Here is a 143,205-nt window from a genome sequence, read left to right on the forward strand (position 1 = left end):
ACAAATTCCCTCACGAGAGCGAACTGCCCGAGGAGTGGGAGAACAATCGTGAGTCTCTTCTTGTCTTCATGGAGCAGGTACACAGGCAAAGCAGCCCCCGCAACTCACACCTACAGTACACACAAGTATACTGCACACAAAAACTACACATAAGCCTCCCAAAGAAATTCAGGTAATTAAAGGCTCCATTCTCAGCCGCACTTTTGACAAGTGACAAAGATAACTTTAAAAATGGGACAAACTTTTCGATCTGTTGTGTTTTATTCCCTCTATTGACTTCAGACAACACGGCCCAATGTTGGGAGTTGGGACACCGTTGGTATTAAAATATTGAAGCTGAACGAGGGGGAGAGATATGAACACATGCTTAACTCTTCTTCACATCAAGCAATACGCATTATAATAAATGATGAAGTAGATGTTGACGGGTCGTGCTCTTCCTATCCAGGTGCATCGTGGGATCAAAGGTGTGGTGAAGGACGTGCAAGGCCGCCCAATAGCTAATGCCATCATCTCTGTGGAGGGAATCAGCCATGATATTCGCACAGGTACAATATCACACATGAACATTTAAAAAAAAATAAAGTACACACTTCAAAACGTTTGTTCAGTGTAAATTTGACCAGACACAATCTTTTGCCATTATATCTGTGTGCAGAGCATCTTTGAAATTTTAATGTGAGTAATCTTAGATTTTGCAATCAAAAGCAGCAGAAGCTACCTCAGGGCGCCCTGAACTGCACAAAAGCATCTGTTGTGTCTTAGCAGAGTCTCTGATTGGAGTCTGACTCAATTCACATCCACAGTCTGTTGTGTGCGAAGCCTTCCGCTCTGAATTTGACTACGGATTGTTTCTCCTCAAGGCGATCTCTGCTGATGCAGCCATCAAAGCCAAAGTAGTTTTATACGTAGACCGTGAAATAAAATGTCCAAAAGCCATGACATGCGCTATTATTATTCCTGGAACTAAGTAAAAGTCACTGATTCCCCTCAGAAACCTTGCTATTCTCAATTTGGAAAGATTCTAAGGTCTTTATTTTGAAAAGTGGGCATTTTCAGCTGCTTTGAATCCACTCTGAAACTGTATTAAAAAAAATGTAAGCAGATATTTTGCAAAGCAGTTGTTCTTCCAGCAGGATGAATCATCTGACAGGGTAGTACAGACAGCCTGAACGCTACTGATTTACATCGATAGCTGAAAAAAATGCTTTCGCCAGACTGAGAATTCATGGGCTCATAAGCATTTTATATTGAAGCATTTCAGGAAACAATTAGAGTCCCTTCTGCTATCTGAATGTGAGTAATGTGAGCACAGATGTCCATGTGTAACTGTTCGGAGAGACTATAGATCAGCGTCAGAGGCAAACTTTCCATCATATTTAATTTGCCTCAGTGGTTGTTGGTACGTGTCAGGTGGGCACTTGGATGACCGGAAGGAATCGACATATAGTGAGGGAGACAAAGGCTGAAAATATACCACAAGCTCACTCGTGTTCCGAATCCGAAGGTCGCATAGAGGCACAATCAGCAAGGAGCAACTAAAACAATACAACATGACAAAGCAGAGCTATTTTAAAAATTGTGAACAGAAAAAATAGAACACGTCCCTTCTCAAAAGTAGAACACAGAGAACTCTTTGACTTTTTATGCTGGCCTTTAGACAAAGGTGTTTGTGATGCTTGCTTTTTTGCCACTGCTTAGTTAGCTCTTTAAATTCAGCTTTCTAGGACAAGTTTGCATACAGCTGCCGTTGCAAAAAATAACATGTTACTTTTATATTTGTTGTGGTGTAACTTCATGTTTGCATGGTCACCGCAGGGTCAGATACATTTGATAGGCTGACTTCAATGTGCTCAAACCGGAGAGGTTAGTTTGAGCACGCATCAACCAAAACACAACAGTTAACGAAACCACGTAGGACAACAAAAGAAACAACACAGCTTTTCTGTGTGTTTTTCCAGCTGCTGATGGCGATTACTGGCGCTTGCTGAACCCGGGAGAGTACAGAGTGACGGCCCGGGCTGAGGGCTTCAGCCTCAGCAGTAAGAAGTGCGAGGTGGGCTACGACATGGGCGCCACACGGTGCGACTTTGTGGTCGGGCGAACCAACCTGTCACGAATCAAAGAGATAATGGAAAAATTCAACAAGCACCCTATCAGATTGCCCAACAGGCAAATCCACAATGCACGCACTTCCAGAGCGAGGCGTCTGGGAACATAACGACTGAATAAAAAGAAAACATCTGCTCTGATCAGACTGGGGTGGACTCCAAGCGTTGGGTTTGGACCTGTTTTTTAGATTCCTCCAGAGTGCTGTCAGTGGAATTAGTGTTTGAAGATTGAAAATGTGGATTAATTTAAACGGGATGTTACGTTTTTTTTTTTTTGTGTTTGGTTTTGAGTCGTCCCCAGGCACACTCTGTTGTCATATCATCTGTTCTTGATATCCACTGTAGACATAGCAGTATTTTATTCTGTCAAAGGAATTGTCTATGTTAATGACCATTCTCTTTCATCTCATAAGAAATGTTAGGACATCTACCAGCAGCTATGTATACTGATTTTGCAGATAACAGGATATAATCACACTTTGAAATATATAAGCTAAAGATGAGGAATCTTTTCGAGCATCTAATTTTAACCACTGTGGGGAAAGGCCATGACTGTCATTATTGTACATACTTATTAACTTATGTAACACAGTTATGTAAACCATTACAAAAGCTTTACTATGTGCACCTTTCAGTCTTTTTTTAAAACGTGTGGACTTAGTGACCTTTTGTGTGTCGTTGATGAATTTTTATACACTTTGCTTTTGGCAAGTTATTAAATAAAGAATATGCTTGCATAAATTGAAATTGTTTCATTGCTTGGGTGGAATGGATTGTATTATGGGTACACTTAATTTCTAATGCGTTCCAAAAAGTATCTTGGAAAGAACTCTGTACCTACTAATTAATTAACTAATTATATGACTTTTTTTTTTTAATTATTCAGTAGGCAAACTCACAGTTAAAATAAAATGAAGAAGTAGTTTCCCATAATAAATTGAAAATATACTTGGGTATCATCATTGGGAAATTATTCAGAAACGACACACTCATAAAACAAAACATTACTGTGAAAATAATATTTACTGTACATACCACTAAACATAAAACTTTACTTTTTTTGTAATTACTGATTCGTAAAATAAAGCATTACAGTGATTTTTTGGGGGGCAAATAACCTATCCGTAAAATAAAGTATTACCGTGAAATTATTCCAAACTTTCAAACCTGCAAAATAAAGCCTTGGTACGGGTTTATTTAGCCATTGCCGAATGTTGTTGGTTATTTGTAGGACTACTTTTCAAATTTAAATTTCAAAATCACTAATGGGAAATAAACTCCATTTCACTCCCATAACTTAGTAATCACTGTGGTTCATTTCAAGCATCACCTCATTTGATTTCTGCAGTAGTGAGACCGCATCGAGAGGAGGAGAAGGCTTTAATTATGAGAGCTGTTCTGCTGGGGCTTTCACAGATCACTGGCTTCTCCTGACACCAGCCTTCTTCTCTATGGCCAACATGCAATTAAAAGACCTCAGCCGCTTATCTCCTCCTCCTCCAAATGTTATTGAACAGAGGCTCACACACCTGTCATCATCTCAGAGTACATCATACCCTGGTAATATTACCATTCTTCTTTGAAACCCTTTTATCACAGCCAGTGGATTCGAATTGTGAGTAAATGTAGATGTGAGTGATGCAGACAGAAAGGGGTGTTACAAATATCCCTGCGGTCCTAAGTAAGAGAATCTATGCGGTTCCAGTATCACTTGTGATACGTTTCAGTTGAAAGGACTCTAAGGGGGCTGTTTTGTCTCGTTTGTGTAATCATGGGAAGTCTGACATTTTATATTAGTGATTTGGATTTGCAATCAACCAAACAGAGAGGTATGTACATACACGACTAAATGGTGATGGTGCCACACTGCTTGAGCTAGAGTGCAATACTGTGGCAAACTAAAGTCTATTATTGTTACAAGTTAGAACAGAGAACGACAACCACCTGAGAGCCACATTCAAGTCGATCTCTACAAGGGAGAGGAGTTAGCCTGAACAGTTTGATGCTACAAATCTGTTGTCTTCAGAGGGGATATACGGAAAGTCAAATTTCAATGACAATTGAAATATGAAGTCACTAAACTTACCATGGTTAGCCCATAAATAGACGTAGGCATGTTCAAAGTGGAGCCATGATATCACTGTTCCACAGGGAACCCATTTCGCGTATTCGAAAACATTCCCTCTGGAATCCAGTTTCGAACGCTTTTGTTTCGTTTCGATAAACTATAATTTTTAACATCTGATGATGGAGTCAGCAACCCAGATAAAAAAGCCAGGGAATCTCCAAAGTAATTACATTTCATCCTGCGACGCAAACCAAATGTCACGCAAATCCATCCAATAGCTGTTGACATTTCATGCTTCTTGTGCTGCTAGTGTGGCTGAAGAACCACATTGGCTTTTTCCTGAAATCTCCAACTTTTCATTTGGTGCACAAATGTTATCTTGAGCTCCAGGAAGGCATGAAGACCTGAGCATTCAAAACCTAACACAAAGACTCAAACATAAAACGGGAGGTTTTGACCCCGGTGCTGATGTTCGCTAATCAAAAGGACAAATTGAATTCAAAGCTCTCCCATATGGACAGCAGACAATCTCTGTGAGTGAAGGTGGGTGTGTGGATGGGGGTGGGGGTTGTTAAAGTGTGTGGGGTGTGCAGTGCAGCCGCTGTGGCCTGCAGCTGTGATACCGTGCACATGTGTGGGAAGACACAGGCACCAGCTGACCCTGCCAGCAGTTGAAAGGCCAGTGCTTCTTCAGAAGTCGGTCCAGCCTTTTGAAGTGTTAGGGGGCCTAGATATCGCAGTGAGTGTGAGTTGCCATGTAGTCTTGGTAAAACCAGCTCTTAACCTCTCTCCCCTCCGATGCTACAGAGCCAAACATCAAAAGATGACAAACCAGATTATAGGCACAGAGAGCCACGGTGTTTGGAAGAGTTCGTATTTGCTGTATTCATTTATTTAGTTCGGACACATGTACAGTGTTTAATTGGGCTCCCTCATGAGCAAGAGACAGGAACTGCTCAGATGTGAAAAAACAAAGTCCGATGGAGCAAGAGACAAAAGCCTGGGCACGTCTGAAATAAAATCCTAGGTTACTAAAGTTTATGAAAGAGAAAATAAAAGTAAACAGTGCAATTATTAGCCACACTGTTCTTTATAAAACTCCATAAAAGAGACCGACTTCTGCTTCACCTACTGCATTTCTCGTGGTTTTACATGTGAATAGATGAATCCTGGAAAGTTAGGTATTATTTACGACATTCATTTGTGTTAACTGTCCAAAGTGGTTTGGATAAACTACCTTATTTGTAACATATTCGATAATCTTGCTGTTCATTTTCCTCAGCCTGCAGGATTAGGTTGTATTTATGTTGCTGTCCTACCAGATTTCAGGACAAGGCAATCAAACCAAACCTTTACTATCACCTCCTTACCTGAAGGGTACAAAGTCGCTAGCGATGGCACAGAAGGCTGGCATCTGATGTAAATTGTGAGGTACAGTCATGATCCCATGGGATATGGGCTGCCTGGGAAGAGGCCTTTATCAGGCAGATTAGTGAAAACCTTTGGGGGTGCACCTGGGTTCCTAGTGTCAAAATGTGTTGGAGGAAGTGAAAAACCTGGGCAAACTGTTGAAAGCAGTTGGCTTGACATTCTCTAACTCCAACATACCTTTTAATAAGGTATAGTCAATATTATGCAATATCAAGACTTCTGTGCATCATATTTAGAACCCACCAATTTATTTTAGTAATTTCATTAGCTAAATCAATGATATAGCTCCCACAAAAATACAACAAAGGATACAATAAGTGTCAGTGGGAGGAAAGCTTCTTTGATATTTTGCAGTTTTCATAGATTGAAAACATGACTTGGAATTTGAATTAGAATTTGTTATTTTCATAGCTCCGATTTGACATGAAAGTGTGTGGAGCCTTAACGGACATATGATGGCATTACTGGACCCTGACCTGCATCAAAATATACCCAGACACTTGTATTAAAGTATTCTATTTATCTGCCCTCGCAACAAAACAAATGTAACACATAAACCTTCTCGGTGGAAGTGCCGTAATGACACTTGGGAGCAGCAGTCACACATACAGTATGTCATAACTGCCAAGTGACAATGTGCGATGCACATTTTCTAGTTCACAGAGTCAAACAGAAAGCATGTGGTGACGTATGTGAGAGCAACAAGTGGAATAATAAGCACCACATGCTTTTTGGTTATTGATATACAGAGTTGTCATTCAGGATGCTCCATCAAACCATCAATGACGTAATATCACTGCCATTCAAATGTGGAAGTTTGTTAGGGGCCATGTGATATTTTTGGGTTTGCTTTGAAAAACGACACAAAACACAATTTGTATTATTTGCTATCACTAGCCTTTTCAAACCGTTTTTTTGTTTTGTTTTAGGTTTTCCAATGACATTTAAAAAGAGATGTTTTTCTTCTAATTTCGAAGCCAACTATTAGAGGGTCAATTAAATTTTACATTCACACCTTTAAAATATATTTTATCTTTACTGACCCATCGTAAATCACTTTTCTTTGCACAGCTTTTAAGATATGTTGATTTAGTGACTCAAACACAAAACAATTCATGGACTAGAGATTCAGACTTCAAGTTAACTTTTTTTTTTATCCCAATTCAAAATGTTGTGAAGTGAAAAACAACAAACATTTCCTTGTTTGACAGAGTGAGGTGTCCACTTCTCACTCTGAGTTGTGGTTTATTTCTCACTCAGAGGGGGTCAGCTGACCATGTGGGTTGAGGCTGACCATGATTAGTGTTACGGTCATTGCCGCCCACAGTGCAGATAATCACAGGCTCCTGGGGGGCGTGAATCAGCGGGCAGATTGTCAATCTTTTTGCAGCCACGGCCATCTTGGTCAACAGCTGATGTTGTTTCATTACCACCTGCGCTGTGGTGTGAACAGAAAAATGGCTTCCCTCTGGCTTGGTCTGATTGCAGGTGGAAGGAGTTTGAATTGGTGCGGACACAAAAGCCTGGAAGTATCTACCTCACACTGCTTCTCTCCACTTATTTATTGATGTATTTCTTTCAACAGCAAACTGAGTGATGGTGAATGATGACACTATCTCTTACTTTACATATTTTTTTAAAATTCATCACCAAATCTCCTAAAACAGACTTAAACCAACAATGAGTGTGTACGACTAATAGGGGTTGTCGGCCCATCTCTTCACCACAACTAGTGACTGACTCCATCAAGCCCAAAACTCTGAATTCTGAAAGAGCTGTGTTTCTTGGAGCTTCTCTGCCTTTCCTAGAGAATCTATTTTAAAACTTTTTGATTTGTTTTTGTCACACCAGCACCAGACCACTTTGGTAAAGTGTACAAGTTGCTTTAATCGTCAAGGTCAAAAGTCTGAAACAGTCATTTCCCTCATTTTCACCGATAATACACTTACAATCACCATATAGTCTCATTTTATGATCAGCAGACGGAAACAGCAGTCAAAATCACCTGTCCTCACATTGCCAACGTAATCAATTGTTTGTCGGTGTCTGCATTGAGCAAATGGTTTAATAAATTAGATGATACATAACAAAAAAAATTAAAAAAGTAACAGTCAGCCACCATAACAAAACGAGGTATATTACACTCAATTCATCGTCACCCATCAATAACAGTTAAAGACGCTAATTTGCAATGGAAGCAGCACATTCTGTAGCACTCACACAAATACAGTGTCATCATAAATTACACATACCATATATCAAAAAGACACAAAAATACTTTTCACGTAGGTATTTATCTAAATCTGTCGTCGACATATATTGTCATTTCTTTTCACCGATAACCATAGTCGTCATTTTGGAGGAAAAAAATATCTACTCAATTCTCTATCTATCAGTGCAAAAACATCAGCAAGAAATGACCATGGAAAAGCAGAATCAGGTTACAGAAACGCGGAGGCAGATTCTACATGGTTATGTGTTTCTGAAGTGAATAAGGCAATGATTTATTATAACTATATAATTCAAGAAATCCATATGCCACTGTGGATGAAAGAAGAAATGATATACCACCATATTACAGACTTTAAGGCAATCGGTCGTCTTGGAGTGTCATACAGTACTACGCAATGCATCATATATCCAAGATAACCATTTCTCCTCTATTATCATAACAAATACAAGCAAATATGTATCAATAAGTAACAACATACGTATATATATATATGTTTTTGTCTTAATGTTTGCAGCAAATGAACTGCAGCTACTAATATTTGGCTCGCAGGATTAGGTTGTATTTATGTTGCTGTCCTACCAGATTTCAGGACAAGGCAATCAAACCAAACCTTTACTATCACCTCCTTACCTGAAGGGTACAAAGTCGCTAGCGATGGCACAGAAGGCTGGCATCTGATGTAAATTGTGAGGTACAGTCATGATCCCATGGGATATGGGCTGCCTGGGAAGAGGCCTTTATCAGGCAGATTAGTGAAAACCTTTGGGGGTGCACCTGGGTTCCTAGTGTCAAAATGTGTTGGAGGAAGTGAAAAACCTGGGCAAACTGTTGAAAGCAGTTGGCTTGACATTCTCTAACTCCAACATACCTTTTAATAAGGTATAGTCAATATTATGCAATATCAAGACTTCTGTGCATCATATTTAGAACCCACCAATTTATTTTAGTAATTTCATTAGCTAAATCAATGATATAGCTCCCACAAAAATACAACAAAGGATACAATAAGTGTCAGTGGGAGGAAAGCTTCTTTGATATTTTGCAGTTTTCATAGATTGAAAACATGACTTGGAATTTGAATTAGAATTTGTTATTTTCATAGCTCCGATTTGACATGAAAGTGTGTGGAGCCTTAACGGACATATGATGGCATTACTGGACCCTGACCTGCATCAAAATATACCCAGACACTTGTATTAAAGTATTCTATTTATCTGCCCTCGCAACAAAACAAATGTAACACATAAACCTTCTCGGTGGAAGTGCCGTAATGACACTTGGGAGCAGCAGTCACACATACAGTATGTCATAACTGCCAAGTGACAATGTGCGATGCACATTTTCTAGTTCACAGAGTCAAACAGAAAGCATGTGGTGACGTATGTGAGAGCAACAAGTGGAATAATAAGCACCACATGCTTTTTGGTTATTGATATACAGAGTTGTCATTCAGGATGCTCCATCAAACCATCAATGACGTAATATCACTGCCATTCAAATGTGGAAGTTTGTTAGGGGCCATGTGATATTTTTGGGTTTGCTTTGAAAAACGACACAAAACACAATTTGTATTATTTGCTATCACTAGCCTTTTCAAACCGTTTTTTTTTGTTTTGTTTTAGGTTTTCCAATGACATTTAAAAAGAGATGTTTTTCTTCTAATTTCGAAGCCAACTATTAGAGGGTCAATTAAATTTTACATTCACACCTTTAAAATATATTTTATCTTTACTGACCCATCGTAAATCACTTTTCTGTGTACAAGTGTACAAGTTGCTTTAATCGTCAAGGTCAAAAGTCTGAAACAGTCATTTCCCTCATTTTCACCGATAATACACTTACAATCACCATATAGTCTCATTTTATGATCAGCAGACGGAAACAGCAGTCAAAATCACCTGTCCTCACATTGCCAACGTAATCAATTGTTTGTCGGTGTCTGCATTGAGCAAATGGTTTAATAAATTAGATGATACATAACAAAAAAAATTAAAAAAGTAACAGTCAGCCACCATAACAAAACGAGGTATATTACACTCAATTCATCGTCACCCATCAATAACAGTTAAAGACGCTAATTTGCAATGGAAGCAGCACATTCTGTAGCACTCACACAAATACAGTGTCATCATAAATTACACATACCATATATCAAAAAGACACAAAAATACTTTTCACGTAGGTATTTATCTAAATCTGTCGTCGACATATATTGTCATTTCTTTTCACCGATAACCATAGTCGTCATTTTGGAGGAAAAAAATATCTACTCAATTCTCTATCTATCAGTGCAAAAACATCAGCAAGAAATGACCATGGAAAAGCAGAATCAGGTTACAGAAACGCGGAGGCAGATTCTACATGGTTATGTGTTTCTGAAGTGAATAAGGCAATGATTTATTATAACTATATAATTCAAGAAATCCATATGCCACTGTGGATGAAAGAAGAAATGATATACCACCATATTACAGACTTTAAGGCAATCGGTCGTCTTGGAGTGTCATACAGTACTACGCAATGCATCATATATCCAAGATAACCATTTCTCCTCTATTATCATAACAAATACAAGCAAATATGTATCAATAAGTAACAACATACGTATATATATATATGTTTTTGTCTTAATGTTTGCAGCAAATGAACTGCAGCTACTAATATTTGGCTCGCTGGGAATCATTGATCCTTTTGGCAATTACTGTAAAGACATACAGTATCTCACTGTTGGCCGCTTGTGTGCACATGTCCAAATGTACTGTGTATCCAAATCCCGTCGAAAATTCCACTTGAACAGAGTAAAGCGAAAATTCAATACATGTTATTCTGTGTACTCAGGCGTTCCATCTTAAGTGTATCAGCTCTATAACAAGAGGAGCCCAGTCAAAAGCACTCTGATACAGAGCTGCCTGTCTTCGGATACAGAAAATAAATTGGATTTAATAGGTACAAGATGCGGCGGGGGGAGATAACAATTTGCCAGTCAGGACGGCTTTTGGGCTTAGGCTTCAAGTAATGCCTGGAAACTGCAATACTGCACGACCACTAGTACTAAATAAATATACAGAATATGTATTCAATGTGTGATGTCACTCTACAGCTATCCATCACAACATATACAGGTTGTATAGTATCTTTCTTAAAAACACTGCAAATGCCATTTTGATTTCCCATGAATACATTTAACTATGCAGATGGAGATTTAGTTTCACAAATATTTCTGGCAAGCAAAGCTGCTCTGGAAAACAACACATTTAAATGGCAGTTGTACACAATTCAAGATAAGCCTGCTTTACTTATCAGTTATACCGCAGATATCCCTCACGGTTTCTCATTTAAAATGTTTCATAGACTGAAGAGAAATGGATTCCCTGATATTCAGGGAGCTAAACCAGTAGTGCTGAACATACAGTATATATTTCAACAGAACACTGTGCAGTACTCAAACAGGTGCTGTTTCAAGTACTAAATAAATAATGGTGTACACACATTTCAGTGATAATTTTTTTTAAATCTCTTCTTGGTTGATGAACCTCCTACTACCCCCTTATTCTGTGTAATGTACTGTTTGTATAGTTTAAAAATGAATGTTTGCCATTGAAATCATCAAAGCTGAATTATTCCATGAAAGAAATATGCTATTGAAAGGAAATTAATTAACAACAATTTTGATAATTGTCAACAACAACAAAAATGTAAATGCTAAAAATGCATTGGTCCAGCTTTGAGAAAATAACATTAATGTTGTTCAAATTATGATAACTACTGTTTGTTGCAGCAAAGAGGGGTTGTTTCATGGGAAAGTCAGTGAATTTGCAGGACTTGCAGGTAACAGGTCTTCAGGAGTTATACATAAAAATGAAGGGTATACCACAAAACCATCATTCCAACCTTAACATACTCATGTGCCAAAGCCTGACCAAAAACTGTATTTGTTTTGCCTGTGTTTTGTAATTGCTTATATTACTTTGAGTGTAACAGGGTAGTTTTCAACACAATCTATTGCTTTGCAGTTTGAGACATGTCCTACTGTGTTTGTGAAAAATCATGAGACAACTCTAGAGGTAGAAACTATTGAATCAGAGGTTAATATTATGAAATCTAGTCCTTGTACTAGCAGCTTAAATATTGCAATCTAGCCATACTGAGGAAATCTACATTAGCTAGTTAGCTTTGCAGAAACACCACAATCATAGTCACACTAGCCTAAAAAATGCAACACTACTACAACTTAGACATGTTGTCCTGATTTTGGGGTTGAATAATTAATCTTAATAAAGAGCATTGCAATTAATTTTAGGGTAATTGCCTGTGTTTCCAGAGCAAACAAGTATTGTTTGTATCCTTGCATGAATGGCCTCCAGTCTTTTCTTTCCTGTTCGCAAATGTGTATTGATTGGATTAGATTGGATTTACTTTAAGCATGAAGCAGTCTAAGGGTTGACTAGACATCCTGAGTTTACGCAAATGAAACACTTTTTCCTTCATATGTACCATGAAAATAAAAGCAGCTTCAAATCTGTCCAGTTGTGAGTTTGAACCCCCCCCCCCTCCCTCCCTCCCCCCTCATCAACCGTGAAAAAACCTGAGCCGAACTGTGTAGTGACACTGTCTGCTATATGTTTTCATCTGTAATACAATTCGGGTGACTGGGTTTTTAAATCAAGTTTTGGTTTGGCTAGTTCTCAGTGCTACATATACGTATGAACAACTTGTTACATAATAATATGATAAGAGGAATCTGTACTGGAGTAGGCTAATGTCAAAAACAAACAGATATTCTATTAAATCAATATATCTGATGTATCAGACTGAACGCCACCGTAGCTTAAAATACTGAAGCTTTGAACTGGCAGTTTGTCTTGGTTGAGCACATCCGTCTCTCCATGTTGATGTGAAATCTGCAGTTGCTTGTCGTCCACACACAACAAGTTCACTGCACTGATCCGCTGCTCTGGGCACTCAGTATGCAGGCACAGTGGTGTTCCTGTGCACAGATTTGCCCTTGTCTGTCGTGACTGATTTCTTTTTTTGTTGGCCAATACAGACCATATTCAAGCAACCGTAGACAGGAACCACCAATATGTGTTCTCTCTTCTTCATCGATGATTAATCAGCCTCATATTTCCCTTTTGACAGTTCCCAGGTCAAAGCACATGGACTGTATCACATCAATTCACCCCCCACCTTCACTCTGCCGTGGGTATGCCGTTGCCTTGGTTCTCGTGCCTGCGCCCGTACGCGTTCAAAGAGCTTCGCTTCAGCAGCCTGTTGATGATGTCAGTGCACGTCTGTTTGTACTGCCGTCGGAGCAGGGAGTACACGAAGGGGTCGCAGGCTGCCTTGCTGTAAGTTAAGCACTTGGAGACAATTCCCCAGTGGGGGTTGATAGGCACCGCTGGAAATAACTCCACAATCCTGCAGACAGGCATACACAGACAGAGAGAGAGAGGGGGGTGGAGAGACAAGTCAACGTGCTGGAAAAGACATGCATGCCCTAAGCTTGTTAAATAGAAATACATTTTTGCAAGACTGTGTAGCATGGTGAGCACAGTCCAGGGTGCTTCTTTACCAGTACCGGTAATTAGTTTGATTGTGTAAAAGGACCGGCATTTACTCCTGAACCGCATCACCTTAGAAGTAGATATATTCTCTCTTGATGTATTGTTTGCCATCACCCTTCAAGATAAAATGTAGGCAGCTGTCAACATGGAGAGTAATACCTTCTTTCTCTCCCGTGTGTGGAATACTATTCCTGTGAGGCAACTTTTTTTTAAATCTAATTTCCCCAGCATTTCATGTCAAAAGTAGCATATAGGCAGAGCCACCGGATGAATAAAACAGACCTGCCTAAGCTAAGCGCTAATGATTGTCTGGAAACAATCCAATTAACCCTGAGTGTTATTTACTACAGTCTTAAGACTGAGGGGCTAAGCAGATAATCTTAAAGGACAAAGGACAGTGAGCTCTTCCAGCTGGACAAAAAACATACTCTTCTGTACATGTTTGATTTAAAGGGTTGCCTCCTGAGCTTAGCAGTTTTTGCCTGTTGTCCGCATCTCCAAGTGCACTGATGATAAAGACATTACATTGGTGCTTCCCCACTCATTTTTGTGTCAAGTATTAAAGTATTTTACCATATGTGGTGTCATAAAAGGTATGAGAAAAAATGGCTGATCCTCCACTATTGCACTCAGAATGCTTACTTTGTCCACAATCAGGCTCTGTCAGCACATTAACACTGGCCTACCATGGGCCGGTAGCCATCACTGGCGCTTTGCTCAGACACTCCACAGCACCGGGGGAGCAAGCAGGAGGTTAAGTCAGCTGTCACAGAGCACAGCGGGGGCTTTTACTACACACACGTTGACCCTGACAAGCAAATGAGAATCAGAGAGGCAGCGGAGGAGCTTTTAGCGTGATATATTCGGATTGTAATTAGTAAACTGCCATTTGCAGAATGAGAGCCTGACTGCAAAGCGCTGCTCGGGTCATTCATTATCGAACCGTTTACACAACAACGTGACTTGTTGTCCGAGCGTGTGAAAAAATTCAGATCAAAGCATCCGAAGGCTTTATTTATGACAACCTGTTTTCATTTTCAAATGCCTGAACTTTTTTTAATTAAAGATGTTAATAATTCAGAGAGCTACAGTGGCTTGCAAAAGTATTCATACCCCTTGAAATTTTCCACATTTTGTCACATTAAAACCACACACGGAAATTTTTTTTTATTGGGATTTTTCGTGATAGACCAACAAAAAGTGGTGTATCATTGTGGAGTGGAATGAAAATTAAACATGGTTTTAATTTTTTTTTAGAAATAAAAAACTGAAAAATGTGGCGTGCAAAAGTATTCAGTCCCCTGAGTCAATGCTTTGTGGAACTACCTATCGCTGCAATTACAGCTCCAAGTCTATTGGGGTATGTCTCTACCACCTTTGCACATCTACAGACTGATATATTTTGTCCATTCTTCTTTGCAAAATAGCTCAAGCTTCAGATTCAGCATCAGATTGGATGGAGAGCATCTGTCAACAGCAATTTTCAAGTCTTTCTAGATATTCTCAATTGTATTGAGGTCTGGACTTTGACTGGGCCATTCTAACACATGACTATGCTTTGATTTGAACCATTCCATAGTAGATCTGGCTGTATGTTTAGGGTATTTAACCTTCTGGAAGGTGAACCTCCACCCCAGTCTCAAGTCTTTGCCAGACTCCAACAGGTTTTTCTGCCCTGTATTTGGCTCCATCCTTCTTCCCATCAACTCTGACCAGCTTCCCTATCCCTGCTGAAGAACAGGACCCCCAAAGCATGATGCTGCCACCACCATGTTTCACTGTGGGGAAGGTGTGTATAGGGTGATGTGCAGTGTTAGTTTTCTGCCACACATTGTATTTTGCGTTAAGGCCAAAAACTTCAATTTTGGTCTCATCTGACCAGAGCACCTTCCTCCAATCCTTGCCACAAGCCGTGCGGGGGACACAGCATATTCAGATGAGACCTAACTTAAAGTTTTTGGCCTGAATGCAAAATGCAATGTGTGGCGGACACTAACACTGCACATCACCCTGAAAACACCATCCCTACCGTGAAACATGGTGGTGGCAGCATCATGCTATGGGGATGCTTTTCTTCAGCAGGGAAGAGGGAAGCTGTTTAGAGTTGATGGGAAGATGGATGGAGCCAAATACAGGGCAGAAAACCTGTTAGACTCTGCAAAAGACTTGAGACTGGGGCAGAGGTTCACCTTCCAGAGGGACAACTAGCCTAAAAATACAGCCAGATCTACTATGGAATGGTTTAAATCAAAGCATAGTCATGTGTTAGAATGGTCCAGTCAAAGTCCAGACCTCAATACAATTCAGAATCTCTGGAAAGACTTGAAAATTGCTGTTCACAGACGCTCTCCGTCCAATCTGATGCTAAATCTGAAGCTCAAGCTATTCTTTAAAGAAGAATGGGCAAAAATGTCAGTCTGTAGATGGGCAAAGCTGGTGGAGACATACCCCAAATAGATTTGCAGCTGTAATTGCAGTGATAGGTGGTTCTACAAAGCATTGACTCAGGGGGCTGAATACTTTTGCACGCCACACTTTTCAGTTTTTTATTTATAAAAACATTTAAAACCATGTTTCATTTTCATTCTACTTCACAATTATGCTCCACTTTGTGTTGGTCTATCACATAAAATCACAATAAAATAGATGTATGTGTGTGGTTATAACGTGACAAAATGTGGAACATTTCAAGGGGTATGAATACTTTTGCAAGGCACTGTACATCCTCTGAATCATTTATCCTAGGAGACATTCATCTAAGCCTCCCTGGCATCATATCAGGTCAGTTATATATAAGATATAATAATAATATATAGTAATAATTTACTAATTTACCTTTTTACATATATCTTAAAGTAGCCTGGCTCCGCCCGCCTACATACTTCCGCTCAATTGTCATTTCCCTTCAGTCAGTCTGGACCTATGTCCATGGTCTGGACCTGTGGTATATATGCAGGTTTTCTCTGCCACATTTTTGGTGGTCCAATCAGCGAACAGAGGGAATGACTGAGAACAATGACGTTGAGGTTGTGCGCCTGTTAGAAGAAGACCAGGAAGACCGCATGACATACGTCACGACCAAACGTTATGCGATTTGTTATGGCAGATCCAGAGTGGCACTGGGCAGATCCAATAGTTATAAACTTCAACAGACACCCGCCTTCAAGTGAGTTAACCTTTGTCAATTGAACGATTCCAGACCTTCTGTACAAATGAAATGAAGTACGATGGTCTGGTAGTACCAGGCTAATCTTAAAGGGCTGGTTTATCCAAATTACACATGCTGTGTCCATAATCCATGCAATTCCTGTAAGTATTTAGCCGTTAAGTAGTTTCTTTTTGTATACTAAACGCTAAAATCGTATGATTAAGTATGTATTGTATACTGTATAGAATTAGTATTTAGTATAGGTTTGGGACACAGCTCCTGTTTTTGCATTTAGTAATGGTAGTAATATCAATGTAATTAATTGTATTAAAGTAACAGAAACTGACATTATACTTGTGACACCAGATGTCAATAAAACTGTGATTTCAGAACTGCCTATTTAACTTGGCAAGCTGTTTCACTCTCATCCACCACAATTACTTTTAATAATTTTCCAGCTTACACTTTTCCTTTGTGGCGCTTTTTCCTCTTTTGCATGATTTTAACGTGTACAAATGTGTCCAGTCTCTTCGTGTCTTTGTCCAGTGATTGATGCGAGGCAGATTCAAACCTGGCTCACTGATGCACCCGGCGAACTTGAGGAGAAAAAGTGCTAATGCAGCAACAGCAGCAGCAACAACAGCAGAGCAGAGAGGCATATTACTTATCACAAGGTCAGCCAATCTCATCTTCCAACTCTGGCTGGTGTGAGGAGGATGCACAGGGGAGGTGGTAATGGAGGAGGGTGGGGGCGTGAGATTACAGCAAAGGAAGGAGGTTTGGGGGATACCAGCCAAACAGAAAGGACTGCACATAACGCCGCATTGTGCCAGCATGGAACCTTTCCCTGTCACTCACTGCCTATGAGTGCAAAGTCCAAATAGGTCTCTGTCTCCAACACCCACCTTGTGATCACATAGGGAGCGAAGCAGATCATGAAGGTGCCAATGAAGGTGCTGATCTTCTTGGTCGCTCTCTGCCGTCGCCTCTTTTGCTCCTCCAGGCAACGCTGGCGAACACTGGAGACAAAAAGAATTCAACCAGTTTAGGACAAACTAAGGAAAGTGTGTGTGTGTGTGTGTGTGTGTGTGTGTGTGTGTGTGTGTGTGTGTGTGTGTGTGTGTGTGTGTGTGTGTGTGTGTGTGTGTGTGTGTGTGTGTGTGTGTGCGCGTGTGCGTGTGTGTGAGTGTGTTTGTGTGTGTGAGAGTGTGTGTGTGTGTGAGAGAGAGAGAGAGAGAGAGAGAGATACTTTGCATGTGAACCTGAATGCATGACATTGCTTCAATGTAAGTAACACACAGGCCCAAAAGTCCAGGACCCTGTAAGCTTACACTGTTCTCACTAGATCTCTCTCTCTCTCTCTCTTTCTCTCTCACACACACACGCACACACACACACACACACACACACACACACACACACACACACACACACACACACACACACACACACACAGCTTTACTGTATAGGCAGAGTGGTATAAAGCAATCACTCTGGCTGACATTTCAGAATCCCTTTTTACATCCCCTAGGAATACTGAGGGAGCAATTCAAATGTCAGAGCAGAGATGGCAAAGCATCATAAACTCAACTGGGCTGTTGTGTCCTGACCACAGTTAGATACACAGTGTCATTTCAGACTTTAACATTAATATTAAATGAATGACGGGTCCAACTGCTTCCTGGGAGTTGTCCCCCTTTTTAATCTGAAGGTTGATTTGAACAGTTTGTTCCTTTATTGTAAAACCTATTGTTTAACTGAAGAATCTTGACATTTCCTTACTTCCCGAAAATGAATCTACACTGCTGATCGCCAGTAAGAGGTGCCTGAAGCAGGAGTGGAAAAAAATAAGAAAAGTGTTATTGGGGCTCACCTGGGATGTATATCCACCAGCAGCACTAAAGTTTGCATGGTAATCACGTCTATCCTCTTGCAGTGAAACCTTGCCACTTTGAGCACTTTGAGGTATGTAAAGCACAGCACTATAAAAGACAGCAGAAAGGTGAAGGAGTGGAAAAAGACGGTGAAGATAACAAACTGGGTCCGGCCGCTCGCCCTCTGGTTGGCCAGGGTGCAGGACGCGTAGAGCCGGTGGTATCCCGTCCAGGAGAGGCAGGTGGCCACCGTGGAGAAGGACATGGAGTGCACCCACGTGTACCCGAGCACGAACGCGGCGTCTTTGTGGCGCATTTTGGAGTGGTACCTCAGGGGGAAGACCACGGCGATCCACCTGTCGATGCTCAGCGCCGCCATGCTCAGCATCGAGTTGGTGGACAGGAAGGTCTCCAGGAAGCCCACGAGCTGGCAGAATCCGTCCCCTCCCGGCTGAGCCTGGCTGACGAGTCCCGCCAGAGTGAGCGGCATGTTGGACACCGTCAGCAACAAGTTGCAGAAGGTGAGGTTGAGGTTGAACAGACCGGGCACCTGCTTGCGGATCTCCGGGTTGTAGAGAAAGCAGATCAGCACCAGGACGTTGGACAGCAACGACACGATTATAATCACAACCACCAACACAGACAAAATGACCTCCGCAGTGTCCATCCTGTGGGCCCCCCAAAACTCACTTATATCCACTTTTTGTGTGCATATCCAGTCTTGTTTTGCAGCTGCACAAATGGCATTAAGCACCCATAACTGTATCCACGCATCTCTCCAACCGGTGGAGAACCTCTGTTTTCTCCCCACTACATTGTCTCTGTACGCGAGCCAGCAGCACAGATGATCAGGATTATTCCAGCATGATAAGAAGTATGTTCGGGCATTCGTGGGGACGATCTCTCTCCCTTTTTCCCTGTTTAAACTACTTGTATAGGAAACCCAAGCTCTCGTGCCAAAGCTGCTCTATTCTGGCAATGCGTCTTGCAGTGGGGTTTTGTCGTCGTGTGATGCGCTCTCGAGGCATCACCCCTCCGCACACACACACACACTGCACAGTGTGTGGGCTGCTTGATCTCTCCCCCTGTCTCCTCTGAGAAACGTCAAAAGACAAAGAGCATCGTTAAGAGTTAAGTGGGGATTCCCATACAAGAGAAAAAGAAAATTGCAATGACTCCCCCAGAGAGTTTCCTTCCTTACAGTCAATCTTGAAACAAAAAGTCAAGGAATGTTTTAACAGTTGGCTAAATAGGCTAAATTATACCTCTGATGTGTGTGAAAAAACAGATATATATTGTTTGTTCATTGTTCTCTTTTTTATTATCATATACATTTTATACATTTATCTTTACATTTATTATTTACATTTATCACATGAATGGAGGTTACAATTGTCTGATGTATTCAAGGTGTATTTTTTTTTTTTTGAAGTCTTGTTTAGATTTTTTGGCCAGAAAAAAACAATAAAGGAAATCATATTCAGGTTGAGAAAAACTGTCACGCTCTGCACACAAGAGAGCACACACACTGCTAAGAAGCACATAATTGGATTTTCAAAAAATCCTCAAAAAAACAAACAAAAAGCAAACATATAAATTGTTCATTTTCCCCTGCTGACTCATTCAACCCTTATGTGGGGATCTAACTGATTGATTAAAGACAAATGTATTGATTTTGAGGTGGTGTGGTTTCAGTGCTTTTGAACCAACATTGTATTCCATCAGCATCTCTCCACCTCTCTTGTTTTACTCAACTATACTTACTTATTAAGTCTGCTTCAATAGGTTTGATAAGGAGCAACATTTTCCGTTCCCCCCCCCCCACATGGAAGCCGGCATATGACGCCCCCGCACTCTGCTGCTGCCCCTCTGGACTTGAATGTGGAGAATAAGCTTTTCCTCTGAAGCGTGGGACTCATCCCAGTGTGCTGCTGCGGCACGTGAGCCAATGAGGGCTCAGGCAGGAGCAAAGGGTGAGGTGGTGGTGGTGGTGGTTGTAATAAGGGGGAAGGGGGAGAGTACAGAGAGTGTGTGGGTGGACAGAGCTATTGTTACTGCAACACACATTCTTATAGGCAGGGTGTTTGAGTGTGGAGATGCTACAGGCCGACACCATGTTCTGCTCATACTCTCTCCTTGGTGGCAAAGAGATTGGGGTAGAACATTAGGCACATTCTCCTTTGAAAGTGAGGCTCATTAAAATGGCATCCTGATATGTCGTATGTGGAATATCCGAAGGGAGCAAAGACAGAAGACGGCTGCGGGGAAAGGGGACAGGCCACTCTGCCAGCTGCTGGGTGTTATTAAGCAGAGATGCAGCTCTATCTTGACCCCCCACCCCCCACCCTTGAGTAAGGCTTCTTTGGCTATACATGTTGGATGCATTTTCTAGCACTATATACCTCCTTACACGTGACAGAGCAATCAGCCTCTTTGGAGAAGGCAACCCTTGAGTGCTGTCATGCAACTGCCTGTATGTGCAGCTCTCCCCTGTCAGTTCAAAAAGCAGGGCTTATCAGCTCAGAGCCACCAGTTGACCTCAGGCAAATATGCAGCTCATATAGGCCCCCTGGCTTTTTATTATTCTTTTCATAATTAAATGCCAGCTCCACTGACAATTACGTCAATTAAGTAATTCTAAAAATACAGTGGGGATTGAGTGATATGGATGGAGGCGTTTGTATGTGCAAATGTTAGAGGATTGGACCTGTGATGGATGTTGTTGTTCTAGCTGGAAAATCTTCTTAAAAAGAAAACTGGAAAGTTGTATCAGCCAGAACAAAGGAAGCCACGCAAGCATCCCCATTATGCAAAATTAGACAGCCATTAGAGTATAAATATGGATGCCACTTTTCAAAATTACAAAAAAAATCCTCTTTCGCTCCCCCTGAAAGAGGCTTATTTTGAAGGAGTGCATTATGTTAATTCAGATCAATGCCTCAGGTAATATCACCTTGAATTAACACCCGCACGGCAGCTCTCTTGTCTGATGTTGGTAAAGTACGTCTTACGGATTAATCGTGTCCAGGTAGGGACACAAGAAACACAAAATATGAAGGAACTCTGGTATGTCTTTATGAAGTCAATGTTTGAGAAGTCAATTCAGGTAAACACCATACTCCCTTGTCAAACAGTTACATAGTACATACAGACAGACTTTCTAAGCTTTGAATTGTGTACAGATGTGTAAGTGTAAAGCATGTTTCTGCTTATTTACAACAAGCAATATTTTTCGCTGTGGGGCTGAAACTTTACTAACAGCTATTTCCATTATCTACTGTATGTCTGTGTTTTTTATGATGTTGTCTTACCTCTGGAGAGGGTTCCATTGCTAATGGCAAATGGATGGTTGAAGTGACTGAAAAGAGAATAATCTCCTTACATTTGACCCTACTAGTGCTACATATATTTCCCAACCATCTATGAGGTGTGATGGGATATTTACTGTAACCTTTTACATGAGGACTTTGAATGACTGGCAGAAAGAACGTGCCATTTGATTTTCTATTAGTTAACATTCTAATACTTCTAAAGATAGGGACAAAATTACCGGAACAACGTCCCATAATTTGTTCGACCAACAGTTCCAAACAGAAGTTTGGTTAATGATCTGTTTCAGAAGTTTGTATGTTTGTTCTGTATAAAATAATAAAAAGTTGCATTCGCCCTGATGCCGGTTTTTAGAGGATGCACCACATTGGAAGGCATGCCTCTTGACACTTTTTTTTGTACAAGCTTCTTAGCATTTTCATTATTGAGGTGTTTTCTTTAAACTGTAGAAACTAGGGAGATGTGTTTTGTATCACCGCGTCCAGCTCGCTTACTGTGTTTGAGACCAGTTTAGACACCTAAAGACCGCATATCTGCACCACAAAATACCTCTTGTCAGAAAGTTTAGCAAGTGCAGGACCTGACTGTGATAGACGGTACAGGATCAGAGAGAGAGCCTGCAGCACTCCTCCTTTTTGCGGATTTTGAAATTCACTGCCTGTTCCAATTCCACACTTGACTTCCCTCCGATTGGCAGTCTAGTGTACATTTTGAACCAAGATGTATGCTTTCTCCTCCATGTTTTCCTGACTCCGCTTTTTGATATAGACTTGTCATTCACATTTTGAGATGTGTCTCAACGAGTGATGCAGTGATATCTATTTTGAGTTGAAAAGTTTGGTGTGAACGTGACGATTCGAGAACTTGTAAAACTCAGACAGGAGACTATGCTAATTTAGAAAAGTGCATACAAACTGTCTGAGAGGCTGTGGTGAAGACAGGAGGGAGGATCACACAGGCAAGAAGCTGTATAACACAATGAAAAGCCAACACTCAAGGAAGGTGTTGACAGTGACAACGATGAAGCTGAGATGCTAGCTTTCTAGACAAAGTTTAATTTGACCTCGACCTGACCCGTTCACCTCCAAAATCTATCCAGCTGATCTTTGAGTAATCTTTGAAGAAAATCCCTCAAAGCAATCTTGAGATATTACGTTCACAATATGGAAGGTGACACTGACCTTTATCTTTGACCTCCAAACAAGGGGACCTCTAAAGCTAACTGTTTAACATGTTGTATTTAATTTTAATTTTATCTGGGGTTGGTTGGTTGCCTGGTAAAAAAGCAATTTGGTTTTACACTTTTTGTATGGATCGAAGAAATAAGATACAAAAAGGAAGGAATATTTTGTAACTGTTGGACAGATCCAGTCTAGCTGTTAACCCCTGTTCCCAGTCTTTGTGCTAAGCTAAATTAGCCAGCTGCTGGTGCTAGTTTAGGATTTAGCATACAAACATGAAAGTTGTCATCTAACTCTCAGCAAGAAGGCAAAATGATTGTCCCTTTCTGCGAACCATCAAATTGTTGGTCAAAGTAAAAAAAAACTGCTGTAAACTCATATTATATCCTGTAGTTGAGGTCTTGACCGTTCTTGAAATAAAATCAAAGTCCTTACTGTTGCGGACTAAAACAAGACCAAATAAGAAAACGGTCAATTCTGACCTTCAAGACCGATCTCAAGGCACTACAACACTGGTGACAGCCATAGTTACATTGTAGGTAAAGACTTAAAGGCCTACTTCACCGGTTTGAATATGAAGGTGTATTGAATTCTGAGATCCTATGTAGTATAAATGTGCAAAAAAAATTAAAATCGGTTCATCCTAGCCTGAGAAAAGGCAGAAAGAGTGTTTTTTTTAACCCTATATTTCTGTTTCTCGTGACATCACAGAAAGAGAAATATAGTGTTAAAAAAAACTTACTTTGTAAATATTACTGTGATGTCTTTTACTGTGACATCACAGTAATATTTACAAAGTAAGTTTTTTTTTAACCCTATATTTCTCTTTCTGTGATGTCACGAGAAAGAGAAATATAGGGTTAAAAAAAACACTCTTTCTGCCTTTTCTCAGGCTAGGATGAACCGATTTCAATTTTTTTCGCACGGATCTCAGAATTCAATACACCTTCATATTCAAACCGGTGAAGTAGGCCTTTAATGATACAATACATATCTTATATATTATAATTCAATGTTGATGCATTATGATCCAGAAGCACTCCAAATGAGCCTCACCTTGAGCAGCTTCTACATTAATATGCAAATGCACCAGCAAAGTCCAATAATGTAATAGCATAACACCTTGATGTTGTAAATGAATGTTGGAAAAGCCTTCTAGGTAAGAGGCTTTTGTCCATGTTCTCCATCTGTATGCATGGCTGGACAGTGCACCACCAAAACACTCCCTGAACAATCTGACGCCCTTGTCTCTTCACATTAGCAGCGGCGATGGCGAGGAAACCCAGCTCTATAGGCCTGAGCTCACCATCAGCCATTTAGAATCAGAACACTGTTAATACAGGCACCGGCCTATGGAGTACATGCTTATTTTCATTAAGGATCCAGAAGGGTTTTGGCAGTTTGACATCATGCTCAGGGCAGCAAAAAGGCAATTACAGGTACCAAACCAAAGGATTTTAGTAGGTCACACGTTGTTAGTGTTTTATGGTAGGTGCTGACAAATGTTCGACCATAAAACATTGCGCTGAAATAATTATGTTGAGCTTGATAGATATTCTGCTTCTTTATGAAGTCAGATTTATAGCATAATTATGTAAAACTGTTGAACCTTAAACTGGAATGAGCCATATTTTTGGCTGATGTCGACCAAAGAACACAGGCCAACGAGTTGAATACCAGCGGGATGTTTGCCACATTACAAAATAAAAGACAGATGTTTATTGTATTTTATATTTTTGCACTTTCAATTCAGGTCAAATGGAAACTGAAGTACAAGGCTCTCTGTCTTTCATTTCTTTATTTCACAGATGAGTTCACAGTGTCATTATAAGCTGTTCTTTGAACCATGTGCTGCACCAAATAGCAAAAGCAAACAATTTGCAATCTATCGATCTTCTGATCACCAATTTTCCAGCAAAGTGCGACTTGTCAGAGTGGTTTGGACTCAGCCAGCAACATCCAGATAAACATACAGGATTGTATCTTGTCTTCTGTTGTCAGGGCACAAGCTTTCAATTTTTTCCGATGCAGTCAACTTGATTAGATTTCTCCTCCGTGCTGGAATTTGAAATTATATTAAATCTTCCTTCCTGACACCAGTTAAATCAGTTTGTGATTCAGATACTGTACAGTATGCCTATACATTGCAGTGATTGGAAGGGGGAAGTAATCATTTTTTTTCTAATAGGGCTGTTGAGTATGCTGTGTGGGATCCAGTGATGGATGTCAGTCAGCACAACTCTAAACTATTGTAGAAGTCAAAGAGCAGATCTGATGAAAAAGAATCACCTCAGTCGGAGCGGCAAAAAGGTATGAAGCCTGGAGCAACTGACTTAAAAATCTTTGAACGTTGACCTCAATTTGAACCCAATAAAAAGGAACCCACATAATCCTCCAAATTCCTTAATGTCGTAGTACATTACTCTTATTTATTTGATACATAGAGAGTTATCAATGTGAAGATGAGTAAAAATAGTTGATAGTTGGAATCAAGTATATGTCGGTATCAATTGTTTTATCCCCTAAAGCAAGAAACCAATAAACTTAACTGACCCCTGCTTCATAGCGTAATTGAAATCCATAAAAATGTAGTATTGAGGAACTCAGTGAAAGCCAACAGAAAGCACATCAGGATCATTTAGAAGTTTTGCCATCCAAAAGTACATGTTTTATTTAATAGGAAAACCATAATAATAATGATCTTTCCCTCACTCATAAACAGTGAATACTGCTTCACAATACTAAAGGAAAAAGACTCACCTTTATGCAGTTTGAAAAGCACAACAGACTCGATATCCCACAATCCTATATAGTTTGTTTTTTCATAAATGCACAAAACCACTCAGGAGAAAAACACTGTGGAGCCTCATTCTTGCTGCTGACTGGAAACGTTGACAGTCTTTTGAATGAGGCGCTGACTTGACTGCTTATTACACCAATCCAACACAGATAGGGACGTTCAGCTCCAAGCAGCTCACTGGCAGAGAGATTGTAAAGCAGCCCAAGGTAAATTGTTATTTGTGGTACTGGGCTATATAAATAAATAGACTGGCAGACTTGGGAGAGAGCAGGGGCAGAGTGAGTGAGAGAGAGAGTAGTTGATCCGTGTAAGCAAAATACCTTATCCTCCTCTACCGATTACATTGCAGTACTGAACAACATCTTGGACCACATCACTGTCAGATTTATTTTCTGACATCGTTGGACAAACTGTTCACTAAAGGAAGTTATTATGTCCGTGCTGGCCTCTCTTCCACTAGATTCTGTAACTCAATACAGTCTCTTATTCAGCATTTATTTGATCCGTCTATCTGAAAAAAAAGCCATATTCAAGATCAACTACATCAGATGCTAAAATAGGCTGAAATTGATTTTCACAAAGTTTTACAACATCATCAAAACTAAGTTTGGTCTTGCTGCATTCCTCTATTTCATTTCTTGAAGAAAGTTGGATGAGAGGATCAATAGCTTTCATGTGCGTTAAATAGGCATCTAACAACACAAAGCAATTAGCATAGCTTAGCATAAAGACTAGAAGTAGGTGGAAATAGTTTATCTAGCTCTGCAAGTAATCTGCCAAAATCTCAAAGCTTAATTCGACCACTCCGCCTTGTAAGGATTGGCCAAATGGTGGAACACACAGAGGCCGGTGTATACTTCACCCGGTGTGTGTTTTATTTACAGTTTCAAGAACATAAAATAACTCTTTTGTGTATGGATTACACAAACAAAGCAGCCTAATTAGGAAGTGTTAGAGAAGCTAATTGCCTCTTTACTCTTGTTCTTTACTCTCAGCTAACTCCCTGCAAGAAACCAAAAAAGGGCTTTTCCCAAAATGTCAAACATTTTCTTTATAGTGTGTAGGCTACCCTACACATGTACATATCAAGCTAAAGTAGTGCTGCACTATGTAACTGAGTTTAAGCCAATTTACAACTGTATCATGTATTCTCAAGTAATGTTTTTGCCATGCTTTGGTGCACTCAGGAAATGAGATTTTATCTGGGATGCATACCTTTGGGCATTTGCACGGTGTTATGCCTGGAAAATACATTGATGGGAGGCAACGGTACCGCTGCACAGTATGTCGGTGTGAGGATAAATCAAAGTGCAGGAGCACTGATGAGCCAGGGACACTTATTTTGCCTCTCTGAGATGAAAAAAAGAATTATGAAATTGAGAATTGCTTTTCTGTATTTTTTTGTTATGGATGTTTTACTGCTATATGGATACATTTGCACACCTGTGAATGTGAGTTGTTAAACAAGAGCTGCTTGAGCTGCCTCCATCCTTGATAATCATCAGAGCTTAACCACCTGCAGTGTGACTGTTTTATGCTCATCCCCTGCTTTGTGTTGAAATGTCAATTTCCTCATCCACTGCTCTACTTCACTGCGAGGATTAATTTGCCCCACTAATGTGATTTCACAGTAATTTAATAAATCCCAAAACAATTCCATCACTTTTGAGAGAAACCTTAATTAGAAAAGCTAATGCGTAATTATTCTTTTTATTTCCGTCTTAGCGTTGCCAGCATGAAAAAGAACGCAACAATAGAATGATAGAAGATGTCGGCGCAAGAAAATTAATTCTGTATCGACACGATTACATGAATATGAGAGTGTAATTTGTTTTCTTCCCTAGTGGCATGGTGATGCTTGCAGGAGATGGCAATTAACCTCTGGTGTCAGCTCACTCGCAGTGATTTAACAGTAAATGGATCGTTAAGGTAACAGTTTCTTTTAGTTATGTGTTGTATGAGGCTCTGGTGACTGAAACAGATCTCTTACGGATAAGCTCAATTAAGTCTGAAGGAATGTGATTTAGCTTGTTGTCATTGGGATAGACCCCCCTAAACATTGAATGATTTATACTCTTGTTCATAAATCATATTATATACAGCTTAGCAGTCACTGTTGGGCTTGATTGAAAAAGCACAAGCTGTGGAGCAGCTCTGCTGTTTGTTCAGGTAGTTGGCTCAGAATGGAGATCATCTTGGAAGTGCATTGTCATGACGACACAAACTCAGCCATTAAAACCCATGCACTCCTGTCATCTGGTGAAGCCCTGCAGTATTACAAACAGACTCAAAGCCTCTGTTGAGCTGGTGTTCCCTCGTGACCAATGGACTACAACTGCTGCAAAATTTAGTGAGTGGTTCCTCCTTGTGGCAAAGCAAAGTCGGTGCTTCTATTTAATCTACTAGGCCTATGTAGTTTTTCCTGCTATTTATAGTCCACGTCCTATTGAGTGGCAGTTGTAAATTGCATGTCCTGCTTGTCATAGATATATGCATTATCAGACAGCTTTGATAGTAAGCAACAGGTGGCCAACATATGGCCTCTGGGCTCATAGCCAAGAGGCCTTTTGACAAGCTGACACATTTTTTTTTTAAATTAATTCTACAAGACATAACAAGGTGCTGTGTCAGTTTCTGTCCAAACATTTGCACTTCCCCATAGACACTGCAGGTTTCTCTGTGAAATAAATGGGCTATGTATTCTGAGTGTTTGAAATGGAACAATACCCCTGATTGTATGGACAAAGCAATGGCAAGTAAATGTGTGCCCACTGAGAGAACCTATTTAAACGTCACAAGTCAGATTAAAGGGCCAAATACAAAATGCCATTTAATCTACACAGTGTATTTGGGAGCGGGTTGTCCTGCTACTGCAGCTGGAATGAAGCCACTTCACTCCTTGTTGAGATTAATAGCCGGCGCACACGGGGGCCATTACTGTTGAAAAGCCACTGCCCCACCTCTTCCCCAGTGCCACCCTGGGAGCCACAACCTCCATAATGGCTCCACTCGCTGAATTAATGGCGCCCACCAGCCGTCTGAAAAACCGTGGTTTTAATTATAGGCCTCAGTGATATACCAGAGAGAGAAGTGAAAGAGGTTGGCAGGGACAACCTTTTATGCCTTCAGAGGCGACACAGTCGAGCTAATTTGGGTTTTCATTGGATCCCTTTCTAGAGAATGAGCGTTTTACTGCTGGTGAATTAAAGTAGAAATGATCGCATGTTAACTGTGTAAACGTGTGTTAATGGAAGGTGGCCCTCGCTCCTTGTCTGGCTTAACTTTTTACTAAAGATGAAATACAGATTGTCATTTTGGCAAACTCTTGTTTTCAAAAAGATGTAAATTTCAGAGAGAATAATGGAATGCAGTTTTTTTCATTTAAATATTTTCTTTCAATAGGCCTAGGTTAAGGAGGGTTATATCTTAGCTCTGGTTCCTCCATCATTACTCTTCAAGTTACAAAGTTATTGATCAATGTTGCTATTCCCAGCTGATTATGAACAATGTATTGATCGTTAAAGCAGCAGGAAAATACAAAAACAATGCAAATAATTTTTCTGTTCCTGAGGCACTTCTAGCATCATTTGTACTTTATTTTGTTTAACACAACCACTGCCTTGTAGGCGTTTGTCAGGCTATACTGATGGCAGACTGCTGCTGCAGGCCCTCCCCTTCCAGGCTCAGGATGTATGTCTGCCAGGCCTGTAACAGTATCCAAGCGGAGATGGATGGGCAGAGTCAGCTCAATACTGTAAATATACATAATCAACTGTCAGCACCCAGCAGGGCATTTCATAAACCTGTAAGCGTTAGCCAACAGATACCAGCGTAGCAATAAGCAGACCATCATTCAGGTACAGCAAATAAAGGTTTTGTATAACTGATTGGTTCCTGGTTTCGTGTTTAATATGGAATGATGCCAGGTATGGCATGGACGGAAGAAGAAAAAAAGTCTCTATTATAATTGTTTGTCCAGATGTGAAGTAATCATTGTTGTTTGTTTTAGGATTGTTTGGTTATGAGACAAACCGGTTTGTTAATTACTCATCTATGCATTGTAATATGCAAAGAGAGACATACATTGTAGATGTTTAAACAGGATTGGAAGGGGTTCCTATTCAACATAAACAAGATTTCACAAGACAAGTAGCTTCTGATGTGTAAAAAGGCCATTCAGTGCATATACAGTCCTACAGAGGGCAGAGGAGACAGCCAGTCCATTGAGCATCCCTTTCACCTGAAACCCAAGACGTGCCTCTTAAAGAGAGTCACTTGCAATCAGAAAGCCTCCATTTAATTACAACACACAGGAAATTACGGAGTGAATGGGTCAGGTGCTGATAAGAGGCTGAGCCCCGGGGATGACAGCTCCTGAAACCCGAGGAGACCCAATCTCAAAGCCGACTTATCACGAAAGGCCAAGTCTGGAAGCCTGACCATCTGATTGTACTGTCATCCAGATTCATAATTAATATATTTATCAAATTAATCGCTGAAAAGAGCCCCGGCCTCCTGAACAGTAGGCAGATTCATTTTACCAGTGGCTCGGCTTACCGCTAATAACGGTGTTGTCAGTGAAATAGGCCCGGAGCGGGCTGATGCCCCATACCTCATGACAGACAAATTGCTCGCCTGTGTAGAGATGATATGGGGAATTTAGAGAGTGGACGAAAGAAAAAATGTCATTGTTTGGTGACAACCACAATTGCACCCTTGTTTCAGATTGTGAGTACCAAGTTGGAGGAACATGAAAGGGGAATTTTCTGTTTGGGGGGAGCTGGAAATGCCTGCTGTTGTACCTCTGGTTTTACAAATCACTCATCAAAGGGGCTCTCTCTGTCGCTGCTATGTTGTTTAAGCGAAAAAGAATTGTAATAGTGTATCATCACCTAAGCTAAAATGGTCCCCTTTCGCCTCAAAAGCTGTAAACTAGAAAACACATTAAGCTTCACCAAGGCTGTAAAATCTACTGAAAGTGTTTGTTTTAATAATAAAGAAAATGTGAGAAACATTCATGCAATACTTTAACCTTGAGCAATGGCCAAAATTTCAAATTAATAAAATTTAAAAACTGGTGTTTGGAATTATCATTAAAAATCACTTGGCATTAATTTAAATACATTTTTTACTTTTCATCTTTACAAAGACACCTATAAGTAGCTATAAATAAAATTGAGACATTTAGTTGTTTATGAGTAATGTTAATAAATAGAATAAGAAGATTCCATAGTTCTGTCCATTTTTGTGTATAAAAAGGCAAAGATAATCTAAATGTATTGTTGTTGAGAACAGAGTGGCCTTTAATAGAGTGGACCATTTCTCTATAAAAGACATCATGTCACCCTCATTTCAAATCGAACACATATGGTTCCATTAAGAGCAATAATGAGAATCTTGAAAAGCTGCTGTGTGACAGTGAAGGGGCCCCTTTGTGTCCCCTTAGGTTCCCATCTGGGCCTCTGAAAAGCAACAAAAGGTCCATAATCATTGGCCATCCACCCAGGTCATCATTAACTGATTGTGGAGCTGTAATTACTTGATAAATTACACACACATCCAACACTCCCAGAATATGAGTATCATAGAAAGAGACACACTTATTTTAAATTAACCTACTTCCTACATGTAACATCAAATAAGTTGTTCATTTATATGCTTCAGTGAAAGCTGCATTTGTGGGACATTAACAAGCAAAACGCCCCACAATTAAATGCAAATTGGGGCACTAGGCATTAACATTTTTATTTTAGACTTCATATAGGTCAGTATGAAAAATGCCTATGATCATTGTCTATGTGAAGTCATCTCTATCCCTGTTAATAGCACAAAGAAACAAAAGTAATCATGTTTCCTTGCGGGGACTTCCTTATAATAATGCATGCTGAACTATTGCCTTCCCTTGTTTACTTTGTAATAACGTTGTTTTAACATGTTGTGCTCCGCAGCACTTATACAGTTGGTGTTTATGCGTTCTGTCAGCAGCTAGTTAAGGTCCTTTTCCACATTGAGAGCCTGGCTGGTTCAGAAGAGAACAACTCTTCACTACCAACGACTGCACCGGGCAGGTAGCTAAAGGCTTTACAGCGGGGCCAGCCTGCATCAGTCGACTTTGTAAGAGGGCCCTCTCCATAATTGCCGACTATTAGAATATGCGGCACGAGGGGTTCAACACTGTTTTCCGACATGATGAAATTGCACCAAGGCCTCCTCTCCCATCCAGTGATAATTGAACAATTAAACTTTAGCATACAAATTACCTCTTCATATGGCAAAACTAATAACTGAGGCATGCCAGTCACAAAGATGGCTCTACGGGGTCGATAACCCAAACAGTTTTTTACACTTTGTTTGTGAGCCTGGGTTTAACTGGGTTCATTACATCACTAGGTATTTTTTTAAGTTGTACGTTTTTTTAAATATTTTTTTATTCAGCAATATAACAAAAGCTTTATTACACCCCCATTCTTTACAGTCTTATTTTTTAAACCTTTCAACCCAGCCTCTTTTTTTTTCGACTGAAATGGTCCTAATTATGCAACCTATCGAGTCCCAGGAACCTTTTCAGACCATTTACTTCAGGGTCATCCAGCTGCAACCCCAATTAAACATCTTGATTAGACAGGATTTAAATCACCTGGTTTGATTGGGCCAGTTAAGCTTTTATACTCTTCACTGCGGAAAATGCTAATTCTATCTCACCAAAACGAATGGACAAGAATACTCAGAGAGCATATGGAGAATCTCTCATGTTAATAATTTAAAGGAAGTGAGCAAAAATGAGTGCGCAAGAGGTGGGGGCGATGACATGTCGTCATTAGTTCTGCAAATTAGATATTTGATATGAAAGATTGAAAATGGAAATATCATAATTTTTTTTCACAGTATTAAAAGCAGAATATCATCTGCTTGTACGTTGCAGTCTGGTTTTGGTAAATGCATGAATCTCAAACCACTATCATTCTCCAGATTATGTTTGTTCCTTACTACTAAGGTCAATTAGCCTTCTATACAATAGTAGCTAAGCCCCCCCCAAGTATGAACTCTGATGCCTAGCTACACTTAAGAGAGGACCTGAAAGCCCTCAGTGACTCCTCTCTCACACACAGTGGAGCTCTTCAGGTGCATTAGGTGAAAATGACAATGGTAGACGCAAAGGCTTTAGGAACCACTTGAAGCATTCAGTGGACCTGAAGAGGGCCTGTATTTCAGTCCATGACAAAAGGCTGAAGACATTAACACGGGTCTTGCAGCAGCAATATGCATAATGACAACAAAAAAATAAGCAGTTGCTAATTTCCCCTACTGCATTTGCCTGTTTGGTAAGCTTAATGCCTAAAGGCGATTAAAGAACATGAAATGCAGGGTATAACGTTTAAAGAGAAAAGAGAAATATGCACTGGTGACAATGTTTGACACCACAAACCTCCCCTCTGTGGACAGTCAGAGATGAGACTATGAGATTATGATTTTGATATTAACTTCAAACCGAAAAGGCCAAACTAGGCCCACGAAGCAATTTTAATATATAAACGTGGCTGCGCACACTCACAAGTCATTTGCAAGTTCCAATACAAGATGATTATATGTGTTGATACGTCGAGGCAAGAGATGAAAATGATTGGGAATGTATCACGGGGCAGTGATTGTATAATAATAAACTGAACAAAGAAGCTTTTGTTCTCAAATTCCTGCAGCAGTTCAGACCAGTATTGCCTCTGCTTTAATTTAATATTTATTTTACTCCATTGTATGGGGTTTTATTGAGGTTGTGCCTGCTTTATCGCCCTGATCTCAACCAGAAGTGAAGGTCAGGAGAGGCAGAGTGCCTCTGTTTATTGGCTTCCATTGAGCCCATATGAGCTGATTTGGCTATCCGCTCCTGATATTAAGTTATTTCATAGTATTTTGTGCTATCCGGATATTGTTTATCACCACATTGAGATATTCACTGTGTATTTACTGCTGGATTAAATATTCTTCATCACTTTTGTAATATCCTCTCTGTAGGCTCATGCAGCATGGATCCTGTTGGATGTGCCTGCAAATTCTTTGTGGACTATCTACACAAAAAAAAAACACAATTCCACAAAACTACAATTTCATCTGTGTCAGCCCATAGGCTATAGGCTGACACAGTACTATGAAATGTAAAATCCTGTTATTTTCAGCAAACCCTAAATGATAGACCTCTATATAGTGATAGTTATCTCTATGAATAATAATTGTAATAAACTTTATGTTGACCTTTATCATACAATTAATCATATCTAGGCTATATAGGCTATCATAAATAAATTGCATAGGCTATAAATATAATAAATGTCGACCTAACTCGTTAGCTCTCTGAATTATTCCATATTTCAGACTAGGCTATCTAAATATCTACTTTTGGTCCCATTAGCCATTTGTGGGGGCATATAGGGCCTAAGACAATCCTTTATTAGTCCAACAGAATGTATCAGATATGAAGGAAAGTGGTCAGATATGTTGCTTTTGGCATTGAACTAAGAATATAGCCCAGTTAAATGGACCTTGTTGCATATTTTCAACCGACAGCATGACTAAACTCCAAACCTCATGACCTAGGCTAACAGTAGGCTCATTTTAATATCTGAGTAAATTCGAATGCAATTGTTTATATTCACTTGAATGTGAATTGCTATGGAAACTCTACAGGAGGATCGAGTGACGTGTTCTGACGTCACGTCTCCCTGGGCGAAATGTGATGCTGCGGACCGTGCACGTGGTCTGTTGTTTACTTCTTCCAGGAACGTTGCAAGTGCTGCCAGAGAGAGGGGGAGGAGGATGATGAGGAGAAGGAGGGGTTGGTAAAATTGTGAAACATCGTTGTTGGATAGAGTTACTTGCTCAGCATTTGTAGGCGAGACCCCGTACACCGACATAAACACCGTCAAAATGTCGGACTGAATTCCCTCATCATTCTTCCTCTTCTTTCCACTTCTCTCCTTGAACGGCGCGAGACTTCAACAGTATGTATTGTTTGTTTTGGAGCAAGTTCGGGCAGGGGCTCCGCGTGCGGTGCTGTTTTTGCTCTTTGTTCTCCTCATGGGGTCCTAAAGTTGAAGTTCAAGCGTTCAAATGTCGTCAACAAAACTGTAAAACCTCAATGTAGCATTTAGCATGCTTTCAGGGGGCTTTTCAAAACAAAACAACTTTGCCCAAGCTATGGAAATAAGGTTTCCCATTGCATTTATTGGTCAAAAATGGTTGTCAGCTTAACAATGCATTAGATTCAGCTTAACTGGTACACAAACGTTAGAATTGGCTACAAAAACATGTTTATTATAGTTTAAACACAATGTTGCCATCATTTGAACAGTACTTCAGTTTGTATATGCATGTTTCTAGACAAACAATTCTCTCCATCTGCATTGTTTTTGCTGTTTAGGCCTAAGTTGTCTTAGCCAAAATGCCATGTCAGTTGGATCTAAGCTAAATGTGTTTTCTTTTGAGATAGACTAGAATGCCTCAGTTTGGGAGCCTGTTTACCCAGTTTCATCTCGGCTCCAAAGCTTCAGAAGGTGCTCGAGGCCAGAGCCCAAGTCAGACACCAACACTACCTGACTTTTTACAATGTGTCAGGTTTGTATTTTGTAAACTTACAGCTGCATTCATAAATATTTTTATAGTAAATCCCTGAGAATTATCACAGAACATTGCAGTTCCCCTTAGCAGTTTTACTGTTCTGCTCTCATCAACCTTGTTTCCCTGAATGAACTCTGATAAACCTGTTCTACACTCCCAGCCAAATGACAGACAAACAAAGTTAGCAACCAGCTGCTGAACATATCGGAGTATTTAGAAGCTAAAGAGCCACATATTTCCCTCATGAGTTGGTGTCGACCAAAGCTAAAAGAGGAGTGAATACTGGTCTTGCTTTAGTCGAATGGAAAGAAATACATCTGTGAAATCAAACTATACTAATATTCTATTTTTTTTATCTACTTTCACTGTAGGAAACTGACTGGGCTGAGAAAGGAAGATGTTTACAGCAACCTGCGTATCCCTGACCTGTGTCAAACCACCAAAGATGACATCAACATCGTTTTCCTTACAGGTTGATATCTAGAATCATTTTAAATGTTGTGATAGAGTTAGGCAATACATCAATACAATACTGATAGAGTGGTAGGCAGCCCATACAATTCATGATCATCCAGACAGTGGTTTTTATCATATAGATATCATTTAAATATAATTTTTTTCGAACTCTTTAAGGCTAAGTTACATGTTAAATGAGCAGTTAATCGTTTCTAATACATGCCTTCATTTTTCACAGCAGATCATTTGTGTCGTCATAGTAGGAAAAGCATAGTTGTCACTGATAATATAAGCAATGGCTCTGTTCTATAAGTGTGCCACTACGCCATGGCAGTGTGACAGTGAGCTAGCGTGCATAATACCAGGATGCTGAAACTGAAGAAGTTAAATGAAATTCCATCATCTTTAATTTCATTAGTTACACAACCGTACTTTTCCTACTGTGTCGTAATTTCTTCGTATTCACATTGCAGATTGGCTTGTATTCAAGAAGCAGCAATAGGTATCACTAGAATATGTTCCTCATGCACTTTTAAAAAGTCTAATTTGAATTCCAATCGAGTTATGTTGTCCATAAATAGTTGCTCAAATTCATTTTCTGAAAATGTCATATGAAAATATCATATATCATAATTTATCATTTGCATATACTGTGATTGAAGATTTTACCCATATCATATCGAGGCCTTCAAGAAAGTATTAGCGACACGGTATATGTGGTGTAACACTACGGTTTTCAGTCTGTAAATGTTGTTGTAAAGGTTTTTATTTTTTTCTGTTTACTAAGGCCAGGGGATCTTCTGCATGGATGTAAAACCCTGGAGAGGCGCAGTGTCTGTTAACAACCAACAGTGGCATGTGCAAGTGAAAGAAGAGGACCAAAACTTTACCAACACCTGCATTGAGCAAAATGAAGATCCCCTCAAGGCTATCATGGTAATTAAAAAAAAAAGAGAAAACGTTTAGCTGAAATGTTAAATTACCATTATGAAAACCAAAATGTCAAACTGTGTGGAACAGTTGTTGTGTTCAAGGTCCAATCGATTGTCCGGTGCATTGTTTTTATCCAAACTCCAGGCGGGTTAAGAGAATCTGAGTCACAATAACCATTTATATGGAAATTTCAAACACTAGAGAGCGGGGGCTTCCTAAACTTCCCAAGAGCTCGCTCTTCATTCGAAAGGCCAATTATTATGTTCACGTAGGGGGGGCTGAAAGCAGGCAGGTGCCTAAACACAGCTGTCACCTTATGTGCCGGGCCTGTAAGGGGTCATCCATTTCCATCTCTATAGATGTTCAAATTAGAACTGGGACTGGGAGCTTGACAGGCAAACACACAATGCATTATCTAAATAGTTCTGCTTGAATTGGACGTATTAACTTCATTAATCTACAGAAAGGAGGCACAACTCGACCATCCGTTCCTATGTTGAAGTTGTATATATTTTTTAAAAGGGCCCTTTTTTAAATTTATTTTTTAGAAATTATAAAGTAGATACTTAGGCAGGCTGTATGAGTGTTAGCACATGTTGACCAATTTTCCATGATAACAGCCTCTCAGCCTTGCTTCTGTCTATCAGCAGGAAATTGATAGAAAATGAATTGTTTGCTCTGTTGAACAAAGTTGCAAATAGAGTTTTACTGCTAGTTGGTTGGACAAAACAAGCTCTTTGAAGATACTGTATCACCATGGGTTTTGGTATCAAAACAAACATTTAACTTTAACTCAATAAATGAAACCTCTCAAATGTTAAATGTTGTTTAAGAACAAGCAGACAAAAACTAAGCCTAGAATATTTGATCCCATTATCTGCTAAATTATTATTTAAATCAGAAATGTCATCTTTAACAACTAGCTTCCTGTCCTTGAAGGCCACCATAGCTTCTGTATATTCTCTGAACTTAAAGGGTAGGCACAGATCATCGGAATCTAGAACTTTCACCCCTGATGCCAAATAACACATTATTACACACTGAACCTTGAAGTCTGTACCCAAAGCAGTACTGATCAGTACCCAGCCCTAGCTATGGGCCTTCTCAATGTTTACTTGACATCTTATCAACTACATGATTGGTCCGAAACTAAGATATTAAAGGTGGAGTCAGCTTAGTCAGTTGACAAACCCCTTTTTGTCAAAATCAGTGAATATCGCCTCACGATCCATTACCTGTCCATACTGTGGGGTATGTAAACTAAGGGTATGTAAACAAAGGGGGTCCACCATAGCTAGCGACATGCCCGTTTACAGATTCTAGGCTGTGTATTTACACTGGATTTTTATTTAGCTCACACACAGGTAGTTGATTGTGAGGAGATATTCACTGATTTTGACCCAACTAATTTTTTGACAAACAAGCCTTCTACAGAATTGCTGATTCCACATTTTAATCAATCATGAGAGATTAATCATTACTTGCGGTGACATCCCTAAATGCTTTTCTCTCTAGACCAAGACGGCTAACCTATGCGGCTACCTGAAGAGGAGCGGAGTGTCGGTGCACCAGGGCCTCTTCTTCCCCAGGGTTATCTTCCTCTCTCCAGACTGCGAGCTGGACGAGGAGCTGAGTAAGAGGAAGGAGCTGGTCACCCACAGCCAGATAAACAAATTCCTCAGATCCTTCAGGGAGGGCTACGTGGCCTGGATATCAGATGCACTCACCCCGTCCTGGCTGTCTGGTGAGTGGCTCCTTGAAATATATCAGTTTAAGGTGCGCTATGCAATTTCAAGGGAAAGGAGATTTGTTCACATTTGCAGAGCCTGCTGCAGTTAGTTTACAAAGCATACTTTATCGTTCATCTACATGTAATTATAAGTAATGAATCATTTTATCATCATCAATCATCAATTAAACTAAACAAAAATTAACCAAACGCAAACAAGAGCTAGAATATGATTTTCAACTAAACTGCAGGTCTGCTCCTGTAAACACCAACTGTGAAAAGGTAACTTTTAAGGTAGCTTTCTAACTTCAAACAGTTTTCCAAGGATCCACAATACCTGCGATAAAAAGTTTGTTTATTCAGTTATGAGAATATACCTTAAAAATGTCCACTTATCCGACAAACCCAAAGAAACATAGTGCACCTTTTAGAATACAAACATTAAGACTTGAGGAATTTCATTGTTTTCTCTAATACACAGCAACAACAAAAAACATGATTTGAACAAGACAGGCTTTCTGACAGGAATGCTTGTTTTTTACTTGTCTCTTGTCTTGCAGGCCATCTTTCGTACAGGCAGATGGAGTCAGTGCGGGAGGTCCTGAGGAGGGTGGGAACGTGGGATCTGATGCGGTTGCACTGTGGCGAGCAGCTGAAAGGAGACTTTCAGGGCTGCCAGTACATCGCTCTCAACCGCCAGGAGACCGACACGCTGGAGTTCTCCAGAGTCAAGACCCTGTCAGCTGATTCACTGTGGGCTTTGCTGGGACACGCTCCTCAGGTCAGTCCACTACACAGGCTCTGATAAGCCACAAGGACCACAGGTACTGAGTGTACCATATATGAAGGGCTGAAGCTGAGGTATAAGACCAGCAGGTGGCAGTAGTACTTTAGAACTCTTTCACTTAGTGTTTGGTGGTTCCCTTCCTTTATTATACTATCTATGTTCCCTTCTTATTCTAGTACATAGATTAAGACTGAAGACTGCAGAGCATGACAGCAATTCTACAGTAATTTCCAAGTATTAAAATGTGCGGATATTACTTTACACAAATCAGATACGGTGATTACAATACAATTTTGATATTCAATTAATTAAATAAGATTTCTATGTATCAGTTGTATTTATGCTCCTAAGTCAAAATAAACAAGACATGTTCTTATTTATTTACAAGTAAGCAATTACACTTCTATTGGTCCTTTTCCCCCCCCAAAAAACTGTTTACAATCTAAAAAAAGCCCAACAGGGTTTTTTTTTTTAAACCCTGCTCTGCTCTTTCAAATTTTTCCATGAACCCATTAAGTGTTCATTACTGCATGTACTGTTTTTTTATTGTTTTTTTTTCTTCCTGCCACCAAGGTACTCTTTGGCTCACTTGTTTGAATTCAGGCAAATGCAAGTCTAAAGAGCATCATTTGAGCTTATTCAGATCATCATTATTGATAATTTTATTTCAAGGTAATAAATCGGTTTGAATTATAAGTTACTAAAGTTGTTTCTCTAAGTGCCATGAAAGGAAATCTTCAATGTCACTGGCCCAATGAAAAGCTAAAGGTTATAATCCGAGTGATACTGATATTCATACAATATTATTGTTGTTTTGGGTGACATTTTTACTCTAAATTATTCAAATAATTATTTAGCTTTTTTTATTGATGCTTGTTAAAGTAATTTGTTGAAAGAAGTAGATGTTAAACTGACTTAAGGTCAGAGTGTTAAGGTCCAGTGAGTACAACCCCTGGTCAGAGTCCATTACAGATTTCACACCCACCCTCAGCACCCAAACACTCTGGGATTTCCTTACAGACTCCACTCAGGCTTTAGTTGCCCCCCAACATCCAGACTGTATGTACTCTCCCCTCTCGCCTCCAGCTGCTGTGTATTTGATACATGACCCAACAATCATTAGACAGTCTCCAGTGGGCCCTTTTCTAGCCCAAAGGGACACACACGGCGGCAACAAAATATATTATTTTCAACAAAATATTTGTAAATGGAGTCAGTGTGAGGCGAACCTGCTCCCCTACATTATATGTCACGAAACAATGTGTCTCACTGGGTATGTTCACAAACAATAGACTGGTGGCAGACCTTTATATATTTATTTCCCATTATCAGATTCCAAGTGTTCTGCTGCATTAACCACCAGGTAAAATACATGTTTTGATTTGATTTGTGCAATAAACTTAAGTTAAAAAAAAGAAGAAAAATTATATAGTAATTTGGACATGAATGTGTGTCAACCACTGTGTCTCTGTCTCCAGCTTGTGTGCAGCAGCTGTGAGGGGAAAGCTTGGGGGATGGCTAAGAAACTTGATAGCCCCCCAAGGCGTATTTTCAGGGCCCAGAAATAATGCATGCTTTTGATGTGTTACTTGTAAACACGCAGGCTAGTAGATCTGCGATATGACCCATGGTTTGACTTAAGGCGTCTGTTTTGGTTTTAAGAAGTGGCACCAGATGCATCCACAGAGGCAGCGTGGAAGCACTAGGTGTGTTTTTATGTGGGGCTCAGTCAATTATCCTGTGGAGAATGGGATGTCTACATGTCCCCAAAGTGGAGAATGATTGAGTAGAGTGGCTGTAATTTATTAATTATGGTCTATATTCTTAGACCACGGTTCTGGCTTCATTCAATTTGTATGGATTGAGGGGTAATTACTGTGTGTGTGTGTGTGTGTGTGTGTGTGTGTGTGTGTGTGTGTGTGTGTGTGTGTGTGTGTGTGTGTGTGTGTGTGTGTGTGTGTGTGTGTGTGTGTGTGTGTGTGTGTGTGTGTGTGTGTGTGTGTGTGTGTGTGTGTGTGTGTGTGTGTGTGTGTGTGTGTGTGTTGGGAAGACAAAGAATGAGCTAAAGATCTATTCATGTCATAATTTCAAGTGCAGGCTACTTATTTTGTGTATGCCGTCTCCTATCCTTAAATTTGACTGTCTCATGAGGTCCTTGTCCCAGTTTATATAATTTATAACCAGTATATGACCAGTTCATTCAGGAGGAGCAGAAATGGAGCCCCTGTGTTGAAGAGAAGTCTCCCAACTCGCGGTCAGCATATAGAGTGTCTACTAATTGCATAGCTGAGAAACAACAATTGAGTTCCTTCGACCGTAACTTGACTACAGCAGCCCGTCAGCTGATTAATAGAAGCAAAGCCACCAGGCGAAAAAGCTGCAAATTCACCTACAAAATCTAAAGCTAACAAATAGTCAGGCCTCGGTTACCAGAGATACATCATGTCTCTCTTGACTGGCTACAGATTCCACACAGATGTAGCTTGTTAATTGAACTCCATGCTGACATTCCTCTCCGTTTGGCCATCTCCTAGGCTGCACGCGTCACAGGCCCGTAATGGACAGGCTGGTGCGCCTGGTGCTTAGCACAGAAAAGACAGAGAGGGGAGACATCAACCGCTTTGTGTTGATAATGAATGGCGGCACACAAAAGGCCAGGAGCTGGCCATTTACAAAGCCTGCAAATTCTGCTGCCTAAATAGATAATATTGGCAGCCACTGTGGCCTTTTGGTCTTTTTTTATGTAGAGAAAAAAAATATATGTAGTACCCATTACTATTAATTATGTACAATGAATAACATGTCAGAATCCTATTATTTTATAAACATAACATTCTATAGGAACATGGTGGTGTGAATGGATGGTTTTTTAGTCAAAACCTTATTATACTATCTATGGTCAAAACAGGTATATATTTGCATCTGACTGGGATCTACAGTATACAAATGGTTGTTTCACCATTCTGAGTGCAATTTATCAGATTGTCAGTCCCAAAGTGTTCAATGTTTATCAGGATCATCGAGTACCTGACTTAATGTGGTGGAAGGATTACAGTATATCTGTAATAATAAAAAGTTTCAAAGAAAACTTTTCTGAGGAAGATCTATTAGTTGTGCAGCATTTTTCAAACAAAAAGGAAAAATTGTAGGAAAATGACCAGGATGATCATATTTCTGTAATTGCAGCATAGCTCTCGAAAGGAAACTGGAATTGGAAATAATTTGCCCCAGAGTGTGTGTAGGAAGCCCACAGAGGAAAGCTAACCATTGCAATTATACATGAGAAGGGTGCTGCAGAATCACAAGTGTCTGTAATGAACTAGCGAAGACACCAGCACTTATACAGTGGAAGGCAATGATAAAGGCTGCCTTGTAATAGCGCGTGATTAAACTTGGTAAAAATCTATTTTTTCACTCGAGCGCCGAGCCACTGTGAAGAGTCCCGTGGAGAGATCCCACATCTGTCAGTTTGAAGATGACATAATGTGTTTCCTCGAAAATTTGTCACCCAGCATGCAGTTACCAGTCATTTTAAAGGGCTCTTCAAGCGCTCTTTTGTTAATTTAGTTAAACATCAACCAGCAGAGTTCATGTTTTACACATTCCTACTTAACACAGGTGGATATTGAGTTTCAGTAAATTTGAATACATGTTTCAAAAGAAGCTCCAAGCCATTAATATTCATTACAAAATCATTTCTTTGAATGTGGAATGAGCAGTGGTTGTGTAAGACACAAAGAAACACTGTTATATACATCAATACTTCAACTTCCAAATCCTCAAAGAAAGTAGGCTAGCTTATATCATTGTATTTACAATATATATTTTCATCAGTGCAATTGTATGAAAAATATCAAATTAAAATAATCACATTAATTATAGTGTAGTGTTCAATTCTGATGCTGTACATCTTCGAAACTGATCGAAGGCATAAAACAAAAAAACTTACATAGTTTTAGTTTGGAATAAATACATTTTCATGACAGAATTTAGTAAAATGATAACGCATATATATATATATATATATATATATATACAAACTATCTCTCTCTATATATATATATATATATATATATATATATATATATATATATATATATATAGAGAGAGAGAGAGAGAGAGAGATAGTTTGTTGATAAACAAAAAATAAAAATAGTATCCAATGGTCAATCTAGTCAAATGTGAGGATACATGCTTTTCTTTTTTTTCCAGTGAACTGAATTTGAGTGAGCAATTCGAGAAATTTAAATTAGGGCTCTGGGAAACTGTAGTTGTACATTTTTACTATTTTTTGCAATAACAAAAAAACAGTTAAGGAAAGAGATGGGTAGATAAATCAATAATAAAAAATAATCGTTAGTAGCAGCCGTAATGATGTGATCATGTCTTAGGAATACGGCCCCAACTGAAACTCAATAAACGATATTGAATTATTGCCCAGACTTTTGCACTGGGATATTTTAATGATTCTCTGACATCATCCAATTTAGCATCAAATGCCGGATTTGGTATCTTAACAGAAGCTTTTCTTTGGTAACTGGCCAAGATTTTAATTTTATCTCTGTAAGCTCAGCTATTTGTATTTTTGGGATTCAGGATATTACAGTGATCCCCATGGCATCGCTGGTAAGATATGATCAATAGGGATTCATGAATAATGAAGAGACCGAGTGGAGCAGAGACACTTAATTACTGTTTCAAAAGCCATTATTGTTAATTGAGGAGAATAAAAGTGGTGAAGTGGACTGAACGGCAGCAGTAGAACATTTTATCTTTGATTTTCTCTTTTTCTTTTATATATATATATTTCTTTGTTACTGCTAAAAAACACCAACTTGTAATTGCCGAGTTCTCTCCGTTTTCTCAAAATGGATATGTTTTGACATTCAATATCGTAGTTTGTTTTGTGTGCACAGTCCGTTTTCTCTGACCACCTGTGAGCAGACTATCGTTCTTTTAATGTGAAGGCTATTATGCTGCATATCCAGACAGTGTGTGTGTGTGTGTGTGTGTGTGTGTGTGTGTGTGTGTGTGTGGCCGCGGTGTGCAGCAGATACAGTATTTAATTGACAGCCCTGCCATCTGTTACAGTTATGTGAAATTACGGATAAACTAGTTAACAGACACTTTGGCCCATTGTCTGTTGTTTTGATAATCACCCTTAATAACGGACGGCATCAATATGGTCTTTAAACCTGATTTGGGGGTTAATGGAGTCAGATGGGGGCAGTCAGTGTATGCTCTGGGGGTAATGCTGTTAGAGATGTTTGTAAAGAGCAAATTAAATCAGTCATAGATTGTGTCCTCTCAAGTCGGCCAGACGACCAGACCCATTGAGGAAAAAAAGGAGGGGGATTCATATTTTTTAAAGCTCTCGCAGAAAATGCACTTATGCGGATGGAAATAAAGTCCCGAGCTGGGTGAATGGATGTAAATGGTTATTGCCGAGAGTCTAATGGCTTCCTGTTAGCCGAGGTAGGTTGGTTTATGAAGCAGAGATGTAGTTATTCATAGTGTAGCCTGCCATCTTATGAGTTTAAGACTTAAAGACACATGTTGTTAGTGACGTAGACGGTGATGTTAGGGTCGTTTACTCTCTTGCACTGAAGTGAAGAATTCATTAGTACCAATTAATCAGTTAAGTGTTTTATCAAGTAGAAATGTGTATATACAGTACCGTACTTTTCGGACTATAAGCCGCGACTTTTTCCCAATTTTTCGACCCTGTTATTACACAGCACAGTATATGTTCTGTAGCTACTAGGGATGGGCGTTAGTAATCGAGTACTCGAGTACTCCTCGTTTCAAATGAACTCGATTGGTGGATGAGGAAAATAATTTTTTTTTTTTTTTTTAGTGCTTGTAGCCTTTAGGCCGGCCGGCCGGCGGGCCGCCCCTATTTTAAAATGTTATACGTGTACAAAACGGCACAAAACAGATAAAATAAAGTTTAACAAAATTAAATATTTTGATGCAAGTGCAATAAACTGAGCGTTGTGTCAAAAAGCAACTGCAAATAACTGCCACCGCAGCGCAGCCTGTGTTCTCCACAGCACCGCGGAGCTGAACACGGTCTCTCCTTTCTCCAGAACATTGTCAGGAATATAACTGTCCAATTATTTCAAAGCAGATGATAAAATTACGTTTATAAAAAGGGGAGATGACACCTGTTACTCTCAGTTAGTAATGAGTAGCCTAGACTCCAGGTGAGCATGCAAGGTGCTCTCCGCTTGGAAAGAAAAGTAAAGAAGAAGCAAGGCTTACTTCAGGCACATCCGCTCCGAGCCAACAACAGTTAAGAAGCCTTCAATAGGGAATATGGGGATGAGATTCAAAAACCGACCGGTGTAACGTTCCGTTAATGAGGAATTAGTCGCGGTAATTAGGCTATTCACGGACACGGAGTGAGCATTACGCGGTTGGATATACAACTATCTGCTTTGGTGAGTTATTTATATGTATTTAAATTGTTGGACAATCATTTTATATTATTTGCTGCCCTTCTTATTTTAAATGGTGACTTAGGCTATTTTTTTGTTACAACTACAGACCATGCTTTTTTTCTCCCCAACGCAGACCTACTCGATCGGATTAAATTGTGGCCTGTCTATTTAATTACTTTCAGTGAGGAAAATGTGTTTTAAACTTGTGGGAATAAATCCTTAATATCATATGGTGACTGTTTGACAATAAGCATTGAGTGCTTTATTGCGGTGAACCGTTGTTCTGCAGACAGATGCGTTGCGTTCTAAAAATAGAAAAAAGTTTAACGAGGAATCGATTGATCCTTGAGGAATGCAAGCGATCACACGAGTAGTGAAAACACTCGTGCCCATCCCTAGTATCTATTGCACTAAATGGTAACACTTGAATACGTTATGCAAATATGCAACTTGTTTGTTGAAATGTTAATAAATGGGAGCTTCCTCAAGCAGCCATCTCTTTCCCGACAATCCCCTCTGTGCACGAATTCTTACATATGGTAATTAAACATTATAACACCTGCGGCTTATAGTCCAGTGCGGCTTATAGTGCGGAAAATATGGTATTCACTTGTTCCAGATTCTCAAACTAATCTTTCTTTGTAAACTTAATACCTGTTAGTTTGAATTCTTGAGGATGGCAACAATCAGTACTTCTGTTGAGTGAAATGTGTGCTCAGAACTGGTGCGGCTAAGCAAAGTAAACACATTTAGAATGTTGGGAAATTGCATAAAACATAGGTCCGCTGAATGTTTTTGCTTTGTTTGAGAATAAGGATAGCAGTTCATACTGATGCATATTTATTTAATGAATATGAACATCTGTGGTAACCCAATCTAATCATAATCATAGAAAGAAAAAACAATCTGTCTTGAATTGCATCGGCAATTTGGACAAATCCAACTTCATCCACTTACTTAATCCAGCAAATCACACCTTCTACTCAGCAGGTTTGTCAAATGTATTCACCCAATGAGCCAAACCACACGGTGTTTACCTAATTGCCTTGTAGAAATCCAGCGTGATATGACAGCGAAACCCCCTTTTTGGTCCTTTTCCATCACATTTTGGCTCGTCGACAAAGCTGTTTGCTGTGCCAGAGGTGTGTGACTCTGTGTTCCTTCCCATCTGTGTCTGGTGAGACACGGCCAGGAACAAAGAGCCCGCCGTCTGAAGCCGGTGTGGCGTTACGCTCACTCAGAGTTCACCTGAAACACTGCACCCCCATGGCTCCAGGTAACAGTCCCCACTGATTGATACCCCACTGGGATTATTTGACTTTATCTGGGGGGAAAATCTGAACTTTGCGAATGGCAATACACGCAGGTGGTGACACGTCCCCTACCTAATTACTATGTCCCCTCACATTATTCTCATTTGTCAGACCTGTCAAACCTTTAACCACAAATAATCTTAGTTTTTTTCCATTTTGGATTTTACAAACTGGCTGAGAATCTGTGCCATAAACATCCCTTAAATCTACAGTGAGAAACTTCTGCTTTCCCCATGAGTAATTTTGAGCAAAAATACAACAACACTGTCGGCACATCTACATGAGGTAATCCTACATGTTGATTGCGCATGGATTTGATAGCTTCTGCTGTAAATCCAGGTTTCTTTCTTAGCAGTAGAATCAACAACTGTAAAAAAAATGTTTTGGGCGTTTCTTGTTTTTTTTTTCCTATAGCTCCTGCACCAGTGTCAGTGGGCGACACCAGTTTGTAAACACTGTCGTATTACTGGGAAATACAGAGAGAGTTTTGCTGAACTGATAGGCTTCATCAACTTTGTGTCAACTCATTTGGTGATGGCTTGAATGTAACCGTTATTCATTCATATGAAAAAGTTACGCACTATAGCTTTAAGGTAGAAAAGAAGTAAACCAGTCAGATCAATCTCAGCTATGTGTAAGAAGATTATTTTGAGTGGAGAACGAGCTGTATTGAGTTTAAGAGGGTAAAAGGTGAACAGTGAACCAGAGGCAGGATTTATGACTTTGAGCAGACGGTAAATAAGAGGAGGGAGTTTGTCTGGCTGAAATGTGAGGAGTGATGTCATTCACACGACACAGAAAGTGAGAGGCGGATCAGGGGAAGACACCACGTTAGGTGAGCTCTCAGCCCTTTGTGTGACACCCAACCTTAGCCCCAAGGGTCCTGTCTTCGCCATGAAGTGTAGCGCCGCACACACACCAACATTCACATTCATTCATGCCTGTGTGTGTGCTTGAAATGTAAATGATACACACATATATGATTCACAGTCAAAAGCGAGACATTATTTAGTAACTATTAATCTGTTCATCTTGGCTTGATTCATTTTACGTTTGGGATGCATATCGCACTGGGAATGAAATAGTTTTTAATGGCAGCAGTCAGCAGCTACTTTACACTTTGTAGTTCAAACTTTAATTTGGATACAGTATCGTCTTAACCCTCAGACACTTGCCTCAATTGTGACAGTTCCTGTACCTGACACACCTCACAACACCTGGCAGGCACGCCGTCTAGACCACACAGAACTCCCCTCTTTGATTTGATGCCAGACATGGCTGCATACTTCCTTCCAGTGTGCCAAAATGTGCTCAATGTAGCAGTTCATCAAACAGGTGTTGGTTCTTTTGATTTCAGGTTTTGGTTCCAACTCTGTAAGGCCATAGCAGCTAATTCAATTTTTACTGTATTTCACGTTTCAGGGCAAATCTGTTGGTGGATTAGGCCTATCTTGGATTATTTATCACGACTACTCCTATAGGTTCATTGGTACATTCACAGAAATTTTTATTTAAAAGAAAATTGTAATTTATTTTTTTGCCCTCCAGTTTCTAGTATCCAGATTGTTGTATGAAGCTATAAAGTCATTACAATTACACATTTGAACAAACTGTAACCCATAAAGCTGGAAGTGCGTGGTGCAAGTGTAACCAAATAAGATCTCACATCGACTGCAAAATTTGATTGCATTTTGCCCTTCGCATTATGCTACCAAAATAAAATAAATTTGAATGGCTACTAAACAAAGTTTTGCGCAATTCATCGCCGTACAAAAATGTAAAAGTCTCAGACAGGATTTAGGTTTTCTCCACTGAAACTATGGCATGTGAGCAGCCAGTCAGCATGATAGTCTATTACAGTGAATGTTTAGATGCAGATCTGGATCAAAATTTAGATTTTTTTATAACATTTTCTGTCCTAAAAATAACATTTAGAGGATTGTGTGGTTTTGATAGAGATTGTTTAATTTTCTATTTCTATCCCTGTCTATTGTGTCTGTTCCTGTGCAGCACCGAAAAGCTGAAAGTTGGTTCCATTGAATTGTATAATAATTACTGATTACCAACTATTACATTTGACTATGATGTTTTAGAATAATTCCTCTCTGATGTCTTTGTGTGGGTATATGCGCCTCTCTGCCACCAGCTGTCATGAAGCAATTTTTTCATGCTTCCCAAATTAATAGATACTCACTCACTCACTCACTCTGGAGTGTCTGATTCTATTGTAATACAAGCAATGTGGCATTTGGCCAAGGCTGCTATATGAGACACAATTGTTTCCCTCTCTTTCCTCCCTGTGTTAATGCACAGTAATAAGTAAGTAAATGGTGGAAAGATGTGTGTCTGAAATCGCGGTGGCCTTTTGTTGCTGATAATTAGGTTAGCGGCAAGAGTGTGCAGGTGTTGAGGGTGTGCTGTGCCGTGCGCTCGTGTTGTGTTATCGACTTGCTCATATTCGTAGGCTGTCAGGGGGGTTCGCACTTCCCATCAGCCCCAAAGCTCACCAACCTCTTCACTATTAAAATGATCACTTTCAATGGCAGACAAAGGAAAGAGGGAACATATCTAGTGCAGGGTATTTTCCCCACCTCTAATGCTTATCTGCCTTTTGATGTCGGCGTAATAAAAGGCCTATTGGGCTCGCACAATGACCTGCAAAATGGACAAGGGCCGATACACTGGGCTCTGACTGTCGCTACCATTAACTAAAAGGCCCAGACATTATGGAGAGCCGGGGATGAAAGAACATGGAGAAAAAGTAATAATTGAAAAATTGCCTAATGCTAAAGTGAAAGAAAATGGAACTGTGAAAAGGCACTGTAATGTTCTCTTGTCCCCTGTAAATTCAGCCAAACAAGAGATGCAGCAAGGCATTCTTTTTGAAATGGATGTGGTTCAATTACCTGCATGTCTAAATCTAGTTAAGGCTCCCATTGTCAGGCTCAAACATAACAGGCATTTTTGATGTCGTGTTAAAGCGTATTATGCCCTACAACCTACATAAAATCAAGAGGTATGACTCCATTCAATATGTGGAGGGGAATTAAAAAAGCTCCCAGCGATAAAGGTTAATTTAATATTTATTCTGTTTCAGACTTCCCTTTGCGTCACTGTTCCAAAGAAGATGTTTTTGCTGGGTTATTAATAATTTGACTTTTTTCTTTTTTTTTAAGGCTATATTAATATTACTGCCCATTCTTTAGCCAAGTGGATGGCTAATTGGTTGCTAAAGAGGATCTGCTCACCAGTATTATCTTTCAATTCTAGGCAAACATGGTATCGCCAAAAAAAATAAGCTGATAACAGTGTTTTCCAATCCCTTGAGTAATTTTAGTTTTGGGCTCTTTCTAAATTTCTATTCTTCGACAGTTGATATTTTGCAGATTAACTGGTAGTCATTCATTGAGATTTGGTAAATTGCTGATTTAAAACGATGCTAACTGTAAGCTTCTAGGATGGATTCCAGTCTAAATGTTGTTTTAATGGTGAATGTTTTTTGTAGTGGATGCCTAGCCACTAACTTAAACATTTTCCATTTTATACTTGTTTGAAAATGGACCTCAAATTTGCCTGAATTTTTCATTTTATCCATTAATAAACCCAGTCCCACTACCAACAAGCTAGAATAAGTACATGTTCTTAAACTAATAGCCCACAGACTAACCAACAGCTTGTGTATGCAGAGGTCAAAGGTGAAAGTCGTAAGTGTCTGCTTAGCTCTAGCCATAGGTCAGGAGGTCTCAGTCAGGGCCAAGACCGCAGGAAAAACTCTGCATTTCAAAGAACAGCACCTTCAATGTTAACCATTTGAAAAGACTGACACTCTATAGCTTCCTTTTAGTATCCTTATTTTATTTTTAAGTCTCTCTCCCTCTCCCTCTCTCTCTCCCACTCTGCAGGTAACAGTTAAAATGTTCAAGCGTGGGTCTCTTGGCTGGCTTGGTAAATCCCTGAACGCCACCACCACCCTCCCTTCCAACACCTTTGTGATGTTCAGGATCAGCGGGGAGGAAGCAGATGCCAAAATCCCAGCCAACACCATTCACAGCATTACTCTCAGCATATAGTAGAGTGTGCATTAGTCAATAAAAGAGGATAGCCATCACAGCATTCTTTATTACAAGTGTGCAGGTACAAAAAAGCAAGATTTTTAATTAGCTCACATCTAAACACATTTATACAGAGGGCTTTACTTGTACTATGCAGTGTTTGTGTTTTGTCATATTGCACCAAAAACACAAGTTGTGAATGTCTCTTAGAAAGCATTTATAAGCCAGTTTCCCGATTAGCCCATCCTCAGTGGCAATAATATGTTAATGAAGATGGTGTCAGACAATTAGCCTGATTAACTTTCTCTTGTTTTGAATGTCTAGGGCTGGCCCACACTTTACACCAGCCATTCATTTATCATTATGCACGCAGATTGTGTCACGTCAGTTCAGGATTGAAGTGTTTAATGTGTTAATTGTGGCGGTTAAAAACCAGCGGCCTCTAGTTACGACGAGGGCCGAGCATGTTACTGCCTCTACGGGTTTAGTGGGCGCTGATTTACGGTCTGTTTAGATGGTGTAACTGTAAGGTGCTTTATTAATATGCACAGAGGAGATGATAACGTACTTGAGAGCGCACAGGCGCAGCCACCAGCACCATTCACAGCGGTGTCGGAGTCACTTTCCATCAGTTACCAGGCTTGCACAGCTGCGCTAACAGCTAGCAATTGTATTTACTGTGCCTGGTAGTGGCCAAAATGAAGTTATTTCCATCAAGATATCAGTGCCTTTAGCTAATGCAATTGAAGGAGCTCTCTGTGTTGATGGTATCTCTTGGCATGGCATCTTTCTACCTGGAACATCATTAGACTGTACTCAAGCTCCTCACTTTGGCAAACGTCTGTTTTACTGTTTTACCTGGGGGACAAACAGCACTGTGTTGTTTGCATTTTTAGTTGCAAATATATAGACGTAAATAGACAGATTTTGGTCAACATTGCTCAAATATATAAGTGTTATGTTGGATTTATTTCCATTGCATATTTAAGCTTAAGTAATACCAAAGAGTCTGCTCAGGAACAGTTTTCTCCACAACACTTATTGACAATATCAGCTGATCTGGGAGGAGACGGTACTGTAAAGAAGTTACTGATAAGTGGTGGGCGCATATACGTTTTAGTGTAGTATATCATACTTAAATATAATTCTTGTCTTTTTTCAACTTCAAGCACTTTTCAGCATCAAGTGAACTCAAGAAGCATGATTGTTAACCGTACTTTTTTAGTTGATTGATTTAAGCATGGTTTTATTCATTGGTGTGTCTTTATTAATCATGGTAATATCAAGTGTTTTTATTTTTACATGTATTTGTACTGTCTGGTTTCAAAATAAAAAATTTAAATTTTATTGAATGGCTCTCATCATGATTTAGATGTCCTCTCCACAGTGTCTTTCATCTGATTGCTTCCTTCAGATCTGTATGGCACAATTTATTTATATATAGTATTCTACCTGGTGTGTCACTATACTGGGCTGTAGGGTTTGGTCAAAGCCTCGTTTTAAGAGATGGGGGGGCATGGCTCACTCTGCCCTTTGGAAGTATGCGGTAAAAGACTGGATATTAGGAACGGATGACTGGTCTAGGGGACAATGCGAGCTCTGTCGGGCAGTGTGGTGGCGAGAGGGAGGGGAAGCTGAGCGGAAATGCACATGGAGATCAGACCAGAACATAGTGTGACAAGGTAACAAGGTAAACTGATCCAGGCCGCAATTCCTCTGGAAACTGAATCAATGAGGGTTCTGTTCAAACGGAAACCCTCCCGGATATCGAGTTAAGGTGAATCCATAGCACAATAGAATCAGCTGTAAATATGAAGTTGTTCTCCTATGTGCGTCATGTAATGTAACCTACAGATAGGAGTAATGGCAATCTTTAAAGGTGGAGTCTGCGATTCTGGAGAAAGCTTGTTGTCTTAATCACTTCTTGTCAAAATCGGTGAATATCTCCTCATGGTCCGGCAGGTCTGCTATCTACCCGTACTGCGTAAAAAATAATCTGGTGTTAGCACACAGCCTAGGCTCTGTTAACGGGTTTGTTGCTAGCTACAGTGGGCCCCTTTGTTTACATGCCCTTTGTTAACATACCAATTTAGAGAACCTAAGCTGTCTATTAAAACTGATTTTTTTTATGGCAAATACAGTACGGACAGGTAGCGAATCGTTTCCCTGATTTGACAATAAACATTCTTGAGATGGCTCCACCTTTAAGTTACGTGTGTTGACGTATAGAGAGGCTTTGTGAGCCCAATGTCCAATAACTAAAAGTTTTGACCCTGCAGTCAGACAATGGCTGTGTCTTGATTCAGGGGTTGCGGTCTTGGAACCGGCCTCGTAGGCTGCATTTGAAGACCGATTGCGTCATAGCGGCGCGCAAAGGCTGTCCCATTTGCAAGGCTCCTTGCAAGACTCCTCATATGCGGTCGTGAAATGCAGCCTTCGTTTCACGGTTTTGAAGCAGTTTTGAAGGCTGCATCAGATGTATCCTTCGTGGCCCAACATATCCCAAGATTCATTGCGTTTTTTTCAGAGATTGCATAAAATAAAATAAAAATAACAAAACAGCAACGTGTTGCTCCATCTTCTTAACTTTTATCTTCCTTTCTTTTTTTCTTGTACTTTTTTTTCTTTTCGTCTGGTAGACAACTTATTTTTCTTTTTTCCTCCGCTGACAGGGCTGTCTCCGTTGGCAGCAATCAGGGTTGCTAGGCAGCACAGGAGCGGCGAGTCGTCACGCAAGGTAACGGCTTGTTACGTAAACCGGAAATGCTCGTAAACGGAGACCTGCGGAGACCGTCTCGTTTAACAAGGCTCGTTGGCCTTAAAACCGGCCTTAAAATCGGCCTTCATAGGCTATAGCCTTCATAGACCGCGAGACTGCGTCCTACCAAGTGCGTGGTCTCTGAATCAAGACACAGCCAACGTGTCCAACTTTGACCTGTGGCCATTTAGCACCTGCCCAGGGTTGTCAGGTCAGGTGACCTGTTTGACCTTTCCTTTGTGCAGAACATGGAACTGTAGAGCAGCCTGGAAATGAGAGTCTGATCCCTCTGGAGTGACTTATGCGAAGGAACTGTTTCCACCACAGTAATTTATTTGGAAATCCTCCGCGAGATAGCTACATTCATATGTTTCATTATTCAATGACATAACTGTTTTCCGTTTCAAAACAGTTGAAACAATTCCTGTCAACTGCTTTAATTCAGGTGTGGTTTAACAGCCATAGAGTGACAAGCACATCCAAAGACGGAGGTCAATACATTTTTTTTTAACTGTAATATTTTCTGAGATGCAAGCCTGTTGCCTCTGTAAAGGGCCCTAGAATTGGGATTGTGTTGTACTGAGAGTACAACCCCCACGAAAATAGCTTTGTGTACTCTAAGCGGTGAAACGGTTAGGAATGACTCTTGGCTTTTATAGTTCCCCTTTATAAACATATTGTGAACACCTCACTGCACTGAAACTGCCAAAGCACTCATAATTAGCAGTTAATGATTATTATGCATCTCTTATTGACCTGTCATCCCTCTGTTTTACTAAAGTATTTCCTCTATCAGTTCTAGAACTAGACACCGTAACTAAGCTTAAAGGGTCATTTCACCCACATTTAAAAAGAGTATTTTCACACTGAAGTGGTATTTGGTATCTATTAATACGGAAGAGATTGGTTTAACTTGCCCTAGTTTTTGAGATATTCACCAAATATTTAAACCTTCACCCATATACAATGTAGGTCAATATAGTTGTTTTGTTTTCAGTAATAATAAAGAAAATGTAAACAACCCTAAAAGTTTATAGTCCTGCTAGTAACACTGCTGCATGCTAATATGGCAGGTAACATGTTTACCATTGTCCCAATCTTAGTTTAGCACTTTTGGACAAATTAGAATTTTACATTTCATGCTGTTTCCTGAATGAGAGGTTAATGGCCCCATAAATGTAGCATTCTAATTCATCCAACAATTCTCATTACATCTAACAAACCACAAATCAAAGGCATTAGGACACATTGTCTGTGCGCCATGAATGTCAGAACCCAATTTCAACAGCAATCCCATCCAATAGTTGTTGAGATGTTTCAATGTTACAGGTTACTCTGGATAATCCCAGAGTAAGACCCTGCTGTCAACAGTTTTCACTCAAACTACTTTATACTTAAGAGATAGTCCCGATAAGAACTGTTGACATTCTTCTCAACTTTGAGAACATAGGTCCCTGACTTTTTATTTTTTCTTGTTAATTACAGTTTAACCCACTAAGGCACGTTTTTAAAGTGAAACAAACTGAGAATGGAAATAAATCAGTGATGCTCACAACTCATTGATATGCAGCCTGTGACAAAGAATCACAAAGGACCTGGCTTTATTTTTAGCGGGTTAATGCACTGCATTCAACACTGTTAGAGCTGTATAAATGGCTGTGAACAGGTAAATCGGCGTACTTACAGAATCCATTATCTATATATATATATATATATATATATATATATATATAGAAAGTTACTGAATTGCACCTGAAAAACTAGATCGATATTTCCCCTAAGACCTTTCTTAGCAGCAGCATTCATACAAAGCCGATGTATCATTCAGAAGGTTAAGAGTGCTTGAGAGGAAAGAAAAAATGCACCAAGGTAATGTAGAGAACAAAAAATCTCTTAATGTATTTTAGAAGGTGTAATTGTGGGTGAAAACATAACAACAAGCTACATTTTGCAGGCTTTTATACAACTTCTACAATGCGATGATGAAAGGAGACATGGCTGCCCCTCTAATGCCCACCAACCCCCTATTCTGTGACCGCTACTTTACCGAGCAGCATCAAAGCTTTCAGAGTGTGAAAGCAGGAAGATTCAAAAGAGATTAAATGTTTTTCCACCTCGTGCAGATGTTCAAAATAAAGTAGGGTGCTCAAAAGAATCATCAAGACACTATTAAAGGGCTTAACGATTAATACTCTTCCAAAAACAAGAAGAGTGTCCAAAATCAAGATGGAAAAGAAAGAGTCTTTCAATTGTGTAGTCCCCCCAATAAAACAATTATGGCAGGGGGCTGCAGAAATTTACCATTTTTAAAACAACCCTAAAAAGCACTGCACTTGTAAAAAATAAAAAAACACAGCCACACAAAAGGCATACAGGAGTGAATGAAATGAAGCTTCCTTGCCAATTACTGCTGCGAACGTGGCCGCGGTGGGGCTTTTTGTGCTTCACACAAGCAGATCTTTTCTCCCCTTGTAGCCGGCTATTGAGAGGGATACATTAGCCAGGCGGGATGGATGGAGTGGAGAGGAGCAGAGCAGATAGAGTTGGCAGTCATGTACAGCTCACTTCACGCCTGGTGTTGCAGACCTCTCTCTTACGACTTCACTCACAGTGCTCACAACAGAATGTGATTTTATTTTTTTACAATGTCATTTTTCCAATACTGCCTTTCCAAGACTTCGACAGAAACCCAGCAATGTGAAATATCTGCTCGCTGTTATCCAGTTTGGATAAATGGTAGAGTGCTGACGTTCATATGTGAGGTTTAATTTCTCCCTGTGACGACCTAAACATCTATTCTGTTGACTATTCAGCCAAAATATATCTGGAGTTTGATAGAAATTATTTCCAAAGGACGCTATTCTTGCTTCAAGCAGACCTGATGCTGCTCTTTTCATCCCTCCAAACATGTTTTTCTTTTTTTACTAAACCGATAACAGAACAGAAGCTCCATTGAAATAAGCATGGTTTTGGTGAATAGGCCTTATCTGGGAGACGTTTAAAACCTGCTGAAATTTGATTGAAAATGCAATATTTCGTTATGCATTTTGTTATATCTATCTAAAATAATTTAAGTGACTTTATCTCAACTTGTAGTCTGCTTCACATTGAAACATGACCATTTAAATACTCTGAAAACAACAATATAAGCAACCTAGACAACCAAATCCCAGTTTTAATCCATCTTGCTGAACTGAATGCAGCACATTGTGATGTTTTATTATGTTTCATATTTGCCTCCGGACCACTTCAATGAATGCTCGGCCATTTATCTTTCTTTTTTATGAAAGTCCCAGCAGGCTCTGCGGGGTCACGGTACATGTGGGTAAATGTGCCTGCCTGTGACAACTATCAGCAAGGTTAATGCTACGACTAACGACATCCATCATTCAGTTTCATTAGCGCTGTCCTCTGACCTGTTCCACATAATGTTGTCAAATGTGTCAGGCCGCCAGATTATCGGGAGGTATTATGATCAATAGAGAAATAAGAGAGAGAGAGAGAGGGCTGCTGGCACGGCAGCAGAGTAAACCTCCATCCAGCACTGTCACAAATCTGAAAAATAAATGGACCAGCCCCGAGGCAAGAGCCATCAATAATAATATAATGTGCAGACAATGATGAGTTAGGACCAGAGTCCTCGATGCATTGGCGTTCTACGCACACAAACATCACTGGGTGAATGCATTGATCTCTGTATTCACATTAGTTTACTTAATCTGCATTTGAGTCGATGGGACCACACACTATTTCACTTCACTGAATTCAAAAGAGTTTGTAATGTCTGATAATCAAAAGCTGTTTATGAGAGCACCTCTTTATTTTTGTGTATTTCATTGATTCGACTCAGTAATGCTTTGCAGCCGCTGATCTATCAGACAGAATGCACTTAGGAAATGTATTTCATATTCAATAACATAGATTTGTCCCTATTTAAACACACAGGCAAAACATTAACTGTCCGCATGATAAGTATACCATTAACTAGCAGTAACATTGAACATTCCCTATTGGTTTTCTCATACAACTCCAGTTCTGGGAAGTTGAACAAGTAATTATGACCTGAGAACTGTGTCATTTCACCCTCATGATGACTGAAAAAAAATCTGGATCATGAAATAGATTATGGAAAAAAAAATGTTTTAATCATGTGTTTAAATGTGCTTTAGCAAAACTCACTGAATTTGTGTTTTATTTTGCTCAGATAGAAGCATTTTATTGGTTTTATGTATTTTTTATGGCATTTTGTGACTTGTATTTTATAAGAAGTGTTTGATAAAGAAGAAGAAAGAAAGTTATTAAGTGTAGAGGCAATCAACAGCCTTTTTGAATGTGCCTTTTTTGTTGGACCCCATTGTTTTTTGTTATAATTCACCTTTAGACATTTGTCAAAAGGTGTGTTGACATTACAGCCTACTTATTCGCCTCAACCTACATAAACACCCACCGACTCACACATAAACTGTGTAATATTACACAACACAGACAAAGCTGATAGCATGAATAGCAAAACAGCTCCGAGCGGCTTCGTTTTAACAGTGTTGTCACTTAAGACCCATGAGATCCCCACGGCCCACGACTGGCTAGCACAATAGCCAAGTTCCCTGTGTACTGAAAAACTGCAATGAGATCATAGGGTCTTGACCTAAATGTCACGGGGGGAAAGAAAATCGTGACAAAACAGAGGCACATATTCATGAGGAACAATCATAGTTCGACAATGGAACTCAAATGGCCCACATTGACCTGTAATGTAAAAATGGATTTAAATGGAGAATGTGCCGATACGGGCTTTATTATGCATCTGCAAACGACAGCACAAGTTTATCCGTGTCCTCAGTTGTGTCACCCACACTTAATTGGCTGATAATAGTCGGCTTGAAATGGTATTCTTTGGGGGATTTTGCCAGTGACATTTAATAAAGCAGGTTGAAATGGGATACAAGGAGTCAGTTAAATCTTGCCCGCAGTCACTCAAAGAGGCGCACAGGGAACCTGAGCCTCAAAGATGTGGTGCATTAGTTCTGCTAAGCTAGCCGTGAATGCTAATTGCAGGAAGGACAAACTGTAACCCTTGCCCTGTGGCCATGAACCCATTAAAGAGCACAGAGGGCCTCATAGACATGGAGAGTGTATACAAAGAGGCTAGCCTGAAAAGGGCCTGCAATCCGATTTCGTTTTAAATGGGGATAACCTCGACCGCAAATCAGCCAAACAATGCAACAGGTTTTATGTTTTCAAGTGGAATATGTTGTCAGATTCTCACACAGCCTGACAGGTGGCTCTCTATGAGGACCTGATCGGTTATGTGTAAGTGCTTGTGGTTTCACTGGCGGAAAAAACCAAGCCAACCATATGGTACAATATGACACCGTACATGGGAAAGGTGTTCAATCAATCAGTACTATGCATGAAATATTGTATTTCACTTGTTAAAGGGCTGAGCAGTTCCCTTTTACCGGGCGAGCCAAAGTCCAAAATAAGAGTTCACTCTTTCTGTCTTTTCCCCTTTAGTCTCTGCAGCTGTGGTACCCCCTGGCCATACATTCTCCTACATGACCCTGATGCACCGACTGCCCTCACCTTCTTCATACATACATTCATCAGTTTGACCGGTGGCATGAAAGCTGATTCGAAAGCCGTATTTTTGTTTCGCCCCAACGCATCAATTTCCATAATTTACCTTTCGAAGTGAATGTTTCCTAGACAATCTGTTTTCCTGCCTTTTCAGGGAAGTCAAGTTACGGATTAATGTTTTAATAGTCTGAGCGTGCTATGAAGTTAAATATGTAGAAACAATTAGTCAGCCGTAACACTTAAAATAAGCCTCTTAGCATGCTAAAATTTACTTATAGGCAAAATAGGCTGCACCTGAGGCTAATGCCATTAGTGTTTGCAGGTATTTGGTCACAAAACAAAGTCTTAGACACAGTGTTATTTCGACCTGATGCTGGTGTAAGAATAATGGATGTGACTATAATTCATCCTGAGGAGGACGTGAATGCCTTTAACAAATGTAATAGCAATTCATCCAATGGCTGAGATGTTTCAGTCTGTGAAAAAGTAAATTTCCCTGGATATTGTTGTGGTTCTCTATTGCCAAAACGTGTAATCTAAATTTACAATACTACCATATTTCATTCATGCCTGGTTTCGCAGGCCCTGATTCTAAAACACCAACCCCACACATTACCAAATGATTAATCTGCAGCACAAAGCCTAGGAGCCAAAGTGGAACCTCGAGCCCCAAAATCTGTGACCCGCCGCCCCTTGTCACACACAAGGATGTTTGATTTACTATAGCCCGTCTCCCAGGTGAGAGTCCCCCTTCAGTGGTCGGCACCATGCTGCCTGCCTGCCTGCCTACCCCAGCCTGTAAAGAGATGGATGGCTGCGAGTGTGACACCTAGCAGTGGGTTACATGGCCTTGAGCTTCACCCATCTAATTAGGGGTCTAATGTAACTACAATGCTCTGGAGGAGATGTTGTCTTGCCCACCAAAGCTCTTTAAAAGCCTCCCCGGGGCAGAGAGGGGTGGGGGAGCTCTGAGTGAGGTGCGGTGGCTCAGGTTTCATTCCCCCAGCTGGGATGTTCTGGCAACAGGGCGCCAACCCTATAAAGTAGAATACCAGGATGTTAAGTTTGGCCCAGTCCAATGCCATAGTATAAAGCCTATGGGTGTTCATGTCTGAATGAACCACTTTAACGTTGACTATAAAGGCTAACACCATTGTCTGACTTATGTTGCTGAAATATATTGACTCCTATTCATATTAAAAAAGCCTATTGTTTTACATCTATGTTTACTAAAATTCAAACCATTTTTTAATATAGCATTAGTAAGAGCACCACCACAGTTTAACTACCACTGTTACACTGTACAATGTATGACTGTAGACTTAAAGGTGGAGTCAGCAATTCTGGGGAACACTTTTTGTCATAATCATGGAATATCTCCTTAAAGATCTGCTACCTGTCCACACTGTGTGTGCGCTGAAGAAGAATCTGGTGTTAATACACAGCCAGGCTCTGTAAACTGGTATGTAAACAAAGGGTTTATGCACTGTAGCTAGCAACATACCCGTTTTTATAGAGAGTAGGCTGTGTAACAACACTTGATACTTTATGGTCATGAGGAGATATTCACGGATTTTGAACAGGAGTGATTTTGACTAGCGTTCTCCAGAATCACTGACTCCACCTTTAATGACAAAGTGAGTCAACTGATGCTGACTGTATAGCTGCTTCATATTTAACACACAGACGATAACTACTGTCCACCCCTTCCATGGTGGAAGAGGATTTGTAGCCTACCAGCCACACTGCCACACAAAATATCGACTTTTTATATATCTACTGTATGTAGCATAGTATATTATAGCCTATGCTTTAATAAAAAGTTGCAGCCACAAATCTTAAACCTTTTGTTTGTGCAAGACAGTTATACTAAAAAATAAACAAAATAAATCAATTAAACACACACACACACTTCCTTTTTGAGATAAGATCATTATCACAAAGAACTGCTTCCATCAATATATATATCAGTTTTTCCAATACGAGAACGCCTTACAAAGCAACGATTCATTGTTGATGTGTATACAGATAGTGTCATAAAATAAAACAATGCTGTTTTTTCTTTAAAGAAAAAGGAAGACAGAATAGCTTCCTCCTTATTGATTGAAATCGTAAATGAACTTGAACAGAAGCAGAAAGCGCATTATTGCATGGTGTCACTGTGTGTAATAGGTCTGCAGTATGTACAGTATGTGGCATTGAAACAGAAGACAAACCATAACACGGAACGCTGTCAATATTTCCCTGATGCATCATGTGATTTCCCACCATTTCTGCTCAGTACGATATGTATCCTCTGCCTGATATAATATTAGAGTGTGGTCCTGGAAGATAAGGTGTCTGGTTGAAGGTCATCTGTGCCCTCTTGAGTGAACATAAGAGCCTTTTTGTGGTTGGGTTAAATGCACATGACAGGCTGTTGGAGCACAATCACCCATTTTAATTGTCATGTAACGGTTTCATGTAGAGCCAAAGTGTCTGCAACACTTCGGCAGTGGGAAACCAGAGCCCTGCCACAAGACCACAGATTTAGTAAACTGGGGGGGTAGCTTTGCTGAGGGAACAAATACTAAATAAACCCTGGAGAGAACACAGTGGAGACAGGCTTAGAGGAAGATGCTGATAGATAATTCCGCAGATTTATCCCCTGAAATTTGTTAAATTACTTAACCTAATAAATCCTTCAAAAAGGAGCTGAATAATAAAAAGGACTACATTTGTTACTCCTTACAAACTGTGTTAAGGTAGCATAACGTACTGATTGCTTTAATGCACCAGGGGGGAATCATTGTTACCTAAATTACTTTTTCCTATAAAAACAGCTATCCAATACGGACAAGGAAAAACCTTAACAGTTTTAATGCACACTCAAAGAACTCAATTTGCCAATTTAGCGGAAGCCAAAGATGAGAGGAAACAAGGTTATTGGCTGTAGCCCCCAAACAACAAACACACACCCCCATGGCCATTCTCCGTCTGCTCCACGGGGCAGTCATTATGTGGCAAAATGAATGCCATTTCATATTAAGCTGCAGTCATAATCCAACGTCAAAAGATGGACTCATTATCGGCAATCATGGGAATTAGTTACATCATTTAACCGATCCGAACTAATCATTTCCAGGATACCGCCGAGGCAGATAGAGCCATTAGAAAAAATTGGAGCTCTTAAATAGAATAATTGACATCTATATCTTCTCTGCTGCTTTGGCTGAAGGGCTGCAGAAAATCACATTAGTTGCAATTGAAAAATCTGAACTGAGGGGGTGGGGGGGGATACACCACTTAGACTTTTGCAGGGCACTGGCTGTATGCTCACTATTCCCATTCATATAATGCTTAATACTGCTTTAAAAAGGGTCTACCTTGCATTCGACTGTCACCAGTGTCATCACTTGCAAAAAAACCACAGTAGATAAAGTCAGCAAAGTATTAGTAGCTTGAATCATCTTCCGGTTCATAGAATTAGTTCAAAGCTTCGAACTTAGAGTTATGATTGTTTTATCTCTGTATACAGTTATCAGAAATAGTTCAAAACAGTTCCACCATGTAGTTAAATCATGAATATAGTAGGGGTGTAAATGGATGGATTCATTGGACAATGATACAATGCACCTGCACTGGTAAACATGAATGTACAACTCACGTAACTCAACAGGTTACCAATGGAAATGTAGAAATGAGCCTCATGATAATTTTATTTCAGTGTGAATCTTTTTCCCCCATCCCAGTCTATGTCCAGGTCATCCAGTTTAGAGGGTTTCTCCCAGTTTTGCCCCACAATAAAAAGCAGGATCTGCTTTAAGGCCGCAGACCTCTGATGTCTATCAGCACAGGGTCACTGTCTCAGGGCAAGTGGAGCCCTCGGCAAAGACGAGTGGATCATCGCTTTCCCTCAACACATCAAGTGAACAGCTTCTGCCCTTACACATTCCAGACATAACTCGGGTTTTCTTTCGAAGGTAGTAAAAGTGCCAAAAGTTTATGTATAAACTTAAGCTGTTGGACAACTTTTGAGTTTACTTTTTTTTGTTTTATATAATTGCAAGTTTCAAACTTGGAGAACAGCTTCGGTGTCCCTATTAAACCTTATTCCATCCTAAGAAACACCCAGGATTATCATGAAATGAAACTAACCATTCGGGTTTGACGGCACAAAAATAACCAAGCACAAAATGTCAAAAGGTTGATATAAAATCAGTTTTATTCAAGAAAAACCCAAGCGGGCTGTCAGAAAATACATTAAAACAATGAAATATTTAACAACAGCCAGAGAAGAGAAGAAAAGTTTTCAGAAACATTACTTACAAGAAAGAAAAACGTTTGTATTATAATAGAAAGAGGGATGACAGGAAACAATATTGTAATATTACACTGGATGCCAGCAGAAAACCCAAATGAGGCTTCATACGCAGAAGGAACCGTTCCAAGAAGAACTTAGGTTGACCTGAAAACCAAAAACAGGAGACAACAGATCAATGCCACTTGTCATTAAAATGGAAGTCAGTAAATTCTCATCCATGAATATTACTGCACACAGCTGCTTATTTAGATTATAAATAACATTGTGACTCTGTAGATTGTATGTATCTTAACAATTTGTATAATACATTTTCTGTTGATTATTTTTTTAAACAAACATTCCAAATATTCACTTGTCCCAGCTTTTTAAAAAGGACCGTTTGCTGCGTTACAGTATTTTGTGAGATAAAATAAAACACTGATTGCCTTATGTTTATTTCTAGTCTAGTGTGCTGCAGGTTTCCATTTATCTAGTCACCGAGTGTACAAACTTACGACAGCAAAGAACGGTGAGAGGATTTTCAAGTTTTTTATCTCTCAACTGTCGGATATTGAAAAGTGGACGGACAGAGATACGGATCAGCATATGCCGCAGGTGGACGTGTCATGCACCTTGTTTATGCAGCAGCCAGCAGATTCAGTGAGTAGTCATATAAACTGAGTGAGGAAGAGGAAGGGACATACGTGAGGAAGACTCACTTGGGCTTGGTCTCGGCGTCTGTGACTTGGCGGATATAGATGGCGTCCTCGGGGTGGGCTATGTCTCCCTTCTCGTGCATGTAGGAGGCGGCGATGGCCAGCAAGGTGCCGTCGTTGTTGAAGGAGAGCGAGGCGATGCTGGTCGGGTAGCGGTGGAACTGACACAGGCGCTTCTTGTTGAACGGGTCCCAGATGTTCACGAAGCCGTCGGAGCCACCTGTTGGAAGGACGGGGCTCAAGGTCAACCATCAAAGGAAACGGATCGTCAAAAGACTTTAGGCCATTTTACTGTGTCGTCGAGATATGGATCTGTAATAACTGGGGCTTCCTCGTGCCACCTTGAGAGTTCAATACTGAAGGTCATAGGAAAAAAAGCCGTGCTTCATAAGAACAGATTGCCCCGTTACTTACAGAAACGAGCTAAACATAATTATTCTGTTATTATGATGCCGTCAAATCCTTGTTTCAGTACTGTATGAATCCAGTCACCTATGTGGAAACATTGATGCAAGTGTTTTGTTGTCTTAATACCTGTATGTGTGTTGTATGCCTTTTAAATGGACCTTGAGTCTCTTCAATAGAGCAGTAATATATAATATATAGAAATAAGTAAATGCTTCTATCAAGTACTAACTAGCCAGCCGTACCTGTGGCAAAGGTGTTATGAATGCTGTGAAAGGAGATGGCATTGACAGGGTAAACTTGCTCGATTCCTTCCTCCTTCAGCCTGTGGCACTTGAAGGCGTACTTCTTTTTCTGAAACTCCTGGCCCGGGTCCAGGTACTCCACGGCTACACGGCCCTCGATTGAACTCAACACATAGCCCTGGGAGCCGAGGCAGAAAATATGAAGTTACCATCCAATATCTTTACATTAACAGAGGAATGTGTATCTGTAACATGAGGCTTTATTAGAAAGCCAATTATCAAGTCAAGTTTTAAACATTTGTCTGTATCCTTCTTTAGAACTGTGTACCCACAGCAATTGATAGAAGGTTGATTCTAATTCAAAGTGTACCTGTTTGTTGGGGAAGGCTCTGATGCAGCGAGTCTGGTACTTGAGACTGGACTCTCTTCTTTGCTGAACGTAGCCCATGTTTCTCAAATCCCACACCAGGACTCGTCTTCCAGCTGTGCCTACGATCAGCCGGTCTCCAGCCACAGACAGGGTGTACACCTTTCACAAAAGACGACAAGTGTGAGACAAGAGATTGATACAACACAGCAAAATACAGAGGCAACAATGCATGAGTCATAATGAAGATACAACACTTTCACCACTGAACATAAAATATTTCAACAGCAAATTTAGACCAAAATCAAATTCGTTTAAAAAAGGTACAGTGCATCCTTCATGGCTACCCTGTTGTGCACCAGTGTTGGTATTTCTGAAAAAATTACATGATATGAGGAAAATGTTATATTTTCCCTAATCTAATAATTAATTAATTACTGGCAAAAGAAACATGCACAGAGAGACTATAAGGCTGGAAGTTGTTTAGATGTTTGTGCAAAACTGTCTTGAATCAAAACTAGCTCACATTTACTGCACCGTTACAGTGTGTGTCTGTAGCTCTACCTTTTCAGGCTGAACGAAGGTGCCAGCATTGCAGGGTGTCCTTGGGTCCCACAGTCGAACCGATCTGTCCCAGCTACCCGTTACCATGACATTAACCTCTGGGCAGTATTCCACACAACGAATGGGGGCATCGTGACTTCCAACTATTGTATCTGTTTAAAGATAATATTAAGACAGTAGCATAAATATACATACAGCAAATTAATCACAGAGATATGCAGATCTGCAACAGGTTTGAGTGATACTGCCCGAAACCTTTTTGATAAGTCCTTGGCAGGTCTGTGACATACCTTGGTCTGTGTTCAAATCATGAGTTTTTAATTGGGAATCTAAACCTCCGCTCCAAGAATGTGTTGGGTCCTGCAAGTAAAAGAAGAACGTTATTTGTGTTATCTATGCTTTGACATGGCAAATAAAGGAAGATAAAGTAGAAATGTGTGACCTACATAAAAAGCACAATCAAGGACTGGAGCTGAGTGCTGGTACTTCATCCGCATTGTGTTGGTTCCCACATCGAAGAGACGGACGGTGCAGTCCCACGAGGACACCAGCAGGAACTGGGTTGTGCTGGGGCTGAACTTGACAGCAGAGATGCTGTCCTCTGGCCCCTGGTTCAGTTTGTATTCATTTGAGCCCGTCATCTGCCCCAAAAAATTTAAAAAATATTTAAAATGTACCTACAAAGACCGGACTGATGTATTAACAATATCTTAATAGAAAAATGTATAGAGTGGCGGACACAACACCGTACAATCCATGAATTCATGGGAATTCTAGTTCAACAACACTTTTTAAATATGCTTCAGGAAGGCAATGTTAGATACACAAATGCAATGTCTACAGTGGTATGGTGTTCATCCCCTGTTGTATTCATGGTACAACTTCACCCAAACAAGATTAACTAAAACTAAACCACTGCTGCCACTGACACAATTGGTGGCTATAAAAGGTCATGAGTCTTCTTCACTGGTAAACCTAAAGTGACCTATCGATAACTTAGACATTCATAACATTATATAAAACCATAACATGCAGATGTGTTATCATATAAAAATGTTTGCTTTGAGCTAAAGCAGAGTAAATACCTGTCGTATTCTGGGTGGCACTAGTACAAAAAAATTTCCAAAATCTTTCGCTGCAGCTTTAGATCACTTTTTTTGTGAGATCACACACGTCTGATTTCCAAATGAATGACGATAACGTAGATTAATCAAACATGTGTATATCCACGTTTATGGCTGAAAAATTACTATTTGAATTTTAATTCTGCAGAAATACACTGGGAGTTTGCTCCTGGTGTACTGCTGGATCAATGGCTCTCCTGTTTGTTGTTAGCCTAGCTCGGAGAAAGTGGAATAGCTAGCCCCGAAAAGAATTTGACTTGCTACCATTCAAACTAAATGACATGGTTTTCTGTTGAAATAAAAAACTTTACTAAGTTGGTTTTCTATCTGAATGCTATCATCTCATTATGTCAAGACGACTTGTTCCGTTACATCCAGCAAATACACAGAGCCCGCCAGTGTGTGCTAACGCTAGCTTGTAACACTGAAGAAAAGCACGGCGTTTCAGCTTACTTACCACCATGTTTTGTTTCGGTCAAACTCCACTGATTCGTTTCTTCAATGAGAACAATTATTTACGCATTCATTAAAGATAAAATGTAACATTTATATAAAACATGTGATAGGCTACGGAGCAATGCGGGCTGGCTCAAAGCTAACTCCCTTGCTAGCGCTACCGTTGTTTCCAGGTTGTCTCACGAGGATGCTGATTGGTCGAGACGAATGTTCAAGTTCCCGCCTGCGATGTGATTGGCTGATTTAACCCCAACCGTGTTTTCCGTTGTATGAACCCAGGTCACATGACAGGGGACAGCTCTCTCTCTCTCTCTCTCTCTCTCTCTCTCTCTCTCTCTCTCTCTCTCTCTCTCTCTCTCTCTCTCTCTCTCTCTCTCTCTCTCCATTTGTGGTTCAAGATGGATTTGTTGTAGGCTATGAATATTTTCTAAGAATTAGATCCTACAATGTGATGCACTTAATTAAAAACAATTGGTTTGGGTTATCCTACAAATAGAATCTTCCTTTATGAATATTAAACTATTATTTTTTTATCTGGTCGACTGGCTGAGTTATGCTTTTGGAAAGTCCCAGGGATAAGCTATATAGGCCTATATCCAAGCTGTATGATATGTAGCCTACTGTAGGCTATCCGTGTGTGTCCTTCCTTCAGGGTTTTATTTCGCACAAAAAGGTCTAATAATAGAATATAGACTACAGTTTATTGCCAACAGATAAAGCCACCGATAAAGAAATGTTGCTGCGGCTTTAAACAAAGGCTAATATATCGTTATAATTTGTGAAAAAAAATCACAACGACTGACTGCTAAACCTAAATAACTGCTAAACAAATCCCTCGTTTACTGTCCATGTTTGATGTGCGGTTGTGTGAGGGCCTATTTCCACCTGCATAGGTTAAAATAAAATCCCAAATTATGTAGCCAAAAAATGAAGCTGTGTGGGCTATTACACCTAAAAGTTAAACGTTATCATCGCTCAAAATCTCTCAAGCCATTAGATTTAAAACGATGGCCAAGATGAATTAACTTTAATTATTTAATTTTGGTATTTAATTTTGGAGTGCACCATAATCTTAGCAGATCCCAAATGAGCCTTAATGCCACGCTTCAAGTAGCCTAGGCCTTTTTTCTCAAGATCATTCCATCCTCACAAATGTTTAAAACCAAGATCTTTACCACATGACATATAATTAAATAATTAATTTCCCATGTTCATCACAATTATATTGACGATAGATGCATTTCCTTTTTGGGAACGAAATCTTTACTGGTTGTAGACCATATAATACAGCATTTTAATAACAATAGAGAAAAACCATAGACAAAAACGTAGGATATTTTTTTTTGTTTGTTGCTATTTCATGGCTTTGAAATGACCAGCAAAAATGATAATAAACAATCATTAAAACAATCGCCAATCATCTGCAGTTCTTTCAAGGATCACATGATGGTCCTCAGTAGTCTATAAAGAGAAACCGGATTTCTTTTTTTTCTTCTTTTTTTTTGTTATGTAAAAGTGACAAAGGCTGGTATAACCTAATGTGAAGCCAACAGTATTGCACAATATTGGAAAATATCAAATATTAAATTCCACATTTGCTACAAACACTGACACAAATCTCTGCAAAATACATATGGACAAATTCTTTCTTTTTTTCAAAATGAAGACATTAAAATATATACACCCACTTTCGAGCATGTAGTTTTAACAATGTGACAAATAATAATTAAATAATCATTTAGGATTTTCCCAATTGTAACACTATTGGATCTGAAATATATTGAGTTTTGCTCAAGGTCGATACAGCAGGATAAAGGGTGATTACATATAAAATAATAATAATAATAATAATAACAATAACAATAACAATAATAATAATAATAATAATAATAATAATAATAATAATAATAATAATAAGGTATGACCTAACATTGTGTCGTTGAATCTACAAAATATACAACATTTTATTTTTTAAATGAAGGTCATTCTCGTTTAAAAAACATATGTACAGGAGCGCACAATGACAACACAATCAGTGTTAAACAGGCCTCAGCAACGGGACCGGGTGGTGGGAATAGTACATGTGATGGGGAAACGCCAGGAGTGACTGGCTGTGACCCGGCGGTGAGTTTGCAGTGGGGCCCCCGGCCGTTTCCGGGACTCCTCCATTCTCGTGGTAAAGTATGGGAACGCGCACAATCCTCTGCGCCGCCGCGTGGCTCAGGTTGGCCGCCTCCAGCTCCGCGGCCAGCTGCCTCTTCCACTTATTCCTGCGGTTCTGAAACCAGATTTTCACCTGCGTCTCGGTCAGGTGCAGGGACGCTGCCAGGCCCGCCCTCTCCGAGCTGCTCAGGTAGCGCTTTATGTCGAAGGTGGACTCCAGCTGGAAGACCTGGCTCCTGGAGAACACGGTGCGCGTCTTCTTCTTGCGACACGACGGCTTCCGCTCGGAGTCCAGTTCGTCCGTTTTCCTCCGCCACTCGTCCTCGTCTAGTATTTCTTTCTTTGGCTCTTCCGAGTCGCTCTCATCCAGAGCCACGTCTTCGTCGGCGCTCTCCTCTTTGGCATCTTGGTCACTTTTTAGGAGATCCGGGGAGCGCCTGCAGTCCGGTGCCGGCGATGCTTCCCTTAGACTGGCCTTCTCAGATCCTGCAAAAAAACAACAACAGTATTCCTATTTGATCATCAAAACATTTAACAGGTGTTCTGCAATGGCAACCACCTTTTAATTAATAATTGACATTCAATTTGTAGCCTATAAGTTAAATCTGCGTTTTTCTTGTTAATAGTATTAGAGTAATTCTTGATGTACAATATGGTCTACAGAATAACACCTAAATGGTGTAGCCTATAGTTTAAATCCCATATATAAAATAATGAATAATAAGCGTTTTGCTTTCAAATTAATCTAAATACCAGAACAAAGTCAATGAAATGTAGCCTACCTCCGTTCCTCAGATGAGTCCCGAGTGCGTATGGGTACCACCAGGCAGACGCTCTCTCTAAATACTGCGCTGATAGTCCAATTCTCTGTGCGGGCAAGTCAAATCGAGGAAAAGACAAGTCACCGAGGCGAGAGAAGAAGCTGCTTTCAAACACTCCTTTGGACGAGCCGAGGAAGCTTTTCGGCTTCAGTGTGGGCTTGTCTTCAATGTTCAGCAGGTTCTTGATGGAGAACGGCGAGTCTTTTGCAGGTTGGCGAGTCTCCTGCGCATCAGAGTCTGCCATCACCGTTTACTACTGTCCGATGTGGATCACCATCAAAACTTATCAAGGGGCATAAAAAACACCTCGAAAAAACGGTTTTGTTTTAGTCTGCGTTCAAAACATATGAGTGAGAGACTGAAAAAAAAACAATGGCCAGCTACTGAGGATGTTCGGAGTGAGAGAGCTGCAGAGATCACTGCAGCGTCCAATTTACGCCGGATTGTAATGATGAAATAAAAAATGCCATCCCAGTTAAAACGCGCTCGGTCTCTGCTATTGGGCAGGTACAATAGCAAATGGGATTTGAGATGAAACCGCGAGGGGCTGTGACGAGAATAGACTCAAAAGAAAAAGGCCGCGCAAGCGTTTTGCCTTCGGGCTCAACATTACGCACCCACTTATCATCCAATTAGATTAAAGAGGAAAATGGCTTTTTTTAGGAGTGAGGGAGGGGGGGGGGGGGGGGCGTGCCCAAATTGCAATCACCTGTCAGTAAATTGAAATAACCACATTATTTCAACTCAAGATAGAGCCTTTGTACGAATAAAATGCAAATTACGCACATTTTACGCACGGAAACATATACAAACAACAACAACAACAACAACAACAACAACAAAACATGGGAATTCGAGTAGTATTATATTCATTAATTATTAATAAAGACGGATTACAATAGAAAAGGATGTTTAAAGCTGTTGTTGAACACGGGCAACCTGCTGAGGATCAACCTGTCATTCAGCTGTTGTATCAAATTATTCAAATATCGCCTGTTCCACCTGTTCACGTCAGGACAGCAATAGGCTATTCACGGCTCATTTCTCCTGGACCGGAGCTCATTGACTTCAGTGTAATTTCATTAGTCAGGAAGAGCTACAGGCAGACGTCAGTTTGAAGGCTTGCCATTGTGATAAAGGCTTTTCATAAATCAGCTTGGTACAAAAGCCTGCAAACGCAAAGGGGAAGCAGGTGATCTAATGCAAGAGGATGACACGACAAGTCTTGTTTCTGTCACACGTTGCAATAATACCAGTGCTTTGATGCAGCTAATTATATTTATATGTGTCATGAGACATTCATAGGATGGTGTAGTGCGATCAGATGGGATGATAATGAGAAGAAGTAAAGACCCAAAATGAACAGGAGGGAGATCCAGTTAACATTTGTAATCTGTCAAGCCTTTCTCTTAAGGAAAAATTGTAATGGTGAACCCTGGATTTTTGAAGACACAAAGCAAATGTTATTTAGTAAATCCTAAAACAAGCCAAGCTAAACATTTCTATACAGAATTTTGCAAAACATATGTTTCTGTTTTTAACTCTGAGGTAATATTTGGCTGAGACCTTTTTTATGATATACTGCACTGTTTATGGCCAAAAAAAAAAAAAATGTATGGACATTTATGAGTCATCATTTCAACCAAACTTGAAGCAGATGCAGAGGACTAATCCAATCAAGTGAATTTGCTCAACCTACAAACATGCAGCCTGTCCTTTTAGCTCGTGGAGCGCTCTCCAGCTCCAAAGGACAACACTGTGTTTTGTGAAAAGCCCCTCGAATCCCTGCATAATTAGAGGTCTCATAGCTGTGTTAAAGATGGGGGCGGAGAAAAGAGGCCGGTTGAGCTTGGTTTTGCCAATGCAAAGTGAAAAGCAGAGAGAGCTGTGTGTGTTGTTCCCCATCAGATTATGCTCATTAAAAACAGGGGCTCGCACAATGGACGGAACAAGTCAGGGTGAATCAGGGGTGAAAACAAAGTACACTCAATCACTGATGCAAACACAGGCCCGTGTGTTTCACCCCCCTCTCCTCTCAATTCAGTAGTTGGAGTGATTTTGGAAATGTCTGGGCAAACATGGAGCTGATATTATTGGTAACACTTTGTTCACCGTCTGTAAAAAGCACCAACATCATTCCCATGTTAACCATATCCAAGATTTAATGTACGTACATTTATATATATAAATATATACATATAAATGTAAATAACCTTATAGTTTAATGTGGACAAAGGGATATATCGGCTTAAATCAATTTTTTTTTACATGGAGTTTATATCAAAAATACCAACAAACTGTTGTGATGGATCTGCTTTCAACAGGTGTCACCGAATATGTATCATAAATCAACATTAAGTAAAGAAAATCTCATGATAACAGAACTAAACATTAGGCAATTTTCTTCAATGAGAGAGAAAACAGAATTAGGTTCGGCAACATTTAGTTTTACTCAGTAATTGGAATTATATGGAAAAATAGAAAATAAAAATAGATTATTTCTAGTCACCACTTTGATGTTCTCTATGATTGTGTAAAACAATGGTCCTTATTTTGACACGGCACATGTAAAGCTGCCCAAATCCAAATGTAATCAATCTCACCTGAGAAATAATGGGCGAGTCTGTTAAACGAGGCAGGCTCTTTTCATCTGAAGCACTGGCATAATTCAATTAGAATAAAATATCATTAGAGGTGACAGGCTGTTAAAAGACGAGGTAATTGACTGCTCTCTCGTGACTGCTCTCTCCCGGTGAGAAGCTGTGTCAACTCAGACACCAGTGGGCTTGTTTTCGCTATGGGAGGGGGACGCTGCCATCTAGTGACAGAACTGGGTACATTACATCGCAAGTAGCCTCAGTCAATACAGCATACTACACATTTATTGAAAAGTTATTGACAAATCACCCTAAACAGAAAATGGTGAAATCACTTCCCCAGCATGTAACTGTACAGTATTCTATGGACCATGTCAGTGAGTGACCTGTTATTTTAATTCACCTAGTTAAGAGTGTCCAGCAGAGATATTGATATTAGAAGTGGTGGACGCTCTGAAGGCACTGAAACATTCAAAGAAAATCCAGATCAATAGGTAAAAATAAAATAGAAATCTCACATTGCAACATATTGATTAGTTTTGTTATTCTGGCCTGATTTATCAGAAGAATATGGCAAAGAGGGAAGAGTTAGAGCTCTATTATGACAAATATCGTTTTATTCCCAGACTTAGTACGCTGGGGAAATGTAACCCCTTAAAATCAGTAACATCAGCAACTACTTAAACATAGTGAAGTTTGGTAATATTAAGGACAAACATTTGAAACTGACACAAAACTCTGCAAACATAAAAAGCAGATCTACAGTAATACACAATTTCAAGGAAAATAATATGGAGTGCATTCTATCTATCAGGGCTTCCCGGTTCAGATGTCTGTTTTCAGTAGTCGTACTCCTTATCAATGAACTTAGCCATGGTGGAGAGCTGGACGTTTGTCGTGCCCTCATAAATGGTGCCTGCACATGGGAGACAAAAAACGTTAGAATCGATTCTTGCAATAACAAAACAAAACAAGGTCAATTAAGTTCAAATCCCCTGCACTGAACACACATCTGAAACTTACTCTATCAGGAGACAATGGGGCTTACTATAAAAGCTAAAAAAAAAAACCGATTAAAAAAAACTGGGGGAGCCCAAATGACGGCGACAAAAGAAAAAGTGACATTGTGCCCCTGCAGCTTCCCTTGGCTTTGTGCATGTATAACGGCACTTATGACCGGTCAGACAAGGTGGTGGGGGAATTCCTGCAGAGTCATATTACAGCCGCTGCTATCGGCCCCTTCTCTCCACCTCGCTGTAGTCCAATCAAACACAGCTACACCTGACCTTCTTGTCTGCAGCTCCCTCGTGAGCTGCTTTGTCCTTTTTTACATTGTAGAAAAGGCCATTTACGGCTTTCTAAACTGGCTCCAATCCAAAACAAACAACCTTCAAAGACAGTCCGCAAACACAACCTGCTGATATTTGCTAAGGTCACCACGCTTACCGATTTTACAGTCTCTGTAGTATTTCTCTATGGGGTAGTCCTTGGTGAAGCCGACCCCTCCCATCCATTCGATGCATTTAGATGTGGTTAAAGTTGCGACCTTAGGAAGATGAAACAGATACCATCATATTTTTAAGTCAACAAGGAAGATCTTTAAAAAAGGATTTTTCGTGGCTAAGATGGCTAAACAAAGAAAATAACATACAAAACATATAACAGACTAAAATAAATTATGATGAGAGTAATCAAACACCAATGAGATCATAGAAAAGACAATTCTATTTGACAAAACAGCAAAGTGGTAGAACTAATAATCTGACACAGAAAAAGAAAATCTTAAAATAAAAGCATAAAACAGGTAACCCTGATGATGATGACATTATATCCTAGAAATATACTTGAACACTCTCAAAGGCCTAGGCTCAAAGTCAGTGATTGAAGAAGCTCACCTCTGCGGTGAAGTATTTGGCCATGCAGGCCTCCTTAATGAACGGCCTCCCCGCTTCCTTCAGGCGAGCAGCGTTGTACGTCAGCAGCCGGGCGGCTTCGATCTGCGTTGCCACATGGGCGATTTGGTGCTGCATGCCCTGGAATACACAAGCACCGTGACCAAATCATTGAATACACAGGCCTCCAGAATAATGTGAAAAACCACTGTAAGAGCCATTGTATGTGTTTTGTGTGTATTTTGCCTCGCTCCACTTGGTGGATTATATACTTGTCGAATCATCCGAAAAGTGCAAATAATCAGTGAGGTAACAGGTAGCCGCAGGTGTTCCTATTTTTCGTAGGAAAAGCAAACAGTCTTTGACCGTGCTGACCGTATATTGTCACTTACTAACTTGTTTGACAAGAAAAGGTGGATGTTTGGCATGCTTTGTTTTCAAAAGTTTGAGTTTAAATACATGAACTTTTGTAAATTACTTTAATTTTGAATGGAAACCAGATGACAATCTTTGTTTTACACGCGTCAAGACACACTATTAATTTAGAAAGCATAGTTGCATATTTTGAATGGCAAAGGGGCCACTACAGGCACAAACTTTATTTCAAGGGGTGGAGTCTATTTCGGATGTTTACCTGGAAGTCAAATATACGTTGTCCAAACTGCCTCCTTTGTCTGGTGTAAGGAATAGTGTGGTCGAAGCAGCCCTGCGCCAGCCCGAGCATCTGGAAAAATACCCGTACAAAGTTAGCACATGCAACATTTCCATTTCAAGCCTTGTAATCTCCAATGGAGCACATTGAGCTGGTTTTAAAATCATTTAAAATGAAAATGTCTCATGGTTTTTACCTGAGCTGCAATCCCGATCCTGCCCTCATTTAACATCCCTATGGCATACTTGTACCCATGTCCGATCTGTCCCAGAATGTTCTTCTCTGGTACCTATACAACAGAGAGGAAAAAACATAGTTTAAAGTCACGGTGTACGTTGGTTTTACATTGTTCCAGTCTGTTGCAGAATGTGTGGTTGTTACCTTGACATTGTCCAGGTTGAGCGGGCAGGTGGAGGAAGCCCGTAGGCCCAGCTTGTTCTCCTTCTTGCCAATCTCCAGCCCCTCCGTGTCCCGGTCCACGATGAAGCAGGTGATGCCTCTGTATCCCTGTCAATCAAAAGTCAGTCTTTACGTTAGAGAGGCACAGTGAAGTATGAAGAGCATCTGTGCCAGCAGGGTGTGAACATTGTCAAAGCAGCTCAAGTACAATGTCATATGATCCAATACAATTTGCCTCTAATCGCGGATGTTGTTTAGTGACATTCAACATCTGAATTGCATTAAAGCAAAGCAAAAGAAAATTGGATGTTGCTCTTTTGAAGCGCACCGTCTTTGTTATGTAGGGTGATTATTATTATTATCTTTTTTTACAATAAGATCTTCCTGGAGAAATTCCAAAATGTATAGAGAAACTTTGTCGTAGATGACGGCAGACATCAAGGCTAGAAAGAGTAGCCGTTAACTCACGACAGAGGGGTCCACATTGGCCATCACAAGGAAAACACCAGCATGCTCCGCGTTGCTGATCCACATCTTGGTTCCATTGATGATGTAATAGTCCTTGTGTTTTTCGGCTCGCGTCTTTAGAGAAAAGGCATCGCTCCCCGACTCCGCTTCGGAGAGGCAGAAGCTTCCGACCTGAGTGACATGACGCACTTCAATTTCAATGAGGAAGAGCACCACTTGAACAGGGGCACAATGGCAATTTATGTAGTGTTGTTTTTTACACCAGAGAAACAAGGGAGAGACAGAATGTCAGATTGCTCACCATGTCGGTGGACAGTCGGCTGAGGTACTGCTCTTTCTGAGCGGGCGTACCCAGGTTGGCAAACAGTGTGTTGATCAGTGTGTTCTGGATGTCGCAGAGCACGGCTATGGACGGGTCCACCTTGGCCAGCTCCTCGATGACCAGGATGGAGGAGAAGAACGTGGAGCCAGTTCCGCCATACTCTGGGTCGATCTCAATGCCCATGAGCTGTAACGATTTAAAGAAAAAAATCAATAACAAAGTCACCAGAAAAGAAAAAAATTCTGGCACATTCTGTTTAATCACAATAACATGGATTACGTACACCCTGTTCAAAGAGAGATGTGATGACATCCGTGTCCATGACAGAAATCTCATCCATCTTTGAAACAAACGGCGCTATGCGCTCTTGTGCATATTTCTTCACTGTCGAAACACAAGACAAATGTTTAGTGTTTGAGGGAATTTCTGTCTTCAGCTATAGGACTTGTGTATTCCCAGCTTACCTGCTTCCTTCATCATGTTCTCCTCCTCTGAGTATGTTTGAAGGGGAGGAAAGGAGACTGCTGGCTCTGAAGACACATCTGGAGCAGGTCTGTTGGACACTGTCCTCCACCCAGCCTGGCAAGCACCCCATGGTCGAGAGATCTGCCTGCAAGACTGAATACAGGACACAAATACAACGTTTGAGTAGGAGCGCTAGAAAGTCACGTCGATTAAGCATTTAATAATTATAGCTGCTGCAGAGTCAGTGATGTGTCAATTTTAAGCGTTTGTGCTCTTGTGCTAGCGTTAGCAGCTGTTAGCGTTAAAGTCACCTCAACAAGAGACAACTAGGTTACAAAATCCAAGGACAACGAACCGATACATTGGAAATTATAATGAAATCGGTGCATAAAAAAACCTACACATGTAAATCAATACGATGACAATATTCAGTCTCACCTTTGAGAAAATCCTGACCAACGGGGCAGCCATGACTTGTTACAAAATGTTTACATGTGATGCTGCCTTCAGGTTCGCTTTATGCCTGCCAGACACTCAAGTTTCACAGGAGTATATTAGCGTTTAGATGAAACAATTTAGTTGGCAAAATACAAATTCCAGCTGCGAAGCATGGCGCTTTTTATCAGCAGACGAGCTAAGACGTCATCCTACCAACCCGGATAATATAGACTTTTCTTCCGCATAGTTGAGGTAAGTTTTTTGTAAGTGTGAAACGAAAGAATACATTTTTTTCCGACAGTACGCGAAGGTAACAGTTGCGTTTGTGGTGACCCATAGAACACGGACGCAACAGAAAAAACGGAAGCGTTCACTTGGTAACTAACCATCCTAGCTTGATCATTTACCACGGGGCCAAATTTTAACAATTATCACTGCTTATCGGTAACGTTATTAAGACCCTGCAAGGTAAGATAGGAGCTGCGTTTAAATAGTCTGTGTTGTAAAAACAAAAACAGCTGTACGGGCTAGCTAGAGCTAGCTAGACGACGTTAGCATTGTTGTCAATAGCTACGGGCTAAATTACCCAGGGAGGATGTGGTTATCATAGATGATTATCATTGGCAGCTACGTTTGCCATTGTGGTTTTTCCGACTCTCAACTTCCGACTCGTCTCCTCTGGTTCTGTTCAGGTTCAATACAGAAGAAAAATGGAAGAGATAAAGACCGAGCCTGTGGATTTCGTACGGGAATTTCAAGAATACCTGACGCAGCAAACTCAGCACGTCAACATGATTTCAGGCTCTGTTTGCGGGGGAAAGGACTCTGGGGAGCCCTTTCAAGCCGGTGGGAAGGGAGAGCAATACGTAAAACAGCAACACTTATTTGAAAAGTAAGGATGTTAAAAATCATAAAATGATTGTGCGTTTGTTTTTTAGTTGCCCCCAGGAGTGAGCACAATGGACTGGTCCCTCCGTCTGTGGAGGTGAGCCTGCCTATGGAGGACGGGCCAGATGTCCAGGTGGACGGCCTGGAGAGGACCTGCGATGGGAAGTACAAGTGCAGCTACTGTAGCTATGCCAACAAGGGGATGGCTCGTTTAATAGAGCACATCCGCATCCACACAGGTCAGTGTTGCAGCTGCGTTCGTTCATTTAAGCAACAAAAAAGGAAATCTGCAGGTAATTCAGACACATTGGTAGATACATATTGGTAGATTCACCTCCTTTAACTCCTTTAATAGGGGAGTTAAAGGAGGTGAATTCCAGTTTATTGAAACACAATTAACATGTGCTATTACGTTTAAATGTTTCCAATCATATATGTTATAAATGTACCATGAAATAAGACTGCATCATTCATTTTCCGTTATACAGGTATGCTACAGATACTCTATTCTAGACTATTCTATTCTATAAAGAAATCATTCTCTAATTTGTATAATTGGACAGGATATAACAGCTTCGTGTCAGTTTTTCCTACCCAAGGCGGCACCCTTTGGGTCCTCCAGATATTTATAAAAATGCAAAATCCTGCCCAAATCTGTGACTGCATGACAGTATTAAACAGTGGTTTGAAAAGCATTCTAGTTGGTCAGCGACTGAACACAGATGTGCTTTTTAATGCATTTTCCCAGCAACCCTGTCATTCATATTTCAACACATGTTCAACCAGTATGTCAGTGCTTATGATCTGTCATAAATAGCATCCAAGGATTTAAAATTGGTGCATCTCTGTCAGAATGATGTGAAATTCTGAGATTGATTTGCATTACTGAGTTCACCTAGCCTGCATTAAAAAATGAATGAAATATTGGATCTTCTTGCTCACTCTTTTTCTGTCCATATCAATTATCCACATTTTTGCACAATCCCCCAAAGTACTTTGCCTTAATTTGAACATTGTAATTTGTAATAACGTCCTCTCTCCTAATTTTCACCCAGGAGAAAAGCCTCACCGCTGCCAGCTGTGCCCGTTTGCCTCGGCGTACGAGCGCCACCTGGAGGCCCACATGCGCTCGCACACAGGAGAGAAGCCGTACAAGTGTGACCTCTGCGCCTTCCGCTGCAGCGACCGCAGCAACCTGTCGCACCACCGCCGCCGCCGCCACAAGCTGCTGCCCACCAGGGTCGCACGCTCTTCTTTCACCAACAAGAGAATGCTGAGCTCCCTGCAGAAGAGGACCGGCTCGCTGGGCTACGGCCGGAGACTGCTCATCAACTTCAACCCCAACGCCGTGGTGATGCCAAAGACGGATTATCTGAGTGACTTGTCTCACAAGATCCACCACCATTTGAGCAGCAGCGACGGCGAGTATAAGAACCTTCCCAAGGTAGATGAGGACAACAGTCGCAGTAGAGGTGCGGTGACTTATAATAACCCACTGGACCAGTTGTCCACACTTGCTGGCCAGTTGGCCGACCTTCACCCGGAATCTCAGACTCCTGCATCCCCAGACAGAGAGTCCTTAGTAGACGTGAAGCCCATCCTCATACAACAAGTCTCTGGTGAACACATTGCAGTTTGTTCCAATGGGGTCCAGACTTCACCACGTGGAAAAGAATCTCCTGCCTCGGGCGAGGAGAGATACAGTCCTGCCTTTGAGAACGGCGTGAACACTCTTAACACTAGCGTTAGTAACAGCCAGCCGGGCACGCCACCAGCCCCTGGCTTGACCACAGCCGACCACCAGCTCTTACACCAATGCCAACATTGTGATATTCACTTCCCGGACAATATCCTCTACACCGTTCACATGGGCTGCCATGGCTACGAACATCCCTTCCAGTGCAACATCTGTGGTCACCTGTGCGCGGACAGATACGACTTTGCGTGCCATTTTGCCCGTGGGCAACATAAAAAGTGATTTCTAGGAAAGTAAATGCACGTGGCGTGTTCGAATCCTTGTGTTTTTCGATATAATGCTCGTGCAGAATCTAAAACATGGTAACACAGTGATTTACATTACATTCTTCCATGGTTTTATGTACGGTTGACTATTCCTTTTATTCACTTTATACTCACTAACTGCATTATACTGATGCCTTACTTCAGTTTTACATGTCTCCAACTTAGACTAACATGGCTCATTACTTTATAGTAAGTAACCAATATTTTACTAAGCTTGTATAGTAAATTATGATAACAAAGGCAGCTATATGAGACATTTTACTTAAAATACCAATTAACAGTATTTGACACAAAACGTAATGAGCTCCACCAGCAGTATTCAGTGTGGGGCCGGTAGTGTGACTGTGTCCATTATCATTATGTCTTGTTATTCTAACGATTGGGATAGGTTTGTTTTGAGAAACTCAGGCAGGATATTTAGAGATGTTTTATTTTTAACGTGTGAAGCCAGACTCATTGTAATCCTTCTTGCTGTTCTATTTATATATACGTCGCTCTGCAAGCTGCAGAAGGTGTCTACCAAAACTTCAATATGGTTTTTCCCTGGTTTTTATACCCATGAAAACTATTTTCTACATGCTTTTTTTTTTTTTTACAGTGGTTTGATTATTTTTTCTAGTACTGTAAATACCGAGTTTTAGTACGCACACTGATTTCACCGTAGCCTTTTCTTTATTTGCATAGTAGCGGATGTTGCGATGGTGTAGGACGCTTCTCAGATGTGAAATTAAATCATGTTAATTTATTATTTTAATTGGTAACGTTTGATTCGTGAAAAAGTGGAACTAAAAGTAAAGACTTGAATTGGTAGTTTTCTATTTAATTACCCTTATTATGGACCGAAAGTGAAAAAGTAAATCATGTGTATGCTGCAGATTAAAATGTTATAATATTTGCAAATGGTCATGTGTATGATCATTATTGTTATTCTGTATCTTAAGTTTTAATGTATAAAATAAAAGTTTGGATTTAAAAAAAGTATTCCTTTTCAAAGGTTTTTAAATACAAGAAATACTTTTTAAACATTCTGTTTTTAATGGTCCAGAAAAGTGAAGAGCATATGACCAGTAAAGATGAAGTTTTATTTACAAGTAATTAAATACAGATTGTCAGACATTCACATGTTACTGTTGATTAAATCCTCTTTTTTGAAAAAATCAATCAAAGATTCATATCATTTATCTTCACCTTATGATTCTTGAGAGAATTTCCTTTTTCTCTTGATCAAACACGTCCACCGCTCTTTTCACCACACGCTCCACATCAATGTCCTCTCCTTGAGCAAAACACGCTTCCTGAAGCAACTGTGTCCGCATGCCATGAAGAAATGCTGCTTTGGATTCATTCAGCTGGGCGGCCAGAGTCCTCATGTCCTCGGGGGGAACTTGACTTTCTAAGGGTTGGGGCGACAAAATGTTCTTAATTCTGGACAAACCGAGTAAAATATAAAACGTGTGCTACTTATTAAAGCTCACAACTGACCTCTGGCTGTCTTCATGGCCTCAGAGATGAGCCGTCTGCAGGCCTGATCTGCCTGGTGGACCAAACTAGTGGCGCATTTCAGACGGTCTGCTTCCTGCAACGGTATGAGACTGATACATTCTCCACTTCTAAAAGGTGCATATTTAAAGATCACATATTATGCTCATTTTCAGGTTCCAAATTGTAATGTGGGTTTCTACCAGAAACTGTCTTCATGGTGTAGCATCCAAAAAACATTTCATATTTCTCACAGGGCCATGCTGAATCTCCTCTTTTCAGCCTCTGTCTAAGATGCTCCATTCTAGAGTCTCTTTAAGCGCGGCCTTCCGAAAAGCGCAGTCTGCTCTGATTGGCTAACTGGAAGTTAACTTCAGGGGTATCTGAGGGTGTAGTGCTAAGTTAGGTTGGCAATGAGGGGGCGTGGCTTCTCCCTTATGACATCATATGGGGGAGAGAAACTTGACTCGCTTATTTAATCCAAGGTTTTCAGAAAGGTGGAGAACAGAGTGAGGGTTGTTTGAAAAAAACATGAAAAAGTGAATTTGGCACAATAGATGACCTTTTTGAAATTAACTATTATGAGTTTGATGGGAGCTATAATGACCCACCATTTGTTCAGTGTTGTCCTCCACTGGGCTCAGCGGGTTGCTCAGTGCAGAGGAGATCAACTCTATCACCTTATGGCTGAGGATAAGCCAGACGGGCGAGAAATTAATTACTGATTCATGCAACTTCAGCAATAAGCATTTGAAAATAAATGATGTATTCTTACATGTCGCATTTGGACAAATTGTCTGTGGTGTTGAGTGAAACACTGTTTGTCTCCCATGGGTTCCTCTGTGGATTGGGAGACTCCAAACGCTTCGCCATGTCCAGCATCACGTCAGTGGGAATGGGTTGGGACCGGCTCTGGTTTCTTCTGATGCACGACTCCAAATCACACTGCAGATACACCTGGCAGAAACCCAGCGAATCTGAAAAGAGACAAGGGACACATACAGTATGTTCCACCAAATGGTAACCATTTAGAGGGAATACACACCGGTTTTCTTGTCTTCCAGGCTACCACAGCCAGGCATCAGTTTCTTCCAGTTAATTAAAAACACATTTACTTACAGTTTCTTGACACTTGTTGAGATCAATAATTCATCATTCATAGCAAACATTGAGTTCCCCCTTAAATTTTTAAAGTTATGTACTTGTGTTGCGATACAACAGGTTTGAAAATGTTCACTGGTGCATTCATGTGCGTACAGGAGGGTCTAATCTCCTGTTTGACGCTTATAGCATGCTTGAAAAACAATAACCAAGCTCTTACGCAGTACTTACGCTTTCTTGCAAGTTGGTACACTTCATATCTCATACTCGGATAGTAGAAGTTGTCATCCAGCAGGAAAAGAAGAGGTGTGTGTTCGGTCTCAGAGCGATCCAGAGCTCCAATGCACCGTTCCCATGCATCGCTGTTGATCGGAAAGCTGCTCGGCATACTGGCAAAAACTTGACCTTTGTCCAAGAACTGCTCGATGCACCGCAAAACTGCTTGTCTGTGCAACTTCCATTCAGTGTGCTAGAAAAAAGGAAAAATAAGTGCATCCAAATAATCAATGAATGCTGTGTAATGCACAATACATTGTTATTATGGCATGAAACTATTGTGAAAATTGTAATAGGAGCACATAGTGCAGAAACCCATGTGAGTGTATAGTGAATACATGTGCAGCCTATTTGATTGTCTATAAAAAGTCAAAAAACAGTATAAAAGAAATAATCAAAATAAATAATTGAATCTCTGACTCACCTACCTTTCCCCTTTCTTGTCCAATATCATGTAATATGATACCCCTAAAATACTTCCAATTATTAAAACAGAACTCCTGATTTGGGATTTTTCACATCACAGTTGAAGGGAAAATGTATTGTGCTAAAGGCTATAATAGTTGTGGATAAGCTGTCATCAGAATGGCACTTTTGGGGATGGCTACTATGTTATCGAATCCTAAACTCGCTGTTTAACAAAAAATAATAATCGGCAAATTTAGCTCAAATATCTTCACCATTTCTTGCATATTGACGCCGTCCTCCACTACCCTGGCCTGGAAAGCATGGTCGGGGATCAGGTCATCATACGGTACCAGGCTGACTCTCCATCCGTGCTCTGCAGCGGTGCTGAGGACCTCGCGGGCCAGAGTGGACTTCCCAGAGGCGGGCAGCCCGCAGAGGACGCACAGGCAGACAGGAGCCCGGCCGACAGCACCGGGGCCCTCTGCCGCCATGCGCTACCGGAGAACCGCTACGATGCAGAGATTTTACACGGTGCCATGGACGAAGAAGGCACGGTTCTTCAGCAGCATTCAGCAGTCATGGTCGGTGACAGCCATAGCCATAGATAGTATACATACAGCTGAGAGTAAACTTCCGGCATCATGCCGCGTCACAGCATAAGGAATACAAGTAACTTCAAAATAAAAGCACGCAGAATGACCCAAGCATAGATAGTATAATAAAGGACCCAAGGCAAATAAAGAAGCACAGGAAGAAGAAAAATAGAACTTCCTTTCAGTGGTCACCACAGTGGACAGCTAGGCCTATTTACATGTTTTCTTACATTTGCATAGGTTTTGAAGTTATATTCGCACAAACCACAATAGAGGATTTTTTTTTGTATATTCATATGAGTTTTTACATATCATTTAATTCATTCATTAAAAAAATTGAAATTTGACTTTCCAAGAAACTCAAACACAGAAGCTTGAATCCCATTGCATACAGATTTTTATTTACATTCAAGAAATTAAAATTCAGAAACATATTTTAAATACATTGACAATACATAATAGCATTTAATACAAAAAGATTGGTTTCGTTTTTTTTTAAATATTTTTTTGCACACATATTTCCAATGAGTTTTAAACAGGATCAAATAAAACAGACATATTCCAAGAAAAATGTAACATCTACCAACCTCATCCACCACCACTACTACTACTACTACAACTGACAATAAAAAAGGTGCTGGCAGTGGCAACACATTAAGAGTGAGTTTTACCATAACAGTGTTTTAAAATAGTTTCTTCATATAATGATGACCTGTAGTTAACTCTTTACATTCACAATACAATTGAAGACAGTCAGTAAAAAAGAGAAAATCAGCTCAGTGGCTGGATTGGTCTGGGCACTCCTGGCCCCTGCTGAGGAGCTGGTTGATGTGGTGGTTGATGTGCAGGTTCAGGGTTTGCAGCGTCATTCCAATAATCCAGCTCTCCATACCTGAAACTAAAAGTTAAATATTTAATCAACTCAACCAGTTATACAGATTTATATTTCAAATCACAATCTGTGCGTGGGTGTGGGCAATGAATACATTAAAAAAGGCCACAGTTCATACCCAGAAATTGGAGCTGAGGTAGCTGGTGGATATCCAGGCTGGAATTAGAAGAAGAAAAACTTGTTTAAAACAAAACACATTCCCCTTTTGATTAAGTTGGCTCTTTCCGTTTCTGTGACAGCAATTTGAAGCAACTAAAATTTACTTTTCTACTTCAAAATCAACACAGCACTTCCTCCTCTGCATTGATGATTTTTACGAAAAACTAAAAACACTTACCCTGTCAGGAGGAACAGGTACTGAATGCTGGGTTGTTTCACCTGTCTGAACATTGCCGTTTGACGGTCCATTTGCGTTCTGACCATAGCGTGACCTGTGAAAGCAAAAGGAAGAAAAAAGAAAAGCTATCAGTTTCTTTATTCAAATATAAAACATTGCAACTACATAGCAGATCTTTAATGTGGAGGTGAAGTTTACTTGGATTGGGTGTGGCTCCTTTTTAGGCACGGGTCCAGCGTGTCTCTCTTGAAGACGTAGAGCAGCCCCAGAATGACAATGACAAGAATAGGCACCACCAACAGGAAGAAGATCAACAGGCCGTTCCTGAGGGAGTAGTCTGAGAAAGAAAGGGTCATGTGGGCATAGGGAACTTGACAGTACATTCAACTGCATTTAACAGACAACGTCCGATTAAATCAATTAGTTAATCAATATGACTAATCTAAAGCCCTGATAGTGGATTCTGTAGGCCATGCAATCTTGTATTTTTACATTTCCCAGATTAGAGCTTTTGAGTGTGGCTGGCATCATGTGGACTGTATATAGCAGAATGTATGCCTTTCTGTGATTTCATATATTTATCATTTTTCAAGATGAGGAACAATCTAAACCCACCTATCATTGCAGGACCACTATCCATGCTGCCACCTCGCCCTGATTTTCCACATGTAGGCGGCGCCCATCCGTTTTCACAGTGGCAGTGCCCCTGGTCATTGCATACCTGAGGAAAACATACCTTCAAATTCAGACTCCGGTCTCGGCTGGTAAAAGAGTAAAAAAAATGAAAAGTGTCAGAAAATGGAAGACATACCCCTCGGCCGTTACAGGTGGTCTGGGCATCACAGTCGAGGTTGGGCAGCAGAGCGGAGGCGTTCACACACTCAAAGTCCAGACAGGTCTGAGGGAGGAGACTTAAAACTTATTGATGCAAACCAAATGAGTCTTTAGATTCCGTCACTATCACAAATGCTACTGTCCTGGAACAATTATGAGCACAATCATGTCTTTGGCATGCTATATAAAACATTGTTTGTACGCTCACCTTTCCTTTATCACAAGGGCTGCCAGGGTTGACATAGGCAGGATCTAGTACATCTGGGCCGAGGTTGAAGTCTGCATTAATACACGAGGACCCTTGGACTATTTCAATACTGACTTGGGCACCAGTAGGGATGGTGTTGAGGTCCACGTTAGTGCACTGTAACTTTCCACACATGGCGTTCCTGGGGGCAAGTTCAAGAGAACATAGTCAATTCTGACCAAGAGTGCCTATTTGCAGACCCATGGGGGAGCAGAGGTCCACTGGAAACACGAAACCTGCTCCACCGGAAATACGCTACCTTCTTCTTTGTTTTGTTTTACTGGCGGCCAAGTGGCCAGGGGCCTATTTCAGGTAGCTGGTTTACTGCGGCAACATACTCCGTGGGTCTAACCTGCTGGATAGGTGATTTGACCTACTCTGAGTTTGTTTTCACTTTACGCTGCAGCTCCGACTGAAGAAAGAGAAGAGTGTCACTGCCACAACGCAACCCTGTACAGTTTAAAGCAAAATCACTCCATAGAAATCTCCATCGGGATGTTTTTATCATTTCCTGATGATTTTACGTTTGATCGATCATTTATCTGATCAGTAGCATAGTTCTCAGCCCTCGTGCCGTTCATATGCGGCCACCTTACACATCGTGAACATGCTCTACTCAGATTAATAAACCTATTGTATTGTACGTATCTCATTATTTATTTATTATTTAGGAGTTTTTTAACGTCTGTGCCACTAAACATAGGCTATTTATGTCAGGTTGAAATGTAATTCTGCGGCTGCACGCGATCGTTACTGTTCACTTGCGTGATCACAAAGTCACAGACGAGCCTCGTTAAATAGCCTAATATGAATATAGAAATTATATAATAATTAAAACTGTGATCACTAGAGGTAATAAATCAATCAGGATCTACAATGGAAACTGTCACCTTACGTGTCAGACGTTAATGTCTTTCACTCCCCACTTTTTAAAATTAGTTGTTTATTTTAATGTGGTGGCACTTTTTGTGTTTTATTTATAAGAGTTTATATTTGTATGTGATTGACCTTGATAATTGTGAATTAAAGAGACGGATTTCGGAAGATGTAGGCCTACACAAAGCTTTGTTGCGTCATTCATCTTCTACCTCAACATCTACTTTTTACCACCGTCCTGGCCACTTAACAAACTGACTTATTTTACTGTCTACTAGCACCATAGCCGGTGGAAACTGTGTCTTGTTATTATTCACCGCTAGGTGATCGCCGCCAGTAAAACAAAACAAAGAAGAAACGCTGGGTGATCACCGCCAGTAAAACAAAACGAAGAAGAAGGTTTCCGGTGGAGCTCCGCTCCCCCATGGGTCCGCAAATAGGTGCCTCTCATTCTGACAGCTGTTAGATAGTTATATACAGTCTATGGTTTTGGAACAAGCTTCTTCACATAAAACAATGTTACAGTTGTATCTACACGGGTCAGCCAATCCCAATACTATGGAATGCAATCACAGGGGGAAAAAAAAACTGTATCTTGAAGATCTTAAATATACCTCTCACAATTTTAAGAAAGTGGGCTCTGTTATGATTTAGGAGTTTCAAGTCTTTTATTTAATTGCAGGATGGCTGCAGCTGTTGTAGTGTCTAAAGAAAACACAGTACTTACGCAACAGTACATTTTCTGGGAGTTCCATTGCTGCCGATTCCACAGTTTCCAAATGTGTTTCCCTTAATATTTGAATGCGTAAAACAGATATCGTCTGCTTTCTTTGCCGGATCTGCCCAAGCAAGATGCATAATATCCAAGATAAAACATTAATGACAAGGGAAGTGAATTAATATCATGCCATAGAGATCTAAAGATATGCGTTTAACCGTAGAAAAAATTTAGAACTCGCAATCAGAAATCATGACCAAAAGTACAAAAACCTCACATTTTCTGGAGTTCAATTATCTACAGAAGCTTTTGTATCAAGCACTCTTGAACATACCTGGTGCAAAGAGATGTTGGCACTGGAAATCATACGACTGGCACCGGCCCTCGTAGCAGTACGCAGCACCATTTTCACATTGCAGGCCGTCCATAATGTAGAAGTCCTCAGGACAGAGAGCACTGTTGCCATTACAGAACTCAGGAAGATCACAGCTGTTGACAGACTTTCTGCACGGCTTTCCAGCAACGCTCAACTGAAAAAAAAAACAGAAAAAAAACAATCACATAGTACATGGATAGAATAAAAACCTGCAAATAATGTGTAGTGTCATCGTGGCAACCTATCAAACTTCCTTCGCCACTCTTGCAGGACGCAAAGTTTCTTTACTTGTGCTTTACAAAACACGATAGTTCCAAACCAATCCAACAAGGAATATAGTTTGTTTTCCAAAGTAAGTTGTATTGCCACAACTCAGTGCAGCCATAAGTGACATAACTGTCCTGAAGTCTAACATAATGCTTACCTGACAGTTTTCGCAGCAGTCCCCCTGCGCACAGACAGATCCAGATGTCAATTTGCAGGTGGCAGCATCACAGCATGTATCCCCACATTCCTGTATGAAATGAAAACAGATAAAGATTATGTTAATCATTTAAAAAAAAAGAGACAAGTACAAAAATTCTAACATTGCTAGGATATCTTTCTCCTACAGATCAATGAAGTTGTACCGTGACGAAATGTTTGTTAATAGGCAACATGTGTTTGAAAAAACATTTATGTTACACCTGAAAAGTCTTCTTGATTTACAAAGATGAGCATAATGTACTGCACATGTATTTATCTGCATGTATGCAAATGTATTGGTCGTCAAATCTATTATCAAAAACATGCAGGCTGTGACCTCCTGTGTGTGTGTATGTGTGTGTGTGTGTGTGTGTGTGTGTGTGTGTATACATGTTTTACTGTACCTCTGGTGTGCCACAATCACACTCCTCTCCATTGTCCAGCCGGCCATTGCCACATACAGCAACACCGACCACATCTGATGGGGAGGGCTGGTTTTTCAGACACTGGCCTCCTCCACGAATGACCAGCTCCTCAAAGGATTGTGCACTGCAGCTACTGAAACTCATGGCACCACTGCAGGACAACAGGACAAACCATTAACAGAAATATCCATTTGGGCCTCACACTACCAAACAATCTTTTGATCATTATTTGTTGCTACCAAATTAAAAACAAATAAATAATTTAAAAAATGTTATGTCAAGAGGTTAAGAAATATTTTGCGGGAGATGTCTTACGTAGCAGAGGATGCCATGATGCAAGTGTCTTGGCTACACTCGCAGCCAGCCCTGTCGTGATGCATGCCCAGGTTATGGCCCATCTCATGGGCCACCACAGTGGAGATATAAGGCAGATTGTTTCCGCCGAACTGTGAAAACACGCCACGAAAATTCAGTGCTAACATTCTCCATAGTTTATTTCCCAAATATATAATCCTGAATTGACTTTCAAAAAGGATATTAACGCACTGTAATGAACAACAATGCAAAGGAATGTAAGGAATCCACATCAAAGTTGCCTCGTCATGGAGCTTACTTTTAATACTGGACTCTAATGTCTAACCTGTTTGACTGCTTTGTTACGGTTTGCCTGTATGAGGCATGTGACCTGCACTGGTATAACATCCCATAAATAATGCAGACAGTATCAGTTGCCGTACAAAAGCTCATGCTGCAAAAAAAGCAGGGTGCCAGGCAGCTGGTGTTAGAGGTTAAAAGGGATTTGGAACTCACCACGTTGATTCCTCCGGAGGTTGCTACGGAGCAGACCGTGCCCACGAAGGCCATACCCAATACGCCTCCTCCGTACGCGTCGGGCCGACCACTGACAAACAAGTGAACAAAGACACGAGTCAAAAAATGTGAGTCTACATAGGCTCAAAATCCTTAATTCTTGTAACAAAATATATACACACACTTTACTTACACAAGGAGCTGCCCGATGTCATGCCTGATCTTTGGCAACAGAGAATTCTTCCTCCACTTAACAAACCTCCCCAACACGTCTCCCGCAGAGCCTTCCACATCAAAGGGGTTGGCGTCCTTAAAAATCTCCAGGCCCACCAACACCACGCGGATATTAAGCTGTTTGTAATACTAGAATAGAAACGAAAAGATGAAGATTACAAAGCACAGTGCAGTCACAAAAACAGCCTTTACAATTCATTAGTATTAAGAATCATTTATTTTACAAACAACTTCAAATCTCACCCCATCCAGTAGATTAGCCATCTCAACCAGTTCCTCTCGTACCGCTGTCTCATTTTTCTCCTTAAAATTATACTGTTTTTGCAATACAAGCACAAGGATGAAAGATTATTTCCTTATCTCTTACGATAGACTGCTTAATACTTATGGCACAGCATAGAAAAAGGACTGTAACATTTGTGGGAAAAAGCACATTCCAAAGTGATGTGTCAATAAGTACAAGTGCTTATCTACTGTACTTGTTTAAACTAAAGTCTAAAGATATTCAACCTGTTGCAACCAATACATTCTCCATCACATGACAGGGAAAGCACAAACAGATATACAAACTCACTCGGAGGTTATCTGCAACCAGGACCAACTCGATATAACTGGTTCGGGGCAAATTGCGCTTCCTCTGTCGAGAGGAACAACAGACAGCAAGAAGGAAATGAAACTTAATTGAAACCTCAGACACATTCCTTTTTTAAAAACCTGTCCAGGCTATAAATAGTGTATAAATAAGATCCAGGTGAATGAATAGCACGCATACACACCCGCAGTAGGGAAGCCAGTGATTGGCCAGGCTCAAAGGGCTCATGGCTTTGCGTGGCTGCGGCTTCGCTGACGACCCCGCAGGAGGTGGGTTCCGACTGGATGTCCTTCAGTAGGTAGAGAAGGTGCTTATTGGTGGCAGACTCCGGCACAGGCTCCAGCCCGTAGGTGTCATTCCCAAGGACGATCACACCCCTATAGCGAGAAGTAGAGCAAGGCAGATACGCCGTCAGAGAAATGCTTTCAGTTTGTGCTAAAGCAGGGGCGTGGTACACAATGGCATTACCTCACAAATCATACTGATTGAGAAACAGATACAGTCGACCAAAGTCAATACGTCTGACTAATAAAAACTTTTAAACCAGCCTGTGATAAGGTAAGAAACAATATGTCTGAGGTAAGAGAAAATTGTCCAGCTTCATGCTGTGGCTCTACCTTGGCCTTATATACAGTCAGCATCACATCTTAATGAGAACATCTCCCAATATTGATAAACAGGTGTTGATACTGAACATAAAAAACTGTGCCAGACAAAAGCGTTTAAAGTGTACAAGTTTGAAATTTGAATACAGTGAATTGTTACTATGGATCATTCATTCGGTCAACAAAAACAATAACCTCACACGTCATATTATCATTATACAATTTAATTGAGAGTCAAAATGTAGGTAAGTAGTAAGACATTTAAAAATATTGTACCAGGGCCAAGCTCTTTCTTTATTAATCACTCGAATGAGGATCTAGAAACAAGCAAAATAAGATGTTCAAACCTCAGGCCTGAGCATGTGCTGAGCGCTACAACCGAATTCTCATATCCCTCCACTTCGCCGTGGAAATAGCAGTTTACCTTGGAACAGAAAAGTAAAAAGAGGTTCAAGGCAGGGAATGATGGTGAAACCACACTTGAATGAATCACATTAAGGAAGTGTTCACTTACTGGCTGGTCTTGAAATGAGGACTTGTGGTTGCCCTGGGCGTCAAGTGAATACTGAACCAAGTTTGGATGTAAAAAGTCTCTGACAAGAGAAAAAGTAAACACAAAGGATATTTAATCCAAAGCAAATAAAAAAGTAAAAATAACAAAGTCGGGAATCTGTGCAGACCTGTTCCTCTGTAGATGAAGGATGTGCTTTCTGTCGTTTATGGTGAGTTCGTATGATATTGTCTCCTCTCCATATTTCTGAAATGGGTGAAAAACAAACGTGGAAAGCATTCTTAATGTTGTCATATTACAATGCCTGTCAAACAAGATGAATTAGTCTGGGATGTCTACCTACCCCATTTGAATGTGTTGGTCTGTTGATGCTCCTTGTCCATCTGCGAACCAGCAGAGGATTTACTATGGAGTACTTGGAGAGTTTTAATGTATTCCCATCGAAGATATCTGGAAGAAACGTGGAGGCTGTCAGTATAGAAGAGGTAGGCCTATCCTCGGTTAACTAATGTTATACGTCTTCCCAGGATACAAAGCACTGACAAATAATCCAACCCATTGAAACATAGGCCCCTTTCTTCGGGTTTACTGAATTATTAGGATGCAATAATTAATTTCACTTTAAAAATCATTAATCAAACAAAACAGTAGGCCCAAGTTACAGCTTTTTAATAGTTTGTTTTGCAAAAAGAAAAGAAAAACACTTTAAAATGTCCAGTCATTTTTGTCGGAGTGAATAGAACAGGCTAGTCTATCTAACACGCGAGTAACCCAATCACCTGTGCCTCACCTTGGTTGTGAATCCCAGAAACATAACACAGCGAGAAAACAGCGACTAAGATGTATTTTCTGATCATTATCCTGATCGAGTGTCTAGATTATGTCCCCGGTTGAGCCCGTGGTGTCTCTTCCTCTTATCTAATGAATTCATGGTCGTGCCTTTTTTTTTGTTCCGTCTCCTGCTCAGCTCTGTCGTCATGATGGGTGTGGCTAAGGACAGGTGAGCAACGAGGCTTAGGAAAAACAAAACAAAATCCAGGTCCCATATTGTAAATATTTGATGAAGGATATACTAGAAATGTATGCTGTACAATATGGCTGTTAACTGGCTGTTAAACTTCACTTGCTTTACTACTTCTTATCCTTTCTCGTTCCTCTGCATTCCTTCATCCGCGTAAAATGTAGAATGCAGAATTTCTGCATAACTATGTTACAGCAGCAACAACAACAACAACAAATATATTTTCTAATAAAAGTTGAGGACAGCTTTAGAGATTTATTTTTTATTTTTAGGAAAATTATAATATAAAAACCTTCGTCTAAGAAATATTAACACATAAATCATATGTATTGCTTCATCAGAGTGTTCTGCTTAACTGTTACAAAACATAGTTGCTGTTAAATATTAAGGAGAAGTTTGGTAACAAAAGATATCGTAAAAACATTCAAATAAGAAATATATAAATGTTATTCATAATGAGCATTTCTGCATGAGATTTTTTGGAGAGAAGTTTCAAACATTCCACAAGGCAAGGCAAGGCAAGTTTAATTATATAGCACAATTCAGACACATTCAAAGGCCATTCAAAGTGCTTTACAGGGGCATGAAAAACATCAAGATTAAAATACATCAAGTATAGAATAGACATGAAAAACATCAAGATTAAAATACATCAAGTATAGAATAGACATTAGAAAAGCGAATGAAAAATATGAATAAAACATTTAAATATAATAAAAATTACAGGTTAAAAGGGAAACCGAAAAGTCTACAGATTTGATATAAGGAATAAGGAATAACAGGGGATATATTTAAAATATATTAGAACAAATACAAATAAGTTAATAAAAATTAACAATAATAATACAGGACAAAGACTTTATAAAAGAAAAAAAGAAAGGGGTCCACATAAAAAGAATTGACGTCTGAGATATCGCGTTATTTCAGAGTTCGTTACGTCACATTCACGCGGAAGTGTTTTGTTGTTGAAAAGCGGTACTGTTGAATTGTAGCAATGTTTACAAATTGTACACAGTTACATTGTGCGCTTTAACGTTAACCAAAGACCCCCCAAAAAGTTTTCAGAGTGTAAAGTGAAGCGATTTCCTAGCGTTCACTCCATATAACACCTGCTCAAGCTTGTGACGCTTTTGTAAGACAGGTTATTGTTCGATTGTTTTCAAAAAGTCAGTGTAGTCAGAGCTAGCTAGCATTTAGGCTACTTATTACGCTAATAGTTGTCTGACATTCGTTTGTAAACAGCTTATTAACCTATCATTGGACAGCAACTCACTTGTGACAACCTGAGGCATACGTCTGAATGGTATTAAAATACAAAAGTGAATTTTCCTGCATCAATAGGCTCTTAGCTAACGCGTATGTTACGCAGTGCCTTTTCCAAATAGATTGTCATGTATGGCTGCGTACCGTATTTTAAGGTTGGCTAGACTATTGCAGACATGTTTGCCCGAGAAACAAGTCTGGACAAAACTAGGTAACACTTCATTCGTAGTGTCCGCTCCAGTGCTTTTGTGAGTATACATTTATTTATCTTTTAATCATTAAACTGTCAAGACTCACCTGCGTCTCACAATAATATGGACTTTGCGTATTTGTTGTCTTTTTGTAGAATGACTGCGCTGACAGACTTTGAACCTTTAGCAAAGAGATTCAGGGTTGAAATAATTTCCCCAAGGTCTCCTTCATTCTCTCTCAAAGGTAATTTGGTTAGATGAAGTTTCTCTGGAGTATATTTCAAACAAGTAAACATGTTTCATTTTAGTATGTCACCACTTGTAAAACAGTTTGTTCTTTTTTTATTCTTACAGTCCCAGTTTTTTGTATTCAGAGCAAAGACAATGAGACAGTAGAACAAGAAAGGAGGCAAAACAACACAGTGACAAAGATGGATGCACGGCCGAAGACTGGCGTAAAGAGGAAAAGTTCCCATCAGAGAGAGCAGAATAACATCAGTCATAGCACTCTTGATCGGTGGTTGGTTAAGCCCTCCAAAAACCTTAGTACAGCTGAAGTGTGCCAAACCCAAGAGGATGTGGAAATGACCAGTGACGGAGACTTCCAAAGCACCTCAGCTCAGGACCCGGGCTGCCAAATTGCTGCAAAACCTGCTATCTCCGACTCGGATGAAGAAACCCAGCCTTTGACACCACAGGACCTCAATGAAGACAAGCCTGTGGTCTCTGAAGGGCGTGGGCTTATGCAGACACCGACCCACAATTATGGTGGATTAGAAAACCAAGAAATGGAGACATGCTCAGCAAGCTCGGAGGGATCTGCCAAACAAAATAAAAAAATAACAGAGTTCTTTTCCAATAGCCCATCACCTGGTTTACCTGTGAGACGGGGCAGGCCAGATATGTCTCCAGAGAAAGGAGATGCAGACGAGGGAACTAGCTCTGTTGATGGCGAGCCAGATGTCAAATGGCTAGGAACACCAATCAGTGAGCTAAAGAGAATGCCCGAATGTGGCGGACCGCCTCCTCCACTGAAGGATGTTCTTGGCCAGCACACTGTGATGATAAGGGTTTGAGAAATTCTTTAATTTTTATATGCAGAGCTTCAGGTGGTTAGATCATAGAAAACATACAGTCACGTAATTGGTAAACCCTATTGACTATGCAGGTTTCTGCAACGTTGCTGCTCTGTGTTTGTAAAAGTAGGAGATATTATGTTCGCTTGTTTTTTTCACAATTTTTATTAGTACACTACTAGACTACAAACTGTAGTGTAATCTTTACTGTTTAATGTTTGTGATTGCTCTGGTCAACATTTATTTATTACTTGCATCAAAAATGTGACATCACGTCCTCTATTTAACCTTATGATATTTATGCATTCAAATGTAAAGTCTTAACATACAACAACATGTACTGATGTAATTTGTTCTCATTCACTCCCTTTGACAGACAGATCTCCTTGAGAATGGTAAAGTTCCTGTTCCATATCCCAATAGGTTTAGGGACACCTGGGATGATGTGCATGTCAAGATGCCCTGTTCCAGCAGGAACCTGTTTCCTGTCGTAGATGAGGTAACATTTTGTAAGATTATAACAAAAGCAATTTTGTTATAAAGATATATAATTGGCACATTAAAACATGTGCTAGACAAACAGAATGTACACCAGTGGGTCAACATAGGACATGTCACTGTGCACATCACATTTTATGCCTGACTTAAGCAAGTTAGCAATGACGATGATACAATGAGCACTATGATATATATTTTAATAAGTGTTGCTTGAAAGCTTTGTTGAATAATTTCAGCTAAGACTACACTTTCTACCAGCAACAGCGCTTATGCATTCAGCCCTAGGTTTTATTTTTCAGAGCAGCTATTCACTTTGTGTCGCAAATTTGCATATACAAGTTTGAAACAAAATCAGGGCCAGGGATATTATGGGGTCGGGTGCTTCCTTACCTTAAATTAATCAAAGGAAATCTCTGCAAGAAACAGGCATGACAATCGAGCATTTTAATTTTTCCTTTATGACAAGCAAACTGAATTCACCCTTCAGAGACCTAACAAAGATTGTGTTTTCACAGGAGACTCGAGAACTGCAGAATAAGAGTCGGTGGGAGTTGATTCAGGAAACTTTAAACCAGACATTTACAACAGTTCATGACTTGAAGGCAAGTTTTACATCTGTGTAATGTTATTGACAAGATCTAATGTATTTCACTTCATAAAAATGGAGCAAAGTGCACTGTAGTGGTTGTTACTAGAGTTTGCCTTTAGATGGCGTCATGAGCCCAGAAACTGCAAAACACAACACTCTGAATTTGATATTTTTACAATTTGTTATTCATGTTTAAAAGGACCATCAATATTAATTTTGCTTCTCAATGTTATATAATTGTTGAATTTGTTGTTACAGAATGCAATATTGAAATACAGTGCCTCAAATGCCAAGAAATGGGACTTCACAGCGTTACACTTGTACTGCACAAAGGTAAACAATACAAACATATGTTATGATTGCTGATCTTTTTATGAATGGCATGGTATAAACAGTATTTAAGTATAGGTTAAAGATCTCTATAAGGCTGCATAAACGGAAATTGCTCACAACTATGCAGCTGTTTTTCTTGTCTTTGTTTCTCTTCTTCTTGAAAATCCAGTTATGAATTCATACAGTAGATTCAAACTAACAAGCTTGTGACGTTGAGGGATTAACAGTAAAACATTCTTATATTTAAAGTAAATACTTGGCTAAGTTTGGCAACAAAGTTTTAAAATGGGCTTTGTGAAAATGTTTGTGCTGCGTTTTCACGAGGCTTTCTCAAACCGCACGCGTGCGTGCGTGTGTGTGTGTGTGTGTGTGTGTGTGTGTGTGTGTGTGTGTGTGTGTCTGCATGTGTCTTGTATTTTTACAGCATTACATAAATAAAGTATTGCGACTTGCTCACAGTTAATAGAATGTGATTTATTTGTACACATTTTATATTTTACCGTCTGGACATTTAGCAGTTTGGACCTCCGGGTAGAAAGGTTTATTATAAAGGTGTTGTTTATGGGTTTATTTATTTATTTATCTTTGTTCCCCAGCTTCTTTACAAACATATGGTAAAACAGGCCTGCCTTAGTTGCATCATGATGTGCCAGAACACTGTTGTTCCATTGGTTGTCTTCTCCGGCCTGGTTTGGATGCCATCCATCATCTGTTGTCTTGATGCGCTCTGCGTCATCCTGTGTAGAGAATCAGGGAGAGCTTTGTCTGGCTCATGAAGGGGAATATTCCTTTTAAAGAGATGGGCCTTGGTATGGCATATGTGTTGGATATAAGAAATCCCGATCCTATAAAACTAGACAAATAATAGATTTTTTCTCTCGTATTCCGACTGCAAAGCGTCGGCTACATGTTTTTATGATATCTCACATCTCAGCAAAAAATACTATATGTAAGTAAGGCTTTATTCTTGAATGCCAATATGTCAAATGTGTTTCTCACTTTGCACAAGAACAGCAATGAGTTTCTCACAGGAGAATGTTGCAACCCTTCAGAGGCAAAGTGGGAGTCTAGAGGAATAATTTCATCTTTTGCCAAAAGGTCACATTAGGTAACTTGTCAGAAATGAAAATGGTTGACATTACATCCCAGAGAATGCTTTACCCTGGCCTTATACTGTGGAATCAATTGTGTGCTGTATGTATGTCATAAATCATGTTAGAATGGGAATTTTATTAGATCAAATCAGAAAATGTGGAGAGGTTTGACAATAGGCCAAGGTTCTTTGTATACAGGAATTGCAAAACTAGTACCACGTACCATCAAATATATTAAGATGAAGTGTTGGATTTAACTTGAGCTGCCACATAAGCTGTAACCATTAGGAGAAACATTTGATCACACACTCTTTAAGTGAAGATTATCTGGTGGTATCATTGATGATTGATTTCCAGTAAACACTTTGAAATCTGCTTATTTGACAAATCTATGGAAATGAACAAATGTCACAGCTGTGTTTCATGTTAGATACTTGCCGTTCCTGTGTCTTATGTCATTGTTGCCCACACAGAATACATCAGCTTTATTTATGCCCTCAATTATTGCAAAATTGACACGCATAGTCGTTCCTCTTAACAAAGACGTATTGCTCCTGTCCCTTACAGAATGAACAGTCTGACTGTGTGATGAATCAGTGTTTTAATAGTCAAATATATTGGAGGGGCAGTAGCAATGAGGCTTCATGCACAGTATCTGTAATAAATTGATAGAAAGTAGCTCATTGGGAATGTTCAACAGTCCTCCATTTTACACTTTGTTACTTTTCCCAAAGAGTTGCCGGATTGGAGACAGGAAGAAACTGTAGCAGAATGATTTTGAGTGTCAGAGGAAAAAGTAGATTTGAATGACGTGGAGTGACGGGCCAGGCACCCTCATTGAATATTCATCTCTCTACACGCACTCCTTATGAATAACTGAAAGGCTGTTGACGGACAGCATCGGTTTTTGGTTCATTTCTCTTTCTCCAGCCCAACCAGTGTTGTATTTACAGTTATGAGCGCGCAAGTGTTTTATTTTTACGTGGCCACACACGTCCACAGATTGCTTTATTGCTTTTACCTGTGGGAGGGGGCCCGGACAGGAGTGTGAGACGTTGTGTTAAATCTGTACGGGAGCTCTGGTTTTCTCACTGCCCACACCCACACATCTTGCTTGATTACTTTGTCAGTTTGGTGTGATGTACAGACCTGTATCAAGTCATACTGAGAGTTAGTCCAGTTGATTTGATGCACTGTCTTCCGCTGATTTAAAGGGCTCGGCTTAATACTACCTCAGCTATATCCACCGTCTCGGCCTGTCAACCGCCTTCATTTATTACGCCCATAGGAGCAGTTTATGATGTCAACCAGGTCATTACTTATGACAGTGTTTAGTCAGGCTTCCTTTGCCATAATATAAATGTTAAATCACCAGTCAAGGCTCCCTTGTCCTGAGAACGCACTGTCCTTTCTATTTCAAATGCTCGGTCATTTGCATCTCTTCCAGGAAACTGTTTAATCAGCTGGCATAGCTGTGCAACCTTGATGAAATTGCTCCGTGATTGATCATTCTGACATGTTGCAGCCAATATGGGTGTAAATACGGGTAGTATATATTGTCGAAGATACACCGATGCACTTAGGCTGTGTTGTAAAACCAAACCATCGATGGTTTGTATTTTACTTTAATATTTGGTTCTGGTGATATGATGAACAAACTGTCCAGCTGAAGCCAGTTGTAATTTAATAATGTGAAGCCATATTTTTCCACAATCCCTTATAAAAGACAACTATAAAGTTATGGTCAGCTATACAGGTTTTCATTTTTACTGTTTCCCTCTGCATGGACAGTATTGCAGTATTTGTCTTGGATGTTCTGTGTTGTGTATGTATCATATTTGTTTCTCTCTAAAACTGTAGATACAGCCTCAACATTTTGACATGGATCAGAGCTCTTTCGCAAACTAATCATCCCAAACGGCTAATACTGTCACAGCTTTGTCAAAGTGTGGCAAAACAACAAACGTCAAACAGATCTCTTTCTCTCTCCAAGGTCCTGGAGCCCGATGCTGCCGAACATCTGTTTGGCTCCCTGTTGCCAGACATGGTGCAATTAGCACTGAGAGCATCTGAGCTCTGTACCAAGGTAACAGCCATCACTAACCAGCAGACACTGACTCACCAGTCTGTGACATAGTATAGATCACTCTCAAAGGTCACAACATGCCAAATAATCTTGTGAAATGCCAGTAGAAATGGTGAGGTCAAGGCACGCGGCTATTGATGGTCATTTGGCCGATGTTTTATTGTCCTGTTGGTCATCTGGTTATTTGGAGTGTGGATGATGAAGAGCACTTAGGCTTAATGCAGCTGAAAATGTCTAATTAAAAAGATTTTTGGGGTATTCCTTTGGCCAAGCAGTCATTCATCTCAATTTAGTTTTACATCAATGCCTTACATGTATTTTCTAGTTTGATTGATTTAACACTAACAGTGAGTTTCACAAGTAAAACTATTACCCACGTAATGTGTGTAGTGATGGAGTGTGAAATACTCAATGTTGTTGGCCTTCAAAATAAAACATCCATCTACATAAGAGTTTATTTCTGTACCCTATCTTCATTTGGTGTAGAAAAGGATAGATTAAACCTGTAATAAAACTGAATGGGCTCTTTCATTGCTGATTACTACAACATAAAAAAAACAATTAAATAGCGTGCAAATTAAACTGAATGTGTTTAACAATATTGGAGAACTAATGAGGATGATTCATCGTTATCGCTCCCAAATTGGTCATCTTCAAACCTTATGGCAACGTGAATTTGTAGCCAGAAAGTCTCAAGCTCATGCATCAAGCTCTTACTATTGTCATCATGACACGATTACCTTTACGGATGCCCTGTTTATTTACAAACACGTACCTTTTTATATTAGGATTATGGATCTCTTCTGAGAAAAGGGTGGACGTTGATTGTAATCATGATGGCTGATTGAAGAAGCCCAGAGTGGGGCCAAATGAGTACATTTATGCAACATACTTCAATGTCTCGTTTGGCAAATTGTCCAAATAAATGATTTTGACCTTCCTCAGTCAATCCCCTTTTGTTCCTCCTCTAGCCGATACCCCTCCTCAAGGAAGGCACCAACCACTCCATCACCATGTCTCAGGAGCAGGTGGCCTGTCTGCTGGCCAACGCCTTCTTCTGCACCTTCCCCCGACGCAACTCCAGGAGGACCGAGTACTGCAACTATCCAGACATCAACTTCTTCAGGTAAATTGCAGACATTGCATGTTCCATATGTGATGTGTTTAAAGTTACGCAACCGGATGAGGTCATGACAACTATCTTCATTTCCATGAGGGGGCACTACTGTATATGCTTTCCTCACTTAATGGGGTAAGAATGATTGACCTTGTAAAGTATATAGATTTAATTACACTTGGACATCTTATAAAGAGAGTACATTGATCAAAGGAAGTGATAAGTTTGACTTGTTTTTTTAGAATCACACTTTGTACACATAGGTCACTGTTCATTGAAGCATTCGTAAAAGCCACATAGCTTTACTTTGTGTGATTATATTTTTTTAAAGCACAGGGCCAGAACTATACAGTACAATACTATTTTCTGGCCGGTTATCAGTTTGAACAACATATTAAATACCAATATCACAGAAAAAAAAGGTAGGTTGTTCCCCATAGCCCCCTTTTTCCCCCTGCAAGCTTTCACTGTGGAGATGGTCGGGGTGGTGCAATGCAAAATCAGACTGCAGATCACTGGCCGGTCATGTCCGCCCCATCTCTGTTGGCATCGCAGTGTAATTACCTAAATGGAAGAGGGAATCAGATTAACATTGACTCAGATGGCTGCTTCTGACAATGGAGAAGGCCATTGGCTGTTTGGCAGAAGGCTGTAACCGAGTTCCTTCGCATCAGTATTCCATTGACATAAAGCTTTTGCCGTAATTTGAAAGGGTAGCTAGCCAGTGTCATCTTTTTTTAGCCTGCTACTAAACATTGTCCAGAATCACCAATTTGGTGCGAGAGATATTAAATGCTTTGAAATGTATGTTGTTGTTGTTGTTGTTTTTTAAGCATGTGTGTTGCATCCAAACTCCTTTTTTCCCTGCATTTTTGTTTCACAGGGACAAGTAGAAGAAATAATAGCAAAGCTTTTTATTTTGAAGATTTCCTTTCATCTCAATGCAGACGTCTTTCTATTTGTATTCAGATAGAACAGACTATTGACACATCTTTTTATCTTTATTTTTTATTTATTTTTAATGATTGACAGTTTGTGCTGTCGTTCAAGCATTCTTCAGCAAACTGTATTTAAGACTTATCATTAAGTGCATTCAAAGTTGCCATGCCGTTCCCCCCCCCCTTTTTTTAAGTATATTTTCTTGTACCCAGCTGTTATATACACTGTAGTCACTTAGACCCTTTTTCATCCGTTGCTTTATAGCTTTCCACACATCTGTGGGGGGTATATTGATGTTATATAATAGTGTATTAATTCTCTATTCCCTAAAGACCGCATTGCGATTGGTTACTAAAAGCCTGCTTTCACTAGTCGCTAGCCAAAGACATTTCCCCTGAGGACTACACTGTGTACAGTTGTTCTTAGAGGCCACACTGACAAAAAACAAATAGAAGTGAATGCAGGATTGGACTTTGATGAATTACTTTCCCAGCCCCTGAAGGGCTATCAGTACATCAAGGTTTTGTCGTTATTCCATTTCACTCGCATTACATTTCCTTTTCTTCATAGTGGCGTGTGAGGTATAGGCTGTGGGGTCCTTGTTGTTGAGTTTGCTCGGTGGGCTTAAGGCTGAAAATGCATTCAAACCTGCCCATTGCACCTCGCTACAAGCAGCTTTGTGTGTGTCCACATGTGTAGGTGTGTGTGTATGTGTGTGATTGACCTTTCGCCTCCCTAGCACTCTGTCGCTTGCTTAAAAGTGACACAGGTCTTCTTAATGTATCCCCGAGGAGGGAGCCCTGTTTCCCTCTCTGTTCCTTCTTTGTGCGAGTGCTGTGATGTGGCACATGAGTGTGACTGATGGAAAGCCTGGGGCAACTCCATTGTCGTAACAACGAAGGAGCTCCTACATAATCGGCTACGTCCTGAAAGGGAAGCTGAGTGAGAGATGGACTAATGCTTATCAAAAGTTAAAGCTTGACTGAACTCACATGGCCGAAATGAAAGGCTCCTATCTACATGGAACATAATCATTTTTCCCGGCCTTTTCCTGTACTTCTCTTATCCTTGGCTAACTGAAATAGTTGGTGGTTGGCGGTGGTTGGATGCAATGTTTTAAATAATTGCTACATTTTCTACAGAGGAACATACAGTGTTGTAATTTGTTGTTACACTCATAATCTCTTCTTGACTTCAGGCTGTTCGAGGGCTCCTCTTCGAGGAAGATCGAGAAGCTGAAAACCCTGATGTGCTATTTCAAAAGCTTCACTGAGCAAAGTTAGGGTTCAAATTTTATTTTTTCCATGTTTTTATGCATAGTAAGTTAACTTTAAATAAAAACATTTTTTCTCCTTCTTGTTTTTCAGAGCCTACTGGCCTTGTGACATTCACACGAAAAAGCTTGGATAAACCTCCGAATTGGAAAAGGTTTAGTATATTAACACTGCACTCAAAGTAAAATACTATTGTCTCTAGTTTTGGTAGTAATTGTAGTTGTTTTTTCCAAAAACCCTGTAGTCTGCCTGCTCAATACAGCACAAGCTTAGAAGCACGCAAAGATCCATTGCCTCTACTATAGTCAGCAATATAAAGTAACTGGAAAACAATTCATTCTCTGCGTTTCAGCTCAGAGACTCTGCTCACAAAGCTCCATATTACTTGTGAAGGGACCATTGAAGATGATGGTCGTGGAATGCTTCAGGTAAAACACTGAGGAGGAGAAGTATACCAGTAGTGTTCATTTCTTCTTTCTTTATTCTCTTTGTTTTAATTACTTTGGTTCGTTTGTTTCTGATGTTTTCTGATGTTTTTATTCTTGTTCTTATATTGTCGTATTTTGTATCTCTACTGAGGCAGTTTTTATTTATATGCTGGAAAGCTCTTTGGGTCACCTACTGGTGTTTTTAAATGTGCTACATAAATAAAGTGACATTGTGATTTAGAGGGACTTCACCTTGCCTTTCTTTTTGCTTTTAGGAGCTATTAGTTTGAGAGTTACTCCACCATGTGCTTGGTTCCCCTCCTCTTTTGAGTGACTGACTTGTAGTCAGTCACTCAGCCTCCACATTCTGGAGTCTTCCATCCAGAATGCTTACTGCTGCTGAAAAGGCCTTTTTGAGGGAGCCCGTGGCACGTCACTGGGAGTGTGTGCTGGGACCGGGGTCGAGGCCTCTGAGCCTCCTCTGCTCTCTGTGTCGGCCACGTTTCCCGCACACTTGTCAGGACGGCCCGCTTTGCCTTTTCACCTTTTTGTTTGCCTCCAGTTGCCTCAAGCTTGACAGTTGATGGGCACACATGACCAGCTCCTCCGGGGCACGCCGCAGCCCCTGGATTGATGGATGCTCTGCTGGGGGTGGGGGTTGGGTGCCTGACAACCTGTCAAAGCAAGACTTCGGAGGCTGGGCTCGCTGTCCCAGAGTTGAGTGACCAGTTTTGGGGAGAGATCTGCTGCTCAGCCCCTTTTGCAGCTTCTTGACTGGGGTTGTGATGGGGGGGGGGGGGGTTGATCTGGGCTGTCTGCAGGCCAATGAGCAACAACTGCCACTCTTGAAATTGTATTATATGTTCCACTTGGCTGCTTTATGAATAACACAATCAGTTGTCAAGTCTGTGTCTTAGCTGAAACGAAGAGATGGATATTTTTCTTTTTAATCATAAACAGACCAAAATAAACAACTAAATCAGTGTCACACATAGAAGAACACAAGCAGCCAAAGATATTACCAACATCAGTCGATTTAGAAGCCTGTTATGACTGGAGGGAGATTTTTACTTTGGACTGTAGGACTACTCTCTTGTTTTGATATGTGCCAGTGGCAGCAGTGTGCGTAAGTGCTGCTCCTCGGGAGAGCTCATTTTTGGCACGGGGGACAGATGTCAAAGCAAATGCGAGCACCTCGAGCCACCTTCCCAATCAGCTTCACAGGGAATCTGTCACAAATAAAAGAAACGGGGCCGAGACCCTTTCGTGAGGCGTTTTTACTGCTCTTGTCAAAGTTTTGAGAAATGTCCATGTTCAATTACGTCCATCTGGATAATGTTTGCGGTTTTGTTTTCTAAGAGTATGTGCATGTGTATGAGACATTCAGTAGAGTCTGCAAAGCCGTGGATGTTTCATAGCTTTTTTCTTCATGATCTGTTTTGATTTGCAGGTGGACTTTGCCAATCGATTTGTGGGAGGCGGAGTCACCAGTTCCGGCCTCGTTCAAGAGGAAATCCGTTTTCTGATCAACCCCGAGCTTATCGTTTCCCGCCTCTTCACCGAAGCCCTGGATCACAATGAATGTCTGATCATCACAGGTCAGTGGTCGAAAAACTCGCCCACACCCTGTTTTAACAAAGATTTCCACCCAATGAGCCCTACTTACACAGTTATTCATGTGTTCATCCGTAGTTCCAGATCAGATCAATAAAGCCCCATGTTCACTGTTGTCATGCTTGACCTATAATTTGACACCGGACACATAATGGATGTGTTCTAGTCACACGCAGCATGTAGTACACACGCTGCACACCTTCAATTTACCCCATCCTGGCTCAGCAAGAGGCTAAAGGATGTCTCTGTCACATGTTTCCTCTTGATTGGCGGCAAAAAGGACAGTCGCCTCAGTAGGGAGTTGGAGATTGGGCTGTCCTGATTGCACTGTTGAGTAATCCCCAACGACTGACTGTACTTCAGTATCGAATGGTTGCAACAAACAAGGTTGGGACAGGCCAGTAGACCCAGCAGGGGGCTGATGGCTCTGTCTGTGTTTTTTTTTTGCTGTCTTAACAGTGTTTGTCTAGAATTTTATAGATGCTTGATTGCATTTCATGAAAAGGAGCCATGTTTGGATACATGAATGTCATGAATTAAATATTAAATAACATGAATTACATAGATGCGTGCAAGAGCAAATTGATTTATGCATTTAAGCCCAAGCTTCTTTCACAGTAAAGTGAAAACATCAAACTATTGATTTGGTACTATATAAACAGGTCATATAGTCCTAAAGCAGCTATCTTACCACAACCAGGGGCCTCATTTATAAACGTGGCGTACGCCCAGAAGAGGGCGCACGCCAATTTCTAAGCAAATATTGGGATTTATAAAAACCAAACTTGACGGGAAGATGTGCGGTCCTCCACGCAAACTCTGACCCATGCGTATGCACAGAAAGTGGAGAAAGGAGAAACGGCGACTCCGTCGGCACATGTGTGAAGTGCGAGAACGAATGTGTTTGTGTAAAATTAATCCAGATAGGCCTATTATAAGCCATGTAGGTCTATCATATATTGAGAGTTCCTTTGCAAAACGGATGAAGCCATTCTTACAACTAATACAAAAATGCCTCCACGGATTTTTCCATGGAGTGATACCAACAAAAACAAAACGAATTAGGATCTTACATAGCCTACAAACGGAGATATATGAGTACAAATAAAAACAAAGCAACGTTCGAATAAGCTCTGCAGTTATTAAAGAATAACCTATCTGCATGTTGTGGAATTAATTCTGATAATATTGAGGTGGAATACAGCCTATTACTTTTACATTGACGCTGTTCTCGATGCCTCAGTCAGGCAGACAGGAGTGCACCTTTTCATACACTAATGATAAGCCTACTGTACATCACATAGGCTACTGTGACTTTTTTTCACGGCTTTTAGTCCGTTTTATCTATGTGTTTTTCTTTGTGTTTAAGCACTTCGCAATTGTGTTTTGAAAGGGACTGTGAAGTTTATTATTAACCCTCCGTCACCCGTCACTGTCCCGGGATGAATTCTCCAAATCTGTATCTCATGGGGGGTCTCAGTGCCCCCCGCTCGTGGCACAAACCCTGTTGTGTGAGGATATGCACTTGTTTGCGTCCACTTTTATGTCGGATCACTTCTTTTTATTTCGGCCACAGTGTTCACAGAGATCGCCACAGGCTGCACTCTGACGCCTTTATGCTCACACTGCCACCAAACTATATTTTCCCTGTTCGCCACTTCTCCAACGGGTACTTCGGCGTGACCGCAGTGATCCACACCGTGTGGAGTCTATTTTTCCATTTCCCTTTCAGTCGGCGATTGCCACTACCGCCTTCATGCACTCAGTAAATGATATTAATTTGGGCGTGTCGATGACTATGTATGGGTAAATATGGGCGGTACGTGAAGCCTGCAAAGGCTGCGCCACATTTAGAGTTGATTGTGATTTATAAAGGGAAACAGGCTCACTGCGCACTCAGATGTGAGTGCGCACTGTTTTATAAATCCGAATATTTTTGTTCGCACGTACATCCTACATTTCTTCCGTACGCCAGCTTCCACGTGAATCCCACGCACAGCTTTATAAATGAGGCCCCAGGACTCCAAATGAATGCTATTGTTGCTGTGTATTTTCCTGGATGTGTAAGTAAGTACTAATACTTTTGCGTTATAACCACAAACCCATCACATAGATGAACTGCCATAGCTTTACACCATAGATAGAGTTACACAACAAGTGGGATAACAACAGGAAGTGAGGTAACAGCCACCGCCCCCACTCTGATCAACAGTCATACCACTGCATCATCTGCGCCATCTCTGTTTGGCCGAGTCACCTTCAGAATTCTTTTCCTGCCATCTATCCCCCTGCTTCCACTTACACCACTTAACGTTATTACTTGGGAGCAGAATTAATTATAGCTGGAAGACCTTCCCAAGACTTGCTCCACTAATGGACTCTTCCATTCCATCATCTTTATTAAACCCTGCCTGTATCTCTTGTCCCCCCCCCCCCTCCCTGTTGTAAAAGTGCAAGCTTTAGCTGCATCGTGGCCATGTTGTAAATCACATTCTCCAGTGATACGTTTTGGCATACAGTAAGGGAGGCTAATGGATCTTACCTCTGCACTGAAATTTGCAAAAGTGCCCGGGCTTAATTGAATTCTCCTTGATTGCTAGATATCTGGCTGCCATCGGGGGTCAGTCAAAAGTACAAACAGTATCAAGGAAAAGTCATATGATTCATCGATAGCAGTGCTGACCAATGCGAGCGTGACGTAAGAAGGTGTTCTAGGGGACTTTTTTTTAGACTCACCAAAATCTTGCTTTGCTATTTATGGATCATTTTGTACGTTTACATTTTAAGAGAAACCAGTTGCCTTGCCAATTAACTTTATAATCTCTCTTCTTTTTTTATTTAATTTTTTGTATTTTACATATGATGTCCACATTTGCTTTGACATGGCAATGAGATGCTTCCTTGACCTTTTACAGTCTCGGATCCACCACAAATATGAGACACATTATTCTGATGTATTTACACATGAATGGAACAACCTTCAGGAACATTGTTCAATTTTACGCAACTAATTCCTTATTTAGAAATAATTTCTTACGACCAGACACATCTTTTCCTGGCCAAGATTGATCTGCCTCCTTCCTACTACAAATCGTTTTTGAATGACAAATGGTGTGCGCAAAGAATCTAAATCATAATTCATATTGTTTGTGAAGGTTGTTCCTTTCAAACGCAAATATAGTCGATCATAGAGCTTGATATTTTTGGAGGAAGAGTGAAGGTCAGGTGTATTCATAGTTAACACAAGGCGATCTTGTTTGCCCCTCGACTGTCTTAGTCAAACTTTAAAGTCCATTTGTTTAAATGGTTGTTTTACTTGTGAACTAAATTAGGTTCTTTAGTGTATTTTATTACTCTGTGATGTTGCTTATTGCTTTAAAAAAATAAATAAAGGAAGGCTGATTATAATTGAAATGTCTGTCAAGTGGAGTGCACTCTGGAGGCTCCCTACCCCCCACCATGTGCAACCCCTAATACCTGCTGACCAAGGCCCCACTACTAATCACTTAGTTTATTCACTTTCCAGCGTGAAGCATCTCAGCGAGTGCTCTCGACAGCCAGGTACTAATGAGCGCTAATAAGTGGGAAGTTAATTTGAGGCCTCATTTGTTTGACTGTGCTGTTGCCTCCCCACCCTCCAATTCCCCTTTACAGGGTGGCGTGGGTTTCCCTGTGGGCTGGCCGTCAGTCGCTGCTTTCTCGCGTTGTTATGGGAGGAGGGTGGGGGTAATAACATGACCTTCCTCCTGTCAGGAGACAGCTGCTCCTGTTTCAACCGATCACATAAGGCAGAGTTACTACAGACACACTCCCGGAAACCTGTTGTGATTGCGCTAAATTCTGTCTTTGTTTTTACTGCTTATGTCTTATTTGATTCTATAAATTAATATTTAAATTATTTGTATTAATAGCCTCACGTTGGTATGACAATAAAGTATATACAGCAATCATATCAGTCTATACATCTTTGTTGAATAATGAACATTCTGATTTCAGCTACGTGGGAATTATTGCACTAGAACTTAAACCCTTTTGTCATTTACCTTAAACCATTAGCATCAAATGTGGCTAAAGTGAATTTACCTGTTAGCACGTGGTAATTATATCTGCCTTTCAGCGTTACCACCTAAATACAGCTGGAATTAATCTGTAATTCTGACTATGTGTTAAAATCACAATTCATCTGTTTTTCAGTGGAGTGTGACTAATGTCCCCGTTTTTGTATTACCAGGTACAGAGCAGTACAGTGAATACACAGGCTACTCTCAGACGTACCAATGGGATGGCAGCCACCAGGACAAAACTCCAAGGTATTTGTTGCGGCTAAATGCTTTAAAGACTTGATAAAAAAAAATAAGTATATGCCATGATTACCCCCTTTTTTACAACTTTTTGTAGTTGCAATAGCTTATTAAAGGTCAATGTTGGTCCGTCCACCACCTTGGTCCGGACTGAAATATCTCAACAACTATTGGATTTACTTTCAATAAAAATTTGCTTCCACACAGTCATGTTCCCTAGAGGACAAACCCTACTTACATAGCGCAACCATGAGGTTGATCACTTTGGTGACCATGTCATCTTTAACTCCATCATTTAAAATTCAGATGTGTCTTCTGATGTTTTAAGCGGGGATAAAAGGCCACAAAGCATTCTTTCTATCACGTTTCAATGACTTATTTTTCGTGCACCTTCCTATTTCTGATGTGAATGTACCTATAAGACATTGCTGCCCCATTTACTTAAGCCCAATTGTTGTTTAGTTGTACTATACAAAATATCTTTGATTTATTGCAGAGATGACTGGCAGAGAAGATGCACAGAGATTGTGGCCATCGATGCTCTGCAGTTCAAGAACTTTCTTGAACAGTTTCATCCGAAAAAAGTCAACCGAGAACTTAACAAGGTAATCTTTCAAATTAGTTTCTGTATATCTGCGTAAACCACTACAGCTTCCTTTTGAGTTTTTTGTGCTTCTTTCTCTTGTCTTTCTGTAAAGTTTTTTCGCTCTGCATTTCTCAAAACATGAGTGCTGGGTGGTACCTGTTTAGATGAGAACGAAAAACAAAACATTATATCAGCTCAAAAACAGGTATTAGTAACTGTATGGGAAGTGCTGCTCCAAGCACAGTTTTTGGTTGTTGTTGTAGACAAATGAACAGTTTGTATAATTTATGGCAGAAGAAGGACAGGGGCAGTCTGCCACTTCTATTTGATGTTGTGCTTTGATCTATCATAATCATGTCTCTTCAGTGTATGGCTGCAGTTTTAACTGTATTTGCCATTTCACCTAATTTTTGGTTTGCACACATTAAATGACCAATGTCAATCCCTTTGGGTGATAATCTGAATCACAAGTGTCAGCTGAGAAGAAATTGACTAATGTGTATGGTAGATATTTGAATTATAGATAAATGTCGTAAACTGATGGATTGTTGTATTTGTAGAGAATTAGTTTAATCTTATTCATTGCATTGTCCATTAGGTCTGGGAATACATTTCAATAAATGAACATAATTGACCTCAGGGCGATTATTGAGGATTATTAAATTTACACGCATATTTATCAATTGGAATCCTCGCATGCGTGCAGTCTTCCCAGTTGAGATGTCCAACCATAATAGAGAATCAAGATGTTGATGTTGTCAAGTCGCCCATCAAAAAAGCATGGAGGACTTTGACAGCTCTGACAAGGGTGTGAGGAATGTACCAACACGAAGATCAATCCTATTTCGAATATTGGTCTGCTAACTGTCACATCTGCCCTTTCACAGGAGGAATTTATGAGTGGACAGAAGGAGAATGGACACTCACAATTCATTTTCATTATTCACTTTATTTGCAGTGGGGAAAATTTATGTCCTGGCGCCCTTAAGATATTCCATTAACATCTCCTACTTGTAGAAGTTATTCTTCATGTGACATTCAATGTTGTCAGGTCACATGCTCTTGTTCACGCGAATAGGTTTAGTCCGCTGTGTGCAATAATTACTAATATGTTAAACCCACGCAATCTCACACCAATTACATTTCAGTTGAGGGAACAGGTGTGACTTGAAACACTGTTAAAAATGTATGTTCAGCCAGGCCAGCAGAACTCAATGTGCTGATGAATGGATGGATGTGTCAAGCACGGGTCTGCAGGCAAATTCATATACTTTGTTGCTTTCTTTATTCCAATTTTATGTTCGATAGCATGAAGTCGTTTTTATGGCCTGGTCCTAATCAAGCATACCAGTGATCTGGAACATTTTGGTGACACCAAATCCTGAGGCTGATTCTGCCTTTATGTATCGAATGAATAATAATAATAATAATACATTTTATTTATATAGCGCTTTTCTCTCACTCAGAGCGCTTTACAAAAACAAAACAATAAACAAACAAAAAGAACATGTAGAGTTGGGTTGGTGGGTGAACTAGGGGTAGGCAGAGGAGAAGAGATGGGTCTTGACTGGTTTGGACTGGAAGATGGTGAGGGACTCAGAGTCACGGATATGTTGGGGCAGGCTGTTCCAGAGCCTGGGAGCTGCCCTGGAGAAAGCTCTGTCACCAAAGCTGCAGAGTTTAGATATGTGGGTGGAGAGGAGACTGGCTGAGGAGGATCTGAGCGCCCGAGGGGGTTGATAGGGGGAGAGAAGGTCAGTGAGATATGGGGGGGCCAGATGGTGGAGGGCTTTGTAGGTGAGGACCAGGAGTTTGTAATCGATCCGGAATGAAATGGGGAGCCAGTGGAGCTTTTTGAGGACTGGGGTGATGTGGTTCCACGAGTTGGTGTGAGTGAGGAGACGGGCAGCTGCATTCTGGACACGTTGGAGTCTGTTGATGGAGGTGGTGCTGATGCCGGCGAGGAGTGAATTACAATAGTCAAGGCGGGAGGAGATGAAGGCATGGATGAGTCTTTCAGCAGCGTGGGGTGTGAGGGAGGATCTAATCTTTGCAATATTACGGAGGTGATAGAAGGAGGTTTTGACGGTGTGACGGATGTGGGGTTCAAGGGAGAGGGTGGGATCAAAAATTACGCCAAGATTGCGGCCCTGGGGGAGGGGGGGGGACCGTGGTGCCATCAATAGTGAGTGTGGGGGGGGGGGGGGGGGTTGTAAGTTTGCTGAGGGTGGATTTGGAGCAAATTAGGAGGAGTTCAGTTGTGTTGCTATTGAGTGGGGTGGGGGTCAAGGGAGCAGGTAGTAGGTTTGGAGGAGCTCATAAGCTTGGAGAGTGCAAGAGGGGTAACCAGGTTGAAGTGGGAGAGACGGCAGTGGGGAGGAGGGGTTGGGAGGTCCAGCGAAATGGGTATGGGAGGGGCCATTGAATGTGCAGGGGGTTCATGTACAGGGAAAAGTGAATGGTTGATGGTGGCGATTTTGTCAGCGAAAAACTGGAAGAATGAGTTGCAGAGATCTGGGGTGGAGGTGGAGAGGGTGCTGGTCCGGGGTTTGAGGAGGTTGCTCACTGGAAAACAGGGTTCTGGGGTTTTGGCAGGGGTCAGAGAAGATGGCGGAGAGGTAGGCAGACTTGGCAGCGGTGAGGGCGTCTTTGTAGGCAGTGAGGTGGAGTTTGTAGGCTTGGTGGTGGACTGTGAGTGAGGTTTTTTTGGAGAGTCGTTTGAGTTGGCGGCCAGTCTGTGTGGTTTCACATGTTGGTAGTTCATCAACATGTATGATAGACGTTTTTTTACCTGGATCAATCTTTGGCACAACAATCAATTAAGTTCACAGCAAGAAAATTTACTTTTACATTACAACATCACCATGAGGTCCTCTCTTTCATGGCCAAGGGGAAATGAGAGGGGCTTGAAAACATATATCTCACTTGACCAAAAATTTGTTCCATTGTCTAGATACAGGGGGTGTCTCACATTACCCGATGGCTCACATTGCCCCGTTCTCCCCTACATTATATTCATGTGTATGTGTATTTGTACCACTTTAAAGGTGGAGTCAGCAATTCTGGAGAATGCTTGTTGTCAAAATCACTTTTTGTCAATTTATTGAATGACATTCGCTACATGTCCTTACTGTTTGTGTGTGCTGAAAAAAAGAGTGTTTGTTAATAAACAGCTTAGGTACTGTAAATTGGTATGTACAAATAAGGTATGTAAACAAAGGGGCCCACTGTAGCTAGCATCATTCATCATGTTTACAGAGTCTAAGCTGTGTTTTGCTATCTGTTAACATTATTTTGCTTCTTCTCCTATGCCTGTCTTCATTTAGGCCTACTGTGGTTTTTCCCGCCCTGAGGATCAAAAGCAAAACCTTGCGGCACTGGCTACCGGGAACTGGGGCTGTGGGGTGTTTGGGGGCGATGCACGCCTGAAAGGTAAGCACTGATGTAAAATTTCCGTCAGTAGATCTTGTGAAGAAAATTGCACTCTGCAGTCTAAGTGGACTCCCTTCAGTGGATACAACGGAGTAAATCTCACATTGAAAGGCTCCAGCGGATCAGTGTGGGCATTCCATTTGTCTTGCGGGGAGCACGTTCATTTAGTTAAGGTCTATTCGTCGCCTTCCTTCTATTGATCAACTGACAAAGTTAATATGTTTCATTAATAGTGAGATGGATCGCCTGCTCTTGAGTCCATCAATCCATTACAGCTTTCTGTCTGAGCCTTGTATCACTGTCACTGAGCAGGGAGCTTCAGGAGACTTTATGCTAACCGTTCATAGAAGCAGCTCGGTTTTCTCACTATCTGCCTGCCTTAGAACCGCTGTGCTTATAAACCATACATACATACATGATTAGCTGTTAATTAGCGTTAGGCAAAGGTAAAGCCCTTCCATAGGCACAATCACCTACTGCCTGCCTAATGACATGCCTCCCGAGAGGAGCTTTGTAATTCAGACACTGCTTTCCTCCTGTGTTTACCTTCTGTGGCCTCGCGCAGACACATATATTTTTTTAATTGTCCGATCATTGTTGAAACGGAGCCTGGGAGAAAAAACTGCTGAGGTGTAGACATATTCAGCTTAGCCGTCTTTTAGGGAAATATGTTGATTCAGTTATTCCTCGTTAACTTTCCACTGTCCCAACCTTTGTTAATCAGCAGACATATTTCCACTCTCTTAAAATATTCATATGCCTGGTCTCTCTGTGTTGTAACGAATGCACAGTTCTCAGTGGGGGCTATTCCCCCATTACTAACCTTTGACAGTAGATGCTAGAGAGGTTGTTGCCACACCCTTTCAATGGTAACATCAGCTACTCTGTTTATTTAAACTTTTTTGTATATTGTTTACAATAAGAAGACGGTATATGAAAAATAAATAAAAAATGTAATTAAATTAAAATAAAATAAATTGTTATTTCAGTATTGAAACAGATTGTGTTCCACTCCCAATGTTGAGTTTAACACCGGCATTTCCTCTTGCAGCTCTTCTCCAGATGCTGGCATCTGCTGAGGCGGGACGAGATGTGGCTTACTTCACCTTTGGTGACAGCCAGCTCATGACAGATGTCCACGACGTGCACTCTTTCCTCACTCAGAGGAAGATCAGTGTCGGTGAGGCCTGCTTCTTGTTTATATGCAACTGGGTTTATAATGTATTATTTATTTTTTGCACTTTTTGTGATTGCTCTGCCAAGGATATGACACATGAAATAATAAGTTGAATAATTATGTTTTGGAATAATATTGCCTCTTGGGTTTTTCACTGTAAACGATGTGAGCTCAGGAAAAACAATGATGCGATGCGATATGAATAGACAGTCCTAGACAGCATAGAGAATATGCTTTTGTCTCCATCACAGGGGAGGTGTACGATCTGGTGGAGCAGTACTACAGCTCTGAGTGCGAGAGCTGCCTCGGCCGGCGCCCCGATGTTAGCCTCTACTCCTTCATCTACCAGCAGGTCAGCTCCTCCCCGGCGCCACACGCCTCCGACAGACAACCCGTCCCTGCAGACGGCCGTTAGGGTCAGGCAACTGATGACTCACTGTTGCATATCGTCGGGGGAAAAAAACAATATACTTAAACGAATCACAACATTCTCAGCCTGCCTTTTTGCTTTCTTAATATTTGTCCTCCTCAACAAACTTTTTAATCAACACCGGCGAATATTCCAAATCTGGTCTACTCTCCACCACTGCCAGTGGAACATGAAAATCTAGCACTACAGATCCTTTTCAAAAACGGCTGAACAGCAGAAGGTGATTAGTTATGACCCTGTCTTGCACCGCAGTCCAAGCTCTGTTCATTTCGCCGCTGCTGGTAATATGCCAATGGATTGAGCTTCAATACGACGCAATCGTGATTTTTAATGGTGAAGCAAAGGTTGCCATCCATCTTCCGAGTTTGTCATGTTGCCTTTTTTTACACCCACACATATCCAGCCTAATTGAATTGGCTGTCAGGAATCAAGTTAAAGGAAAAGAATAACAAGAAGGGGCTTTGGAGAGCTTGGAGCGGTCTCCGGAAAGCGGTTTGATTCAAAGAGCAGCCTGGCTCTTTTGGAAGTAATCACCTACCATCTGCATTTACAGCAAAATTTCTAGTTCCAGTCACGGGGACGTGATTACGGTTCTTGGGTTCTTCGTTATTAAGTATGTGATGTGCACTTCACAGAGCCCAGTTGCACTTATACTATTGATTTGATTGCTTTTTTTTCTGTATTTTACAACTGATATCAGTGTAAATATGTTATTTAACTATTGAATTAAAAGTGGGGTTTTTCTTACAGATTCTGTTTTTTAAACCGCCTGAATAAAATCTCTTTCAAGTCAATAATACTCTGTCTTATTGTGAAGCACTATTTCAATGAAGCCGCAAAAGGTCAGTAAGAAATTCATCTCGGTAACAATTTGAATGAGAGCTTCTTGTGGCATGAGCAAAAATTAGTTTTTATACAGCCTTGCCACTTATCTTTTCCCCTGCTATTGCTTCACCCTTTCACTCAGAGTTTAATAAGGTCATACCTTTTATATAAACTGTACATGACACCTCATTAAGTAAAGAGTAGATCATGGAACATCCATTTATAGGCCAGAGTCAGTCAGTCAGTCAGGCAGGGACTCTGTGTGATTTCTCTGTTGGATGAAACACTGGTTTCATATGCAACAAAGGGGAACTTCTTCTGGCACTTACTTTGTTTTAAGCAACATGCATATTTTGTGGTATTTGTAGATATGTAAAAATATTTTCGTAGAATTTGACATATAAACACCTGTCACAATAGGTTCCCAATATTAAAGTGTATGTGTACTAACTTTAGCCTCTTACGGTTCATTGATTATACACACAATCACACATACACGTATATTTCAGTGATACATGACGTACCTTTTTGTCATTGTGTGAGTTTCTAGTTACATGCTGCTTTATGAGCTTGTATTTGCCAATGTACTGCTTACCTAGGCAGCAGGAGTTTATTGACTGCATATTTTTAGTTGAATGTTTAATAAGTGTGTGCACAGTAGTGAGTGAATGGAATGCTTGGTGCTGTCTGCCCTCATGGAATCAGGACCTACAGTAGGGGGTGTCTCTTTGTAGCATACTGAGTTCAGAAAAAGCCTTTGGTGGCGTCTCACCATCCTACCGGATTGATCCCTCTGCAGTGGTGCCCCATATGTGCCTTTCGACCTTTTGGATGCCATCTGTCACAAAGTCACGAACAGTGTATAGTCTTTTAAACATGATCACACTTTGACATACGGGACATGAGAGTTTGGGATGGAGAAGTAAGGTAATTAAGGCAGCTTGCATATAACACTTGGAGATAGCTGCATACAAAGGAATGCAATTATTGGTTATTGATTGATGAATTTGCCACATTTTTAGCTTTGAAGATGTCCTTCTCTAAGTATTCTGTTTTCCTTAAATAACATTAACTTACCCATGCCATGCTGATTAATTATATCGTTAAGATATGATCAAAATCTCTGTTACTTTTTACAGAGTGACTTGTTTTGTTTCCAGCCACGCTCATGACACGAAAGGGTTGGTCCATACTGAAATGCCCCGAAAAGCTATTTGATGGGTTGCCATGAAATCCATCAAATTGCTTCCTTTTCTGCAGACATTCATGGTTCCCTACAGGAAAAACCTATTTGGACTTTGGTGATCCTTTTGCTGTCCATATACTGTAGTGCCATCATCAGTTCAAGTCCAATGCTTTGTTTTGTGACCAAATACCTGCATAACTAATAGCATTTCCATCAGCGTTGGCCGTACTTTGTGTTTATTGCTGACGAGAAAAATGTAAGAATACAAAACAAACACTTACCCTAGCATGGCTATACATGTTGTCTTGTTTTCTTAATAACTTTCAATAATGCATTCATTTTGCCCTTGTGATTTTACATTTAATTAAACAAGTCATAAAATAAATATGCAGAACATTTTACCTGCTTTGATAAGTGAGAAATCTAGTTGGTATTGTAAAAGGCGTTTTGCTTGATTTTGCAGAATTGTATGAAGGAAGGAAGTTAAGCAAGCGACCTTCAACAGGTACAGTACAGTAAGCTCATATATTTGAGTATCATACACAAACAGCATTACATAAATACCAAGTTTTATGTTGTATTAATTAGCAATAGACCCCCAGAGAATAAATAAAATACATCAAACAGTTCATCGCTAGATTCCTTTTGAAGCCGGAACCACATTGCCATAAAATCTTTCCAATTTTGCTTTGTATCCAGCCAAGAAGGTCAGCTATTGGTAATGTAGGCTGTTGTATTATAAATGGGGAGGCCTATTTAAATTCATCATAAGCTATTTACTTCATTTTTCCTTGTAATTTTCGATCATTAGTGAATGCTCCCTGCAGTGTTTAGGAGGAGTTAGGAGATGGAGAGGTTCTCTTGGCCAGAGATAAAAGGCGTAATCAGCTGAATATTGATATGTTTGATGAAACCCTGGGAGCTGTGGCTTACATTTGTTTGGACTGGAGACATAAGACAAAAATAGCATTCGTTGTCATGCGATCTCTTCTAATTATTCATACTTTGTGCTTTCGTCAATAATAAATTGTATTATATGTAAAAAGATGCACATGAACCTGGGGCATTGGAGTACTTGTGGGATGCATCTTATTTGCAACAAATGCTAATCTTGCAAGATTAGTCTTGAATTTTTACTCTTTACTAGCAGAGATGGTTGGCATGAAAAAGGCGTACATTCTAACTCCAAAAGAGACAAGTATAACAGATCGATTAGCTTCACCAATTTTTCTTATCAGTACACCTAATATTAAAATTGTTTTCTTGTTTACTTTTTCTTTCCACTTGTTCCTTAACTATCTTCAGGGTATTTTTTTCAAATTTATTTTGAAACCTTTGTAGTAGGACCACACTAAAACTCATATCGCCATATGATAAACATTTAATTTTTAAGTGGTAGGTGTAACGTCCAAGGTGGGTATATTTATTTCTACTCTATTTTGTCTATCCTGTGCACTCTGGGAAATGATTTAATCAGAAGGGATATTTGCTTGGACCCACAGCACAGGCACATATTGTAACAGTAGCTAACTTGCTGGACACAGTCAACTGTAAACATAACTGTAAATCTGTAGCTCTTACAGACTTAAAGCTGGGGTGGAGGATTTGGAGAGAAAATGGCAGTTGTGATAGAAATTCTAATTCAAATACCTCAACCGCTCCACTTGTTCTCTTTGGTCCCTCCCCTATGGTCCCTCCCTGACATGCTCTGTCTACACCAACAAAGTCGTGCCAAAGTGAATGGACAGTCCCAACAGCCAATAAGAACAGAGAATCGGAGCCTCGCTCTGATTGGTCAAAGTGTACAGCTCATGTTAACTTAGAAATTAGAAATCATATACGCCAGCTTTAAGGAAGGTGTTGCAAATGTGACTGCAAAGCTGCAGCTTCCAAACTTCTAGACAGATATATTATCATCTTTATTAGGCCAAATAACTGCCACTGAGACAAAAGGCAATATATTGCAGACAGGATGCAAAGGAATATTCTCTTCTGTAAAAAAAAATTATTCTGTGCAATCACGCTTAACACATTTTGCTGCGTCTGTAGGCTACATGTCCTCAACTCTCTCTTGTCTCTCTCTCTCTCTCTCTCTCGGGTGCCGTAGCTTGGAGCTTATTTGAACTCGCTGCGACCTAAATGCTTCCCCACTTCCATGTCCTGTTTGACGCCTCAGCAGTGTCATGGTGCGCGGATCGTTTGATGGTAATCGTGTCTCTCCTCCGGCTCTACACAAGCTGAGGTGGTTCCTCGTCCACAGGCAGTTCCTTCGCTGCTCTGAAAAAAAAAATGCTTGCATTGTCTTTTACTTTCTCTAAATAGCCTGCAGTCAAAAAGCCCTCTTAAATATGGGCTGCTCTGAAGGAGGCGGGCGCTGTATAAATCCAATGCACACGGCAATAATTTATTAGTGGCGGCTTTCTGTGGTCATTTAAGTTCAAATGTTTCCAACGCAATTGATTCAGACGAAAAAATCTATTTTTATGTGAAAGCTGTAGCTTTTAACCAAACCGACTCCTGCTCGCCTCCAGTAAAGGGTCAAGGATTGAGTGAGTGAAGTTATTTTTGCTCCTAGTGTTATTAGATTGCCTATCTATCATTGGAGTGTCGCGTGATTGATACCGACTCAGCTTGAATGAAAGATGCAGCAAGGCCATTTCTGCTCCCACACAAGAGTAAGGGAGTTGTGGGTCGCCACAGCACATTGTGAAGGGGATGCCATTTAAGAATATATGGTTGAAAAGAAAAACACTCTTTTGAAATTCAGTGTCTGGCTTTTCTTTCTTCATGAAACTGACAATCTCAGCATGTTTAGTGGAGAAAAACTACATGATAAGCAATTGTGCAGTGTATGATAAGTCCTAAAGATACTATCCTAATATTGCTGACTTAGTTTTTACATTTGTACATTTTACAAGTGTTCATTGACTTCAATGTGGTCTTGCTGGTTTCATTTTACCATTTATTAGCATGCTAGAAGTCATATTTAACTTTGAATGCACCAGGTGTGCTCCAGGTGTGAACTTTTAAATTAAGCAGAATTGGTTTACTTTCCTGAGTTTATCTGTTTGGAACTGAAGGCATCTCCTCGGGCCTTTAATTGCACACTTGTTGCTCCCTCCACGCACAAGCTAGATAACACCATCTGCTCTGTGTCCGCAAAAGACCAATCATAATTTCAAAAAGAAAAAAATATTCTCTGTTCGTTGGCAAAGATTGCATAGTGCTACAGGAAGCCTGTTAGGGATTTTTTTTTTCAAAAAACATTTTTAATAGCAGCATTTTCTTTTGCAGAGGCCTATGCAGTTAGAATAAGATGTAGAGATGGATACCTGTGTTGATGGTTACCACATTAGACAGATGTAGGTTTCAAAGGTGCCAGTGACAGATGCTTCCCACACATATCAAAGGAGACATTTTACTGGCTTTTCACCTTGATCATTTTCAGGAAACATGTATGATTAGATTACGACACATGGCAACCGTCATCAAACACTGAGGAAAAATTAATTATAGTGAATAAGTAAAGGTGTATTTTCACTTTCTTAGATGCATGTCTTAAATTACTGGTCAATTGATTGATCATTCTGGCATCAGAACATTTATCAACTCATATTCTAATGAAGCAGGAAGGTCAAACAGTGACTATAGTTCCAACTTCTCAAATGTGAGTATTTGTTGCCTCTCACTGTTGTTTTGTATCATGTAAAATTAGTATCTTTTAGGTTTTTGACTGTTGGTTGAAAAAACTAGCAATTTGTTGCGGACAGACACCCTGGGCTTTGAAATTGGTTGGCATTGGTTACTATACTGAAAATAACTCGACATGCAACTCATCAATAAATCTTAAAAAATATAATCAATAATGTTAGTCATTTCTAACTGCAGTCCTCTTTGGTAAGACAAGGAACCTCAGTCAGTACTTTTTCTAACATCCTTAAGTGGTTGGTATGTTATTCGCAGCATGTACAGTATGTTAGGACTTTGTGAAAGTGGACTTTGGGGACTTGCAGAACTGAGTGGCTTGAGGCCAAGAGCCTGTCACGTGTCGCAGGTCGACTGTGTGTGTGTGTGTGTGTGTGTGTGTTTCTGTGTGTGTGTGTGTGTGTATACGTCCATGGAGGGGAGGGAGCTGTCTGCGTTTGCCGTCAGTGCTTTTCAAAGTAGCTCTGGCAGAGTGGACCTCTAGGCTCTGCCATGCACTTGGCTTGTTATGGAGCTGTCACTTAAGGTGGCACCACACAATGCCATGGCCCCTTTCCTGGCAAATGGACAGAATGTATCCGGAATGTAAAAGAAAGGCGAATGAGGTTCTCTCAAGACCTCATGTGTTTGTGCTTCCTTGACTGTTATTCATGGCTATTTTAAGGCAAACGATCTACTGTTTTTATTAGTTTGTTTTTCTGTGACAAAACGGTAATTACAGTCATTTGAAAGCACATTTGATTTTGGAAGCAAGACTGCACAGGGGGTTGAGGACTTCCCGGTTACAAAGTGAATCCCTGCTGGGCCTTTCTTATTTTTTTTTACTGAATGTTAATTGGATTTCGTCTTTGAAAGCCCTGAAGTCCTCACAGAGACATCCCTTTTAATCAAAACATAAATGAGACATGCTAAAGTGACTCCAAGTGTCAAAACCCTGGGGGATTGCTGACTTCTCTATCAGTGCATGGATAGATTGATCCGAATAAGATGTAAAGCAAGCACTTCATTTGGGCTTAAGAGGATATATGAAAGCACAGCAAAAATAAATAAAACGTTTGGTGCCAGGGCCTGTGGGAAAGGCACATTGATCATTCCAAATTGAAAATATTTGCATTTACAGTAATATCTGCTTTGTTCTTTTTGCACCTCCTTGGTAAAGCATGTAGTAGTATCATTTGCTGTCAGTTTTCAATTTGATTGTGAATTTGAAAGCTCTGACTTTGCTGCTGTTTTATTTTAGGCCATAATGTTTTGTCTCTGCTATGGCGAAAAAGCAACAGTGAGTCTGTGTGTCAGCTGATATTTCTCTGAGTCAGTTTAAGAGAGTGGAAATGCTATATAGTCTGTCTCTGTGTTGGGTTATTGTAAAGCACTGAGACAAAGCCTATTTGTTGTTGCACATCGGAGCTGTCTCATGGGCCAGTTTCCCCTGACAAGTGTGGTTTGAGAGGGGCCATAAAACGGCACTGCCACCATTCCTCAGACCTGTCGTCGTATTACGTATGAACTACTGACTAAACTGACAGGCTTATTTGCACCATGACACATGTACTGTATAGCATAGATGACACCAATCGCTCCTGTGCCCAAACGCCGCTTGCTGGTGCACAAACGTATCTCATTGACAAACTGCTGCGAACGCGAGGCAACAGTGACAGGGTTAAGAGAGAATAGCAATATCAGTTCACCAGTCATTAAGTTTGGATACACTTTCTTTACGGATAGGTGGATTAGGCCTCCTTTTTTTCCCCTTCCTGCTGTTCAATTACCCAAGGACCCATAAAAAGGCTGAGGTCCTGCCTCTGGAGTGAGATATGGCCGCGTATGCTCGTGGCAATAAGAGCGAGATTTAGGATGAGCCTTTCCACGGTGACAGAGCCCTGGCCGTGGGACCCTCTCCGTCACACCACATATTGCGCATCCCCAGCCGCTCATTAAAGATGGAACCATTACTTTACGGCCGCACCATCGCCTTCGCTCACATCCCCCTGGAAGTGAATAAACACAAATGAGCTCAAGGATGTACAGAAAGCAGTGCACACGAGCCAAGCCAAGTGTGTGTGTGTGTGTGTGTGTGTTCCAATGTTCCAAAGTGGTGTTTGAATTGGACCTTTCAGGACCTTACCTTATCCTGAAACCAGACTGGCAAAACACCCTATTTATTTGTGCAGGCTTTTGCCTAATTTGTTCTTGGGGCTGCTATGTTTTATCACTGTATTGTAATTGGCCTTTTAATGTATGTATATTTTTAATCTGTTGTTGCTTCCCATTGTGAAGCGCTTTGTGACCCTGGTCTGCGAGGGGCTCTATATAAATAAAGTTTACTTACTTACTTACTAAAGTAAATGTCTCATAAAATTAAATATGATCTAATTGGGAAACTTGTTGGGAAAATAGTGTCAAGTCTATTTTTCTCCCCTTATAGTCGAGAAGCAAAAAGTCCATCAGCATCACAATAGGCGTTGTTCTTACCCAAACAAGCGAATGAACACACCTCTGTTTACCCATCTGTTGAAGCTGCGTTTCGTTCTTTTAATGGGTCGCTGTAATTGGCAGAGTCAGGAAGCGGGCGCATTGCTCCATGGCGCGTGGCTTAGTTACTGGAGTCCTGAGAGTGATGGAGCCATTGGCAGCTGTGGGCTTTAGGATGCTGCTACTGCTGCTGCTGCTCACTGCAGGCCGCCCCCCGTTCATCTCCTCTCCAACCCCAAACAGCTCTACTCCACAGGGACAATACTACAGGGACAGCTGGCCACCTGGGACCTAATGAAGCACTGCTTTTTTTTCAATTTTTTGGGGGGTTATTCCACAAAAACATCATACATTCCGCCAACTCAAAAACAACAGAACAAATTCATGACATACCTCAACTCAAATCAGGTCTAACAATCATTGAACAACTAAAAATACGGAGATAAAGTAAGAAGAGAAAAAATACTCACAAATTAAAAAATAAAACCCAACAAAATTAATTCAATGGTCTCTCATCAAATTGATGGGGAAATAAGATTACAAAATAAATACCATAAACCATAAATTGCATTAGAAATTAGGACAAACAGCCAGCATCGAAAACTCCCCAATTTAGTCTGTCCTCACTATTAAATGCAAACGTATCACCAGCCTTCAGTTTCAATAAATCTTACCCACCTTTCAACATGCTTTTTAGCACTGCTTTTCATTTATCTATCCCACTCTCCTCAGTCAACCCCTTCTCCTAACACCAACAACCCCTCCACCTCACATCTGGCCTGGCTGGAGAGACGGTCTGTTGAGGAACTCGGGGGGGAAAGGGGAATTGCCCTTTTTGCAAAGTGTGTGTCTCATGTGACCACAGCCACACACACACACACGGTCTACATGCATGCAAACTCATGCCTTTCTATTTTGCCCTCATGACAGTGTAGCGATTAGCTGCCTGGTGGTTGTTTTCACTTGTCAAACGTTATATGAGATATCCTTCAGAACTTCATGGCCATGCTCACAAATTTTTCGCATTATTGAGACGGCGGTTTGTGAGTGGAGTGCAGCGCTCCTAATGAGTTCCTTCCATCTAACTTTTCTCCCTCCTGTCGCCTTGGATCCATTCATATTTTGCACTTATGCAACTCGCTGCTCTCAGAGCTGCTCTCATGCTGAACTGGGAGGCCATGCAGGCGAAAGAATGGTTGTTACTCCGATTGTGAGGAGAGCATTTAAGCGATTGTCTCTTTGCGGTGCTTTTGTGGTTGATTGGCTCTGGTCTTAAGACGATGGCCTGGCACAACCATTTACCTTCTCGGCTCTCATCTAGTCATGAACTCTCACTTTCTCCCTGCTTTTACTCTGTTTATCTCCAACGGTTGCTATCTCTACTCAAATCTTGTGAGTGCTTGAGAGAAGTTGAGGCATTTATAATTAGGGCTGGTTATTGTTCACACAATGTTGATACCGATACCAGTTCCTGGACGATTCTTATTTTGATACCAATTTTATGAATTCTGTTTTAAAAGATGGCATTAGATATGTTGGAAGAAAATTAAAGTTTAATATTTCAACTCCTTGGCATTTTTACAAAATTCAATAAATAAAACTTTAAATAAGCTGAAAATCCTAGTAACTGCCTCCAGAACAATCTCCTGAGCCACTGCTGCTCCGAGCAGCAAATCTCCAGCACTTTTACATCTTGGCACATCAAGCATGCTGCTTGCTTATTGGCTCACTGACGTTGAATGACAAGATATTTTTCAATTCTCGACATCTTTCGCTACTCAATGGTATCGAGGCATTTCTGTCAGTGCCAAAAAATTATTGAACGTTGATGCCCAGCCCTATTTATAATGCTGCGAACTGAATACTGCGTTTAGGGTAACAATTATGATGGTAAAGCTAATGATTAATGACTTTGGAAATTTTTGTCCTCTTCTCCAATCATGAATGCCTGCACTTTTTCTCTAACTGTAACACCCTTTCGCTTTCCATCCCTACTATTCACTCGGCGACCTATTCCACTGAGACCACTCAAATTAGCTGCGGCCGTACGGTGAGAGCCCAACCACTATACAGGACATGTCGCAGGACCGAGGGCATAAATCATTCCAGCCAGAGCAGGAGCGCTGGCAGGCCTGGACGCCCATCCACCACACGAGATTTACGCTGCACATCCAAGCAGAGCCACGCCGCAATCTGGACCCTCTCCACCGGGTCATCTTCAAATTGGTTATTGATCTTCCAATCCTAAAATGAATCATATGTTGCTAGCACTGTTTAGGCACTACGTTTACAGTAGCATAGCCGTGTCGCTGTTGCTGATGTGCAGCCTGCGGATGGATCATTGTTTAGAAACCCTGAGAAAACAAGTACCTGCACTGGAGTAGGAAGAAGGAAATTAGAGAGTCTACCTGGAGATGAATAGGTGTCATGTTGTCATCCAGCAGAGCCTCATTATGAGATGTCTAAGTGGCCGAAGAAACCGCTGACAGTCGCTGAAGTGAAGAGCTTGAAGTTTGATATTGTACTAGTGGTTTTATGCAACAATGAATTATTATGATTATGACTTAATTTTAATTTAAGAATAATTGAGCTGTCGATATTATTACACGGCTGTCTTTCAGAAAGAATGAATCAGTTTTATGGTGCATCTTGGCAAACACATATTTCACATACCTCTTCATTCTGACTTTTTCACTGTTTCAATAGCCAGTGGAAGGGACTCTGAAAGGAACAGGATTTCTGTCATAGCACAATCAGTGCTTTTATCGACATCAAACCTAAATAGGACAGGCTCAATGGAAGTACTTCATTTCAGCTCTTGGCATATACAGTACTTTATTGTAGCGTATCATTTAATGGGGCTTCACTTCTTGCCCAATTAGGCTCCAAGATGGTGTGTAAATGTAGCTTCTGCCCTGGGAGCAGTTTCCTCATAAATGCCAGAATGGCCATTATCAGAATTCCTTTGTGAGTGAAAGCAGACGGCTATAATAAAGACCCAGCCTTAATTGAAAGATTTCTTTTTACGAATGGCAGTGTTACTTTCCTTGAGTTTTCCTCCTTTAATGTCAATATCTGAAATACCAGACAATGGAGAGTTTTTCTCCTGTTCCATTTTGGAGGGAAAATGTCAAGCTCAGTTTCATTTTCAAAGATGGCTGCATCATTGCCTGTGGCTTCTGGGTTTCCTAATGTGTGTGGATTATATTTGGAGCGCAGGTTCACTGTAACTAATTGGCTGTTGAATGGTAGTCAGGTTGTAATGATGTAGCTGTTATTTTTGATTCATGTGCACATGTTCAATTACAGAGGATCATAACGACTACATGGTGATTAGTGATTACAGCACATGAATCATAAGAGCTGAAGTGGTCCACTGGTCAGCTGTAAGGACAAGATGCTAAGTTTTCAATATGAAGTTTTTGCATCAATGCATTGTTATTTAAGGAACGAGGAACGTTGTTGTGGATTATAGCAGCCCCTTTAGACATAAGCAGTCCTGTTTTTAACTGTTCCTAGATGAGCATACCCGGACAAAGACATTAAGAAAAACTATATAAAAATATAATTCTTTGCACTGATGGTCTTGTTTGCTGTTATATTTAATTCATGATCACCAGAGGAACAATTAGACTGTTTCAGAAATATTTAAAAGTTCATCCTAGCTACTTTTAAATATATACTGTATATACACCCTAGTTACTTTTAAATATACTTTTTATCTTCTTTCATTTTTATTTGAAATGGCCCTTTGTATGGTGGTTTGTTACTCACCCTGCCTACACATTCTACCTACTGAAGGGAAAGTTTCTTTGTATTTGCAAAGAGACTGTCCCCGGTTGCTTCTGTCATTATCAGTTGACGAAGAAACTCCAGCCTAAGTGGCTTTTCATTTCTATTGCACTATGGCAGGCCCCTGAGCAGGGAGGAGGGGATCTGGATGGACAGCTCTGCTCCCCTCTCCAGTCGATAGCAGCCAGCAGGTAAGGCTCTGTCTCCTTCTGCAGTGTGGCAGACACTTATTAGTGCTAATGTACTCCCATCATCCATCTCCAGGTGGGCTTCCGCCATTGATCTCGAAGCCAAGGCTTGTCACTATAGCTGCTCCTCACGCAGTGAAAGCACCGGTCGCCTCCAGCACTGGCTTTAGATGACCCGGGCTTAATGTTCAGTCAATAGGCTCACGACCGGACAGCCGGCATTAGAACTGAGACGTGACCTGCAGAGCATTCTAAGAGGTTTTCCACACAGTGGGCTTCAATACAGCCTAGACTGAATATGAAAGAGTTCGTCAATAGCTAAATTCAGCCTAGACACGCTGAAAGAGACACAGCCGTTTATGAAACCCAAAATATCAATATAATCATATTTTAATTTACATCTATGTTCTATTTCAATTAGATAGCATGGACTCTTGTAATATGAAAAAAATAATGGAAATGAAAAAAATCTAAATAAATCATTCACAATGCAATGCCATTCAGCAAGGCTATGTGTTGGCCATTCAAATAGATACAATCACAGATTCCTGGTACCTCACTTTGTAATGTACTTATTTATTGTACTGAAGATAGTACTGAAGTTGCGGTTGAGTTCTAAAATCATGTCTTTGCAGTATTTTGTTGTCTGATGAGCTTTTAACACATTAATCTGTACTCCAACTGGGCTTCGGATTTCCAATTGAATGTACCACGCCCCTAGCATTGCAGCAGTTTTTGGTCTGAATCCCTGCTAATAAAACACATATTGATTACTTTATAAAGCATAATGTAAGGGTAGAACTTTCCTCTAGGGACCCCTCTGTTACTTTGTCGACTTTGCTTAGCTCACTGCAATCATAAGAAAGGGGGAAAAAAAGAGTTTGCTGAATGCTTTGTACAGCAGTGATATTGTGATAATACCAAGCTACAACCACAGCGAGTTCTACTAGCATCTAATGCAGAAGTGACAGGAATTGCAGTTCACCGAATGGCCACTAAGGGCAGGTTTCAAAACAGAGCAATTTTTCATTGACTCCCATGTTAAATATGCCGTTTTCACAGCATTATTAAACCTATTTAAGGCCTGGTACAAAAAACTTTCTAGTCTGTATGTTTAGGTCATATCTCCATGACAACACTGAGGGGGATGACTTTTTTTCTAGCAGGCTAGTTGTTATTCAATTGGAGGTTTAAATGTATGAATAATTAGGGGCGTGGTCTCTTGAGTGACAGCTAGCCGCCCGCTGGCCCTCACTTCACCTCAAATGTATACGTCAGCTAGATGGGCGTATCTCCCTCCAGCCAACGTCACATCAATGCCCTTTTTCGGTAAGAGGAAATTAGGCGGAGTAAAAATCTGAAAAGATGGCGATGCGCATAGGCCAGGACGATTGGATGCAGTTGGAATAACTGAGGTCAGACCGGATGCTACATCCATTTTATATAGTATCTATGGATAAAACACACAGCCATCAAAAGCAGAGACATTGACGGCACTATCATTAAACTGGACGTTGATATGCTTGTTGCCACTGACCAATGAATAGTTTGTCCATATGAGTCCACCTGAATAATTATCACCCTCATTTTTATTCCAAATTTAATTGGACCGGTTCACGGAAGCTTGACTACATATTTTAATGTTTTTTGGGCCCTTTTGGTCGACCTGGTTCAGCGGTTTATCCAATGGAGAATTACATTTTGGTCTCTCCCTGAAGACCTATTCAAAAGCCAGGCGAGACAAAGCCATCTGTTTGGGGAGTCATTGAAGTGACAGCGGTCTGCAAACAGACAACACTATGCAAATGAGTCTGTTTGCTTCCCCACATTACAGTTGAACTTGAGGCCAATCATGATGTTAAGGGCTCACTTCACAGCCATGTTAGATTAGCATTAGATTTGAAAGCAGAAATGAAAGTGAATACATATTTGTTCTTGTGAGTATGATATCAGTTTTGGGTGAATGCCAGGCATTTGGATCACAGATTAAAGAAAGAGTGCAATTGTCACTTCTAGGGGGGTTGTGTAAAAATGTTTCTAGCGGCCATTTTATTGAGATATTCAAGTCATGTGAGCGACATCTGTAACTGAACTGTGATTTAACAACTGAATGTTGCTACCTAGGGGATTAAATCTAGAAAAGTATTGTTGTACAACAACATACTTATTTTTTATTAATTGTAACAATAATAAATAAGCTGGAGGTCTAATTTTTCTGTTCACCGTAATGTGCCTACACACTAAGGTGAGAGTAACATATTAAATTAATATTTGCTAGACGGTTCTTCAATGTTAACAGAAAACACTGACATTGGTGAGATAATAGTTTCACAGTTCATTTTATTTCTGGAAATGAGTATCATTTTTCGCCACATGACAATTTTATTACAGCCTAAATCGTAAATGACATCTATCAACATAAATATGGTTGTAGCCCTAAAAAAATAAATTACTAATTTTTGTTTTCTTTTTCAATATGATATTTTCTCTGGACATTCATTGAATATTGAACAACAATTAATGAACACTCTCCCTAATACACATCAAGTTCCATTCATGGAAATGTTATCATGGAAGCGGGTAACATTTATTCATCAGGCCACATGAATATTATGCCGTGGCACAATAAATATAACAGACAGATTTACTCACAGGGATAATCAGTTACTTTGTTATGCATCAGACGAAAATGGACAATAACACTGCATAACACATGACAAATATTACATTCTTTAACATGTATCACTCAGATTAGACAGCACTTACACTGAGTAGAAAGAAATCCAATTAACATCGGAGATTAAAACATTAAACATTTATAGAATAGTACCTGTGGCAGTAAATTATAGGAAACAGTTTGCATCACTTTATTTTAAGGCATTTTTGTTACTTACGTGTACCCTTCACCAATATTTTATTATATATTTTATATACACTTTTCATTGGACATATAAAAATACAGGTAGTATGTAAGAATAAACATGCATGTCTCTTATAGTCTTTTCTTTACATACTGTAGATGTTGTACTCGGCTACATGGTTTCACATTCACTTTGGCTGATGATAGATAGAGAGATAGATACAGAACACGTATGGTTCACCTGGACACAGGACAACAAACATCCTCACATTTTCACAGCTGAACACCACTGATTTGATTTTGCTCTAACGTGAACCACCACAGATTGAAACAAGACCTACAATAGAATCCAAGACACAGTACACTTCCAATCGACATTTTTGACCCCCTAAAAAAACCATGCACGAGTCGGGATTCAAATTTTAACGATAATGTTGGATATTTCTGATTATCAAAAATATTTACCATAGTTAAATAAATATTACATTAGCTCCATGCATCATTATAAACTGACTTGGTAAATTGCACATATACCCTCACTGCACTTGCTATTATGTTATTGCACGAAGCACCTACAGTAAAACAACTACATCCCTACCCTCATTCTACCTCTAAGTGCAAATAAGAAGCACTTACATACACATGAACACAGTGGTAGCGTGCAGTCACTGCTGGACTGAGGCTCCTCTTCTATTAACTATTGCTATAATGTAGGCAAGTACGCATACATACAGTACAACTAGATGATTTCAAATGTGCCACAGAAACCATACCACATATGATTTTGCCTCTACACACATTATTCATACCCGGTCCTTTACGTTTGCTGTTATTCAATTATGTCTTTATAATAATATCTTAAAGTGCTGTATCAGACAGACTTCACATACACACAACCTCTTTGGCAACCTTACGGTGTCACTAAAATCAGTAAAGAAAATAACTTAAGCACGTTTAAATGGATCTTGTATAACTGATCTAGTTTGGTGTCAACCTAATACATCATGGCACACACAACGTGAAACAGGTTGGCACGATCACATTTACAGGATGTAATGATTGATATAAGTCACTTAAATATACTGTAGGTATTTTTTTATATTAACACAAACCTGCATCTACTCTGAGTGTAAGATATATACTCTCTGATAGAGGAGCTGCCCCTCACATCAGCGCTACAATGTTACAATGGCTTCAGTTTCCTAAAGGCAGCAGACCAGTTAGTCTCAGTCCACTGGGTTATGTGGGGTTATTGTTGCCCCCAAAATCATTCTGATCTCTACACAAAAAAAGTTTACAATTATTTGTTTACATGTTTTTCTATTTACATATATTAACATTAAGGCATTGCATTTTGTTGTTCAAGAACACTATTGCACAGATCACAAAGATACACTAAGTCTAAAGCTAATGTCTAAGAGTGTTGAGTGGGGCAGCTGAGTGGGCGTGCTATCTCTCTCTCTCACTCACTCTCACACACTATGGCTTACTTCCCTGATTTACGAGGCTGGCCGGCTCCCTGGCTGCTATCAGCCGGTTTGGTAGCTGCGGCGCCACTTCTATTGCACAGGTCCCTGATTTCCAGCAGGCCCTCGTTCAGTACTTTGACGAAGACAGCCGAGCTGGTCTCTGTGTTCTCCCAGAAACTGGACACACAGAAGAGGATGTGGTCCGACTGCGGGTTGTAACAGGCGCCGTAGCCGTTGGGCACCACGGGGCCGTAGCAACAGAACATCTCCACTGTGGTAGGGACCTGGACACAAGAGGACACAGGGTTACACCAGTTTAGCAAGTAAAGATAATGAGCTGTTAATCAGACAATGGCTGTACCAAAGGATTTTTATTATTGCTTTATCAGCTTTTCAGTAACTGCCAGAAAGTGCTCATTGCAAGTTGCCAGAGCCTGTGGTGACTCTTCAAATAGCTTATTCTGTCTAACCAACTGTCCAAAATGTCCAAAAGGTGTGTTTGCATGGACATAACTCCCAATAAGAGTTTTCGTTAAGTATCAATTTACTGTACATCCCACATTATGCACATATAACTTAGCTAAACATAGTCTTTGTTACAGAGGTTAAAAAAAAGAGAAAAACTTTCACTTTGTTTAAGTTAAACACTGACTTCTTTATGCTTTGTGCACCACTAGCAAAAGGCTGTGGTATCTTTCCTCCAGCAATGTCCATAGATAGGTTTAATTGATACTGTTTTATTCACAAGAATACAATGTGTCTATACTTAGAGGTATCTTTCTAGGAATGAGCTTGCAGAGTTATTTTTCTTAAAATGTCAATGCTAAAGATTCCACATTATCTGCCAAGGGTAGAATATAGGTATGGCAGGGTCTCCAATTAAAAAGAAAGACAGACACCTCAAAGCCCTCAGTGAAACAACAGCATAAACTAAATGTGTAATACTAATTAGACTAAGTTTTTTTGTGTTGAAAGTGCACTTTTGCAGTCTCAGTTCCAGTTGGAATGAATACAGTTCTGTGACACTTTTTGAAAGGCTTCTCCCTAGCCATTTATTGACCTAGTGCTGAATACAGTCAAACTTTTGGATATGTGCAAGTGGAAACTGGACCTCAGTTTTGTTGTCTCACCTCAAACTATATACCAGAAACTTGGTAGATTTGCAGTTAGACAAGGAAGTAACATAACATATCACCAGCACCAGTATTTGCTCACCAAATACATTTTTTTTCAAGCCAATTCATAACTTTTCTTTTTGTCCCTGTTGAATAATCCCCGTTTCATCACAGCATCTGTGCTGAGGCAACAAAAAGGTGAAAGATGACCGTTGTCAATCATGGACTTATCGATTTCAAGCCCGAAAACTTTATTAGTTAGTATAGAATTTGATCGAATGTTACCTGACTGGTAGAAAGGATGAACTGGTTACTGGCCAAGTATGTCTCATCACTGAAGATCTCTGGCTTCTCCATGTTGAGCTCCTTTGCGATCTTTAGAAGTCCAAGGAGATGATTGTCTATTGCCATTCCTGTTATAGCCTTGGAAAAAAATAAGAAGTCTAAGTGCCAATGAAGTATTTGCACTACAGAAGGGATTTACCGACCCATTACTGGACCATGCATTGCAGACCATGTTCACTGAATAACCTGGGATATATATAAATGTATAAACTACATATTGTTTACAATACTTACTGCAATTGTATAATCTGTTTGGGCATTAATTGCATTCCTCAGTCTTTTAATTTTTTCTGAATCCTGTTGGAGAAGTGAAAAGAACATTTTAGAAGAAAAAAAGGAGACTCGGAAAATGTTTCACATTGTTCATTACATTTTTTTTTCTTCATAGATCCATTAAATCAGCAGGGAGATTATCTGTTTGAATGGGGACACTGGGTTTGGCATGCCGAGGCAGCCGGTCGCACCTGTTTTATTTAAGCCGACGTGATGAACAGTAATGTGGGAGTTACTCTGTAATTGGGGGTCAAAGTGAGAAAAATGACTCACGGCGAAAGTGGCCCTCTCATCTGTCATGGCCGTGACAAAGGCCAGGGCCTCGGGGGTGGCAGAGCGAATGTTATCAACCCGACCTTCTTGGAAACGGCGAATGGACGCACTTTCATAAGTAGACACGAGCCTCCTATTGCATCTGGGAATATGACAGACATAGCCATGGCAACATCAGCATATTTTAAAGGGCAAAACAATGGCCAAGAGAGTACTTTTTTGAAAATGTGAAACTCTAGATCATGAAAGAACCTTACTTGTAAAATGCAAGTTGTAAGGCAACTTGTATAAACGCATCTGGACTCATCTTCTGTTTTTTGATGAATTCTTTGCCATAATCTTTGAACTTGAAAACATCCATGTCAAGATTATCCACCAGCCTGAAGGAGAAGACAGATGATATGAGATCTGATGTCCATAGAAATACTTATTATTTGCAGAATTTTTTTTTGTGTTGGTTTTGCCTCTGGAGCCTGTCTCCTGATGCTGCTATAAGTCCTTGGATGTTTGGGTTACATTTCCAAAGTAGCCTTCTTGGAGGGGGAAGCTCTCTGACGCTGGACGCTCTCGCCATCTTGGAGGGACTCCCTGTTCTGTTCAGGACAATAACAGTGCTGTTTGACTCAGCAGCATGCATCGAGACGACAGCATTCAATGTATGGTTATATCTTGGTACGATGGGCTATCTTACACGTATTTCATCACATATTCCGAGCACTGCACCAGAACGATTCCCTCGAACGCTGAATGCTCGCACACGACTCCGCATATCCCGTCCATTCCTACAACAAACTGAGAAGATGTGGGATTAGTTAAGGGTTGAAACTCTACTGTAGAGCCATGGAGGATCGGAGTGCCTTGAATGCAGTCCTACCTGCATTGACTTGTCATACCAGCGGTTTGCTCCGTTCTTCTCACGGCCACCACCGTGCAGCATCAGCACGGCTCTGGTGGTATCCCTCGGCTCCAGCCCACTGTGCTCATCCAGACACACCACGCACACACAGCTCTCGATTAGGGCCAGAGAGTCCCTGTTGGTTTGATCTAGACAGAGGAAGGAGATGACATGTTTCTTTTCTTTTTTTCTCAGGAAGTAGTAGCACAGTTGTTTAAAGGACACCTACTATGTAAAATGCACTTTTTCATGTTTTTTTCAACTTTAATATGGCCCGCTGATGTGTTGACAGACTCACAAAGTATGAGAAATAAGAACCCTTTCTAGTTTCCTCCAACTCAACCTTTCTGAAAACATGTGTTCAAAAACCCATCAGATGTCCATATGAGGAAATAAGGGGAGGGGCCACTCCCCCTCATTACCAACATAACTTGGCACTACCTCCAATAGGTAAGCCACACCCCCAGATAATAGAAACCCAAATTACAATTTTGAACCTGGGAATGAGCATAATATGTATAATATATAAAACTTCTGGGACACATTTTTACCTTTTGTTAGTGCATCTCTGGCTTGTGCCCATTCGGTTCTCCCATCAGATGTCAGGATACCGAAAGGAGGATCTCTCTCTTTAGGGTTTTCTGCCATTTTCATGATTTTCTCCAGTTGTGAAAAGATTTCCGTCTCGTTAAGCTGCTTGCTGTTAGCGACTACATCCAACACGAAAAACTAGTGAGAAAAACAGATTACAGAAATCATGTGTTCCTTAACTATCCCATGACCGTATCACCTGATGCAACTTTAACAGTGAATACTGTTGAAGATGTGAGCTTATTGTTACTGTGGTACAGTATTTGAATGACTGAGATAAATAGAACACTAGTAGCAATGACAGGGGGCATATACAGTATAACTAATGTGGCTTCTCTACTGTGATCGTGACCAGTTAAACATGCGTCTCAAGGAACCTCTCAAAGTGGCAGATTTAATCAATGGTAATTTAGTTAACTGCCTGTATAGAGACGGGCCATTCTGTGCCACAGATTGATGGTTCCCAAAAGACCCATCTCCAGGTGAGAGCTCCTGCTATGTCTTTCTCCATCCATGAGGTGGTGGGGGTTTCATACATTTATGGCAATCTCTTTTGAGGATTACCAGTCAGGAGACAAAGATAATATGGTGGTAATGGCGCAGGATACCGATTGTAGACAAGCTGTCTTGGTATCGGTAATTGTGGGAGAAGGCAGGTTAATGAAACAAACGTACACAAATCTCTTCTCGACATCTACAACATTGTTATACCCTGGAGTAAAACCCCGTAATACATGGTCACCAATTTCCTTGCCAAATTCTTTGATTTGCAAAACTAATAACAAAGCGTATAGTTGGATATAGTCTGATTTGGTCAATAAGTAAAACATCTATGTTCAGACCATAGCTGCACTGATAAAACAAATATTAGGTTCAAGGTATTGAAACTTCATGAATGGTAAACTGAAGAAATATTTAATTGATATGATCCAAAAACTATAAAACAACATTAGCTTCCAAAATACACATTTTTGGAAAGCGACTCTCATGAATTTGAAAGTCTTCCAGTTAAAATTCTAATTGCTTTAGGGCAGCTGGGAGAGTCTGGTTTGGAATTGTGAAAAAATGGGCTGTTCTCTCTGTGCTCTCCCTCAAATGTTCCTAGAGCTTGTTTCCAGAAAAATTATATTCAGGAAATGTAAGTTCAGTGGGTTGGAGTTTGACTTTTTAATTCCCCTTTATCTTTTTCATATTACATACAAACATGTCTATTGCGGTTAAGATGCTCAGAATAGTCCCTTTCTCTGAAGTCTGATGAAGGAATAGTGTATCTGCACTAGAGGCCAGTATTGCTGCATGTAGTGTTACATCCACCACATCTCTGGTGTCAAAAAAAAAGGTCATGGTTTATTTCGGACATGAGGTACTGAGCGTTTTGGAGAACAACTCTAACCTTTCAGCAACTATCGTTCAACTGAATGTAATATTTAAACATCCTTATGTTGACTCATATGTTCTCTCAAATAGACAGGACAGGCTGTCTCCAGTTAATAGTGTGATGGAGTGTGAAAAGTCTCCTCAGAGGCCTTCGTCCTGACCTGGTTCTTGCATGCCACGAGGATGTGCTCCGGCGCTGAAGAGGTTGCTTTCATCTGGACCTTCAGTGCATCAGTCTTTAGCCCCGGGTAGCGGTAGGAGGTGAACATACGGTAGTACTGCTCCATGCACAGAGGGGTACCGGCTAGCTGGCCTCGAGCAAAATCCACTGGCAGCGCTCGCCTGAGAGACAATAATACACATTACCTTTTTTATTTTTTTTTACATTTCTATGCTTTATTGGACAGTTAGGAGAGACACAAGTGAAATAGAGCAGAGAGGGGGATGACATGCAGAGAACGACCACAGGCTGGATTCGAACCCGTGGTCTGAGCCTCTATGGGCGGGCGCTCTGACCACTACACCATGAGCGCTCCTTACACACATTACCTTTGACTTTACTCTACGGACATACCATAGATGAATTAAAAGGACATGCAGTTGGATTCAGAAGGTTGCAGGGTGACAGGTCATCTGTTACAATTTTAAACTTACGCATCAATGAGAGCCTTATAGTCCAGCACTCCTCTGATGAGACGAGCGGCAAATCTGAAAAAAGTGAGAAGTTTGGAATTAGAAAAAGACCAGGGTTCAGTTTGCCGAAAAACACAGAACACACAGGCCGAACCGGCCGGTGATTATAATTAGATGTACTCTCATCTCCCAAAGGACCTACAGTAATCACATTGTGGTAAATTAGTAGGATACAGTGGGTGAGCTGTGTGTGTTTATCTGCGTTCGTAAGCGAGAGAGAGAGAGAGAGAGAAAGAGAGAGACAGTCTATGTGTGTGAGTGGGCGGTGTGGGCAAATAGGGAAAACACAGAGCCCTGTCAGGTCTCATGATGTGTGTCATTTGTCTCAGTGTTATTACGTGCATAGCCGGATCAATAGAAAGGAGGCGGTAGCAGCACAGCGCACCACACCCCTGAACGGGGCCTGACTAGCAGTCTCTGTGGAGAGCTTGGTTCTGTCACTCCCAATCTAATAAGTGTCTGTGTCAGTAGATTACCAGCTCCCGGGGTTGCTCTGGAAATATTCAGTTAGCGCAGCACGAGATGACAAAAGCTAATGCTGAGTTACAGGGTTTGATGGTTCTGGTGTGATGTCTGCTGGGGGCCACGGCTCGTTTAATAATGGGGAAGAGGTTTGACCAGTGATTTTCTCCGGATCTTAATCTGAGTCTTTGCCTAGTGGGTAGAACATAAACCCTGTCAGTGGCTACACAAATTGGTGGTGTACTGTGTTCTGTGTATTGTCAGTGATAGTGTCAGTGCCTTTAAAAACTTGGTCTTTGGATTATGGGAGTATTATGTGATATGGGAATTTAAGTACTTCTTCCTAAGTATAAGATGTCCTACATGTACCGAAACTACTTCCAAGTTGTTGTAGAACGTGTCATAGCGCTTCAGGCTGTTGGTTTTTCAATGCAGGTGTACAGTAACAGCGATATTGGAGAACAAGGGTTCTGAAAGAATTAGTCATGGTTGTGAAGATTTGCTTGTTTTCTGTGTCTTATGTGAAAGGGAACTAGACAGGTTGAAGTATACATTTGTTTGGGACAAAACTATCTTATTACTCACCAAATCTTGAAAAAAGAATCATGAGAGAGGAGGTTGGATAAAGCTCAAACACTCGGCACATGCAAACGCCTTGAATAGTAGCAGTCCAACACAAACCTGATGGCATCTTTATGGTCTCTGAATGTCTGCTTAGGAAACACCATGACGGGACTGGAGTTGACCGGGAGGGCCAACCTGTTGTTCAAGTACATGTCCTCCAGCCAGTAGTCACAGACCTAAATACAAAAACACAGGGACGCTTATTGAGAAATGTTGGTTTGTTAAGCGCTTTGGACACAAGTTATTACCTTCAGAGTTGAGAAAGTTAAAAAAATAAAAGGAAAAATACCATCACAGTGCATCACTGCCGGATGAAAAAAGAAGAGTGGGAGAGAGTGGGTGTGAGAGTGAGAGCGTGATAGATTTCACTGGGCTGGATGAGTTGTGGAGCGAGCGATCACGCAGACGCACCATGAGAGATTGAAGCAACAAAGGACAAGTGTGTATAGGCTCAAATAAATCTTTGTCACCAGGTGTTTCACTTGTATTTTTATTTTTTAGGTATGGGTTTTATATTATTTTCATCTCGGAGACGAAATATGAGGCAATATTAATTTTTCATTGTTAGACATAAACGGAGTAGATGCAGAGTTCAATATCTTATATTATTATTATTATGAAAAAAGAAAAACAAAGCTGATGGTGAGTACGGATACTGTTCTGTAAAAGGTCCAATTCAATAAACAATTACAATCATAATGAGTGATATAAACAGCATTCTAAGCTAAAGAAAAGTTCACTGGACAATGATTTTGCAGTTTTCCAAATGTACGTTTTGATAAACTAGAAAAGGGTATAAAGGGGAGACACAACCAACTGCTCTTGAAGGCTATTGAAACCAAAACATCTTTATTGATACAGGGGGAAAAAAAGGAAAGAAAACGGATCTGTTTTTGTTTTTTATCTTGTAGATCTAAGTGTTTACCCAGTTGGTTGTCTTGTCCCTCCTCTCTAGAAGCTTCTTCTGCAGAACCTCTCCGACGCCCCCCGGAGCCCCAAACTTCTCGGCGACGGCCTTAGTTTTCTTAAACTGCTCGTCCTTCACCAAGTGTTGGACGCACTTCAAGTACGTGTCCATGGTTTGTTTCAGTGGCGGCACGGGGACCTTAGGCAATACCTGATGTCGTAAAAAAACAACAGATTGGTGTAAAATACTCATAACGAGTCATTAAAGGACAGCAGCTGTTCTGGCATTTCAATGTCTTTTTTTCCCCCTCGATTCGCAGAGGGTTCGTTATTTAACCGTCTTATTCCCTCACATGTTTTCTTCATGCTTTTAGGATTTGAACCCCTGAGTTAATAATTTATCCTAAATGCTTCCAGTGTTTTTCTAGTCCCACAGCCCCGTGGGACTATAGAAAACACTCTTGTGCTAATTGATTATCTTTTCTGTGTGATGTTTGATCATTTGCATGATGGCACTGTTAATAACCCAATATGTTAATTCAGACCAGAACATTGGAATTGTAAATAAGTAGTCTAGCTGTGGATACCTGGAAATGGGGAGAGTGCAGACATGTTATTAAGTAATAGAAGAGTTTTTTTTTTTTTTTACTTTTATTTGAGTGGTTTTATAGTTTTACACATAGGGACAAAAAAACAGAATAAGTAAACATACAATACATACACAAGACTCTCCCTTCCCCCTTCCCCCCTACAGCTCATGTCGTAGCCTTTCCACATGTAGAATGCCCACCATTTCCCTCAGCCAGGTGTCAAACTGGGGGGCCAAGTCTAATCGAAGCGTTTTAAACAAACTAAATACAACACATTCTGAACTGATCCATTATAATAACATCCATTACTGTCACAGTGTTAATTGAATGACCCCCTACAAAAAAATACATTTACTGGGGAAGTGTCTGGAATAAGGCTTTGCATCCCTAGAAAATGGAAGGGCTTCTATCATTTTCGCCCCTAGCGGCCAATTGGCGTAAGTGCAGCGGTCCGTGGTGCTGAAATTCAGCTGGTCAAATTATGCCAACTTCAGAACCTTGGACAGCGACAGCGCTCAGTTTTAAAAAGTCAAGGAATGATCGTTGGTGTAAAGAAAAACACGTTTCACTTGAGAAAAACAATGAAAGGTTTTCATACTTGGCTGTCGTGGCCTCTGCTCGTCTCTTTCTCCATGATTGGCATCTTTGCTGTCCAATTTAGTCGAGGGAAAATAACATGGAAACCCTGTAGACGCGGTCTGAGCACAGCCTTCCCAGCACGAAGCATGTTGAGACAATTGAGAAAGACAAACAATACGTTAAAGGAATGTATGCCTGTTGCACGATGGAGCTACATGGTGCAGTCTGAAAGAGAGACAGCAGGCTTCCATTTTTCATCCTGTTGCAGCTTAATGCAATTTGCTGCATGCCCTTGAATTCCTGCTGTGCCTCATTGCTCCCTGCATAGAGATGTGCATCTGAAAAATGGCTTTTGTCTCTATTTCAGTCATAAAAGTTTCATTTTTAATTTTTCAGCTAAAAGCTGAAAATAAGCTTTTAGGCAATACAAGTGGAGAGCAAAAATCACATACTGTATGTCAGTGAATGTCCCTATCTTAAGACATTTTAATACAATAATGTAGGCCAATATATAAAAGTGTAGATAATTCTGTAGCCTTTGATGCAAGTTGGTTTGATTGAAAAAGAGTAAAATATGGATTGACTGGAAAACTTTTCAAATCTTATTTTCAATGCAAAGTGGACTCAAAGTAGTTTGAAGTCGAGTATTCTTTGTCGTTGTGCGTCAACGAAGCTCAAACAGTGGATCATACGCTTTTAATAAACACAGCATTATCCTTTTTATATTATAAAGAACTGAAACTAAATTATGATTAACTATAATGAAAGTTTGGGGGGAAAAAAGTTTCCATACCTGTTTAGCGCACCACTGAAGAGGTCAGAGAAGTGTGTGGTGGAAGTTCACATTGCCTCCCACGCCGTTCACGCCGTGAAATCCCATATTAGTGTAAAACTCGTCCGTGCCGGCGCTGGGCTGCTCCGCCGTCCCTTCGCCTCGCCATAAGGCTGTGACTTCACGTGAAGGCGCGCCTTGAAAAAGATGCTGAAGGTGTTTGCGTCCACCTACTCCCCCGAGGCAAGAAAACTCCTCCCATCGAAATCTATTCGCAGAACTTATTACCTAACAGCTTGCTTGTCTCCCCCCCCCCCCCCCCCGCCCCCACCCCACCCCTTCTTTGCCCACTTCCGATAATAATTTTGATTTATAAAAAAGCAGTGAGAGTCGGTTTTTGGGGTGTGTCGTTCATAGGTCCAGCGGAACGACATGAGATGACATTTACGGTGATGTTCAGATTTACGTTTCCTGCAGTTTTTAAGACTGTCTTTAGAGAGTAGGCTACGGGATGCAGAAAATTGCACATAAAAGCTGCAGCCTAATTTTCGTAACTTGCGCAGCTGGATCAGTTTATTTGTATTTTTTTTCCAATGTGAATAATGTGCGCTTCCTCAGTCTTTCTGGGCGTGTTGGTTGTGTGAGAGCTGTGACTTCAAAGGTCTAAATTGAACTGTTCTAGTCATTATTTTTCATATGTTTTCCCCCTTTTTCGTACATAATGGAATCCCAAATGAAATGTGTATTTTTCATCTATGATGTTTTGATATATCTTGAAGGGTAATATGGATTGTTATCACTATTTTAATAGATGAGTTAGGGAATCACTTCTTTTGTTTTTATTCATTTGAATCTTATAAGAATGAAATCACCACTGTGTCACAGATTCAAATAGAGATTTATTAAAACGACAATTGATAAATGAATACATATTTGTGCATCTTAAGAAGACTGACTTCATTAGCTACGTCTCGACAAAACGTTTCATACATACACTCAGGCGCACGCACACAAACGCATACACTTTGTAGAGGTCGTATGATTTAACAATTTACATTGTGCATATATCCACATATGTACAAAATCCATTTATTATGATACATGTCATTTCAAACAACGAAAAACAACAACATTTGAATGAATTAAAAATGTTTTACAAACAGGCCCACTTCAAAGTTGAAATTTGAAGGGAGAAAGGGGAGAAAATAAAATCAGGCCTTTGATGTGCAAGTAAAAAAAGTATTTTCAGAGACTAAAAATATAGGCTATTTTTGTGTAAGGAGGAAAATGTGCTCTTTATAG

General features: G+C 40.4%; 11 protein-coding genes across 13 annotated transcripts in view; 4 read left to right on the forward strand and 7 right to left on the reverse strand.

Moving 5' to 3' along the window:
* cpxm2 (carboxypeptidase X (M14 family), member 2) overlaps window positions 1-2,839 on the forward strand; it is a 25,841-nt gene extending 23,002 nt beyond the window's left edge. The window contains exons 12-14 of the mRNA XM_080048925.1: window positions 1-77; window positions 449-548; window positions 1,962-2,839. The exon at window positions 1-77 is cut by the window's left edge and continues 63 nt beyond it. Of these exons, the coding sequence (XP_079905051.1) occupies window positions 1-77; window positions 449-548; window positions 1,962-2,221 (437 nt within the window). The 3' untranslated portion in view covers window positions 2,222-2,839. The remainder of the gene's footprint in view (window positions 78-448; window positions 549-1,961) is intronic.
* Window positions 2,840-13,032: 10,193 nt separating this feature from the next.
* Window positions 13,033-19,117, reverse strand: LOC307266826 (G-protein coupled receptor 26-like; the record flags this gene model as incomplete). Its single annotated transcript, XM_080048936.1, has 3 exons — window positions 18,429-19,117; window positions 17,461-17,574; window positions 13,033-13,261 (listed from the first exon to the last, which is right to left on the reverse strand). The coding sequence occupies exons 1-3, from the start codon at window positions 19,094-19,096 to the stop codon at window positions 13,033-13,035; spliced, it is 1,011 nt and encodes a 336-aa protein (XP_079905062.1). The 5' UTR covers window positions 19,097-19,117.
* Window positions 19,118-34,524: 15,407 nt separating this feature from the next.
* LOC307266824 (uncharacterized protein) lies at window positions 34,525-52,316 on the forward strand. 2 transcript variants are annotated; one of them, XM_080048934.1, is made up of 7 exons: window positions 34,525-34,733; window positions 35,218-35,346; window positions 35,721-35,821; window positions 36,593-36,741; window positions 38,254-38,482; window positions 39,028-39,248; window positions 50,913-52,316. In XM_080048934.1, the coding sequence occupies exons 2-7, from the start codon at window positions 35,228-35,230 to the stop codon at window positions 51,078-51,080; spliced, it is 987 nt and encodes a 328-aa protein (XP_079905060.1). In that variant the 5' UTR covers window positions 34,525-34,733; window positions 35,218-35,227; the 3' UTR covers window positions 51,081-52,316. The 2 variants fall into 2 exon arrangements, with proteins under 2 accessions (XP_079905060.1, XP_079905059.1); XM_080048933.1 differs by having other exon boundaries at window positions 35,222-35,346.
* An 11,272-nt stretch (window positions 52,317-63,588) lies between these two features.
* Window positions 63,589-67,722, reverse strand: bub3 (BUB3 mitotic checkpoint protein). 2 transcript variants are annotated; one of them, XM_080048931.1, is made up of 8 exons: window positions 67,558-67,722; window positions 66,423-66,617; window positions 66,267-66,336; window positions 65,977-66,128; window positions 65,416-65,574; window positions 65,046-65,223; window positions 64,399-64,615; window positions 63,589-63,844 (listed from the first exon to the last, which is right to left on the reverse strand). In XM_080048931.1, exons 1-8 carry the CDS (start codon window positions 67,561-67,563, stop codon window positions 63,835-63,837), a joined length of 987 nt encoding a protein of 328 aa, XP_079905057.1. In that variant the 5' UTR covers window positions 67,564-67,722; the 3' UTR covers window positions 63,589-63,834. The 2 variants fall into 2 exon arrangements, with proteins under 2 accessions (XP_079905057.1, XP_079905058.1); XM_080048932.1 differs by having other exon boundaries at window positions 64,384-64,615.
* A 1,872-nt stretch (window positions 67,723-69,594) lies between these two features.
* On the reverse strand, window positions 69,595-70,784 carry hmx3b (H6 family homeobox 3b; the record flags this gene model as incomplete). The annotated part of the gene is made up of 2 exons (XM_080048935.1): window positions 69,595-70,205; window positions 70,502-70,784. 2 exons carry the CDS (start codon window positions 70,782-70,784, stop codon window positions 69,595-69,597), a joined length of 894 nt encoding a protein of 297 aa, XP_079905061.1.
* A 2,021-nt stretch (window positions 70,785-72,805) lies between these two features.
* acadsb (acyl-CoA dehydrogenase short/branched chain) lies at window positions 72,806-77,851 on the reverse strand. Its single transcript, XM_080048928.1, has 11 exons — window positions 77,774-77,851; window positions 77,335-77,488; window positions 77,154-77,254; window positions 76,850-77,056; window positions 76,549-76,719; window positions 76,063-76,188; window positions 75,878-75,970; window positions 75,664-75,753; window positions 75,033-75,170; window positions 74,584-74,683; window positions 72,806-74,053 (listed from the first exon to the last, which is right to left on the reverse strand). The coding sequence occupies exons 1-11, from the start codon at window positions 77,804-77,806 to the stop codon at window positions 73,977-73,979; spliced, it is 1,290 nt and encodes a 429-aa protein (XP_079905054.1). The 5' UTR covers window positions 77,807-77,851; the 3' UTR covers window positions 72,806-73,976.
* Window positions 77,852-78,133: 282 nt separating this feature from the next.
* LOC307266821 (zinc finger protein Pegasus-like) lies at window positions 78,134-81,705 on the forward strand. Its single transcript, XM_080048929.1, has 4 exons — window positions 78,134-78,150; window positions 78,466-78,619; window positions 78,712-78,900; window positions 79,717-81,705. Exons 2-4 carry the CDS (start codon window positions 78,484-78,486, stop codon window positions 80,637-80,639), a joined length of 1,248 nt encoding a protein of 415 aa, XP_079905055.1. The 5' UTR covers window positions 78,134-78,150; window positions 78,466-78,483; the 3' UTR covers window positions 80,640-81,705.
* A 41-nt stretch (window positions 81,706-81,746) lies between these two features.
* On the reverse strand, window positions 81,747-84,548 carry pstk (phosphoseryl-tRNA kinase). The gene is made up of 6 exons (XM_080048930.1): window positions 84,220-84,548; window positions 83,495-83,732; window positions 82,938-83,139; window positions 82,774-82,849; window positions 82,166-82,259; window positions 81,747-82,076 (listed from the first exon to the last, which is right to left on the reverse strand). Exons 1-6 carry the CDS (start codon window positions 84,436-84,438, stop codon window positions 81,868-81,870), a joined length of 1,038 nt encoding a protein of 345 aa, XP_079905056.1. The 5' UTR covers window positions 84,439-84,548; the 3' UTR covers window positions 81,747-81,867.
* Window positions 84,549-84,919: 371 nt separating this feature from the next.
* On the reverse strand, window positions 84,920-93,402 carry adam9b (ADAM metallopeptidase domain 9b). The gene is made up of 22 exons (XM_080048923.1): window positions 93,253-93,402; window positions 92,806-92,912; window positions 92,632-92,708; window positions 92,466-92,544; window positions 92,299-92,375; window positions 91,531-91,723; window positions 91,329-91,391; window positions 90,998-91,069; window positions 90,714-90,883; window positions 90,521-90,611; window positions 90,026-90,156; window positions 89,690-89,861; window positions 89,245-89,334; window positions 88,779-88,974; window positions 88,454-88,565; window positions 86,812-86,992; window positions 86,581-86,667; window positions 86,385-86,490; window positions 85,968-86,106; window positions 85,770-85,863; window positions 85,551-85,588; window positions 84,920-85,438 (listed from the first exon to the last, which is right to left on the reverse strand). The coding sequence occupies exons 1-22, from the start codon at window positions 93,317-93,319 to the stop codon at window positions 85,312-85,314; spliced, it is 2,469 nt and encodes an 822-aa protein (XP_079905049.1). The 5' UTR covers window positions 93,320-93,402; the 3' UTR covers window positions 84,920-85,311.
* Window positions 93,403-94,516: 1,114 nt separating this feature from the next.
* Window positions 94,517-116,655, forward strand: LOC307266816 (poly(ADP-ribose) glycohydrolase). The gene is made up of 17 exons (XM_080048924.1): window positions 94,517-94,994; window positions 95,093-95,181; window positions 95,292-96,007; window positions 96,390-96,512; window positions 97,027-97,113; window positions 97,359-97,433; window positions 100,521-100,613; window positions 101,585-101,739; window positions 103,868-103,947; window positions 104,037-104,097; window positions 104,296-104,371; window positions 105,822-105,969; window positions 110,217-110,295; window positions 110,783-110,891; window positions 114,199-114,304; window positions 115,356-115,484; window positions 115,733-116,655. Exons 1-17 carry the CDS (start codon window positions 94,879-94,881, stop codon window positions 115,894-115,896), a joined length of 2,406 nt encoding a protein of 801 aa, XP_079905050.1. The 5' UTR covers window positions 94,517-94,878; the 3' UTR covers window positions 115,897-116,655.
* A 15,770-nt stretch (window positions 116,656-132,425) lies between these two features.
* Window positions 132,426-141,195, reverse strand: chatb (choline O-acetyltransferase b; the record flags this gene model as incomplete). The annotated part of the gene is made up of 14 exons (XM_080048734.1): window positions 132,426-132,692; window positions 133,809-133,946; window positions 134,103-134,165; window positions 134,415-134,556; window positions 134,672-134,794; window positions 134,879-135,007; window positions 135,106-135,206; window positions 135,289-135,458; window positions 135,861-136,038; window positions 137,439-137,619; window positions 137,932-137,985; window positions 139,114-139,232; window positions 139,982-140,173; window positions 141,151-141,195. The coding sequence occupies 14 exons, from the start codon at window positions 141,193-141,195 to the stop codon at window positions 132,426-132,428; spliced, it is 1,902 nt and encodes a 633-aa protein (XP_079904860.1).
* Between the last annotated feature and the right edge of the window lie 2,010 nt (window positions 141,196-143,205).

This window comes from Ammodytes marinus (genome assembly GCF_949987685.1).
Source record: "Ammodytes marinus genome assembly, chromosome: 20".
In the NCBI taxonomy this organism is placed as follows: domain Eukaryota; kingdom Metazoa; phylum Chordata; class Actinopteri; order Uranoscopiformes; family Ammodytidae; genus Ammodytes; species Ammodytes marinus.

Bases quoted from the DNA above. Each gene is read 5' to 3' on its own strand.
- LOC307266824 (XM_080048934.1), top strand. From the start codon at position 35,228: ATGCCTCAGTTTGGGAGCCTGTTTACCCAGTTTCATCTCGGCTCCAAA. The intron at 35,822-36,592 runs GTTGATATCTAG...CTGTTTACTAAG, and splicing joins CAACATCGTTTTCCTTACAG to GCCAGGGGATCTTCTGCATG. The intron at 39,249-50,912 runs GTCAGTCCACTA...CCCACTCTGCAG, and splicing joins TGCTGGGACACGCTCCTCAG to GTAACAGTTAAAATGTTCAA.
- bub3 (XM_080048931.1), bottom strand. The intron at 66,129-66,266 runs GTATGTCACAGA...ATCTTTAAACAG, and splicing joins TGATTTGAACACAGACCAAG to ATACAATAGTTGGAAGTCAC. The intron at 65,575-65,976 runs GTAGAGCTACAG...CTTTTGTGAAAG, and splicing joins CCTTCGTTCAGCCTGAAAAG to GTGTACACCCTGTCTGTGGC.
- acadsb (XM_080048928.1), bottom strand. From the start codon at position 77,806: ATGGCTGCCCCGTTGGTCAGGATTTTCTCAAAG. The intron at 77,057-77,153 runs GTACGTAATCCA...AAATCGTTACAG, and splicing joins CATCTCTCTTTGAACAGGGT to CTCATGGGCATTGAGATCGA. The intron at 74,684-75,032 runs GTGAGCTTCTTC...CATCTTCCTAAG, and splicing joins CCAAATACTTCACCGCAGAG to GTCGCAACTTTAACCACATC.
- LOC307266821 (XM_080048929.1), top strand. From the start codon at position 78,484: ATGGAAGAGATAAAGACCGAGCCTGTGGATTTCGTACGGGAATTTCAA. The intron at 78,620-78,711 runs GTGGGAAGGGAG...TTTGTTTTTTAG, and splicing joins TGGGGAGCCCTTTCAAGCCG to TTGCCCCCAGGAGTGAGCAC. The intron at 78,901-79,716 runs GTCAGTGTTGCA...ATTTTCACCCAG, and splicing joins GCACATCCGCATCCACACAG to GAGAAAAGCCTCACCGCTGC.
- pstk (XM_080048930.1), bottom strand. From the start codon at position 84,438: ATGGCGGCAGAGGGCCCCGGTGCTGTCGGCCGGGCTCCTGTCTGCCTG. The intron at 83,733-84,219 runs GTGAAGATATTT...CCTTTTTTCTAG, and splicing joins GCGTCAATATGCAAGAAATG to CACACTGAATGGAAGTTGCA. The intron at 82,260-82,773 runs GTGGGTCATTAT...ATACCGTTGCAG, and splicing joins AGGACAACACTGAACAAATG to GAAGCAGACCGTCTGAAATG.
- adam9b (XM_080048923.1), bottom strand. From the start codon at position 93,319: ATGATCAGAAAATACATCTTAGTCGCTGTTTTCTCGCTGTGTTATGTT. The intron at 90,157-90,520 runs GTGAGTTCCAAA...GTGTTTTCACAG, and splicing joins CCTCCGGAGGAATCAACGTG to TTCGGCGGAAACAATCTGCC. The intron at 88,566-88,778 runs GTATGTTCAAGA...TTGCTTGGGCAG, and splicing joins CCAACATCTCTTTGCACCAG to ATCCGGCAAAGAAAGCAGAC.
- LOC307266816 (XM_080048924.1), top strand. From the start codon at position 94,879: ATGGCTGCGTACCGTATTTTAAGGTTGGCTAGACTATTGCAGACATGT. The intron at 97,114-97,358 runs GCAAGTTTTACA...TTGTTGTTACAG, and splicing joins CAACAGTTCATGACTTGAAG to AATGCAATATTGAAATACAG. The intron at 100,614-101,584 runs GTAACAGCCATC...TTCCTCCTCTAG, and splicing joins CATCTGAGCTCTGTACCAAG to CCGATACCCCTCCTCAAGGA.